The sequence below is a fragment of the Hemiscyllium ocellatum genome, chromosome 10 (genome assembly GCF_020745735.1).
Source record: "Hemiscyllium ocellatum isolate sHemOce1 chromosome 10, sHemOce1.pat.X.cur, whole genome shotgun sequence".
NCBI classification, from domain to species: Eukaryota; Metazoa; Chordata; class Chondrichthyes; order Orectolobiformes; family Hemiscylliidae; genus Hemiscyllium; species Hemiscyllium ocellatum.
Window position 1 is genome coordinate 65,279,151 of NC_083410.1, and position 122,317 is coordinate 65,401,467.

Genomic DNA, 122,317 nt, shown 5'->3' on the forward strand with positions numbered 1-122,317 from the left:
GGGAATGAGAAATGAGAACAGTAATGAAAGAAAGAACAGTGAAATACAAGAATGGGCAAGAGGCAAATAAAAGCTAGGATGATTTAAAAATGGCAAAAAGGCCAGCCTAAAGCATTCAAAATAATGATATGGAAGTGCCGGTGTTGGACTGGGTTGGACAAGGTCAAAAATCACACAACACTGGTTGTAATCCAACAAGTTTAACAGAAACTGTAACCTTTTGGAGCCTCACTCCTTTAGGTGCGAGTGAGAGAAGAGACATCCAACAAAGAATTCATAAGTAAAAGGGTAAAGGATCATACAACTGATGCAAATGCTTAGGTTTGTTTAATATATTCACATCAGTTGTGTTATCCTTTGATCTTGTACTTATAAATCCTGTGTTGGATCTCTCACTAGCACCTAGAGAAGGAGTGACACTCCAAAAGGTTGTGTTTTCAAATAAACCTGCTGGACTATAACCTGGTGTCATTTGATTGTTGGCCTCAATCAAAATTAGATAGACAAACTGATGGCACAAATAAAGCTGAATCGTAATGAACTTGTGGCCATTACTAGAACACAATTTCAAGGAGGTGAAGACTGGGAACTAAACATTCAGAGATATTTGACTTTTCAGAAAGACAGGAGGGCTGGAAAAGGTGGTGGGAAAACACTGTTAATAAGAGATGGAATGAGGACAGTTGTGAGATGATCTAGCTTGGAGGATTTGGTGTTCATTTGGGTGGAGCTTAGACATAAAGAAGGCATTGGTAGGAGCAGTGGATAGACTCCCAAACAGTACAACATTGTAGGAAAGGGTATAAAACAACAAATAATAGGAGCATGTAAAAAGAATAGAGCAATAATTATGGGTAACTTTAATCATCATATATTGATTGGATCAATCAAGTTAGAAAGGGTAGCAATGACAACAAATTCATAGAGTGCTTTAGAGACAGTTGCCGAGAGCAATATGTTATGGAGATGACCAGAACAGACTATCCTGCATCTGGTAGTAGGTAATAAGGTAAGGTTAATAAATGACCTCTAAATAAAAGATCCCTAGGAAGTAATGATCATAATATGGTAAAGCTAATGTTCAGTTTGAGACTGATAAACTTAGGAAATGAGAGTAGAATTAACTAAGGTGGCCTGGGCTAATGGATTAGCAGCAAAGACAATAAGCAAGCAGAAACAAACATTTAAGGAGGTATTTCATGACTCTCAGCAAAAATATATCCCATTAAGGAGGAAAGATTCTAAGAGAGGGATGAACAAACCATGGCTAACCAAGGAAGTTAGGGAGAGTACAAACTTGAAAGAAAAAGCATATAAGGAGACAAAAGTCAGTGATAGCCCCAAAGATTTTGGAAAGGCAAGTCAGGGCAGGACTTATACGCTTAATGGTAAGATCCTGGGGATATTGCTGAACAAAGAGACCTTGGAGTGCAGGTTCATAGCTCCTTGAAAGTGGAGTCTCAGGTAGATAGGATAGTGAAGAAAACATTTCCTTTATTGGTCAGAGCATTGAGTATAGGAGTTGGGAGATCATGTTGTGGCTGTACAGAACATTGGCTAGGTCAGGTATGGAATATTGTGTGCAGTTCTGGTCTCTCTCCCATCAGGAGGATGTTGTGAAACTTGAAAGTGTTCAGAAAAGATTTACAAGAATGTTGCCAGGGTTGGAGGGTTTGAGCTGTAGATAGAGGCTGAATGGGCTGGGGCTGTTTTCCCTGCAGTTTCGGAGGCTGAGGGATGATCTCATAGAGGTTTATAAAATTATGAGGGGCATGGATAGGGTAAATAGGCTAGATTTTTTTTCCCTGGCATGCCAGAACTGGAGGTCATAGGTTAAGGGTGAGAGGGGAAAGATTTAAAAGGGACCTAAGTGTCTAAACTGCAGTTGTCTCATGGGTTGGGGAGAATGGATTTCCCAGATATTAGAAGATACCAATTAAGTTCTCTTCTATCGCTTGTTAGTGATTGGCCCTGTAAAGACCCGGCATCAATGTGGCTAGATATTGAAGCCTCCCAGACAAAATGTCCCCTCAATCAGCCTTTTATTCTTAGATAAAATGAAGATGGTCATGGAATATTGCCATAATCCGATTGTTATTAATACTGGTAAGGCATGGAGAATAATGCGGCAGAGGGAAGGTAATATGTCCAAAATATCATTTCTTACCCCTATGGTGGATGTGCTGGGTTTTTAACTGGGACCCCGCATTTAAGCTCTGGGCCGCCAGGGGAATCTCCTGTTTGGGTGATTTATTTGAACTGAAATAAAGATGTTCTTTGACCAAATAATTCGTTAAAATGGTCTAGTTAGCACCTTTTCTGCTTTTTTCAGGTCAGGGATTTTATTCAGAAAGGGACTATGCTCTTGACCAACCCCTGTAGATCTACTTTGGAGAAGAGGGTACTTTATGCTAAAAGTACTCTCACTATTACTAAGGATTATTATATGCTGGGTGATTTTTCAGAAGATGTTGAGTGGCTTTGCAGGGTTTGGGAGAAGGAATTAGGGGTTGAAATTTCTATGGAGGCATGGGGGGACATTTGCGAGAATGCGAGGAAGATTTCGATTTGTAATAGGACCCGTGCCATACAGCTAAAAATTTTGCATAGGGTCCATCTGACCCCAGACTATCTCTCAAAGTTTAAGGTGGAAGCATTCCCCTTTTGTCTTAAGTGTAAGACAAACATTGGTACTGTCACTCATTGTTTATAGTCTTGCCACAGGCTCCCTACATGTTGGTGTTCTGTGACAGGGGTTATGGAAAGGGTCTTGAAGGCCGAGGTTAAGATGAGGACCCTATCGCTCTCTCCTCCTGGCCCTACCCAATATACCCTCTTTGGATGCTCATGGGAAAACAAATTTGTAAATATCCTCACTTGCAGCGCTAGGAAAATATTTTAATGTGTTGGGTTTCTGAAACCCCCCTCCTTGGGTCTGCTGGGTTGATGTAGGCTTAAAATGGAACATATTCCTCTGGACTTTTTCATGAATATGGTGCACTGGAAAATAGAAAATTTTTAAAGGATATGGCAGCCCTTTCTGGACTACTTGGATGTAGTTTTATCTGCCATTTTAACTAGGGCATTTGTGTAGCCATGGTGTTCTGATTTAGTGTACTTGATGTCCTTGAAGGAAGAATTCCAAATATTTTATGTGCAACACTTAGTGCTCTCAGAGGTTGAAAGCTAATATTTTGTCGTGCTGAGCTGTTTTGTTGTTTATTTATTCATTAACTACCTTTATTGACATGTCTGTCTTGCACATGTTGTGGGTTTTTTTTCTCTCTTCTTTGCTGTTACATGCATATAGACTATTGTTTGCTGGTGTTGTAATTTATCTTCCTTTTATATGGTTTTGTAAAGAAAGACAAGTTTAATAAAAATATCTATTAAAAAAGGGACCCTTAGAACTGAATCTTTGAAGACAGTTATGGAGAACAAGAAAATAGCAGAGGTGTTAAACATATTTTGCATCAGTCTTTGTAATGGTAGGTACGTCAAGTATCCCATTAATACTAAAAGAATTCAGGGGAGGCATTAAGTAGTGTTACCATCACTAGAACAGGAGTATTAGACAAACTAAACGGGCTAAAGGCAGACAAGTCTCCTGGTCCTGATGGCCTGCATCCTAGGATTCTAAAAGAGGTGGCTATGGAGATAGTGGATACAATGGTAGTTATTTTCCAAAACAACTTGGATACTGGAGAAGTGCCAGAGCATTGAAAAGCTGCCAATGTGACACCCCTATTCAAAATGCGAGGGAGGCGAAAATTAGGTTACTGTTGGCTAATTAGCTTAGCATTTACTATTGGAAAAATGTTGGAATGAAGTTTTAAGGGAGTATTAGCAGCACATTTGGAAAATCATAACCTAATCAAGCAGGATCAGCATGGCTTCATGAAAGGGAAATTGTATCTGAGTAATGTATTAGAGTTTTTTTGAGGAAATCGCATTGAGGGGAACCAACAGATATAACAACCGTAGGAACTGTGGATGCTTTAAATCAGAAACAAAAACCGAAGTAGCTGGAAAATTTCAGCAGGTCTGGCAGCATCTGTGAAGAGAAATCAAAGTTAATGTTTTGGGTCTAGTGACCCTTCTTCAGAACTGACAGTAGCTAGGAAAATGTCAGTTTATTTGCAGAAGATAGAGTGCAGGAGGGGGTAAGGAGAAAACGATAGGTAGGGAGAGAGGCTAAACAGAGAAAAGAATAGTTGTTCAGACAAAGGAGTTGATACTGCTCTGGGAGGGTGAACAGCTTTAATAGAGACTGTTAGTTGCTAACTATAGGTAGTGTGTAATGTGAGACTATGTGATAGGTATGATAGGTAGCTAGGACATGGGGGAGTTCAGGCCTTAAAATTATTGAACTCGATATTAAGTCCAGAGGGTTGCAGGGTCCCCAAGCAGAAATAAGGTGTTGTTCTTACAGTTTGTGCTGAACTTTGCTGGAGCACTGCAGCAAGTCTGAGACAGAGATGTTGGCCAGGGAACAGGGTGGTGTACTAAGGTGGCAGGCAATTGGAAGCGCAGAGTCTTTTTTGCAGGTAGAACTTAGAAGTTCCGTGAAGCGCTCACTCAGTCTACACTTCGTTTCTCCAACGTAGAGGACACCACATTGTAAGTAATGAATGCAGTAGACTAGATTATGAGAAATGCAGGTAAAGTACTGCTTCACCTGGAAGGTATGTTTGGGTCCTTGGAAACTGAGAAGGGAGGAGGTAACTGGGCAGAATCAGCCTTATTCGTGGATGCACACATCTCCATCAAGGACAGGCACCTCAGTACCTCACTGTACCACAAACCCACAGATAACCTCACAATGCTACACTTTGAGTTTCCACTTCAAACTTATTAAAACAGCCATGTCCTCTGGACAAGCCCTACACATACACAGGTTCTATTCAGATGAGTAGGAATGAGACGGACACCTGAGGTGTTGAAGGACACCCTCAACTCATTGATTGCTGGTTTGGGCGTGCCACAGCGAGAAACTATATTGACCTCCTCAGGAGGCAGACATGGGATACGACCAAAAGGATATTCTTTGTTGTCCAGTACTTCCTGGGAGTGGAGAAACAACACCATGTTCTTTATGGCCTGCATCATATTATCGTTTATTGTATCCGTTGCTTCCAATGCAGTCTCCTCTACATTGAGGAGTCTGGACGCCTCCTAGCAGAGCGCTTGAGGGAACATCTCCAGGACAATAGACAATAGACAATAGACGCTTCACCTTCTGCCTCGGAACACTTCAACCCCAGAGCATTAATGTGGACTTCAACATTTTCCTCATTTCCGCTTCCCCCACTTCACCCTAGTTCCAAACTTCCAGCTCAGCACTGTCCCCATGACTTGTCCTACCTGCCTATCTTCTTTTCCACCTCTCCACTCCACCCTCCTCCCTGACCTAAGGATGGTGTGTTGCCTTCCTGGTGTCAGGGTTAAAGACATCACAGACAGAGTGCAGGAAATCCTCAAGGACGAAGGTGAAGACCCAGAGGTGGTGGTACATGTCGGCACAAATGATGTCGGGAAGACGAAGAGGAACATACTACAGCGGGACTTCGGAGAACTAGGAAGAAGGCTGAAAAGCAGGACCTCCTAGGTGGTTATTTCTGGTTTGCTTCCAGTTCCTCGGGCTGGTGAGGCCAGAAATAGGGAAATAATGGACTTGAATGTGTGGCTGGGGAACTGGTGCAGGAAGCAAGGATTTAAATTCTTGGATCACTGGGGTATGTTTTGTGGTAAGCATAAATTCTACAAGAAAGACAGTTTGCACCTTAATAGGTTAGGGACCAGCAATCTGGCAGGCAGGTTTGCTCCTGCAACACAGCTACATTTAAACTAAGTAGCCGGGGGGAGGGGACAAACTGGATGTTTAAGAAGAAAATTGGAGGGAAAGTTAGAACAAGGGAAGTCAAGAAAGACAACTGTATCAATGAGACAGAAAACTCAGAAAGGGATCATGCTGTAAGATTGAGTGAAATAGGAGTTGATGGGAAGGGTGAGGGCAGTAACAAATTAAAAATATATACATGAATGCACGAAGCATTAGAAATAAGATGGATGAACTTGAGGCTCTTTTGGAAATTGGCAGATACGATATTGTGGGGATAACTGAGACGTGGCTTCAAGTGGACAGGGCCTGGGAAATGAATATTCAAGGCTACACGTGCTATCGTAAGGACAGACTGACAGGCAGAGAGGGTGGGCTGGCCATGTTGGTAAGGGATGATATTCAGTCCCTTGCGCAGGGGGACCTAAAATCAGGGGATGTAGAGTCAGAGTGGATACAGCTGAGAAATACTAAGGGTAAAAAGACCCTCTTGGGAGTTATCTACAGGACCCCAAACAGTAGTCTGGATGTCGGCTGTAAGTTAAATCACGAGCTGAAATTGGCCTGTCGCAAAGATGTTACTACAGTTGTTATGGGGGATTTCAACACGCAGGTAGACTGGGAGAATCAGGATGGTATTGGACCTCAAGAAAGAGACTTTGTGGAGTGCCTCAGAGATGGATTCTTAGAATAGCTGATGCTGAAGCCAACCAGGGAGAAGGCAATTCTGGATCTGGTATTATGCAACGAACCAGAATTGGTCAGGGACCTCGAAGTGATTAGATTAGATTACTTACAGTGTGGAAACAGGCCCTTCGGCCCAACAAGTCCACACCGACCCGCCGAAGCGCAACCCACCCATACCCCCACACTTACCCCTTACCTAACACTACGGGCAATTTAGCATGGCCAATTCACCTGACCCGCACATGTTTGGACTGTGGGAGGAAACCAGAGCACCCGGAGGAAACCCACGCAGACACGGGGAGAATGTGCAAACTCCACACAGTCAGTCGCCTGAGTCGGGAATTGAACCCGGGTCTCTGGCGCTGTGAGGCAGCAGTGCTAACCACTGTGCCACCGTGCTGCCCACTAGTGGAGCCATTGGGAAGTAGTGACCATAATACAATAAGCTTCAATCTGCAATTTGAGAGGGAGAGGGTACAATCAGAAGTGACAATTTTTCAGTTGAATAAAGGGAACTATGGAGCTATGAGGGAGGAGCTGGCCAAAGTTCAATGGTGCAATACCTTAGCAGGGATGACCGTGGTGGAACAATGGCGGATATTTCTGTGTAAAATGCAAAAGTTGCAGGATCAATTCATTCCTAAAAGGAAGAAAGATCCTAGGAGGAGGCATGGGTGGCCGTGGCTGATGAGGGAAATTAAGAAATATATAAAGTTAAAAAAGAAAAAGTATAACATAGCAAAAATAAGTGGGAAAACGGAGGACTGGGAAGCTTTTAAAGAACAACAGAGGATTACTAAGAAGGAAATACGCAGAGAAAAAAATGAGGTATGAAGGTAAACTGGCCAAAAATATAAAGGAGGATAGTAAAAGCTTTTTTAAGTATGTGAAAGGCAAAAAAATGGTTAAGACTAAAATTGGGCCCTTGAAGACAGAAACAGGGGAATATGTTATGGGGAACAAAGAAATGGCAGAAGAATTGAATTGGTACTTCAGATCTGTGTTCACTGGGGAAGACACAAGCAATCTCCCTGAGGTAACAGTGGCAGAAGGACCTGAACTGAAAGGAATTTATATTTGCCAGAAATTGGCGTTGGAGAGACTGTTAGGTCTGAAGGTTGATAAGTCCCCGGGGCCTGATGGTCTACATCCCAGGGTACTGAAGGAGATGGCTTGAGAAATCATGGATGCATTGGTGATTATTTTCTAGAGTTCGATAGATTCGGGATCAGTTCCTGCGGATTGGAGGGTGGTTAATGTTATACCATTTTTTAAGAAAAGTGGGAGAGAGAAAGCAGGAAATTATAGACCACTTAGTCTGACCTCAGTGGTGGGAAAGATGCTGGAGTCTATTATAAAGGATGAAATTACGACACATCTGGATAGTAGTAACAGGATAGGTCAGAGTCAGCATGGATTTATGAAGGGGAAATCATGCTTGACTAATCTTCTGGAATTTTTTGAGGATGTAACTCTGAAGATGGACAAGGGAAATCCAGTAGATGTAGTGTACCTGGACTTTCAGAAAGCTTTTGATAAAGTCCCACATAGGAGGTTAGTGAGCAAAATTAGAGCGCATGGTATTGGGGGCAAAGTACAAACTTGGATTGAAAGTTGGTTGGCTGATAGGAAACAAAGAGTAGTGATAAACAGCTCCATTTCGGAATGGAAGGCAGTGACTAGTGAGGTACCGCAGGGGTCAGGACTGGGACCGCAGCTTTTTACAATATACGTTAATGACATAGAAGATGGTATTAGTAATAACATTAGCAAATTTGCTGATGATACTAAGCTGGGTGGCAGGGTGAAATGTGATGAGGATGTTAGGAGATTACAGAGTGACCTAGACAAGTTAGGTGAGTAGTCAGATGCATGGCAGATGCAGTTTAATGTGGATAAATGTATGGTTATTCACTTTGGTGGCAAGAACAGGAAGGCAGATTACTACCTCAATGGAATCAATTTAGGTGAAGGAGCAATACAGAGAGATTTGGGTGTTCTTGTACACGAGTCAACGCAGGTACAACAGATAGTGAAGAAGGCTAATAGCATGCTGGCCTTCATAACAAGAGGTATTGAGTATAGAAGCAAAGAGGTTCTTCTGCAGCTGTACAGGGCCCTGGTGAGACCACACCTGGAGTACTGTGTGCAGTTCTGGTTTCCAAATTTGAGGAAAGACATTCTGGCTATTGAGGGAGTGCAGCGTAGGTTCACGAGGTGAATTCCTGGAATAGCGGGATTACCTTACACTGAAAGACTGGAGCGACTGGGCTTGTATACCCTTGAGTTTAGAAGACTGAGAGGGGATATGATTGAGACATATAAGATTCTTAAAGGATTGGACACTCTGGAGGCAGGAAACATGTTTCCGCTGATGGGTGAGTGCCGAACCAGAGGACACAGCTTAAAAATATGGGGTAGACCATTTAGGATAGAGATGAGGAGAAACTTCTTCACCCAGAAAGTGGTGGCTGTGTGGAATGCTCTGCCCCAGAGGGCAGTGGAGGCCCAGTCTCTGGATTCATTTAAGAAAAAGTTGGATAGAGCTCTCAAGGATAGTGGAATCAAGGGTTATGGAGATAAGGCAGGAACAGGATACTGATTAAGGATGATCAGCCATGATCATATTGAATGTTGGTGCAGGCCCGATGGGCAGAATGGCCTACTCCTGCACCTATTGTCTATTGTCTATCACCTTCATCCCCTCCCCCACTCACCTATTGTACTCTATGCTGCTTTCTCCTCACCCCCACCCTCCTCTAGCTTATCTCTCTACCCTTCAGACTCTCTGCCTTTATTCCTGATGAAGGGCTTTTGCCCAAAACGTTGATTTTACAGCTCCTCGGATGCTGCTTGAACTGCTGTGCTCTTCCAGCACCACTAATCCAGAATGTATCATATTATCGTTGAAGATCACCTCACCAAGATCTTCTCTACTCCTCCACTTCTTGCCTTTAAACAACTGCCAAACCTTAGCCTGGCTATTGTTCACAGCAAACTGCCCAGCCTTCAGGACAACATCGACCACAACACCGTACAACCCTGTCATGGCAGCCACTGCAAGACATGTCAGATTGATGACATGGATACTACCATCGCACGTTGGGACACCACTCACCACATTGGGTACACATGTGACTTGGCCAACATTGTCTATCTCATACACTGCAGGCAAGGATGCCCCGAGACATGGTACATTGGTGAGACCAAGCAGATGCTATGACAATGGATGAATGGACACTGCAACAATCGCTAAACAGGGACAGTCCCCCCGCCATCAGGGAGCACATCAGCAATCAAGGACATTCGGCCTTGAATCCTCCGGTGATCCAAGGCGGCCTTCTGGATATGCAACAATGCAGAGTGGCCAAGCAGAGGCTGATACTTATGAGAATGGCTTTAACCAGAATCTTGGGTTCATGTCACATTGCAGGTGACCCCACTACACTATGCACTCTCACACAATCACTCATGCACATGTACACATACGCACACACTCACACAGACCCTCTCTCATACACACGCGCTCTCTCTGACACACACACTCACACTTGTATACACACCCTCTCACATGTATATACTCTGTCACACTCACATGCACACTCTTATCAAGCGCGCGCACACACACTCTCCCTCTCTCTGACACACATCCACACTCTCTCACTCTCTGTCTCCCTCATAAGCACGCATGCATGCATGTGCATATATAAATCTGTGGTGAATTTGCATTTGCAAATACATTCTATTTTGTTCAAATAACACACGATCTGTAGGCAGTCAGCCCATGTGACATTTTCCTACTTTGGAAATAGAACTCAAGGTTGGAATACAGGCAGACTCTAACCTCACATCTTTAATGCATTGTCTGAGCTGAGATGTCACTTTTTTTTAATATAAAACTTTAAGTTATCTCGGGAATGTCACTTGAAAGAAGTTCTGGGATTTACATATGAATGAATCAAAACCTGCAACTCATTCAAATTGATTAAAGACTTAACAGCAGTCCAGCAATTTGCTGAATACATTGCATCAGTTGCATGACACTGCTCATGTCCAGGGACTGCAGACTTTGGACAGGGGCAAAGTGCATTGTGAACAGGGCAACAGGATTTGTAAGGGGGGAATTTAGTAAAGTATGGCTGGAAAGGGAGTAATGCTGAGCATGTGGGCATCCACAGTCAGGAGCACCCTGGTTTTGGGGTGAGGGAGTGAGTGACCGCACCTGGCATGATCACCTCATACGCCAGGTTCTGGTTAAGAAGGGTAGGCAGATGTGGATGCATATAGACAGTTTGGGTGGGGATTTGAGAAAGTGTGAAACCTGTGCTGTTAAAGGGAAAAGAATATAGTTGTCTGGGCACAGCCTGGTATATTTTTGGGTGGCACGGTAGCTCAGTGGTTAGCACTGCTACCTTATAGTGTCAGGGACCTGGATCCAATTCCACCCTCGAGTGACTGTGTGTGTGGAGGTTGCACTTCTCCCTATGTCTTTGTGGGTTTCTTCCAGGTGCTATACTTTCCTCCCACAGTCCAGAGATGTGCATGTTAGGGGATAGTGTCCAGGGATATGCAGGCCAAGCCTGGGAAGGTCTGGCTAGCCATGGGAAATGCAATGCATAGGGTAAGGGTGAGTTTGGGTGGGATGCTCATTGGAGGATCAGTCTGTACTCCTGGGGTTGAATGGCCTGCTTCCACGTTGTAGGGATTATGTGACTCAGACTGAGGCTAGCAGGCTAAGGCAGAGGAGCACTCACTGTCACCTTCCAGTGCATGGAAATTGAAAGTGCACAATAGGGAAGAAAATGGTTGTGGCCACACTTGGAGTGAGCAGAGCGATTCACAAACATAGGAGAGTTGTTTTTCACCTGTGCCACCAAAAAGGGTGCAAGAAATGCCAGTGTTTCAGCTGGTATCCTTTAAATACAAAGTTGCCTTGGGATCACATATCAGACGTGAGAAATTCCAAAAAGGCAGGGTGGGTAAGTAATGAGGCAAGTTCGATAAATATGGTAAGAAATTTCACTAGACATCACAGCAAAAAACCATCCAAAGAACACAATGCAACTCCAATATTTTTTCTGCCTTTTGCTGTCTTTTAGGACATGTGCTATCAGGTCTTGGGAATGTGTCATTCTTTAATCCCTGTTTTGTGTTTTGGTTTCCGTAAGCACATTTTGGAAAATACTCACACTTTATTGAATTATTCCTTGCTTTCTCCAAGAGGATGGTAGACTCATGGAATGTTACTTAGCACACGACTGCAGTGCAGCAGTGAATGTGAAACCATATCTCAATTAGTTCCTAATTCTTGATGAATAACATGATATTCCTTTTTCTTTCAATATGTACTGCTTCTATATCTATATTACGTTCCAATCATTAACTCAGTGCAGGAAATTGGCAATCAACTTTGTTGACTAAATAGATCAAGTACTGTTTATCAGAGTAAAAGATCATTTAGGTGGTAGCATGTTATGCCTCGTGAATTTGACATTCATCGTTGGGCAGACTGCACCGGCATTGTGTCTATTGTTTTTTTGGTGTTGCATGCTTCTATGATCAGGCAAGCATGTATCTTTAAGAGAGCTAAGTGATGATATTTGTGAGACAGCATGTTATGTGATATTCTTGTATTAAAGGTAGTAGCATCACTGAATAACTGCTACTGTACTTTGTAGTCTATAGTCAATCAGTCGGTAAAGTGATAGAGATCAGAATATGTTGATGCCCATAATAGAGTCGTAATATTTATAGTTGCATTGTGAATAAATATTCGGATAGTTGTTCACAGTAAGAACCCTGTCTCAGTGTTCATGTTACAAAATGTAATATATTAACAGATAACACATCATGATGTGCTGTAAAAAGGAAGAATATTTATACGACTGCTCAGTAGCTAATGCTTCAAAAACTCTTTAGTTTACTCTAGAAGACATCATCACTGCAGCCATAAAGTCTGAACAGACACAACTCATCATTGAGGCAGTTACATCACAGAGTCAGGCCTGAAGTCTACAAGAATGCAACAATCAGAATAGACGGGGTTTTCATATTCTGCAGCTCAGTGACTTCCTATGTAATATGTTCAGCCAGATACACCATATAGAATATGACTTCCATGATTGGGGCTGTTAATCTGGTCCAATCAGGTAGCCCGGGCTGACAGAGACAAACAGGAATGTTCGGGCCGTGGAGGGGGTCGTTAGGGCCGACTGCCTGCCCCTCTTCCACGGTTACGTTAGGGCCCGGGTGTCCTTGGAGAAGGAGCACACGGTGTCCACCAACACCCTGGAGTTGTTCAGGGAGAGGTGGGCGCCGCAGGGAGTGGAGTGCATCATTTCCCCCTCCAACTCTATTTTGATTTAGTCCCTGCCCTCCCCTTCACTATTTGATCACACAGCATTGCCCTTTGTGAGGGGCACTGCTTGTCACTGGTCACTCGGGTGTTTTCCTATCTTCCTGGTGGTGGAAATTGAATAAAGATTCGTACACCTTGTGTCTCTCACTGTGTCTCAAAAAAGACAAACAGGAATGTTCGGGCCGTGGAGGGGGTCGTTAGGGCCGACTGCCTGCCCTTCTTCCGCGGTTACGTTAGGGCCCGAGTGTCCTTGGAGAAGGAGCACGCGGTGTCCACCAACACCCTGGAGTTGTTCAGGGAGAAGTGGGCGCCGCAGGGAGTGGAGTGCATCATTTCCCCCTCCAACTTTATTTTGATTTAGTCCCTGCCCTCCCCTTCACTGTTTTGATCACACAGCATTGCCCTCTTTGATGTGAAGGGCACTGCTTGTCACCGGCCACTCGGGTGTTTTCCTATTTTTCCTGGTGGTGGATATTGAATAAAGATTTGCACACTTTGTGTCTCTCACTGTGTCTCACACCTGCACACACACTATGGGTGCTGGGGAAAAAAATAAGCACTACCGCAGTTAGGCGGTAGTGTGGGGGAAATTAAAATAATATAAACAGGAGATGCATTGCCCTTTGATGTGAAGGGCACTGCTTGTCACTGAAAAAAAAGAGAAAAAAAAGAAAAAATAGGAAAAAAAAAACAAACAGGAATGTTTGGGCCGTGGAGGGGGTCGTTAGGGCCGACTGCCTGCCCCACTTCGGTGGTTACGTTCGAGCCCGGGCGTCCTTGGAGAAGGAGCACCGCGGTGTCCACCAATACGCTGGAATTGTTCAGGGAGAGGTGGGTGCCGCAGGGAGTGGAGTGCATCATTTCCCCCTCCAACTCTATTTTGATTTAGTCCCTGCCCTCCCCTTCACTGTTTGATCACACAGCATTGCCCTTTGATGTGAAGGGCACTGCTTGTCACTGGCCACTCGAGTGTTTCCTATCTTCCTGGTGGTGGAAACTGAATAAAGATTCGTGCACCTTGTGTCTTTCACTGTGTCTCACACCTGCACACACACACCATGGGTGCTGGGGGGAAAAATAAGCACTACTGCAGTTAGGCGGTAGTGTGTGAGTTAATAAAAAGAAAAAAAATTTAAAAAAACAAACAGGAATGTTCTGTTCCTGGGCCTGGCCAAATTGGCCATAAACAGGTCCAGGCAGCGGGCCGTGGAGGGGGTCGTTAGGGCCAACTGCCTGGCCCTCTTCCGCATTACAGCCCTGGTGTCCCTGGAGAAGGAGCACGCGGTATCCACCAACACTCTGGATTTGTTCAGGGAGAAGTGGGCGCTGCAAGGAGTGGAGTGCATTATTTCCCCCTCCAAAACTATTTTGATTTAATCCCTGCCCTCCCCTCACTGTTTGATCACACAGCATAAAAAAAACTAACAGGAATGTTCTGTTCCAGGGCCTGGCCAAACTGGCCATAAACAGGTCCAGGCAGTGGGCCGTGGAGGAGATCGTGAGGGCCGACTGCCTGCCCCTCTTCCGCAGTTACGTTAGAGCCCGGGTGTCTCTGGAAAAGGAGCATGCGATGTCCACCGACACCCTACAGTTGTTCAGGGAGAGGTGGGCACTGCAGGGAGTGGAGTGCATTATTTCCTCCTCCAACTCTATTTTGATTTAATCCCTGCCCTCCCCTTCACTGTTTGGTTACACAGCATTGCCCTTTGATGTGAAGGGCACTGCTTGTCACTGGTGTTTCCTTTCTTCCTGGTGGTGGAAACTGAATAAAGATTCGTGCACCTTGTGTCTTTCACTGTGTCTCACACCTGCACACACACACCATGGGTGCTGGGGAAAAAATAAGCACTACTGCAGTTAGGCAGTAGTGTGGGAGTTTTTTTAAAATAAAAAAAACAGGAGCACCAGGGTTTATGTTCACTCTGAGAGCTGCCTCTGAAGGAGCTAGATCAGTGTGAGTGAAGGACTCTGCTCTCTTTTTTCCCTCTGTATTAAAGAGGAGAGGAGACTGGTTCTGTTGGTGTCTTCCCATTGAGGAGGAGTTTATTTTGAAGTTTTTGTTTCTTCTTTATTGTTTGTTTTCTGGCTTTTCTTTTTTATGCTTATTTAGAGCTGTGCTCCGCTGAAAAGAAAATAAACAGGAGCATAAGGCAGGTCGGAGGACCTCCCTGTGGGTCTGCTCCTGGCTCTGGCCAAACTGGCCATAAAGAGGTCTAGGCAGAGGGCCTTGAAGATGCCATTAGGGCCGATTGACTTCCCCTTTTCAGTGGTTATGTTTTGAGCCTGGGTGTCTCTGGAGAAGGAGCACGCGTTGTCCACCAACACTCTTGAGCTGTTCAGAGAGAGGTGGGCGCCGCAGGGAGTGGATTGTATTATTTCCCTGTCCAACTCTATTTTGATTTAATCCCAGTCCTCCCCTTCACTGTTTGATCATGTAGCTTTGCCCTCTAAGAAGGGCACTGCTTGTCACTGACCACTTGGGTGTTTCCTTTCTTCCTGGTGGTGGAATATAAATAGACACTTACACACTTGTTTAAGAAAAATAAACAGGAGTGTTAAGTGAGCCGGGGAGGGTCAATCAGTACACAGGGCAGCCAGAGACTGGAAGGCCAACAACCAACGCATAGGAAAGCGACCCGGAGTAATCCAGTCAGTACGCAGGATGACTGGGAGCTGGGTGGTCGATGATCAGCCTGGGGGACGGTTGATCAGTATGCAGGGTGGCTGGAGACCAAATGTCGACGACTGTCCTGCAGGAAGGCTAGCCAGGGATGATCTGATCAGTATGTGGTGTGGACTGGCGTCATGTGTCTTTTTTTCAAACTATATTGAATAAATGTTCTATGCACTGTTTCTCATTTGATTGCACTGTCTTGTCTGTTACTGTTATCTTTGTGATGACTGACAGTGGGACGTGAGGTTTGTCCTTATTTCCCTGAAAACTGGTTGAATGGTGGAGTTTGGGATTTGGATTGCTATCCTTTCCCCTGCATATGGTGTTTTTTTTTTCAGTGAATTGCTGATTTCTGTTTATTGTTAACTGTATTTTGTACTGTTTATTAAAATTTAAAAAACCAGGAGTGTCAGAGGTTCTGAGGAAGACTGACCAATGTCAAGTACTATGCACATGTAAATAAAGGGTGACTTGATGACAAGGTACCAGCCTCTGTGGAGTTATTGCACCAGGAGTATTCTCAGTGCTCTTCTGTGTTCTCCTCTGATGAACCATCACTTTATTCAACCATCTTAATTTTTAGGAAGAGATACAAAACATGAGGAAAACATGTCAGCTTCCATTTTGTTTCCTACTTTTGGCATGAATGGTGACAATCTTGAATCCCTTAATCTGGATTGGACCAAACCCCCTAAAATATATTAAGAAGACAGCCTAAATCCTAACTTTTTCTTGTTTTAAGGGTAACTGTAAGGCTTTGTATTCCAGATGCAATTTGATTGACCAAACTACTTAATGTTAAGCAAAACATACTTTATTTTCACACTCCAGTTAAAATATAGGTCAAATTAAAAGAAAAGAATTAGCTTAATTGTCACTCTATTCAAATGCTTAACAAAATAATAAATATATTAACTGCTACTAATTAATTTCCAGAATAGTAACATCCCATAAACACACTGTTGGCAAAAGCAAAATTCGGTAAAACAGATGATCTCACATGCAATTCTGGCAGCAGACAGAAATCCCAGTTTTTAGCTGTGACATAGAGGCATAAGAACTTTCACATATAGCCTCAATATCCCAGCAACTGCTACTGAAGGGCAAGACTTAAAAAAAATCCTATTTCTGTGGGAGCTTGACCCCACCCATTCAGGCTGCATCTATTGTTCCAAGGCCTCGCAAGCTGAGTTGCTTTATTGACTTTCTTCATTAAAAAAAGACAAAATACACCTGTTAAAGCCATAGTACCGTCACTCCCTTTGAAATCAATTCGACTGCGATCTACAGCATTGGGGTGGTACAGTGGCTCAATGGTTAGCTCTGCTGCCTCACAGTGCCAGGGACCTGGGTTCGATTCCATCCTCGGGTAACTGTCTGTGTGGGTTTCCTCCGTGTGCTCTGGTTTCCTCCCACAATCCAAAGATGTGCAGGCCAGGTGAATTGGCCATGTTAAACTGCGCATAGTGCTAGGTGCATTAGTTAGGGGTAAATGTGGGGAATGGGTCTGTGTGGGTTACACTTCGGAGGGCTGGTGTGGAATTGTTGGGCTGAAGGGCCTGTTTCCATACTGTAGGGAATCTAATCTACAGCCAGTTGTAGTCACTGATTTGCACAATTCAATAAAAGAGATGGAGCAGCTTGTGATGAGAGAGCACACTGGGCAACAGGCAATTCTGGATTTGTTGATGTGTAATGAGGCAGACTTGATTAGAGAGCTGAAAGTGAAGAAAACTTTAGGGTGCCAGTATTCATAATATGATAGAATTCACCCTGTAGTTTGAGAGGAAGAACCTTGAATCAGGTGCAACAGTTTTACAATTGAGTAAAGGTAACTACAAAGACATGAGAGAGAAGCTGGCCAGAGTTAATTGGAAAGGAAGCTTAGCAGGGGAAACAGTGGAGCAGCAATGATGGGGTTTCTGGGGGTAATTCAGGAGACACAGCAGAAATGCATCCTAAGGAAGAAGACACATTGTAACGGGAGAATGAAGCAACCATAGCTGACAAGGGAAGTCAGGGATAGCGAAAGAAAAAACATTCAATGTGGTGAAGATTGGGAAACCAGAGGATTGGGAAGCCTTTAAAACCAGCAGAAGACAATTAAAAAATACATTAATGGGGAAACATGAAATATTAGGGTAAACTAGCTAGTAAAATAAAAGAAAACTTTTTTTTTAGATATGTAAAAGATAAGAGAAAGGTAACAGTGGACATTGGAGAGCTGAAAAATGAGACAGGGTAAGTAGTAATTGGGAACAAAGAAATAGCAAATGATCAGAATTGGTACTTTGCATCAGTCTTCACAATGGAAGACATCAGCTGCATACCAGAACCTCAAGAGAGTCAGGGGGCAGTATTGTCCATCACTGAGGAGAAAAAGCTGGTAATCTACAAGTTCTGAAGGTGGATAAATGATCTGGACCAGATGGATTCGGTGGAGATAGTTGAGAAGAATGTGGAGGCAGCGGTGGTGCTTTTTCAGGCATCACTGGAGTCAGAGAGGGTTCCAGAGGACTGGAATATGGCTAATGTAACATGCCAGTTTAGGGTGGAGGGATGCAAAATATAGGAAATAAGAGACTGGTTAGCCTGACCTCGTCATTAATAAGATTTTAGAGTCCATTATTAAGAATGAGATTGCAGAGTATTTGGAAGTGCATGGCAAGTAGGGCTGAGTCAGCATGAATTTGTCAAAGGGATGTCACGCCTGACAAATCTGTTAGAATTGTTTGAGGAGGTAATGAGCAAGTTAGACAAAGGAGAACCAGTTAGAATGATCTATTTGAATTCCAGAAGGCCTTTGACAAGGTGCCACATAGGAGGCTGGTAAATAAGATAGATTAGAAAAGAATAGCAATTTATTGTCACTTGTATTTATGAAAATACAGTGAGATGTGCATAAGGTACCACAATTCAATGTAATTTACAGGAATTATAAAAAATTGAGACAAAGTTAGGACAAAGTTTACTTTTGTTCCCTCTATGGGCCCTGGATTTCTGGAATGGCTATGGGATGCCAATGCCAATACAGCCTCTGAAGCTGCCAAATCAAGGATTTCTGGACCGAATCCACAAAAATGCCGATGTTGAATCCATCACCACTTCAGTTGACAAATACAATCTTGCTCCATCAAATTGTATTGATAAGCAATAAATATATAAAATTCAATTAAAATTAAATAAAAATGAATCCTGGACAAGCCCCAAAGTTTTCTCATGACTTAACTGGGAAGAGTGTATCAATAAAGTGTGAGGTGCTGCATTTTGGAAAGGCAAATCAGGGCAGGACTGAAATACTTAATGGTAAGGTCTTGGGGAATGTTGCTGAACAAAGAGACTGTGGAGTGCAGGTTCATCGTTCCTTGAAAGTGGAATTGCAGGTAGATAGGATAGTGAAGAGGACATTTGGTATGCTTTGCTTTATTGGTCAGAACATTGAGTAAAGGAATTGGAAAGTTATGTGGCTGTCCAGGACATTGATTAAGCCAATTTTGGAATATTGTTAGCAATTCTGGTCTCCCTCCTATAGGAAGGATGTTGTAAAACTTGAAAGGGTTCAGAAAAGATTTACAAGGATGTTGCCAGTGTTGGAGGGTTTGAGCTATAGGGAGAGGATGAATGGGCTGCGCAGATGCTGAGGGGTGACCATATAGAGATTTATAAAATCTTGAGGGGCATGGATAGGATAAATAAACAAGATCTTTACTCTGGGGTGGGGGAGTCCAGAACTGGAGAGCATAGGTTTATGGTGAGAAGGGGAAAGATTTAAAAGGGACTTAAGGGGCAAATTTTTCAAGCAGACAGTGGTGCATGTATGGAATTGCTGCCAGAGGAAGTGGTGGAGACTGGACAATTACAACATTTAAAAGGCATCTGGGTGGGTATATGAATAGGAAGGCTTTAGAGGGATATGGGCTGGATGCTGGCAAATGGGACTAGCTTAGGTTAGTATATCTGGTTGGCATGGACAAGTTGAACTGAAGGGTCTGTTTCTGTGCTGTACATCTCTGTGATTCTAATAGTGAGCACTGTTCCACAACTGCCACCAAATACATAAATGTATAAAATACAAAAAATATAGCACTTAGACTTTCCAAATTGTGTTAACAATCATTTGTTTCAACAAAAGCAGACAGTTGATGGAAGAAAGAAAATTTTGCATTTATGTGGAATGTTATTTACAGCCAATTAAGTTGTTTTAGAAGTGTAGTCACTCTTGTAATGTAGAAAACAGAATGGACAATTTTGAATACAGCAAGCTGTTGCAAAAAAGCATTGTGATAATTACCATAACATCATAGAATCAAATAGTGCAGAAGAGCCTTTTGGCCCATCCAGTATTCACTGACAAAATCTACTCTAAATTTATACTGGTCCCATTTTTCAGCACTTGGCCCCATAACTTTGAACTTTATGGTATTTCAAGTGTCAGAGTGAGTACTTTGTAAAGGTTGTGAAGTTGCTCACCATAATTGCCCATCGAGGCAGTGCATTCCAGATTATCACCACCCTCTTGGTGAAAATGTTTTAAAAAGTATTTGTTTCAATGGTATCGATTGAGGCACAAATATTTGCCACTTGGGTTAGCCTCCCTTTTTTTTCAACAAAATGGTGCTTTTTGACCTTTTATGTCTCATCGGAAAGAGAGCACCTCCACCAATTAAACACTACTCAATATTTCAGTCTTGATTTTTGTGTACTCAAGTCCAGGAGTCAGACCTCTGACTCAGGAACAGGAATGGTACCAACTGAGTCGCAACTGACATGTGTTACATTCCCAGATGAGATCACCAAATTATTTTTAGACTTAGAAGACAAAAGGTGAGATCCAAAAGACCAACTAAGCTACAAGATTCCATGGCTTTGAACAAACAACAATGCTATACAATTTCAAACAATAATACAAACTATAATTCATTTTCTAATACACAGAATTAAGGTGCTAAAAATTGGTAATGTACTGTATCAGACATTCCACAGTGCATAACAAATGGCAAATGTTATTAAGACAGATCCTATTGATCTCTCAATAATTCTGTCTCAACAATAATGACACAATGATCATCAAATCTGATTAAACTTCACAAAGATTACAGATTTTCACTTTTGCCAGTCTGGTCTTGAAATCCCCTCTCAAGAACCATTCCATCATGGATGGCCTGAAGTACTGCTCTGTTTTGGTTGATCACCCTTCTTTCCTGTGTCTACACGCTCTGTTACTCTGAAACTGTCCTAGTACTCACTAATTAGGACAACGCCAGCTTTTTGCCAACAGAAAGCTTCATCAAGCTAGCTATGTCCCTGGGTTTTCACGGACCTCCAAACTTGCTCAGTTGTGCAAGCCAACTATTGTCAATGGATTTTCAACACTTTCTGCACTGAAGTATTAATGCCCGCAGACTTCTGCTGAGTTTTTCACAATTTTTCCCAACATAAAGCTAGCAATCTTCCCACTTTCTTAGCTACCTCGGATTTCTTCTGAGTCCTGATTTCAAATCTTAGCTGCTTACTAATCCTCAGAACTTCTTTGAGTTTGTTTTAACAACATTCAACTGCTCTTGACTCCTCTGGAGGACAGATAAAAGTCAACACACTTAACTTGGAGTGTGCCACTCTCTCTACCTCTTTCTTCAACTAATCTGTGCCCCTAAGAACAGTTTTTCAGTGGCCCCTGAGCTTCCCTGAGTGATCTATTGTAACTGTTGCAATAAGCTTTAATCCTATAATAGAGCAAAATTGAATATTGCCACCTAGGATTTCTGGAACTCCTTCGGGCCCTGAATGTTACAAAATTGACATTTTCACAGAATGCTGGCTTTCAGCTAAAGAATGCTTACAAAAAGGATGCATCGCAAACAAAAACTATTTTACAAGCAATGGTTTAGCAACTGTTAAATGTTGATAGCATGTCATCTCTGGTTAAATTAGAGGAAAAATGGAGGGAAACAAAAATAAGCTGATTATCTTATTCTGATTACCCTTGCATTGAAGTTAAATTTTATGTTCCCAAGGATAATTTTTCTTAGTTCTTATTGTAGCTATTGAAAAGACATGTTACAGGAATGTTCACACAAATTTTGAATGAAAACATATGATTGATTATTAGCAAGTTCACTGTCATTTGAAAATATCATTTATAAACAAACTAGCTGAATGGAATTTAAATTCTGAACATAATTATTCAGAAAGAATAATTGTGATTTTACAATTTCATCACTATTGTTCCTTGCGGTAACTTCCTTGTAGATTAAATCTTTCCAAGCTGATTTAATATTTCATGGATATGCCAAATGTTTTAAGTAGATGCAAATCTTTTCTTATGGATCTGATACAATCAAACTTCAATATATTCTTTAAATTCAAAACATGTAGTGTAACTTACCATTGATACTTGCTTCTTCAATCTGGAGAATACTTTCTAAGGTAACATTATCAATTCCAACTTCAACCTTTAAAACCAGAGTTAATCAAACCAGCAATTGGTTGTCCACCATTTTCAGTCTAGCTGGCAACAGATTCAGATAGCTATGGCCTGGAGTTTTTGTGTAGCTATTTATTTTCTTTACCATTCATAGGAATTCTCAAGTGGAGAACAACCCAATTTAATCCAAATTTTTGACTGTTCTTTTAAAAAACTATTCATTATGGAATTAGGATTTGCAGATAATGATCATTTATTGCACATCTCATGTGGCGGACTTCCTTCTTGAAATACTACATTATATCTTTTGAGAACAATCAGAACGTCATCTGACTTAGTGAATTAGTGAACAATGAATTAGTGAACAGTGTTTGACAAAACATAATTGAACAAAATTTCAGAATTTTCAACACAGTGAAAATTTGGATACATGAAAATGTGTCTTTGAGGGGTTCAGAAGTTTATGTTACCTTTATAAAGGATGTTCTTCAGGTTTTCAGAAGGAAAATTTAAAACAGAATTGCAGATAGTTTAGCAAAAGATATGATCAAAATCATTAAAAGTAAAAGAAGAAACAGGTCCTTGAGGCTTCAAGAGGCCTTTGCACATATTATGGGGTCTAATTCACATTTCAGGTATAATCATATGACACAGGTATACTGCTTAAATCCATTTTTCTCAACATAGAAGGATCACAAAAAAAGGATGAATTTCATTTGTTTTGACTGAATGGAGCAGATTTTGAAAGGTCAGGCAGAATGAGTTTCAAAAAACAAAATTTATTTTGAGGTGATACATGATAGTTTGAAGGTAGGTTCTGACAGTGCACTTTTCATGTGCATTTTGTGAAGATCACAATCTTTTATTTTACTTTATTTTTGATTGTGGTCTGAATTATTACAAAGGACTAGGAATGAATTGCTGCACTCTTTAAAAAACAAATGATTAATATTCATAGTCAGTTGCGTTTACATTGTTTCTTTGCAACTGGGGAGGCGGGAAGGGGAGAAGGTATAAATAGATGGCATGGCACTGGAGCATTTGTCCAAAGTGAGATTCAGCCAGTAACAGGTAGAAGATTGGTTTGTGCAGTTCTAACTATTTTGGAAGCCAAAGGTAATCAGCCTGATGACAATTTTCTGGTTCCTGGGTAGCTGAACAGCTTGTGGGTGTGAATGATACAGTGAGAAGATCTTGGATTTCTAGAATGGGAGGTGGTGGCTTGCTTTCTCTCTCACCAGACTCTCTATGCCAAAGTAATACTTTTTAAAAACTGAAGGACTTGGAAAACAAAATGAAGCCTCTGTTGAATCCTCAGAACTGTTGCCATTGAATTGTTTCCCTATATTTTTCTGCCCTCCATCAATAACATCTGTTCTTTTTATCTATCTATATATGGGTTTAGGAGGATTTTAGAAGGTTGTTAGCATTTTAACTCGTTAAGAGCTATATGTCGATAGTTCATAGTTGTTTACCTTTGATTAGAATCTACTTATATCTAATAAATAGTAATTCCACTTAATCAATGTTTTGTGTTAACCTGAGGCTATTTGACAGGCAAACTAGGGACTTTGTATACTTTGATATAACTTTTGAACTTTTGTGATGACTGTGTGAATAGTGAGCCTTGAATTCCAACATGCTACCCCAGGGATGCATAACAAAGTTAGGAAGCTGTTGTTGGGATTGCTTTTGAAATACAGACAATGAGGATTTTGGTCTGGTATTTGTAAATCACAAAAGGTGAAGAAAATACTAGGTCCTGTCCTGTGAAATATGAACATTAGAAATTGTAAAGGATTTCCTGCAGGTGTCAGGGTTGTCCCTGATAATTTGAAGTGAACTTTCAAAACCCATGCCACATAAACTATAGTTCACATTGCTGCGCACAGCTCAGCAGGCAAAAATAATTGAGCACTGGCAAAAGAGACAAAGTCACGTCTTCACACTGAGAATACCCTCTATCATGTTTGTGAGGTACTATCACCATGCTAAATGGGACAGACTTTGAACAGATCTAGCAACTCAAAACTGGAAATCTATGAGGCTCTGTGGGTCATCAATAACAGTAGAATTGTACAGCACAATCTGAAGCTTGATGGCGGAGCATATCCCCCATTCAATCATTACCATTAAGCCAGGGGATTAATGGAGATTGCAGGAGGGAATGCTGGGAGCAGCATCAGGCATACCTAAAACTGAGGTTTCAACCTTGGTGAAGGCACCAAACAGTAACATTTGCATGCCAAACAACATAAGCAGCAAGTGATGGACAGAGCAAAGGGAGCCCACAACCAAAGGATCAGATCTAAGCTCTGCAGTCCTGTTACATTCAGCTGAGAATGATGGTGGACAATTGAACAACTCACTGGAGGGGGAGGCTCCACAAGTATCTCCTTCCTTAATGATGGAAGAGCCCAACACATCAGTGCAAAAACTAAGGCTGAAGCTTTTGTAGCAATCTTCAACAGATGTACCAAATGGATGACCTATCTTGATCTCCTCCAGGGGTCCTCAGCATCACAGTTATCAGTCTTCAGCCAATTTGATTCACTCCATGTGATATTAAGAAATGGTTGGAGGCACTGGACACTGCAAAGGCTAGGGGCTCTGACATTATTCCAGCAATAGTACTGAAGACTTGTGTTCCAGAACTTGCTGTTCCCCTAGCCAAGCTGTTCCAGTTCAGTTACAACACTGGCATCTATCTGACAATGTGTAAAATTGCCCAAGTACGTTCAGTAGATAAAATATGGGCCAATTACTGCTACATCAGTCTACTCTTGATCATCAAAAAAGTGCTGGAGGGTGTCATAAACTGTGCCATCAAGCAGCCCCTTCTCAGCAATAACCTGCTAATTATTCAGTGATGCCCAGTTTGGTTCCGCCAGGGCCCTCAGCTCCTGATTTCATTCCAGCCTTGGTTCAAACATGGATAAAAGAGTTGAATATCAGGGGTGAGGTGAGAGTGACAGCCTTTGACATAAAGGCTGCATTCAACCACGTCTAGCATCAAGGAACAAAATGGGAGTCAATGGGTATTGGGGGCAAATGGCCTACTCGTTGCAGATGATCGTGGTTGTTAGAGGTCAGTCATCTCAGTTCTAATATATATCTGAAGGACTTGCTCAGGTTAGTTCGTTAGGCCCAACCATCTTCAGCTTCTTCTTCGATGAACATCATTCCATCATAAGGTTAGAAGTGGGGATGTTCATTGATGGTTGCACACAATGTTCAGCACAATTTGTGACTCCTTAGATACTGTTCAAATGCAACAAGATCTGGACAATACTCAAGCTTGGGCTGACAAGTGGCAAGTAATATTCATGTCACAGAAATGCCAGGCCATGACCATCGCTAAAAAGAGATGGTCTAACCACCGCCTTTTGACATTCAATGGTTTACCATCACTGAATACGCCACTATCAATATCCCATTCACCCAAAACTCAACTGGACGCACCTCATAAACACAGTGGCTAGAAGAGTAGGTCAGAGGCTACAAATATTGTGGTGAGTAACTCACTTCCTGACTCCCTAAAGCCTGTCCACAAGGCATAAGTCAGGAGTGTGATGGAATATTCCCATTGCCTGGATGGGTGCAGCTCCAACATCACTCAAGAAGCTTTACACCATCCGTGTCAAAGCAGCCACTTGATTGGCACTACATCCACAAACATTCACTCCCTCCACCAGCAACACTCAGTAGCAGCAGTGTGTACAATGTACAAGATACACTACAGAAAGTCACCAAAGATCCTCTTACAGCACCTTCCAAACCCATGACCATTTCTATCTGGAAGGATAAGGGCAGCAGATACACGGGAACACCACCAACCTGTAATTTACCCTCCACGCTACTCACTGTTCTGACATAGAAATATATTGCTGTTTCACCCAGTGTTGCTGGGTCAGAATCCTGGAATTCTCTCCCTAATGGCATATGAGACAACCCACAGCAGTGGACAGCAGCAGTTCAAGAAAGCAATTCACCACCACCCTCTCAAGGGCAAGTTGTGACAGGCAATAAAGCCTGTAATGCCCACATCACACAAATGAAGAAAAGAAGTAGTATTTGGGTGTAATAGAAATACAAGAGAGACCAGGCACTCTGGGTATTGACATATTTCAGTCAGGTAATATTCAGTTTTGGCGAAAGAAGCTTGAACATGAAGACAAAATAAAGAAACAAGAGATGCCAAAGAGAGAGATAAAGAAAGGGTGTTAGAATTAAAAAGATAGGCAATGGAAATGAGAACGCCAGAATTAAAATTGCAAAGAGAAAGTGAGATAAAGAAAGAGAACATGAATATCAGCTTCAAGGGATGCATGTGAAAAAAGACATCAGATGCTGATGCAGGTTATGGTAACAGACTTGGAGTCACAATATTTAAGTTTGTGTGGGCCTTTTCCAAATTTGAGAAAGTGGATGTGCTGGCACTCACATTGTTTGAGAAAATTGCAAGGCAAATGAATTGCAGGAAAGAAAACTGGACATCACCCATGCAGAGCAGGTTGGTGAGTGAATATAGAACATAGAACATAGAAAAATACAGCGCAGTGCAGGCCCTTCAGCCCTCGATGTTGCGCCGACCAAAGCCTACCTAACCTACACTAGCCCAATAACCTCCATATGCTTATCCAATGCCCGCTTAAATGACCATAAACAGGGAGAGTCCACCACTGCTACTGGCATGGCATTCCATGAACTCACAACCCACTGAGTTAAGTGAAGCTAAGGAAATTTGTGCTTCACTATCAGATGAGGTTTCCAGGGAGTACGATGCTGTTAAACAAGAAGCTGTGTTGGCTGCATATGAGTGAGGCTTATTGGCGGAAGTTCTGGAATTTAAGCAACCAGTCTGAGCAAACCTACATTGGATCTGAAAAGTTTAAGGAAAGTAATTTTGAGAAGTGGATGCAAACATTAGAAGATTAAATCATGTATGAAGCTCATAGAGAAATTATTTTCTTAGAGGAATTTTAAAACTCACTACCTTTTGCAATAAGAATCCGTGTTGAGGACTTTAGGGTTCCAAATGTTATTCAGGCAGCAGTAATGGCAATTATGAGCTGATCCATAAAACTAAATTTTTTTTGCTGACATCTCATAAATTTAAAGAATAGGAAGTGGGAGGGTAAAAGCATGATAAAAAAGCAGGGTAAAGAGCTGGGAACAAACCAAGATTTCCTTCTCAGATCTGGAAGGAAAGTGCTGAGGGCAGAGGTGAAAATTGAAGATGCAGTTCTTCCATTGTAACAAAATGAGTCACATTTATTTAGAATGCCTGAAGATGCAAGGGAAACCCATGGGACTAGTTGGAGTTTGTAAGGATTAATCTGAAAATGGAAATCAAAACAAAAATGCAATGGATTAGATTGTAACTTTAACTATAAGTAAGCAAGTGGAAATCAATGTTGCCGTGAATGCAGAAGAGGTACATAGGGTAGTCAAACCCACAACTGTACAGAAGAATACAGAGCTACTTGAACACTAGCTGGAGAAGGATTTAGATCCAGTGCAACCTCTGTATCCAAAGGATCATAAGCCACCATTTTGTCACCTCCAGTGGGATGTCACCATCAGTCACATATTCCCCTCCCCTCCTTGTCAGCATTTCACAGTTCCATTCCCTCTGAGTCACCCTGGTCCACTGCTCCTCCACTTCCAACACACCCCTGTACTCCTATGGCTCCTTCTGATGCAATCTCAGGAGATGCAGTACAGGAGATGTCCATTTACTTCCTCCCTCCTCATGATCCAAGGACCTAGACGCACCTTTCAGGTTAAAACCTGCATTTTATTCAATCTAGTTTACTGTAATCGCTTCTTGGAATGCAATCTTCTGTACACTGGGGAGACTGAAGGCAGACCTGGTGATCATTTTGCCATACACCTAGGCCCTTATGATCGAGTTTCTGGTTACTGCCTTGGAAAAACATGCAACAATGCTCGCTGGCCAACATTTCTGTCTCAGGTCTGTTGCACTGCTCACTGAGGCTCAATGAGAGCTATCTTCCATCTTACAACTTTCAGGAGTCAACATTGAGTTTGACAATTTCAAATATAAACACCCTCCCCTTTGCTCATTCTCTTCCCCCACACTCCTACAGGCAATGTACAGGTTGCTCGAAGCCCAGCCAATCCATTTTCAAAGAGTTATACTTTCATTAACACCCTAGCTAGCTATTATCTCCTTCTCTCTCACTTTTACTCTCTCTGTCTCTCTTTCGCTGGGTACTGTCTTCATGTACTCTATTGTCTCTATTATTTCTCCCTCCCCCACTCCATCATCAGCATACACTCCACCAACTATCTTCACTTCTGATGAAGATCACTGGTCTTGAAACATTAACTCTGTTTTCTCTCTAAAGATATCCAATAGTAGAATAGTTGCAGTAGAAGAGAGCTGGATCCAGCAGACAATGGCAGACTGTAAAGAAGTATTTGATCAACATCTGGTGCAAAACTCAGCTTCTATTAATTTTGTTTGTCTTTGCTTTTGGTATCTGTAAATAAAGCTTATGTCTGGAATTGATTGTTTGCCTGTGTGTAATGTTCTTCTCTTGAACAATAACAAGCTGTGGATTAGCTGTGGGCATTAGAGACAGGTTAGCATTTACATAGAGGATGTTCAGATGAAATGTATCTAAGGACAGGTAAAGTGTGTGATGCAATGCTAAAATAATGACGAGGGTGAGAGAATGGGATTGGATGTATGAGGAAGTATTAGATATGCCAGCTTTGTGGTGTGGAAATGTGCCTTTGTGGTTGATATGCCACTGAGGCAATGCTGAATCGCCAATGCTTGTCTAAGTGCACAACAGCCTTTCAAAGATGGCATTGATGCAAGGGATGGCAGTCTTTTTGTGGATATTTGCTCAGTGATAAGTTGTTCTGGGAAGAGAGGGTGGTAAGAGGAGGCTAGAATTGGAGGTAAAGGACATGGTATTGGATGCGGTAGGATTTATTTTAGTTAACATCCATAAGACGACTCACTGGACCGCATGACAAATAACCCTTCAAAAAATTCAACATAACTTGGATGTAGCCAAGCAAATTAAGATTGAACTCAATATTAAACCTTCCATAATGAGCAAGAGAAACTCAGAGAGCTTAAATTGTTAAATATGTGGATCAAAGCTCAAACTACCTATGCCAGTATACCATCCTTCTGATGGTCTTCATTCCCAGCTGCCAGCCAGGCTGTCAGTATCATCCACTAGATCCAAAACACTGACAATAAGATCCTGCTGTTAGGTTTGACAGCATTGTCACATCCAGCTTTGATAAGTTCTTCTGGCTTACCCCTACATCTTCTCATCTCTCCAAAATATTTAGGATTCTTCTGTTTTTTTCCTGCTTTTCTGATGCTGCCTGGATTTTCCATTTACCACTGCACTGTGCAAAGTTAAAGGAGAAACTGCATGATATCCCGTAATCATTGATTACCAACATGTTTATGATATATTAAATATTTCTGAGATTAGCACTGGGTTCCATTGAATGGCATAATGTTATGAAGGACTTTAATGGTCTCCTCACGCAGATTACCAGACTCCTGCTATAGGTAGTACTAAGTAAAGACACATATCTTAATAATCAGTCACCAATTTATATGCATATTGAGACCACGTAACTGCAAAATCGGGAAACTAATTTTGAAGGTTTAAACTTGCAGTGCAAAGAAAATAATTTTAATTATCCTGTCATTGTGTATCCATGGCTCTGACTGTATTTAATGTGAAACAAATAGAAAAGACTCTGAATTATTTTGCCTACATTTTAAAAACTGTATTTTCAAGTATGTACCATTGCACTACAGGTATGAGCCAAATAACAGCGCATCAGTCCATGTGACACATGCAAGAAATATACTCAATAAAGCTCCAGAAGTTTGAGTGTAAACTGCCATTATTTCTAACTGGAACCAGACAACATGATGTAAGGAATTTAAAAATACAGGGGCCAGTTCTTTGTGATGGCTTATTTGCCCTCCCAGTGAAGCCTGAAATCTACAATAATTGAGTCTTTGTTATCAAAACATACAGCATGGAAACAGACCCTGTGGTCCAACTCGCCCAATCAAGTAATCTCAATTAATCTATTCAGATTTGCCAGCATTTGGCCCATATCTCTCTAAGCCCTTCCTAATCATGTACTTGTCCAGATTCCTTTTGAATGTTGTTATTGTACCTGCCTCCACCATTTTCTCTGGCAGTTCATTCCATACATGCATCACCCTCTGCATGAAAAGGTTGCCCTTAGGTCTATTTTAAATCTTTCCCCTTTCACCCTAAAGCTATGCCTTCTAGTTTTGGACTCCCCCACCATGGAGAAAAGATCTTGGCTATTCACTGTATCCATGCCCCTCATGACAATAGCCCCAGCCTATTCAGTCTTTCCCTATAGCTCAAACGCTCCAATGCCAAGCAACATCCTTGTAAATCTTTTCTACACCCTCTCAAGCTCAACAACGTCTTTCCTATAACAGGAAGACCAGAATTGAATGCAGTATTCTAAAAATAGCCTAATCAATGTCCTATACAGCGGTAACATGATATCCCAACTCCTACACTCAATGCACTGACTAACAAAGGCAAGTGTATTGAATGCCTTCTTCACTACCTTGTCTACCTGTGACTCCACCTTACAGGAACTATGAACCTCCACCGCAAGGTTTCTTTGTTCAGCAACACTCCCCAGGACCCTACCATTAAATGTATAGGTCCTGCCTTGATTTGCCTTACCAAAATACAAACCTCATGTTTATTAAAAAACTAAACTCCATCTGCCAATCCTCAGATTATTGGCCCATCTGATCAAGGTTCTGTTGTACTCTGAGATAACCTTCTTCACTATCTAATAAACCATCAATTTTGGTGTCATCTGCAAACTTACTAACCATTCCTCCTATTCAAATCCTGTCACATCCAAATCATTTATATATACGACAAAAAGCAGTGTACCCAGCACCAATCCTTGTGTCACACTGCTGGTCACAGGCCTCCGGTCTGAAAAGCAACCCGCTACCCACACTTTCTGTCTCCTACCTTCAAGCCAATTTTGTATCCAAATGTCTATATCTCCCTGGATTCCATATGATGTATTATTTGAAATTGTTTCATAACAGTTTTACTATAATCATTTATATAGGGCTCACAAATACAGACTTACCTTTGTCCTACATGTGTTGGTTCACAGAGAAAAGTCTCAGGAATTCATTACCTGAATCAGAAGAATCTAAAGATCACCAGATGATTTTATCTCACTTGGAAGAAGATAACAGACAGCTCTGACAATTGTCACAACTGATACAAACTTGGCAAAATGTAAAGCAGCTGGCAATTGCTTTAAAAACCTTTGATCGAACAACAGCATTGGACCAAGATCAGTCAGTACTCCAAGAGAAAGTAATATAGAAAAACAATGTAAAGTGCACAAGATGAATGAATTTGAATTTTTGTCTCCAAAGTCACCTATGGATACAAATCCTATTGAAATTCCAGTCTGTCCAAACTAAATAAAATGTGATGAGTTTGATAAGTTCATGTTACAGTCAAGAAGTGACAAAGACTCATTAAAGTGGAGAATTCTGGAATGAGAAATTGAACTGAGGTTATAAAAAGATGAAACTAAACAACTGGCTCCTGCTGCAAGAGAAGCAGCTGGAATAAAATTGATTCCATATCTTTTCACAACTGAGTATTGCCTTGCTATGTTTCTCATCACCTTGTTTTATTCCTTTTTCTGCCTCTTTCAAAGGAAGAAGGTGGCTGTTCCTCAATATAGTGCAATGATATCAGCATACCTTTGTTATGTCAGGGTTTTACGAAATATTATTGGGTCTGTAATACAGAAAGCCTGCTTCCCATGCATGTCACAATGTAAATTGTAAATGTTCAGAGAAAGAAGTGGTTCAGCCTTTTCTGATTTCAAACCTTTTTAGACTCCTTTGCTATAGCAGTACAACAACAACTTTATTCATTTAGCACTTCTAAACTGATGGAATAAGATGGACACTGAACCCAGAAAGAGATACTAGACAGGATAGCAAAAGAATACTTCTTAAAGAGAATCCTAAAGGACCAGAAGGATGTTCAAAGGAATGTTCAGAGGCACAATGGTTCAGGAATATAATTACAGAGCAAGAGTTATATAGTTAACCACTTGGTTGCCAATTATGGGATGAAGGGAAGAAAGAATGGGTGATTGGACCGAAGGGTCTATTTCCATGCTGTAAATCTCTATGACTCTATGACTCTATATGCCAATGTCATAGCAGTACTCAGTTTCCTGCAAGTTTTGGGAAAAATGTGTTGCACCATGATTGCTAAGGGGAGGAAAAGCTGTTGACGAATTTAAACAAAAAGTTAAAAGGAGCAGTGAGAGAGAGAGAGCCAATCTTTGACTTACATTCAAATTAGCTGTAAAATCAATGAAAGGGCTGTGCTGCTTCTGAGGTGCTATTCATTTTCTTCATATGGGAGCACCTACAGAAGGAAGTAGCAAATACTTTCAGAAGACACTCAAATATAGCCTGAAACTGACAGCAGAAGTAAAGGTACTTCACCAATATTACACTATCTAGTTCCAGCACAAAGAGAGTAAAAAATGAGGTCTGCAGATGCTGGAGATCACAGCTGCAAATGTGTTGCTGGTCAAAGCACAGCAGGCCAGGCAGCATCTCAGGAATAGAGAATTCGACGTTTCGAGCATAAGCCCTTCATCAGGAATAAGAGAGAGAGAGCCAAGCAGGCTAAGATAAAAGGTAGGGAGGAGGGACTAGGGGGAGGGGCGATGGAGGTGGGATAGGTGGAAGGAGGTCAAGGTGAGGGTGACAGGCCGGAGTGGGGTGGGGACGGAGAGGTCAGGAAGAGGATTGCGGGTTAGGAGGGCGGTGCTGAGTTGAGGGAACCGACTGAGACAAGGTGGGGGGAGGGGAAATGAGGAAACTGGAGAAATCTGAATTCATACCTTGTGGTTGGAGGGTTCCCAGGCGGAAGATGAGGCGCTCCTCCTCTAGCCGTCGTGTTGTTGTGTTCTGCCGGTGGAGGAGTCCAAGGACCTGCATGTCCTCGGTGGAGTGGGAGGGAGAGTTAAAGTGTTGAGCCACGGGGTGATTGGGTTGGTTGGTTCGGGCGGCCCGGAGGTGTTCTCTGAAGCGTTCCGCAAGTAAGCGGCCTGTCTCACCAATATAGAGGAGGCCACATCGGGTGCAGCGGATGCAATAGATGATGTGTGTGGAGGTACAGGTGAACTTGTGGCGGATATGGAAGGATCCCTTGGGGCCTTGGAGGGAAGTGAGTGTGGAGGTGTGGGCGCAAGTTTTACATTTCCTGCGGTTGCAGGAGAAGGTGCCGGGGGTGGAGGTTGGGTTGGTGGGGGGTGTGGATCTGACGAGGGAGTCACGAAGGGAGTGGTCCTTGCGGAACGCTGATAGGGGAGGGGAGGGAAATATATCCTTGGTGGTGGGGTCCGTTTGGAGGTGGCGGAAATGGCGGCGGATGATACGTTGTATGCGGAGGTTGGTGGGGTGGTAGGTGAGAACCAGTGGGGTTCTGTCTTGGTGGCGGTTGGAGGAGCGGGGCTCAAGGGCGGAGGAGCGGGAAGTGGAGGAGATGCGGTGGAGGGCATCGTCGATCACGTCTGGGGGGAATCTGCGGTCCTTGAAGAAGGTGGCCATCTGGGCTGTGCGGTGTTGGAATTGGTCCTCCTGGGAGCAGATGCGGCGGAGACGAAGGAATTGGGAATATGGGATGGCGTTTTTACAGGGGGCAGGGTGGGAGGAGGTGTAGTCCAGGTAGCTGTGGGAGTCAGTCGGTTTATAATAGATGTCTGTGTTGAGTCGGTCGCCCGAGATAGAAATGGAAAGGTCTAGGAAGGGGAGGGAGGAGTCTGAGACAGTCCAGGTGAATTTCAGGTCGGGATGGAAGGTGTTAGTAAAGTTGATGAACTGTTCAACCTCCTCGTGGGAGCACGAGGCAGCGCCGATACAGTCATCGATGTAGCGGAGGAAAAAGGTGGGGGGTGGTGCCAGTGTAGTTGCGGAAGATGGACTGTTCCACATATCCTACGAAGAGGCAGGCATAGCTGGGGCCCATGCGGGTGCCCATGGCAACTCCTTTAGTTTGGAGGAAGTGGGAGGATTGAAAAGAGAAGTTATTCAGGGTGAGGACCAGTTCAGTCAGTCGAAGGAGGGTGTCAGTGGAAGGGTACTGGTTGGTGCGGCGGGAAAGGAAGAAGCGGAGGGCTTTGAGTCCTTCGTGATGAGGGATGGAGGTGTACAGGGACTGGATGTCCATAGTGAAAATAAGGCGTTGGGGACCGGGGAAGCGAAAATCCTGGAGGAGGTGGAGGGCGTGGGTGGTGTCCCGAACGTAGGTGGGGAGTTCTTGGACTAAAGGGGACAGGACCGTGTCGAGGTATTGGGAGATGAGTTCGGTGGGGCAGGAGCAGGCTGAGACAATGGGTCGGCCGGGGCAGGCAGGTTTGTGGATTTTGGGCAGGAGGTAGAAACGGGCGGTGCGGGGTTGTGGGACTATGAGGTTGGAGGCGGTGGATGGGAGATCCCCTGAGGTGATGAGGTCCTGGATGGTCTGGGAGATGATGGTTTGGTGGTGGGAGGTGGGGTCGTGGTCAAGGGGGCGATAAGAGGAGGCGTACGCGAGCTGGCGTTTGGCTTCAGCGGTATACAGGTCAGTGCGCCAAACTACCACCGCGCCTCCCTTGTCTGCGGGTTTGATGGTGAGGTTGGGATTGGAGCGGAGGGAGTGGAGGGCTGCACGTTCTGAGGGTGAGAGGTTGGAGTGGGTGAGAGGGGTGGACAGGTTGAGTCGGTTAATGTCACGGCGGCAGTTGGCTATAAAGAGGTCGAGGGTGGGTAGGAGGCCAGCACGGGGTGGCCAGCACCGCCCTCCTAACCTGCAATCCTCTTCCTGACCTCTCCGCCCCCACCCCACTCCGGCCTATCACCCTCACCTTGACCTCCTTCCACCTATCCCACCTCCATCGCCCCTCCCCCTAGTCCCTCCTCCCTACCTTTTATCTTAGCCTGCTTGGCTCTCTCTCTCTTATTCCTGATGAAGGGCTTATGCTCGAAACGTCGAATTCTCTATTCCTGAGATGCTGCCTGGCCTGCTGTGCTTTGACCAGCAACACATTTCCAGCACAAAGTTAGAGTCTGGATGCAGTAGTTCTTCAGGAAATGGTTCGTTTTATGTTAAATTTAATGTATAATCTTTTCCTTTCACAAGCTTGATGCTTCAATCAGTTGTGAGATACACGCGCTGAGAAAAATTTGAATATATGCCTTTGTCCATTTCTAAACATTCTTTTCCCATCACCTTTGTTCACTAGATTCTCACTATTTTCATTAAAGGCTTCACCTGTCTATTCTCAATTTCAAAACTTCCTTAAGATTCCCTGATCATTCCCTTGTTCATCATTGATGCCTAATGCTCTGGAAAAAATTCTTACCTCTTTAAAAACACCATATAACCTCCTCAGAAAATGTACCTTCAACTTCTGTGACTTTTCCAACTGCTGCTCATTTTTCAAACTTTCTTTTCTCTCCTTGGTTTTCAGATGAGTCATGCTCAGATCCTCCTGTCCCCTGTTAAAATAGGTCCTGGTTTCTTTGCAGTCCAACTGCAAACTTCATTCCCAGGCTTAACAAAACTATTTGCAGTTTTGGTGTCAACTCTCAGCTCCTGACGCAACCCAACTACACCTCAATCCAACCTACCCCCTCAGCCTCAACCCCCTCCTGTATAATCTGTTTTGATATAATGTGATAGTTCCATTCCTGTGCTATCCTGCGTTATAAGAAAATTGTGTAATACCAGCACCATTTAAACCAATGAAGCTGAATTTTAAGCTGTATATCTCCAAGCCTCCATACTTCTATTCCTGCAACATTGCCACTTTCACCCCTACCTCACACTCTCTATCAATGAATCTGCTTTTGTTTCCTCCAGACCTGATTACTGTAATGGGGAAAGTCGTCTGCTCTCAGTCAAAACACCAATTTTTGATCCAGATCAGGCAAAATATTACCTATTTACTTTCCTACAGTTTTTAAGCCTGACTTTTATGAAGTGGACACAGTGCAGCAATCCTTGCAAAGAACATGGTTGAGAATCTACATGGATGCCACACCCCATTCTTACAGCGTCATTTGACATATTCCAATAGTAAAACAGATGAAGGGTCTCAAAGTCTCTTTGAGAAGTTATGGTGAGAACTACATTTGTAAGGTAAGTGGATGAAGTGTAGGGTAGCAGGTGAGTGAAGCAGTGAATATATTTGATTCTGCTATAACACACATTTCTTCAACGCAAATTCGCTATAATGTGATTGAAAAATTTAGATCAATATTTGTAGTACATGAACGTTACTTACCTGTATTGGCAAGAATATGATTTTGATCCCATGGGTTTAAATGGCGCTGCTATTACACAATTTTCTTATAACATGGGACTGCACAGCAATAGAACATCACGTTATATCAGAACAGACTGTATGGGATAGGGTTGAGGCTGAGGGAATAGGTTGGATTGAGGAGTAGGTGGGTTGTGTCAGGAGTTGAGATACCTGGGGAGGTATCTAGGTGGGTTGGGGTTGGGGGAGCACTGAGTTTTTTGATCTGATTTTATTTTATTTATTTATTATCATGTGTATCTTGTTACAAAGTACAGTGAAAAGTTCTGCATATTTTTGCCACTCTCAAGCGCCATCTTAAAACACAGAAAAATAAAGCAAAACAAAGAATATAAAGGCAGAAAAATGAAGAAATAAAGAACAAGTGACAACTTTACAGCCCCTTTTGTGATGTGCTCTGCCATGGGCTTGGTGGTCAGGCCCACTTTGCTGAGTCACTGCAGCTGGAACAAAGATCGCCACCTGCTTTCACTGATGCCCTCACCACTATGTGACCTCACTAGACCTTGCCAATGCAGACACCACCAATTCTGCCGGGTACCACACAGAATCAAACTCGACTCCACCGCTGCCATGGGTCCACTCGCTGATGCAGCCGATGCTGCCAGATTTCATACTGGGCCCAAGCTCGCTTCCGCCACCACCTCCATGAATCTGCATCAGACGCCGACGCTATGGAGAACCTAAACGTGCCCCTGCTGCAGCAGCCATTAGTTGGTGCTAGGACCACCTTGTTGATGTGGGAACCATTGCAAACCCAAATTTGTCTCCGATGCTGTTGCCACAAGTTTACGCTACTGGGCCAGTCGCTGCAACTGAGCTCTTCACCAAGAGGTAAGTAGAACAAAATAACAGAGAGAAAAGAAACGAGAGAAGAGAGAAAAAAAGAAAAGAAATGAAAAGAAAATCAGATGGAATAGATGAACCTTGAGTCCAGGAGCCTTACTCCACTGCCATCTCACTAGATGGATTGGGGGGGGAAGGGAGAGTAATGGAGAGTGGGGAGGGTGAATGGTGTTGGTGATGAGCTCAGTAGCCCAGTCAGCGAGCAGTTAGAACTTCCTTAAATTCCTTTCCTGGCTAACGATCCAAGTAATTAAGACAGTTCCCTCCAAAATCTCTGCCTCTTACCCATAGTTGGAGTATTTTACAGAGGTTTCCAGGCATTGGATTTTTGCTTATTATAAGAATAAATTTCCCAGGCAGTTCACTCAGTCATTGTGTTGGGACTTCCAAGGAGTTCCACATACATTCTTTGGGATAGGATGGTCTCCAAATATCCAGAGACAGAAGACCCGCACCAATATTTTACATAACTTAGCGGATTTTGAGAAGATTTGTAGCTCAGGTTGAGTTTCTGGATGTAGGTTTGCTCACTGAGCTGAAAGGTTCATTTCCAGATGTTTCATCACCCTACTAGGTAATATCTTCAGTGGAGCAGGGAAATCAATGTTTTGGGCAAAAGCCCTTCATCAGGCTTTTGCCCGAATCTTTGACTTTCCTGCTCCTCGGATGCTGCCTGACTGCTGTGCTTTTCCACTCTGACCCAAACTCTGGTCTCCAGCATCTGCAGTCCTCACTTTTGCCTAATATCTTCAGTGGGCCTCAGTCGAAGTACTGCTGATAATTCCTGCTTTCTATTTATATGTTTGAGTTTCTTTGGATTGGTGATGTCATTTCCAGTGGTGAAGTCACTTCCTGCTCTTTTTCTCAGGGGGTGGTAGGTGGGGTCTAACTCGATGTGTTTGTTGATAGAATTCCAGTTGGATTGCCATACTTCTCGGAATTCTCTTTGTTTGGCTTGTCCTAGGATGGATGCATTGTCCGAGTAGACATGGTGTCCTTCCTTATCTGTATGTAACTCTTTGCTATGCTAGCTAAACTCAGAAACTGTGGATCATTTCCTGTCTACCTATTATACCTATCTGTACGATTAGCTCCATCGAATTCAATCCAAATTGTCAACCTTATCTATGAAGGGTTGCGTTTGCTATGAATGCAACTGCAGAGAACACACGCTCAGGGGTAACATTAATGGCACTGGCTTCCTATTCCAGCGCAGTGGAAGTAAAGTCAGATGGTATGGGTTTTGAATGATTGTGGCAAATTTCAGCACAGATTCTCTATTTCTGATGTATTTTGGTTTTGTTTTACTTCTATTCTGTGATCTTTATGATTAGAGAAACAGGTTTTGTAAAAGCAAAATTAACAACAACAGAACAGTTTGGTTGGGTAGTGACTGTAATGAGGTCAGCCAAGTGGACACATGGAATATGAGTTCCCTGATTAGGGCTGTTAACCTGGTCCTATTGGGAAGCCCTGGCTGACAACTGGACCAGAGTCAAGTACTCTGCAGATGTAAATAAAGGGTGATATGGTGACAGCACACTGACCTCTGCGGAGCTATTTCAGGACTTATTCTTATAAAATAAGTACGGTCTTTTTAAGAACAGCTAAACAGACAGAATCTCTCTTGCCTTTGTCATGAATTTTCTGCCACTGTTATTGAAACCTCTCAAACACTCAGTACAGTTCCTGAAACAGATCATGGGAGATGGAAAACTAACAACTGTTATTAAATCTAGTAATTCGAAATATTGCCTTTCAGCAGCCTGCTGCAGATGGACTCTAAGAAAATGAAATAAAGCAAGGAATTGCAAATGCTGGAAATCTGAAACAAAGGTACAAAGTGCTGGAAAAACTCAGCAGGTCTGGCAGTGTCTGTGGAGAGAAAACAGAGCTAATGTTTCTTTCCCAAAAAAGGTGCAGTGCCATTTCGCTTCTCTGACTTGAAGAGGCAGGCAACCTCAACAGATTACCCCTTCAATGTAAAAAGGTGTAAAGTTGCTCTGAAGGGGAACCATATACAGCACTGTAGAATAATTAATTCCCTCTGGGTTGGAATACACTGAATTGTGTGGAGCTTTATAAAGGTCCAACAGGGAACCCATGTCTGCTTACAGCTGGATCAAAGAATAAAATAGTGATAGCATATCTGCAGCAGTTTTAAAACTGATTATGGAAGCTGGGAAAGACAGAATGAGGAGTTATCCCACCCATCCAATTGGAATTTGGACATTATAGTACAACAGGAACTATAGCTCTTCCATATTTTGGCCTGAGTTGCAGCGTCCCAATGAGAAACCAAAACAGTAGGGACTGGAATTTCCCTCAGGGCAGAAAACAGACTTGGAACGGTTTCTGAATACTGAACCTGCCCTGGAAAACTAGACATCATTCACTGGGATGTTTACAGGGTGTCCCTGGACCCCCACCAAAACAAATGGAAAGATGTCCAATGGTTAGTATAAAAGAGAATGCTCCCTTTCTGACTTCTTCCCTGTTTCAAGATTAAGAAATTGTTTCAATAGATAAGCCACCAGCATGGTGATGGGACAGGGATGGAGATTGGGATGAGATGGGGGTTTTGGTATTGCCCCACAACCTTGTGGTGGCTCTGCCTGGCATGCTGGAACCCAGGCCTGCCACACCCTGCCTGATCCCAGGCATCTAAATTGATCCCTACTAGCACAGGAAACTGGAGCTGACTGGAACATTTCAACTGGCCTTTATTCAGCCTCCAAATGGGGTCTTAATGAACCTTGTTTACTACTTGTATGGGCATGTAGCTCTGCCTATGCTAGTGAAAGTGGCATGGAATCATAGGGAACCAGTATGCCAACTGGCTGTGCTAATTTTGCTCTTACTCACCCCCAATACTAAGACCAGCAAAGGTAACTCTAGATGTTTGTGATTTAAATCTTGTTGTGACATTGCATTTGAAACCTTAACATTTTCAAGTTTAATTAAGCTATTTAGATAAGCCAAAAGACACAAATGATGAATTAAACTGATTTTCTTTAAGAGGCAAGTTTGGTCAGAAAATCAAGTGAACTCCCCACTTTTTCGTTTAATATCTCACCAAAAGAAGGCAACTTTGTTTTTTCAACATTGACAGTTTAATGCAGTTGTGAGGTAAATTAGATTATAGATGCAAAAAGGGATGATCATTTGGCAAGTTGGCCCTGGAAAGGTACTTGAGTCCTTTTCAACATCTCACCAATTAAGAGCTGGTAGGAAGGTCCATTTTGGATGGTAGGAACTGTAGGTAGAAAGTGGTCTAGAGAGGTTGTTCCAACGAACAAGTGAAAAGCAGAAAAATGTTATATTAATAAGGTGGAGGTTTTATACTAAAACTTTGATTATTAATTTAACTAATGAGCGAGGACTAGAGTTATGTTGAAATGCAACATGGTATTTCCTGGGAATCCAAGAGCAAGTAATCAAACAGCTTCCATTGTAATTGCCTGTTGACTCCCACAACCCATCCATCATCTGCAAGGCTCGAGTCAGGCGTGTGACAGAACACTCTCCACTTGCCTGGATTAGTGTAGATCAAACAGCACTCAAGAAGCTCAACACCATCTAAGATTGAGCATCCCACTCAATTGGCACACCTTCCATCAACTTAAAAACTCACTCCTTTCACCACCAGTGCACTTTGGCAGCAAAGTTTACCATCTACAAGATGCATGACAGCATTCTTCAAACCTGAAGAATATGGCAGTAGATGCACAGGAACATCACCACCTTCAATTTCCCCTCTAACTTGCATAGTCGCCAATATTTAAACTGTGTCCTGAATCAGGATGATTTGGAGTCCTCCAAAATTGTTAGGAAGTCCTAATTCCATTCATCTGTTTTCCTTGGCCTTGGTGGTAGAGGTTAAGAGTTTGGAAGGTACTGTGGAAGGAATCTCGATTTTGAATGTCAAGGGAAGATGGTACAATCTTTTTGGGTTTTTGGAGAAGGTCCTTACCCAGCACATTGAATGACCCTCACAGAACCCAAAATGAGCATGGCTTAGCAGATTGTTGGAGTAGACGTTCTACTTGCTAACACTGTTGAAGGCACCTTCGATCATTTTGCTGATGATTGAGAGGGGTCTGATGGAGTAACATTTGGCTGGATTGGATTTGTCCTTCTGCTAGGCAATTTTCCATATTGTTGCCAAGCGTAGCCCTAATGTCGAGAAAGTGTTTTTCTTTTTTAGGAAGTGAGCCTGTTGTAGAGAAATTCATTGTTATCCCTTTTCCTGAAGTATGTATGTGTGTGTGGGTGAAATTTGGCATTATTTAGAGGAGTGAATGTTTGTACTTCCATACCAATAATTTTGTCTGTTAACCAGTTATTCAATCTTCATTGCATAACCTTTATTTTAATAATAAGCCAATAATCGGATTTATTATAGAAAGTGAGTAGATGGATCATTTTTATTGATATAAATAAGGCTTTTCATTGGACATCTTGGTAACTGGGCAATTTTTTTATTATATAATGTTGTGACCCATGGCACATTGGGACTAGAATGGTGATATTTCCTCTAGCCTTGGTTAAAACAGGGACCATTTTAATTTCACATTTTGCGAGGCAGCAAGGAAACTTTGGAATTATAAGGCTTTAGAAATGTATCTTCCTAAACAATAGAAAATGTTCACTTTTATGCACAAGCTCCAAATTAGAAGATTACTTTATGAGCTTAATTTGTTGTTGTTCCATGAACACTGATATAGAGATATCAGGTGCTGTGTTCACTTGCGCAAGTAGTCAATGTTTACCTACACAAACAATGTCATGGAGTAGAATGTTGTAGTTAGATTTGCAAAGTTTTGTTATAAAACTATTTGTGAGATCTGTGGATTAGTTTGACTGTTTCTTTAATTTCTTGACAAACTTGTAAAGGTAATTGCAGGCTGGAATTTTCACCATTATCTTAAATTTTGAGTTCCCGTTGGTATTGTGACATGTGTGGAGGTAATCCACCTCTCTGGTCTGTCATGCAGACATCGCAAGAGCTTGGTAAAGTAAACAATAAGAAACTAATCGTATTGCTGCTAACTATGTATAGTCATGTGACTATTTCTACCAATGCTGCCATTCACATAGTTTCCAAATCTTTCCACTGGCTACCTTAAACTGACTCAGTGCTATTCACACTGCCCCTGATATTAATCCTTTGGCATCCATATGCAACATCTTCACCACCCACCCTCCCCAAGTCTTTGTCACAATTATTATTATCGTTATTAGATACATTCAAATTTCTTTACTATATATTTATGTATTGTTATGGATCAGGCCAGAGCCCCCTCAAAATATATTCCGAAGGTAGACCCTAACTTTTTCTTATTTTAAAGGTAGATATGCAGTGGGTGTTCCAGGGGTGATGCAGCTGGTCAAACCATTTGTCTTTAAGTAAAACAGAATTTATTTAAACACTACAGTTGAAACACAAACGTAAGAAAGCGGAATTTAGAATAGCTTAATTACTGGAAAACGTAACCGACCTGATACAGTTAATACATTACTAATTAACCATTCCATTACAGTAACATCCCATGAACACATCACTTGGCAAAAAGGTAAATTCAACCACAGATTCTTATAGGCAGGAGGGAGCAGTAACAAGAGAGAGATCTCAAAAGAAAGCCAGAGGAATTCTTTATTGAAGCTTGCAATTCCCCTGGACTCACACATCTTGTGACTGCTACTACTAAAAACAAACTAGAAAAAACGTGGACTGGGAGAACTGGCCACTCCCCTTCCATTGTTAAACTAGACTCTTCTGTATCTCTGCCTTTACGATCTCCCTTAAAAAAAACAAGGACAAAATAACCTTTTTAAAGCAACGGCCTTGTCACAATACTGCTCATCCTTCCATTCAAACTCTCTGACTTCATAGATTCAGTTAATTTGTAAGTTTCACAACTCTCCCTAAATGTGTTTTCTTCTGACTTGGAAGAATGGCATTCTCTGTTGCTCTTGACTTGGATAATATTCCTTTTTTTTAAAGATACTTTGATTGAAACATAAGTTTTTTTAAATATTACAACAAATTCAAAACAATACAAAGAAAGAACACAAAAAAACTTTCAAAAAACCCAAACCACCCTCATGTACAAATGTATAAATATGTATAAAAATATGTTTAAAAAAAGGGCAGCACAGTAGCTCAGTGGTTAGCACTGCTGCCTCACAGTGTCAGGGACCTGGGCTCAAATCCCACCTCATGTGACTGTCTGTGTGGAGTTTGCACATTCTCCCTGTGTTTGCGTGGGTTTCCTCCAGATGCTCTGGTTTCCTCTCACAATACAAAGATATGCAGTTCAGGTGAACTGGCCATGCTAAATTGCCCACAGTGTTAGGTTGCATTAGTCAGAGAGAAATGGGTCTGGGTGGGTTATTCTTTGGAGGGTCAGTGTGGCCTTGTGGGGCTGAATGTAGATAAACTAATCTAAAAAACCTAACTAACTACTTAACTAAATAAATAATAACTAACAACAAACTAATAAATAACAATATGGCTCAGCAAAACAAAACACTAACTCTCAAATATCAAGAGTATTAATTTCCACACATTCATATGTTCATAGTTTCCCCTCTCTGGATATTGGACTTGTAAATCACACTCATTACAGCTATATAAAAGCCCTTATTAGTGTGGCAGATAAATCTGTGTCCCGGTAGTCCAAAAAGGGCTGCAATGTCTTATAGAAATTCTCAGTTTTCTGGTGTACCATACTTGTAAGAAAATCTGGGGGATATGCTCCATAACAATCTTACGCCAACCCGAGAGGCCCTGGGGATTTTCAGACACCCAACCTATCAAGATATTCTTTCTTGCACAGAAAGTGTTGAAAAGTTTTTCTTATGCGCATCTACAGGAAATATACTGGACAGGCCAAGAAGAAGATAGATCAGGTCCTTCTCCACCTTTACACCCAAATCCTCTCCATTGCACCCCCCTCAGTACTCCAGTATGTTTGAAGCCTACTACAGGACCAGAGACAATGGGTAAGAGTGCCTGTACTAACTCTATACTTGGTGCATGTTGAAGATACTCCTGGTTTAAACTTTGACAAACGATCTGGAACCTAGTGAACTCCGTGGAGAATCTTCAGCTGTAAAGCATGGATCCTATTGCAAATTGAAATCTTTCTTGCGTTTTCCCAAATATTTTCCCATGCCTCTGAGGGGACCTCAATGCCTAGCTCTCTCCACACTCTGCAGAATTGATTGAAGTCATCTGAGAACCCACCCACCCCCTTCCTTCCCAGTTGATGACATAGAGTGTTGATAGAAAGTGTACTCTTAGCATTGAGCACCCTCCTCCCTACTTCAGATTTGTAGGGATCAGTCAAAAGTGTAGTTTTTAAAAAATAAAATCCCTAACTTGAAAAAAATGAGAGGTCCCTGCTAGATAGCTCGTATTTCCGTGCTAACTGATCAAAAGACATCATTGTGTCTCCTTCAAATAAATCACACATGCAAGACACACCCCTAACTGCCCAATGTTTGAATCCTGAATCCATCATCCCCAGTTGAAAACCTGGCATACCCAATATAGATGTAAGGAAAGATATTTTGCCAATATTGCCTTCCCTCTGCCGAATTGCCTCTTGTGCTTTAACAGTATTGATAACTATTGGATTATGGCAATATTCCTTAACTGTCCTCATTTTGTCCAAAAGCAGCAAGCTAGTAAGGGGGTACCTTGCCTGAGAAGTTTTAATATCTAACAATATTGAAAGAGGGTCCACACAAGTCCAATCACTCATATTGGATAAAAGCAAGCTTAGTTGATAGCTTTTAATCCTCCCCCCCACCCCACCCCATCCCCAATCTGTGAGGTAATTGCAGTTCAGCTAATTTAGTAAGGGGCCGCTTACGATGCTAAATAAAAGAGCTGAACCAGCTGTTCAGTCTCCTACACATTTGTTTATCAAAAATCAGGGGGAGCATTCATAAAGGGTACAACAAACAGTGGAGAATATTCATCTTAGTAAGAGCTATCCAACCTTACCATGAAACCGAAAGCACCTCCCATTTTTGAAGGTCTTGTTTGATTTTGTCGAATAATAGAACAGAATTAGCTTTAAACAACCGATCAAGAACTGGAGTGATGAATATGCCCAAATACATAAAACCCCCTGTGACCACTTAAATGGAAATCACGATTCACCCTCAAGACTTAGCTCCTTTGTAAGATCACCCATAGGCATAGCCTCTGATTTTTCCAAATTAATCTCGTACCTGGAAAGATGCCAAATGCACTGATGCATTGTATCAGGCGAGACACCGAAACCGCTGGATTTGACTAAAAAATGAGGACATCGTTGGCAAATAACGAAATCTTATGTAACCTTGACCCCACTTCTGGAGCCGATATATTGGGATCCCTATGAATGGCCTCAACCAAAAGTTCAATCATCAATGTAAAAAAGCAATGTTGAAAGAGAACAGCTCTGTTGGCTGCCCCTAAAAATGCTAAAATTGCTTGATCATACTCCATTGGTGATGACTGCTGTGAGAGGGTCACTATAGAGAAGTTTTACCCATCTTATAAAGGCTTCGCCCAAGCCAAACTGCGCTAGAGGTATTGCCACTCAACTTGGTCAAATGCCTTCGCTGCAGCTAGAGAAATCCTCAATCCTTGTATTGACTGTTGCTGACACGCTTGAATTATGTTTAGCAGCCTCCTAACATTACTGGAGGGTCTGCGGTGCTTTATGATGCCCATCTGGTCCTCTTTAGCAATAGAAGGTAACACAGTCTCCAGCCTTAATGCAAGAGTCTTAGAGAGGATTTTAAAGTCAATATGTAAGAGTGAAATGGATCTGTAAGAGGCATAGTCCTCCAGGACCTTCCCTTTTTTAAGAATTAGCAAAATATTGGCCTCTCTTTGAGATGGCGGGAGGCAATCATGAGTGTACAAGACATTGAAACGTTCAACATCGGGCCTAACAATATGCTGATAAATTTCTTATAAAATTTGCTGGGAAGTCCATCAGGACCAGGCGCCTTTCCACTCTGAAGCCATTTCACAGCCTCCTGCACCTCTTGCTCTGATAAGGGGGCATTGAGGAAAGACTGCTGTTTGGGGGTCATTCCTGGGAGCTCCAGATCCTTGAAAAAGGACTCCATCTTGGCCTGCCCCTCCTCACAACCCCTAGTTGGTATAATTCAGCGTAAAATCTCTGAAATGCAGCATTAATCTTTTTGGAATCACATGTTAAGCTCCCAGTCCCTTCCCTAAACGAAGTAATGGCTTGAGAGGTGCTAATTTTCTTGGTAAGGTATGCTAGGTACTTGTCCAGTTTGTCACCATGCTCATACAATCTTTGTTTTGTGAAAGTAAGTTCCTTCTTTGCTGTCTGCGTGAGCATGAAATTCAATGCAGACCGCAGCGCCGTAATCCTCTGTAACTTGACCAATGAGGGCCTGTCAAAGTAAGCCTTCTTGGCTGCCTTAAACCATGCTTCCAGGAGACATAGCTGGTCATCCTTTTGCCGCTTCCTACTGACAGAGTAGGAAATAACTAACTCCCTGGCATAGGCTTTGGCAGTTTCCCAAAGCTACCAGCCAAGCCTGAATTAATGTCTAGGGCTGCCTTAAATTTCTTGGAGAAGTATTCCACAAACTTATTATCCTTAAGGATAAAGGGATCCATTCGCCAGAGCCTCAGACCCACTATAGCATCCTTAATCTTAACCAACACTAGACTGGAGCGTGACCGGAGATGGTAATCTTACCAATCGTGCAAGATGCCACCAAGTCCAGGGTTGCCACAGGGGTCAGAAAAAAATCAATCCTGGTATGACATCTGTGTGGATTAGAAAAAAACATAAAATCTCTGCTTGTAGGGTGGAGATGCCTCCAGATGTCCTCCAACCCTAACTCCACACACAGATCTACTAATTGTTTAGTTTGTACAGAGGGTATCAGGGGGCCTTTGGGAAACTTTCTACTTTGGGATCCATTAGACAATTAAAGTCTCCCCCAAAAATGATATGCTGGGACTCGAGACTGATCAGTTTAGAAATTGCATTTACCAGAAATTTGAGGGTATGGGCTGGAGGACAGTAAATATTTAAAATGCCATATTCTTTTCCGTTCATCAGGACTTTGAGGACTCCAAACCTCCCGTGTGTGTCTTTAACACACCCTAGAAACTTAAGTGGGAGATTCCTCCTAACCAATATAGCCACTCCCCTACTTCTGGTACTAAACGATGAAAAGTAAACCTGATCAAAGCCATTGTGCTGTAGTTTCAAATGCTCCCTTATCATCCAAGTGTGTCTCCTATAACAAAGCAGAATCCACCTTTTCCTTTCTAAGACTCGAGAGTACCTTTTTCATCTTAATTGGTGAGTGGCTCCCCTTGGTGTTCCAGGTATACCATTTAATCAAGTCATTAGCTATAACCTTCTGCAGTAACATTTAGGTTCCAGAGAGGAGGAACTCGACTGACAAATTGTCACGCCTTAGTGTCATAAGATCCATTAAACATAAAAGCTCCATAAACTAAAACCACTACAGTTAACAAACCTACAAAGCTGTCAAAGACTATGTACAACAAAAACCAAAAAACAAACCAACATATAAAGCACCAATGGCGCTGAATAGGAGAACTCACCTCCGGCCGAAATGGGACATCTATACATCCCAAACCCCAGCTTCCATCCCGCTGCCAATACAGCAGCTGGGGCATTTAAATACCTGAACCAGGCATAAACTGCCCGTAAATAGGCATCCAGCCATCCCGACCATTTTCTCTCCTCCTAGCTAAAGCCCTGCCACAAACACAAGCAGCAAAGAAATACACCATGGAATAACAATGTGAACAAAGCAATTTGAATAAAAAAGTATCTAACCCATCCTTGGGTATAACTTAACTTAGAAATTGAAAGTAAACCTCCCAGCCACCCCTGAGTATAGTTTAGACCAGATTATTACCAATAAAACATTGGGAAAGAAGGCCCCGACTGGGCTTCCTTTTTTTTAAGGAAAAGTAGAGACATACCTAAACAGCACTACTATTTGCATATACTGAATTGTCCAGATTATGTTAATTTGTCCACAAAGTCTCTTGCCTTCTCTGACATGTCAAAGAGATTTACAGATCCGTCTAAGGTGATCCAAAGCCCCGTCGGATACCTCAGACAGAACTGGATTCCGAGCTCCCTCAGTCTTTTCTTGATGCCATCATAGGATTTTCTTTTCCAGATCACCACCACTGAGAGGTCCTGGAAGAACATGATCTTAGAGCCCCTATAAACAAGACCCTTTGGATCCTTCCACAGGATCCTGGAAGCTTCCATGATTCTCTCCTTATCTCTGTAGTAACGAAACTGCACCAAAATAGGGCAAGGACTTTAGTCCAATCCTGACCTCTGCGCCGTGACCCAGTGAGCCATCTCAATCTTCAAGCTTCCCATTCCAGCCTCCAAGTTAAGGAATTTCGGCACAAGTGCTCAATAAATTCCACTGGTTTCATTTTACCTTCTTTACCCTCCAGCAGACTGACATCCAAATTTTTTCTTTCCTGCCCCTTTTCTTGAGGTCATTAACCTGGTCAAGCAAATTATGGACCTGCATCTCCAGGGCCTGGATCCTATTCTTGGAGGAATCGGTATCAGCTTCTACCATTGCGACCCTGCATTCTACCTCATCCATCCTTTTCTCCAGGTCTCCCAGCTGCTGTTCATGCTTCTGCAGCATGATAGAGATCAGGGCCAGCTTCTCCTCTAGTTGCTTAACCAACATCCCGTGAGATTTTGTGAGCTCCCATTACCAGGACCTGGTAGGAAATCGAGCCGAAGAATCCTGCAGGCTGGACTTCGGGCCTGGCTTCAAACATACCTGCTCCCTTCTTCGGCATCCCTGGACGGCGAAAACTGAGCTAAGTTGTTCTTTAACAATTTCCTGTGACTCCCCAACCTTTCCAGAGTCCCAGGATATCACATGATCTGGGTAGTGGGTTAGGACTTTGTCCTGCTTGTGATATGGCGCAGCTCTGCAATGCGTTCTTTCTAAATTGCAGCCATCTAGGACCCCATAATATCCCTTAAGGTCTGAGGTTTCCTTTTCCTTGGACTGCAGGTTCAAAGTCTGACTCATCACCTATATAATATCCTAATGGGTGCCTCGTGTGTTTCACTCTAGAACCTTTGTCCATTCATATCCTTGATGATTTGTGGCACTCTAGATGACCATACCTTCCTGTTTTGACCTTTCCATAACTCTGGTAAATTCTTAGCATGCTATCTTTTGTTAAAATTCTTGGGGTGGTTGCTTTCCGTAAAACTTACCTTTGACCTGAACTCTCCAATAATCTTTGTGTAGTAATCTCGAAAATTCTTAATTGGAACAGGCAATTGAATTTTGAGTTTTCTTTCCATCAATAATTTGGAAGATGCTAGTCCACACTGCAGTGGACAGGATCTGAAATTCAATAATGATGTTTGAAATTATTTTCTATTATTTTCTAAAAGTGACTAGATAGCTCAAACTCCTCATTCAGCTTTACACTTAGACTGAGGATATCTTAGTGATTAAGTGGTATGTTCAAATTCACTGCTTTCAGCAAAGTAATAATTTGCAAAATTGTGGTCAGAAACAACTTGATCTGGAACTTCACATGTTGTAAACATTTTTTTCAATATTTTGATGATTGTTCTTGTAGTCATAGTAAATTTTTAACTTCAATCCATTTTGAAAAGTAATTGATAACATTATGACTTGCCATTGAAGACTCACTAGGCCTGCTTCACATTATAGGGATGCTATGATTCTGTAACTGGATTCATTCCCAAACTTTCCAACAGCCAGTTAGAAATTTAGTCTATCCATGATTTGGTCCTGGTTGATGTATTTCATGTATTTGAAAATCAGAAATCATTTCTTCAATATCCTTTGAAATTCTGGGTCACCACACCAATGGCTGAGCCCTTGCTCTATATATAGTTATGTCCACGTGGCTTTGAGGGAGCTTCTCTAAGACATGTTCTTCAAATTTAGTTGAAACAACTAATCTCTACTTGGAGTCTAATATCAAATGATAGGGAAGTTTTCCATGTTCAAAGTACATTTTCATGACAGTACACTAGATTGTTATTCCACACTTGGGTTGACACCTGACAATCTTTGCCCCTTTGCTTGTCAAGAATCTATCCACCTGTGTCTTAAAAATATTCAAAGTCTGAATTCCAATGCCTTTTGAGGAATAGAGTTCCAACAACTCACTACTCTGTGAGAAAAATGTTCTCAATTTTGTTTTAAACAAGCAATCCCATACTTATAAAGCGAGTCCTAGTTGTAGTTTCTCCCATGAGAGGAAATATCCTTTATCCATCCACCCTGTCAAGACCCCCCAAGACCTTATAAGTTTCAATCAAGTTGTCTCATACTCGTCTAATCTTCAGCAGATACAAGCCTAACATGTCCAATTTTTCTCATAAGACAATTTGCATATTCCACAAGTTAATCTAGTAAACATTCTCTGAACTGCTTCCAATCCATTTATATCCTCCTATAAGTAAGGAAACCAATACTGTACACTGTACTCCAGATTTGATCTCACCAATACCTTGTAAAATTTATAGGAGTAGTACTGGAAGACTGGAGGATAGCAAATGTTGTTCCCTTGTTCAAGAAAGGGGGGGGGGGGGGGGTAGAGACAACTCTTGGTTATTATAGACCAGCGAGCCTTATTTCGGTTGTAGGTAAAGTGTTGGAAAGGGTTATAAGAGATAGGATTTGTAATCATCAGGAAAGGAATAAGTTGATTAGGGATAAGTCAACATGGCTTTGTGAAGGGTAGGTTGTGCCTCACAAACCTTATTGAGTTCTTTGAGAACTTGACCAAAGAGGTGGATGAGGTGGTGTGTATGGATTTCAGTAAGGCATTTGATAAAGTTCCCCACAGTAGGTTATTGTACAAAATACGGAGGGATGGGATTGAGGGTGATTTAATGGTTTGGATCAGAAGTTGGCGAGCTGAAAGAAGACAGAGAGTGGTGGTTGATGGGAATTATTTACCCTAGAGTTCAGTCACTATTGGTGTACCACAAGGATCTGTTTTGGGGCCACTGTTGTTTGTCATTTCTATAAATGACCTGGATGACGATGTAGAAGGATGGGTTAGTAAATTTGCCGATGACACTAAGGCCAGTAGAGTTCTGGATAGTGACAAAGGATGGCGTAGGTTACAGAGAGACATAGATAAGCTCCAGAGCTGGGCTGAGAGGTGGCAAATGGAGTTAAATGCAGAAAAGTATGAGGTGATTCACTATGGAAGGAGTACCAGGAATGCAGAGTAGTGGGCTAATGGTAAGATTCTTGGTAGTGTAGATGAGCAGAGAGATCTCGGTCTCCATGTATATAGATCCCTGAAATGTTCCACCCAGGTTGATAGGGTTGTTAAGAAGGCACACAGTGTATTAGCTTTCATTGATAGAAGGATTGAGTTTCAGAACCATGAGGTCATGCTGCAGCTGTACAAAACTCTGCTGCAGCCACACTCGGAGTATTGCGTACAGTTCTGGTCCTTGCATTATAGGAAGGATGTGGAAGCTTTGGAAAGGGTTCAGAGGAGATTTACCAAGACGTGGCCTGGTATGGAGGGAAGGTGTTAGGAGAAAAGACTGAGAGACTTGAGGCTGTTTTCAGTGGAGAGAAGGTTGAGAGGTGACTTAATTGAGACATATAAGATAACCAGAGGGTTAGATAGGGTGGACAGTGAAAGCGTTTTTTTCTTGCATGGTGATAGCTAGCATGAGGGGACATAGCTTTAAATGAGGGATGATAGATATAGGACAGATGTTAGAGGTAGTTTCATTACTCAGAGAGTAGTAGGGGCACAGTACGCACTGCCTGTAACAGTAATAGACTTGCCAACTTTAAGGACATTAAATGGTCATTAGGTAGGCATACGGACGAGAATAGAATAGTGTAGTTAGATGAGCTTCAGATTGGTTTCACAGGACGGCACAACATTGAGGGCTGAAGGGCCTGTACTGAGCTGTAATATTCTATGTGTTATGTTCTATGTTCTACATGACCTCACATTTCTTCACATTATACTACAAATTTGGACTATCTTGTCTATGTCCTTTTGCAGGGTAAAAACAATGACTGCAGATGCTGGAAACCAGAATCTAGATTAGAATGGTGCTGGAAAAGCACAGCAGTTCAGGCAGCATCCGAGGAGCAGTAAAATCGATGTTTCGGGCAAAAGCCCTTCATCAGGAATACAGGCAGAGTGCCTGAAGGGTGGAGAGATAAATGAGAGGAGGATGGAGGTGGGGAGAAAATAGCATAGAGTACAATAGGTGAATGGGGGAGGGGATGAAAGTGATAGGTCGGGGGGGGGGGGGGGGGGAGTGCAGAGCTGGAAGTTTGGAACTGGGGTGAGGTGGGGGAAGGGGAAATGAGGAAACTGTTCAAGTCCACATTGATGCCCGGGGGTTGAAGTGTTCCGAGGTGGAAGATGAGGCGTTCTTCCTCCAGGTGTCCAATATCATTTATTGTATCCGTTGCTCCTGATACGGTCTCCTCTACATTGGGGAGACTGAATGCCTCCTAGCAGAGTGCTTTAGGGAACATCTCCGGGACACCCGCACCAATCAACCACACCGCCCTGTGGCCCAATATTTCAACTCCCCCTCCCAATCTGCCAAGGACATGGAGGTCCTGGGCCTCCTTCACCGCCGTTCCCTCACCACCAGACACCTGGAGGAAGAACGCTTCATCTTCCGCCTCGGAGCACTTCAACCTCAGGGCATCAATGTGGACTTCAACAGTTTCCTCATTTCCCCTTCCCCCACCTCACCCCAGCTCAGCACTGTCCCCATGACTTGTCCTACCTGCCTATCTTCTTTTCCACTTATCCACTCCACTCTCCTCCCCCCCACCTATCACCTTCATCCCCTCCCCCACTCACCTATTGTACTCTCTGCTACTTTTTCCCCACCCCCACAGTCCTCTCATTTATATCTCCACCCTTCAGGCACTCTGCCTGTATTCCTGATGAAAGGCTTTTTCTCGAAACGTCGATTTTAACTGCTCCTTGAAGATGACTGAACTGCTGCGCTTTTCCAGCACCATTCTAATCTACATCCTTTTGCAGCCTTTTGTGTTAAACTCGCTGATTACTTTTCCAACTCACTTTATATTGCTGGTAAGTTTAGATACATTTCTTAGTCTCTTTGTAATTCATCAATATAGACTGTAAATAGCTGAGATCTCAGCACTGACCCACGCAACACAGCACTGCTGACTGGTTAGCTTGCGGACTTGAAAGTGCCCTTTTCCTCCCGACTCTAATTCACGTCTCTTAACTAGTTAATACTATTAACCCCATAGGCATTGTATATTAACTTGTGTGTGATACCTTGTTGAATGCCTTCTGGTTCCCCTTTGTCTATCCTGTCAGTAACACTCGAAAAGAACTCTTAATAAATTCGTCAATCACAAGTTGTAAAAGCATCTCGATGTTGGTTGATTGTGCTGATGTTCTAAGGGCATTGCTGAAACTTCATTACTGATAGATTTTAGTATTTTCCTGATGATTGAGGTCAGTTCAACAGGCCTGTTGTTTTCTGTTACTTTCTCCATCAGCAGAGTTATGTACTACTAATGTACTGGGCTCATTCTGGAATCATTGGAAATAATTTTGGAAAATTATAACCAGTGCAACCACTATCTACAATTACTTCTTTTGAAACCTAGGATACAAGCCATCAGATCCTGGGAGCGTGACAGTTTTTATTCCTTACGCTCTGCAAAGACTTTTTCTGTACTAACATTACCTGAAGCTCTTCACTGTTATAAATGTCTTTGCTACCCTTTATTTCTGGTACGTAATTTGGTCCTCTACGAAAAGATCGACAAAAATCTTTGCTCGATGCATTTGCCATTTCCTTATATCACATTATCAATCATCTTCAACTGGTTTCAAGTGGCCCCCATTGGGTTTATAAATCAATTTCTTCTGCAGTAACTGTAAAAACATGTTGGTGTTGTTTTGATATTCTTTGAAATATCTTTTCATTTTTCTTTGTAGCTCTTCCAATTTGATTTGTCACTCTTTGCTATACTCTTTCCTGATGAAGGGCTCTGGCCCGAAACGTCGAATTTCCTGTTCCTTGGATGCTGCCTAACCTGCTGTGCTTTAACCAGCAACACATTTTCAGCTATATTTGTGCCTACGTCAGAAGAGTCTATGTTTTCGAATATTTTTTCTTTCAGTTGTATGTTCTCGCTTACATCTTACTTGTCCCAATATATTCAGTTCTGAAGATATTTCCATTCTGCCAATCTACAAATGCTCTCCTTGTATCACACTCTTGCAGTCTCAGCTCTACCTCGTGCACTGTGTTCACTTCCAGCACAAAAGACAAAACAAATAACCTGAAGAAACCCTGGAAATGATGCTATTGTTCTTCCAGCACTCAACCTTCCCTGGTGGTGTTTTTATCGGAGGCACCTCACCACTTTAGCGAGTGCTGAGGATTTTTGTCCTGGGTCCCTCTGTCATTTAAGATTTTCACTCCACCCTTTGGTTCTGCATCAATTTATTCTGGGATTAGTTGGGGATTGAAGCCTTAACATTTAAAAAAAGGCCCAGAAATTGAAAGTCCCTTGTTTCAACTTGCAAGTTTACTGCTTATCTAGATCCTTCACAAGGAATGATCCTAGCCTGCCATAGATTAAAGCCTGTATGTTTATTTGTCTACATGTCAATGTAGAAATAAATTTCTGTGACAGCAGGTTATTCATACAGTAAGGGTGGTGAATAATTCTGGTTGAGTTCATTTAAAGGTCAATTGCAATTCATTCCGGAAGCAGAAGCTTCTTTTCCTTGAAGCAAAGGAAATGTAAAAATTGCAGACCTTATTGAGATTAAATTGGTCTTGGGCAGTATTTGTGAATTAGCAGCCAGTTTTAAGTTCTACACATTTTACCCTTCCACTTATTCATGCAAAATAGATCAGCAGAGTTTAATTGTCATGTATTCCATATTACCGTTCCAGACTAATTTCATTCCCTAATGCTCGGATATTTTCTGTTATTGTCAGAATGTCTTTTTATTCCTAATTAGCACCTTGACTTCTTTAGAAAGAACAAAGAGCTACATTGGACAGTTTCTGATATGTAACAGGCAGAACTAGCACAATAAGCTTTCATATTCTAGACAAAAGTTTTTAATATGTGAATCATGGTAACCAATATTTAATTTCCATTATTAGTGAGACCTTGTGTAAAATGAGGAGGAAACATTCCGATTATAGTTTGCAATTAGTTTCTTTACATCATATTTTTAACAGGTGAAAACAAAAAAATATTTTTTCCAATACAGAATTAAATAATTCCAAAAAGAGCAGGATCTTAAATCCCATTCCATTTTTTTTTTACATGCCTACAATGTCTACAAGTACAGAAGAGCTACTAAGTGCTAACCACATTTCACAGTACAATAGGCTCCTTTTGAACTTTTGGAATTGAAGAAATGAATATAGTGCTACCTCAAACTTTGTCAAATAATAAAATCTGCTCAGTTTCTTATATATGACTTGCTCAAGCAATCAGCTATAAATTCTTTTTTGAATTCAATAAACTTACTGCACTGCAAACATTTCTGAACATCCATTAATTATTTAGTCACCTTAGTTATCTGACTGGAATTCAGTTTTAAAAGTCATAGAACAAGTCGTTTTGGAAATCTGTATTTTGGCCAAATGGTTTTGACAGAGTATTAGATGGTACTCATTGATATTGAAACTGATTATTAATCAAATTGTTAAGCTGTGAGATGGGTCATTTCTGATCAGTACACAGAATATCTGTTCCCAACACATTCATGATGGGAGAAAGTGAGCAGATGCTGGAGATCAGATTGAAAAGTGTGGTGCTGGAAAAGCACAGCCGGTCAGGCAGTGTCCGAAGAGCAGGAGGGTCAATGTTTTGGGCATCAGTCCTTCATCAGGAAGCTAGGTGGCGGTGGGGGTGAGGGTAAGGTAGCTGGTAAGGTGATAGGTAGATGCAGGTGGGGGTGATAGTGATAAGTCAGGGGGAGGGTGGAGCAAATGGGTGGGAAGGAAGATGGACAGATAAGACAGTTCAAGAAGGTGGTACTAAGTTGGAGGGTTAGATTTGGGATGAGGAGGGGAGAGAGGGGATTAGGAAGCTAGTGAAGTCAATGTTGATGCTATATGGTTGAAGGGTCCCAAGGTGGAAGCTGAGGCGTTCTTCCTCCAGTCATTGGGTGGCTTGGATTTGGCAGTGGAGGAGGCTCAGGACTTGCATGTCCTTGGCAGAGTGAGAGGGGAAATTGAAGTGGTCGGCCTCAAGGTGCCGGGGTTGCTTGGTACACGCAAGGATATGCCAGTCCTGGGCCTCCTCCACCGCCAAATTCAAGCCACCCAATGACTGAAGGAAGAATGCCTCATCTTCCGCCTTGGGACTCTTCAATTACATAGTATCAACATCGACTTCACTAGTTTCCTAATCCCCTCACCTAATCCCAGATTCAACCCTCCAACTCAGCACCACCCTCTTGAACTGTCCTTCCCACGTATCTGCTCCACCTTCCCTTCCGACCTATCACTATCACACTCACCTACATCTACCTATCGCCTTTCCAGATACCTTCCCCTGATCCCCACCCTCCTATTTATCTCTCAGTCCCCTTCAACCCAGCCTCCCCCATCCCCACTCCACATTCCTGATGCTCGAGCATCTTCTGCTCCTCAGATGCTGCCTGACGTACTGTGCTTTTCCAGTGCCATACTTTTCAACATTCAAGATGGGAGTCTACAGCCAGCAGTGCATATGCAATCAACTCCTGCAATGCTGTACTTGCCTTAATGTGGATGCTGGTGTGAATTATGGTGGTGTCTTGTGAACCAAACCAGTTCTTGATGCTGTGATTTTTGTGTATGCATGTGTGGTGCTTCATCTAGTGGTGGCATTGGTCCCACACACACAAAGCCAATGCTAAACGATGCTTCACATCCTTGGATTCTTAATCAGTTTTCTGCTCTTTTGTATAGGTATGATAAAGCAAATTGTAAAATTATACTCGTTTGTAGCTCACACTGTTTTCATGATTTATACTGCACAGAAACAGACCCTTCTGTCCAACATTCCATGCCACTAGGTATCTCAAACTTAACTGGTCCCATTTGTCTGTGTTTGGCCCATATCCCTTTAAATTTTTACTGTTCATGTATATCTGTCAAATGTCTTTTAAGAGGTGTAATTGGTGTCATTCTGCAAACTTACCATACCTCCTGTATTCTCATCCTTATCGTTGATATAAATGACAAACAACAGTGAGCCCAGTAATATCCTTGCGGCACACCACTGGTCACAGGCCTCCAGTCTGAATAACAACCCTCTATGTGCCACTGACTTTATAAGAAGGAGCACAGTCTTTAAGGGTTTTTTTCCTACAGACAACAGTCCTGTAGAAATACTATAAATCACATATTCTAATCACGTTTGATACTGTCACAAAGCTGGTCCCTTTTTTTCTAAAAGCTGTTCCTTTTCTCAAGGATACTGTGTCCATAGCTTTTTCTCAGAGGGATCATAAAACATTCCCAGCTCCGAGGTGGCTAGTTTGGTACAGAGATGAAAAAGGATTTTGAGAGGCCTTTTGTTCAGAACAGATGAGACTTCAGGCCAAAGTGGTCATGTTTTAGAAGCGACCTGCATAATGAAAGGGAAGTGGTCAGCTTTCGAGCTGGACAGTTCAGTCCAGAACTAGTTAGGAATTCAGCAGTAGGCTGCGTGGAAACAGGTTGTGAAACTTTCTCTCTCCTTCTGCCCTTCTAACTTTAACCTGTGAGCATTTGTTCCATTTTTACTGTTTTTTAAGGAGGTTTGCTTATTAGGACTCTTGTGTATATTTGGAACAGCATAATTAAGTCGAGTTTGGATAGAACATTGAACATAGAACAGTACAGCACAGAACAGGCCCTTCAGCCTGTTGTGCCAACCATTGATCCTCATGTGAGGTAAACCTAATGTACAAACTCTCAAATTTCTGTGACCATATGCATGTCCAGCAGTCTCTTAAATATCCCCAATGACCTCGCTTCCACAACTGCTGCTGGCAACGCATTCCATGCTCACAACTCTGCGTAAAGACCCGCCTCTGACATCCCCCCTATACTTTCTGCCAAACAGCTTAAAACTACGATCCCTCGTGTTAACAATTTCTACCCTGGGAAAAAGTTTCTGGCTATCAACTCTATCTATGCCACTCATTATCTTGTACACCTCAATTAGGTCCCCCCTTTTCCTTCTTTTTTCCAATGAAAAATGTCCAAGCTCAGTCAACCTTTCTTCATAAGATAAGCCCTCCATTCCAGGCAGCATCCTGGTAAACCTCCTCTGAACCCTCTCCAAAGCATCCACATCTTTCCTATAATAGGGTGACCAGAACTGGACACAGTATTCCAAGTGCAGTCTAACCAAAGTTTTATAGAGCTGCAACAAGATCTCACGGCTCTTAAACTCAATCCCCCGTTAATGAAAGCCAAAACACCATATGCTTTCTTAACAACTCTGTCCACCTGGGTGGCAATTTTAAGGGATCTATGTACCTGCAACCAAGATCCCGCTGTTCCTCCACATTGCCAAGAATCCTGTCTTTAATCCTGTACTCAACTTTCAAGTTCGACCTTCCAAAATGCATCACTTTGCATTTATCCAGGTTGAACTCCATCTGCCACCTCTCAGCTCATCTCTACATCCTTTCAATGTCACGCTGCTGCCTACAACAGTCCTCTATATTGTCAATGACACCTCCAATCTTTGTGTCGTCTGCAAACTTGCTGACCCATCCTTCAATCTCCTCATCCAAGTCATCAATAAAAATTACAAACAGTAGAGGCCCAAGGACAGAGCCCTGTGGAACACCACTCACCACAGACTTCCAGGCAGAATATTTTCCTTCCACCACCACTCGCTGTCTTCTGTCGATCAGCCAATTCTGTATCCTGATGAAGGGCTTATGCTCGAAACGTCGAATTCTCTATTCCTGAGATGCTGCCTGGCCTGCTGTGCTTTGACCAGCAACACATTTGCAGCTGTGATCTCCAGCATCTGCAGACCTCATTTTTTACTCAATTCTGTATCCAGACAGCTAAGTTCCCCTGTATCCCATTCCTCCTGACCTTCTGAACGAGCTTACCATGGGGAACATTATCAAATGCCTTAGATTAAGTTCTGCGGGGATTTTTTATTCTGTTCTTTGTGTTTCACTGTGTAATTTTGTGAATAAATTTTTGTCTGTTTTAAAACCTGGTAGTCAACCTGGATAACTTACTCTAGGTAATTTTCACTGTACACTTACTGAAACAAATTGCAAAGTTACGGTCTGGGCTGCCTGCTTAAGAATGTTTTGAGTGGTCTGGTCTAGTCCATAACAATATATTGTAATGAATTTTAACTGAGTTTTGTTGAATGTACATGCACCAAAGTAGCAGTTAAGTAGCCAGCTATATTTTATAAGGCAAGTATTTCATGCATTTTAGGAAACAAGTTTGCAGTAACAGCACTCCTGTAAGTGATTAAACTGTCATGGCATGAATATATTCTTCTAATCTCCATTACACCAAACTTATTGTTGAGTGGAGGATTCCATTTTCTCTTTTACAGAAGGACAAGGTACTCTGACCCTATCATAGCCCAATCTATAAAGGGCTATGTGAGGGAAGCAAATACGCATGGCTGCCTCCAATCTTTCGAGTTATCGAATACATGATATTCTCCTGTATTCTTTTCTGATTTTTTAAAAATCCATCAAGCCTGTGTCACCCCTTTCAAAGATCAATTTGCCCAAGAAAGCATGGTACGGAAGGCAGGAGATGGGATTTGTGGTTGATAATATATAGGACAATAATTTTGAATCAGTAACCATTATAGTGCCATGTTTGTCTAATGTAATTCACTTTTTCAAAAATTAGCAAATAAGCAAAGGCAAACCAATAGGTGTCATGATTTATCTATTGAAAAAGAAAACTTGTTAGTATCTGCAGATAGTTTAGGACTCTTGATAGTTGGTAGACTAGTTTCCAACAAAATCTAATGTTCTTTAAGCAAAACACGCTAACTCATTTTCAATTAATAGTTTTGGACCAAGGAATAAATCAGCTAATAACGTCAACTTTAGTTCTGAAAATAAATTGCTTAAATCCTTTTGACATAACAAATTCTTGAGAGGAAGTGAGTTAATGTAGTGGATGGGTTTTGCTGGAAAACAATGGCTATGAGAAAGATAATTAAATATGAATATTGGTCGGTTCTGATATTAGTCAATTTTATGTTTAAACAAATAATGGTTGCAAACAAGGAGGTAAAATATTTAGCCTGTTAGTTAATAGTGAGAGTAGTAGTTCATGAGTGTTAATGAGAGGCATGTGCATTCAAGGCTATTGGGGCTCTGTTAGTATGAGGTAGGAGAGAGAAGATTTGCACAACGTAAAAAAAAAATCGATCTTCTTTCTGCATTGCTTTGCGTTTTATTTTACCATGGAAAAAGCACTGACTTGGCTCACTATCCTAGTCCAGGTTGACTGGGTTTGGTGCCACAACCTCTTTTGGTTATCTAGTCCTCAGGAAAAATCTTTCATCATCCCATCTACCAGCATATCCAAGTCCCTGTTGGTAAAGCATGGAACATACTTGCCTTTCTGGCCAATGTCCTCTGTTACACTGACACAGAACTCTGCAGTAAAGGGTAGTTCCTGGTTTGCAGCATTTGAAACGGTGTGCAGCTGGGCTTTAAGTATAGTACCAGTTGCATGAACACTGGAAGGTCCCAGTAGTAGTGATTACTTCCCACCCCTCTTGCTTCATCATTTGACGAGAATGGCATTGTAAGCTTGAATGATAACTGGGAGAATGTGTGAGAAAACACACTGCAAACCATGGCGATTGGGTGTCATAAATCTCACTCGCAGCAATATTTAACACAAAATGGTAAAGTTATAAATTATTGAAAATATTTAATTTTGCTGATAAATTCAAGTTTATCAGTATTGACAAAGTTAAACTAGGTTATTTGCTTGAATATGTCAACATATCACACACTTCAATAAAATATAACAACATGGTATTAAGTTGTTAGATTGTGCTAGTTCATGGAATATTTCAAAATTGTAATTATGCTTACAAATTAATTTCAGTAGCAACTGAATCTGCACAATTTCAAGTGCATTTTGCAATTTTTTGGTCCTACACAAAGCAGAGATTATGTACACTTACACTTGAGGTAGTTTGCTGAAGAAGCCATTTTCTATATCAAAAGGACATTAGGAAAATGTGGCATAAAGTCAGAGAATATTGACTGAGCATTAAAAGCACAATTCAGTATTTTCTCGTAGGCTGATACTATACATCACTGTTCGATATCTGTGTATTTAATATTTAAGTGAATTAACTTTTGTATTGTGCTGTTGATCTATTTATTCAAATACCTGTAGTTCAAATCAGTGGTTTTCATGGAAACTTCACGTATTATCATCATGGTGTAAAAGATTCGTTTAACTAAAAGCTATTTGGACATTGTGAACACATTTTAAGGAAAGCGGAACAAAATAAATCAAAATAAAATACAAATGAAATAAATTTGTTCAGATTTTTACAAAAAGGAAATGTCACAGAATTTCAAAATACACAATACATTGAAATGTACCAATTGTTTGGTATATATAAGCCTGAACAGCATTATTTTGTCCTATTAAGCAGTCATCTGGAGAAACAATGCAGTCTGTTCTGTTATTTTTCCCTTAAACACTGTTCCAGTGCAAAGTAGTGATTTTTTTTCTGGTGAACAAAGCAAAGCTTTGCATTCTTGCACAGTATTAGTAAATTTCTACTATTTTAAAAGCAAAAAATAAATAAAACAAATTCACAAGTTGTTTATCTGAGCATCTGGTGTGGGATGGCCTTATTTTTCCAAAAAATACAACTACTTTTTAACATAAAGACAATATGTAAACATTACAGTTAATCTTAGAAGGTCCACTATAAATCAACATTTTTCACATCATTTAACGATTTGTTTCAATTTGTGAGATTCAGCAGGTAAATCTATTGAGAGTTAGTTAATTAGGGGTAGGTTGAGGGAAAAATGTGCAAAAAATTGAAATGAGTATGGAATAAATAGAGGAATAATAAAGTTATAAAAATACTGCTTTGGTTTGATTAAAAAGCTTACTTTGCGTGACTTTTCATTGGTGTTTGCAATATCAATGAATATATTAAGAATTTCTAATGGAATAAAACAATATACTTTTTCAAAATTTTATATGGATCATGTACCTGAAGTTTAATTCATTTATATTGGTATAAATTTGAAACTAAAAAAAACTTTCCCGATCGTTCCACCAGAGTAAATGCTTTATGATCTTCGCTACTGAAGGTAGTTAGAGGTAATTTATTTTTTGCCAGTGATTGTTAGTCCCTCTGGATGGATTTCAATGAAATCTGGTGCACAGATAGGGTATGGCCAAAGGAAGAACTTATAGATTTTGGGGGAAAATGCAGATCCCAATGACTCTACTTTGTTTAAACTAACGGGAGTTGCTGATAATTCTGGCAACAAGAAGCTGATAAGATGTTCAACCTGAAGTTTTTGAGTACCAATTCTTCATTGCAATAACTGCCATAGTTTTCAGGAAATAACCTTCAGGTACTTCCAGGAAAGGGAGGTAGGAGATGAGTTGTAATACCAGGGTGACTTCAGTTTGTACACAGGCAGCGAACAAATGTGATTATGTAATACTTCTCAGTTTTCCAACATTTTCAGTTTATATTAATCGCTTGTTTTTAGAATATTGTAAGTTGTTTCATTCAGAATATTGTTGATTGTTTTACAATATCATTGATTAAAACACGTAGTGTTGGAATTTGTAATGGCTATCAAAATATGAGCAGAGTTTTCAGAGCAGATTGCTGGATACGGATTTATTCGAAAGTCTTCTCTATGACATATGCTCTTAATAAAAAGATGTCTTTTTTCAGCTTTGTAGGTTACAGTGTGTCAGGAAGAACTGCACAGTTATAACAATGCCGGGTCAATACAGTTTGGCAGAAAATTGCACTAGTGTTCTTTTCACTTGTTTAGCAGATGCATTAATTCAATATGTTCAATGTTTCACAAAGAATATTTAAAAATGAGGAACCTGAAAATCCTACAGTTTGATTTCTAAACTTCATTCAGGTGTTTTATAAATTCAAAGGGTATTTGGTAATGATTTAATTAGTTTCAAAACAATTTCACCATTATTAATTATTTTCCTCTCGATTCCCTGCATTAAAAATGACTCAATGAGACATAAGTTTACTTTTAAAGAATAAATTTAAAGAATAAAAAAGTTGTGTAAGAAACATTTTAGAAAATCACGGATGCCTCCCTGCAGCCCGTATGCTGGTTTAAAATGAACACATCATCTTTAAATGATAGATTAATTCATTTATAATTAGCTCTTCATCCTACAGTGATAATGATGCGACATTCTTACTGAAATATAACCTTGTCACTGATATAACATGACAGTTGGTTCTGATATAACATGACAGTTTTGTCCTTATGCAATCTTGCGTTATAAGAAAGTCGCGCAATAGCCATGCCATTTAAACTGAAGGGGCCAGAATTGCATTATAGCCAACACAGATAATGAATTTTCACGTTCTACAAATAATGGTCTAAATTTGTCAACTATGTTAAAAGCCAATTTGCATTGAAGAAACATGTGTTTTACCAGAACTGACTGTACCCTTTTTGGTATTAAAAGCCCTTTCAAGTCTTGATTCACTACAGGTAATTTTGAGGCTACATAGCATATTACACAATAAATAATTATTTCTCATTTGTTCAAATAAGAACTTGTCTCATTGTACTCATTTAGCAATTTTTTGCTCTGCACAATCATGTTGATTCATTCAATCTGCCTTCCATTCAATCCACTCTTCATTTGTTTACTTCTATGATTAGCAGCATCTTTAATAACTATCTCAAATATTTGAACATGTTCTTCTTGCTGTTTATCATTATTTCAGTATGCTTCAGTCTAAATAATTCAGTAGTTTTCAAAGTTGAAATTGTTAAGTCATCTAGATATTCCATTCCCAGGCCATACCTGTTGCAACTTTATATAAGCTTATGAAGGAGCCATTCAATTGAAATATTGCAATACACTTACTGCATGTTTCTGATTAATGCTAAATCCCAGTTTTAAAATTTATATTGAATATTACAGATGCTTTTTGCTAATAATATGAAATGTGGATTTATGATTTTAAACGTTTGGACGATCAACATCATGCAACCTGTTCTAGCTCATCTGACATTAATGATCTGAAAGCTGAGATATCAATGCCACCTCTGAGATGGATTTTACCATCTGGTTCACCAAAGATCAATGAAGAAAAATGTACAAAGATTATCACCAACTTTAAATCAAACAATTCAATATGCATTGCATTAGCCTTCTCAATTGTTGCAGTTAGTGGTCAATCATTGCTCTTCAGCTGAAGAAAATAGATTCTTAAGAAAATATATAAAGTTTTGGTATTGAGCTTTTAACTTAGCAAATATCAAGTGATTAAAATGTTTAAGTGATTTAAATTAGTTCCAGTTTACAATAGGTCAACTTAAGTGTAGGGCTAAATGTGTAAGCACTGCATATCAAAGTTCACCAGTGACAAAATATAACTGTAAACAAGAACAAATAGTCTGACTGAATAGGTTTGAAATTCAATATAATGGATTAAACTGGAAATGTTGACAATTGAGGATACTGGTCTATTTGGGTCAGTATTGTATGGAAATTGTAAATGATCCTTCCTTACATAAAATCACTGGTATCATTCAATCCCTACAGTGCAGAAACAGGCCATTTAGCCCATCAAGTCCACACCGACCCTCTGAAGAGCATCCCACCCCACCCTATCCCTGTAACCATACATTTTCAATGGCTAACCCACCTAGCCTGCACATCCCTGGACTCTATGGGCAATCTAGCATGGCCAGTCTATCTAACTTGCAGATCTTTGGACTGTGCGAGGAAACTGGAATACCAGGAGGAAATCCATACAGACATGGGGAGAATGTGCAAGCTCCACACAGACAGAGGATGGAATTGAAACCGGCTCCCTGGCCTTGTGAGGCAGCAGTGCTAATCACTGAGCCACCCGGATGCCCCGACACCAACAGGACATTGGTGATGCCGCTTTTGGAATACTGCATATAATTTTGATCAACCTGCTACAGGAAGAGTATTATTAAATTGGAGAGGGTTTCAGAAAAGATTTACAAAGATGTTGCTGGGAATGGAGGGTTTGTGTTATAAGGAGTGGCTAAGACTTTTTTCTATTGGAATGTAAGAGGTTGAGGTTATAAACCTTATAGAGATTTATAAAATCTGGAGGGACATAGATAAGGTGAATAGCAAATATCTTCACCCTGGGGTAGGGGAATTCAAACCTAGAGGGCGGGAAAAGAGTTAAAAGGATTTGAGAGGCAAATTTTTCACACAAAGGGTGGTTCATATGTGAAAGAACTACCAGAGGAAGTGACAGATGCAAGTAGTTACAAAATTTAAAGAGATATAAGCTGCATTTGATACCATAGATTAGTTTCTATGGGCATTTAATTGCCATACCACCATTATTTGAACTGACAGATGCAACATTTGATGAATGGCTAAAAGAATTACTGGATATAATTGATGTTACAATTTTTTTAAGTGAAGATAAATAGCTGAGACAGAGCAGTTAGTCCTCTCTACTCAAGGATGGTCCATTTGGAGGTTTTGTTCAAGATTTTCACACCAGATGTAGTATAAGTATGGACGTCTCTTGTAAGTAGAGAATATGCGCACAATTTGAGCCTGTTAAGCCAAATGGAGCTTTCATGATGTAGGTCAACGGGACCTTGTTAGTTCAACCAGAGAGTGGTGAATCTATGGAATTCACTGCCACAGTAGGTTGTGTAGACCAGGTAAATAAGTGTATTTAAGACTGAGATAAATAGGCTCTTGATTCTCAAGGGGATCAAGGATTATGGGGAGAAGGCGGGAGAATGGGGATGAGAAACTTATCAGCCATGATTGAACGGCGGAGCAGACTCAATGAGCTGAATGGCGTAATTTTTGCTCTATGTCTTATGGTCTTATGCTGTGTGTTTACCAGGATAGGTAAAGAGGATTGAAGTACAAATGTGTCATGCTCCAACTGAATAATAGAGCAGACTTGAGGTGTGGCTTACTCCTGTTTCAATTTTTCTAAATTAACCCTGATGGTTCTTCTTAGAAGGTGAAACTTTTAAATTAACAATATCATGGCTTAGGCAGCTATTGGTGGGACACTGTAACAAAATGTCAAGAGGTCAACTGAAACTTACAAACAGGAAGTTTCCAAAATTAGATCAACATATCATTATCAGGGGTGATCATACATCCCAGAGAAGATACCAAAGCATCTGAATGACAAACTATTAGGATATTTGTCAACAGTGAGATTGGAACCCAAATTTTCAAAGAGACAGAAACCTGAATCCAGCGTCTTACTTGGCCATGTTACCAAAGTAGGTTTAAATGGAGCAAGTACACCAGCATATGTAGACTTGGGCCATATTGAATGCCCTTATTTAAAAAAGAATAAGAATAAGAATAAGTAGTTTCTATTGATGATTTCAGATATTATCCCTAGTTTGTGGATCTTGTTTAAATAAATAATTTTGATGTTAGATTCCACCAATGAAAAAACTGAAGGGCAGAAGTTGTTTTTATATTTATTCATGGGATATGGGGCAATTGGTAGCTAGGTTAGCATATTTTGTTGATTTCTATATTTTCTTGCATAGTGTCTTCTATTCACAAAAATGGTTTACTCCCTTTCTTTAACACTGTTATGTACATATACTGTTCTTTTTCCATTAAGCAAAACTGATTTTGTTTTTGCAATTATTTTTCAGGATCCATTTATATTATAAAGTACTAATGAAGAGTTCCAGATACATTATGGACCAGTTTACAGTAGTTGACTGGTCAGCAAAAACATTATCAATACATTTTCTGTTACTATAGAAAGAGAGTACTTGTTCTCCTTTTAGGTTTTGAAATCTTAGTTTTTAAATCAGAATCAAATGCAAACAATTTGAATCTGATTAGTTAATTCCAACATGGAACTCCTAAATGCCGTCAACATTTTAACTGTGCAGTTCATCATGGTGATTTTATAATTTAGGCTAGTTATTTTAAATGAACCTGCATCTGAAAACGAATGTAGTAGTGTCCATGATTCAAAATCCTTCATTGCAATTCACAATGTTTACAGAATGAATATTTGGCTGAAAGTTTTTGAAAACTGTTCAAACGTTAACACAAGTATATATCTGAGCTAATATGCAGCACATAAGTCATTCAGCAGATTCCTTCATGGGAAATACTTGAGGTATTTTCGTTAAAAATAGTTGACAACAATATTGATTGGTTTTCTGTTGTATGGTTAAGAATGCATACCATAAACTTGTCATACCCTTGCTAAAATCCTCGAGTCATGAAAGTGAATCAGTTTCATCATTAAGTGTTCTACCGTGAACATTAGAATTTACTAGTTCCTGATCATATTTAAAAGTTAATCTGAATCGTATCACCAGGAAGAAATAAAGGAAACACAATTAATATACAATAAATCATACTTATACAGTTAACCATTTATATAAATTTTTTCCTGTTTGCCACTTTCTTCGTAGTTACTCATCTTTATTTATTTTGAATTCCTTTCCTTCCATGTCTCTTGATTCCTCAGTGTGCTCACTACCATCTTGGCCATCATCAGACTCGAATCCATCAATTTCTTCCTGAGAACTGTAGAAAAAATGCTTTGGATTTGTACAAATAGCTTCCAACAATCTAATCTTAGTAATTGTGGCTAAAAACTTTGATGTGGCTTAGAAAAGTTTAGAGTTGGGCAAATTTCACCTTTATTTACAAAATGCTACTATCATCAAATCTTCAACAGAATAGTGACCAGGATAAGCTGCAATAGATTTCTTTCCGTATGATACTGAAGTTGTTAAAAATATAATTCCTAACATTAGTCCAACAAAAGGTAGCAAAATATCTTATCTATTCTGACTAAATGGTATGGTCAACTTGAGACAAAATAATACATGATTGGTATAAAATTAATTATCCTCCAATTATGTTTTCAGCAATAAAAGATACTCTGTTGGAATTCTATCAAAGGTTAACATAAGCAAAATTGGTTAATATGTTTCACTTAAATCTTAGACACTACTTAATCCTCACATTTCCTAATGGAATAAAAGAAAAACTGAATTAAACTTGAAGCTGAATTTAAAAACAAAAATCACAATAACTACGGATGCTGGAATTCAGAAACAAAACAGACATTGCTGCAAAAACTCAGTAGGTCTGGTAGCATAGAAATCAGAGTTAATGTTTTGGGTCCAATAAGGATCACTGAAACGGAGGTGTTAACGCTGATTTCTCTCCACAGATGCTGCCAGGCCTGCTGAGCTTTTCCAATAATTTCTGTTTTGTCTTTGTAAATCTGAAGCTGGACAGGACAGGATAAAATTTGGAATGAAGAGCAACCAATGAGTCATTTCAAGGTTTACACTGTTTTTCATTTCAAGTTTTTCAATGTTTTCATTGCACTTATTTTGGCAATATTAAAAAGAAATAAAATCACACACTAAAGAACCCTTTCCACTATTAGTCTTACTTTAAAAATGCTATTAGTCTTACTTTCAGCCCTGTAATACTCAAGAAAATTAATTGGCTGTTAATTGTTGAATTATAACAAGATAAATAGCCTTTTCAAAAACTGGTTAGTTGAAAACATCTCAATTGTCAGTAAAGAGAAGAGTTACCTTTCTCTGCTGTTGGCTTCACTCTTCTCAGACTCTTCATCACTGGAATGTGAAACAAAGCCTGGGAGAGAATGACCTTTTCTGGATACAAAATCTTCACTTAATCCCTGTAATTTTAGTGCTGTAGCATAATGTCTCTCTGCTGCTCTTCTGGCATTCCTCTAGATACAACAAAATTTGACAGATTAGTTCTGTTTTCACCTGAATATTTTACTAAATTGGTTTTAGTAACTTTACACTAAGCATTAGACAATAATGGGACAATTGTGGGTGGCACGGTGGCACAGTGGTTAGCACTGCTGCCTCACAGCGCCAGAGACCCGGGTTCAATTCCCGACTCAGGCGACTGACTGTGTGGAGTTTGCACGTTCTCCCCGTGTCAGCGTGGGTTTCCTCCGGGTGCTCCGGTTTCCTCCCACAGTCCAAAGATGTGCGGGTTGGGTGAATTGACCATGCTAAATTGCCCATAGTGTTAGGTAAGGGGTAAATGTAGGGGTATGGGTGGGTTTCGCTTCGGCGGGTCGGTGTGGACTTGTTGGGCCGAAGGGCCTGTTTCCACACTGTAAATCTAATCTAATCTAATAAGACATTGTCAACTGTGATACTATTTAAATTGCTTAGTGATATGTTTACTGCTTATTTTGAGAGATGCTTTGCATTTCAACTTCATTTGTAAGGCAGCCTAAGTTCCTATATGGAGCACTATGATGAAAAACGAAATTATGATTAGTCATAGCTTTTCCACAGAACAAAAAGATTTTGAAAAGTGGAGTGTATTTTAAATGTAATATACATTTTATTTGTCTTTTACTCAGCAATACAATTATTTTTTATATATTTCAGCCCTGTACATCTAGTGTTTGTGTCTTTTTAAATAAATATTTGTATTAAAGACCTTTAAAAATCTTTTACAAAACATCTATATACAAAAAAAGAGTAACACCAAAAAAACCCAGAAAAGTAAAGGCAGTACAACAAAGTCATAACGTGATATTATTATTAATGAACAACCCACTATTCTACTATAGCAAACTTATCTACTTAACTTACACTAAACTACAAACAAATTAAATAAATATTAACTTAAAACTACATTCAAGTAACTTAAATTCTATCTCACTATTTTATTCTATTTCACTCTTCACACCTCCACTGAGGCTCCCATCCCTGGGAGCACCAGTTACAGTACCCGTATTTTTTTCCCCAGCCTCCCCCTTCCAGGGCCCCACGGGCACTCAGACTGATTCCCGTGGCTCTAATTAATATTGCTGATAAATCTGTGTCAATATAATTTGAAAAGGGCTGCCACATTTTGTAAAACTGCTCTGTTTTGTGGTGCTTCACATTTGTGAGGTAATCTTGGGGGAGATGCTCCACCTCCAGCCTCCATAAGACCTGGTAGTTTTTCCAACACCCAGTTCACTAGAATGTTCTTCCTCGCACAGTAGGTAAGAATGTTACACAATCCCTTCCCGTGTTTCCCCAGAGAGGGCAAATTTGGCAACCCCAGAAGAAGAAATACCGGATCCACATTAATTTCAATCCCCAGAATGTCCTTTAGCTCTCTTACTATAGTACTCCAGTATCTCTGGATCTTACAACATGACCTGTAGCAGAGTGTAAGAGTGCCTATATTAATTTTACATTTGGGACACCTTGATGACACTCCTCTCTTGAACTTAGCTAGCCTCCCTGGTGCCAAATGAGCCCTGTGTAAGATCTTCAATTGCATGGCCTGCGCTCTGTTACATACTGTAATTTCCCTTACATTTCCCTATATATCTTCCCACATCTCCATTGAAATATCCTCTCCTAGCTCTTGATTCCAGGTCCTTCAAAGTCCTAATCTCCCAGGCACGAGATTCCCTTATTCTCCCATAGCTTAAAGCTGGAGTCCATTGCACCAGATTTAAATCCTTGGGCTCAATGTGAGGCTTCAATGTCAAGCTAAATCGACTCAGAATTCCCCTGTACCCAGTCACCAACATATGCTAACAGGGCGCTTACATGATATTTTTTCAAATCAGAAGATCCACCCCTCCCCCTCACCTTGCCAAAGCTGCAATTTAGTGAATTTAATTAAAGGGTGCCTGTGGCACCAAATGAAGGACCCTAGCCAACCACTGAGCCTCCATAACACTCGTGTGGGTAGCAGCAATGGGAGCATTCTCACGGGATACAACAGGTGGGCGAAGAACATTCATTTTAATCAGGGCTATTCGGCCCAACCATGAGAACAGTAACCCCTCCCACCGCTGCAAATTCTGTTTTATCCTTTCCAATAATTGCATGTAGTTAGCTTTATATAGCTGGTCGAAGGAAGGGGTAATAAAAATTTCCAAATACAAAAAAACCTTTTGGTGACCATTTAAACGGAACTGCATTCTATCTTTCAGATTAGGCACCTCCACTAATTCCCCTACCGGCATGGCTTCCGATTTTATGAAGTTGGTCCTGTAACCCAAGAATCTGCGAACTAAATTAATTGTTTGAATCGGTGGAGGAACACACTTCTCCGGCCAGAAACAGGAGGATGTCATTGGCATATAAGGTGATCTTAAGCTCCCCCATTCCTACCCTTGGCGCCACTACTTCAGGATCCCTCCTGATAGCCTCAGCTAATGGCTCAATTGTTAGGACACCCCTGTCGACTACCTCTCCCAATATTAAAGTTATCTGACTTAGCACCATTTGTAATGACTGCTGCCTTAGGATCATTATACAGTACTGCCACCCATACCAAAACGCTCTTGGACTCCAAACAGTTATGGCTATACTATCCAATCAAACGCCTTTTCTGCATTCAGGGAGATCACCAAACCTGGGATCAATCTTTGCTGGCAGACCTGCAATATGTTCAGTACACTCCTAATATTGTTGGAGGAGCTATGCCCTTGACAAAACGTCTGATCTTCTTTTATAGCATGGGACAGGACCTTTTCCAACCTCAGAGTCAGCATCTTAGATAGAATTTTAAAGTCAATATTCAACAGTGACATTGATCTATATGAAACACATTTTTCGGGGTCTTTCCCCTTCTTTAAAATGAAGGAGATATTAGCTTCCCTAAGGCAGCAGATAATCCCGTGTAGGTGAAGAGCTATACATCCCCAGAAGTGGCTCCACCAACACATTTATGAATTCCTTATTGGATTCACTTGAGAATCCATCGGGTCCTGGTGCTTTGCCACTCTGGAGATGCCTTGTTGCTTCTTACACTTCCTGTATCGTTACAGGCGCATTCAATAGCGAAGCCTGTTCCATGTTTATACTGGGGAGGTCCAGATTCTCAAAAAAAGGACTGCATTCTCGCTGCACGGTGTTCGCCTCCCTCTAACCGATATATCCCTGTGAAGTATTTCCTAAATCTGACATTAATTTTCTTCAACTCATGAGTAACCGTACCAGCCTTCTCCCTTACAGACATAATAGATTGGGAAGCCTTTTTCCTCCTAGCCAAATATGCCAGATATCTATCTGGCTTGTCTCCAAATTCGAACAGTCTTTGTTTAGCAAAGGCATCCTCTTTTTTAGCCACTTGTGTGTGCAATGAGTCAAAAGCTGCCTGGAGGGCTGTGACCCGCTGCAACTTGACCAGAGAGGGCCTATTATGTTTCCTCAGCTATCTGCAGCTGGGCCTCCAGCATCCGTTGTTACTCCTCTCTCTGTTTCCTTCGAGTTGCTGAATACGAAATGATCAGGCCTCATAAATATGCCTTTGTGGCCTCTCAAGGTATTGCCGGATTACTGGCCATATCTGAGTTGATATCCCAGAAGGCCCTGAATTCTCTTCTGATATGTTCAACAAATTTGCTATCCCTTAACAGAAATGGGTCCATATGCCAGTGCGGTGCATCCATTCCACTACCCTTGATTTTAACATTTAAATACACTGGCACATGATCCGAGATAGCTATGTTCCCAATTTTGCATGCCAATGTTCTGTCCAAGCTATCAGTCAGCATAAAAAACATGTCAATTCACGTATGGCACTTGAGTGGGTTGGATTAGAACGTAAAATCGGGTGGACACGCCTCCACACATCCACTAGTCCCAATTCTTCGCACATGTTCACCAACTGCTTAGATTGCACTGGCATATCTGAAGGGCCCCTTGGCACCCGGTCAACTTTGGGATCTATTAAAATCGCCTCCTATGATCATGTGGCGCACGCCAAGATTCATTCATTTAGCCACTGCATCAATTAGAAATATAAGAGGGTGCGCCGGGGGACAATATACATTCAAGACGCCATACTCTTCCCCATGTATTAGGGCTTTAAGAATGATAAATCATCTATATTCATCCTTAATCTGTTCTGTTACCTGGAAAGGGAGGTTCTTTCTTACCAATAAAGCCACTCTTCTACTCTTAGAGCTGAAGGAGGAGAAGTATACCCTGACATAACCCCCCTGCTGCAGTTTCAGATGCTCCTTATCAGTTAGATGCGTCTCTTGCACAGGGCGATGTCCACCCTTTCCTTCCTAAGTCTTGACAACACCTTTCGTTTAATAGGAGAATGGCTCCCTTTTATATTCCAGGTGCATCACCTGAACAAATCACTAGCCATGGTCATCCAGGGCAGCCTGTGGTTCCCCAAGAGGAGGAAGCTTATCTAAGGTGTGATGAGCTACAAAGAACTTAACTCTTTGATGTCTAAAAACTATTCCTGTAAAAACTACTAAAACTAAAAAACTAATCATTCCATTTAACTGAAACAAACACCCAAATAACCCCCAATTCACTAGAGATCTTCTTGCCCCTTGCCCATAGGGGGCATTCCTCCCCATCCTTCCTACCATCTTATCTCCCTCTAGCTGAGGCCATGCCCTAGCCCCAGACAATTCACAAATGAGGAAAACCTGTTATTTAAGTTCTGACAGTTAACAATGAATGCCCATTCTCCCCCGCACTCATTTTAACAACAGATATAGCCACCCCCAATACAAAATCAAAAGGACAGCAGTTAAAAAAGGGGCCCTAGATAATACCCAATCGACCAATATATAAAATAATTCCAGTTTTACAACACGGCTGTATGTATAAAACTAATAACACAACAAAAGGGAGAGAGAGTGAAAAAAGGGCAATAAAAAAACCCATACCATTGTCTGCAACAATGCCTCCTCCCCTCCCACCCCAACTCAAGTCCTTCAAAGAATTCACAAAGTCCTTCGCCTTTTCTGTGGAGTTAAAGTTATTTACAGTCTCCCCATGGCAGAAAAGCAACATGGCCGAGTATCTAAAGGAATATTGAATGTTCAGGTCACTTAATTCTTTCTTGACTTCATCAAATGCCCTTTTCTTCCTAATTAGGGGTCCTGAAAAAACATTATCTTTAAGTCTTTGTACATTAAATTCTGTGAATTTATTCCCAGTCTTCTTGCTGTTTCAACTATTAACTGTTTTTCTTTATAATGCAGGAGCTGCACTAGAACTGCGCAGGGGCGTGGGTCCAAACTGGACCAGTGTATTGCGATCGGATGGGCCACTCCACTCTCACTAGGCCCAACTCCAACTCCAATCCCAGCAACTTCGGGAGTCAATTCTCCAGGGAGCCGATGAGGTCCTCGCCTTCCTCACGTTCTAGAAGACCCACGAGCTGGAAGTTTTTTTCTCTTATTTTTGTTCTCTAGGTTGTCGACATGTGGGCGACACGGTGGCACAGTGGTTAGCACTGCTGCCTCACAGCGCCAGAGACTTGGGTTCAATTCCCACCTCAGGCGACTGACTGTGTGGAGTTTGCATGTTCTCCCCGTGTCTGCGTGGGTTTCCTCAGGGTGCTCTGATTTCCTCTCACCTGCGGGCTAGGTGAATTGGTCATGCTAGATTGCCCGTAGTGTGGGGATTTGGGTGGGTTGCGCTTCGGCAGGTCGGTGTGGACTTGTTGGGCCGAAGGGCCTGTTTCACACTGTAAGTAATCTAATAATGTTCCTGAAGGACCTGAACCTGATTTTCCAGCGTTCAGATCCTTCCTGCTGAGACCTCTGCCACGGTCCTCTCCTCCACTGCCTCCTTCTTTGGTCCAGTAATTGGATTGCCTGCTCATTCTTTTTTAGCATGGCAGGTAGTGGTTCTACTGCTGGAAGACTCAGAGAGTAAATGCTGCTGTCCTGTTAAATCCAAAGGGGCCACCACGGGAGTTTGAGCACTGGTTGCAATCACCCCCGATGCAGTAGGTGAGTGCCTGTCTGCTGAGTTCCTTTAGGCTCCTTTCCTTTGTTTGATTTCATCCTAGCATTAAAAGATGTCACACATGATTTCAGCAGCTCCAGATGATCAGTAAGTTTAAATTAATGCTTTTCTCTTCTGGAGGTGGTTGGTGAGGGGGGAGGTAAAGGTCCACCTTGCCCGGGGGTATGGCACAGAGCCCAGCACAGCCGACCACTCAGACCACCGCCATATTGGATCTCTTGTTTGTGTCTTTTACATGTATATTTTCCCTGCTCATTTTCATTTTTTAAAAAAATTGGTTCAAGGGATGTAGGTGTCATCCTGAACATAGTGGTGGAACACAGTTAATTAAAAAAATATAAAAAGACACAAACATTATTTTCTCATTAATTATTAAGGTTCAAAAAACAGTAAGCATAGTAGCAACCTATTTCCCCATCAACCAATCAATCTACTGATTTAGAGAATTCAGACAGCGTAAGGATGTATTAGCCTTGGCTTAATTTGGTAGCAGTCTCAGTGGTGAGTGAGAAAATTGTGTTCCTGTTCCTCTTCAGAGATGTGACCAAATAAACCTAGACTTACACTCTATGCAGTAATCCATCCCAAAGTAGTATAAAACAAACAAAAAGACATAACTCCAAGAAACAAATGATGAGGAAAACAAGGCTAATTAATCTTCTTTTGGAATATGCTAACATATATGCTTAGGAACATTTATGCAGCTTAAATCATTTTAGGTTCATACCTTTGTTTGCTCTTCTAAGAGCAGAGGCCTCCTGCTTACCCTAGCCTGCATCTCCTCAAGCTCCAGCAGGTATTCTTTTGTTCGTTTTCTTTGATGATTCCTGTTAAAACACCATAGCAGTTAAATTGAATAACCCATGAAAATGGGTGAAAGAATTGCTTTTGTGATGCACGATTAAATGCATGCATGATGACAACTTCTTTCTGCCTGCTCAACTCCCTCAGACTAAAATAGATTATCTGACTGTTATCACTTTGCTGTTGTGGGAAGTTGCTGGGTATGAAATTGGCTGTAGAGCACTTGGGATATTGTGAAATCACAAAAGATGCTATATAAATGCATGTCTTTCTTTTCCTTTCCTCTCTGCAACCTAAGTCTTATCCTTTTTCTATTGCACATTGTTAAGAATTGCCAGTGTAGGAACAACAAAATAAAATGGAAGATAAAGGGACAATATCACTCAATTTCACACTTGTAGCCATTGGTTCAGATATCTACGCTCTGTGTAATGAAGAGGGTAGCACAGAAGAGGGATTTGCACATGGTGAGATGCTGAGTATTGGTAGGAGAATAGATTATGCAAGTACTAGCTTGTCACAGGATAAGGTCACATATTAGTTCTCTTGCAAAGGAATCAAATGGGAAATCTGATGGTACAGGCTCTAGATGACAGCAATGTATGTACACACTTAATGTTTGATGCACTGGCAAATCTACCAGAAAGCCTGTGTTAATATCAAGGAGCATTGTGTCCAGCACCAACTTTGCACAGAGCTTTGCAGAGTTGATAGCCAATATAGACCCTTCATCAATACACCAGTCGAGCCAACCTTGATACAACACCCAACATCTGATGTGTCGCTTCTACTGCAACTCAAGGACCAGACTGCCAATATCTGAATGCTGCATTAAAAGCTTGGTATAAGCTCAGCTTACTGCTGTCATGATTCAAGTTACTAGGATTCAAAGGGTCTTCCAGTACATCAGAACACTCCATCAACCTGTTCTGTCACAAACCTGCTGTCTAACAATGCGCTGTTGATCTGACCTCCGGTTGACAACTCTTTCCACCCCCTCCTCTTCCTCTGTCTTGCAGTTTTACCACTTTGTGTGATATCATCTTGATATAAGATGTGGACTACTGATCTATGTGGGCCCTCACAACATTCAGGCAATTGTACTTAAGATGTGCTCCAGAACTAACTGCACCGAAAGCCAACCTGTTCCAGTACAACTACAGCACTGACATCTACCCAAAAATGTGGAACATTCCCTAGGTATATCCTGAGAAAAAGTGTGCTAATGACATATATCAGGCAGATGACAGAAACAAAAATATAGACAGTTCAGAAAGAAATTGAAAAAGCAAATAAGAGAAGTACAAGTAGTTTCTGGTACTAGCATAATAGGGAATTCAAAAGCTGCCTCTAGGCATGGAATGATTTGGTGGCAAAAGGAGGAAATTGTCCCAAAAACATAAAAAGGATGGACACCAGGGGTATGGCTGGTACTGAATGGAAGTATACAAGAAAATGGGTCTTCCACTAAAGACTCAGAAAATGAATATCTTGTTCCAATCAGCACCCACAAAGAAAACCTCCTCCATAACCCTTGATTTGAGCAACAGCAAAATCCTGGGAAATGTGGACTATTCTACACATCTTGTAAGCCTCCTCTCAATATTGACAGAGATAGACTTTGAAGTTCAACATTGTCACTGTTTGCTGGCGCAGTCTTCAGCCAACAAGGAAAAGAGAACTTAAGTACCTAGATCTTAAACCTGAGACTAACAATAATGATCCCTGCACTTCTATATGCTTGTGAGACTTGAACAACATATAGCAGGCATCTCAAATACTGCAGATATACCACCTAGGCCTATCCTCGAAGATCAGTATTAAGAAAGGCAGTCTAACACTAGTGTCTCCTCCCAAGCTAACATGTCGACCATCAAAACAGTTATTACTAAACACCAACTCTGCTGGGCTGGAGGAGTCATTTGAAAACCCCATAACAGACATCACGAAGCAATGGTTGTCCTCAGAATTCTGTTGTGGAAGGAGGACAATTGACATGATTTAGAGATGCCTGCCCTCATAAGATTAGGAGTAAATATAGTTACGTCACATCAAAAGCATTGATTCAAGAAGGCAATTCACTATTTATTACCTTCTCAAAGGTAATTAGGGATGGGCAACAAATGCTGGCCTAGCCAGTGAAGCCCATGTTCTTTGAAATAATTTTAAAATATTCATCAATGCTGTTGCTGTGTATGAATATGAATGACATGAAACACTATCAGCAATCTCTTGCTCTCTTGTAACTAGCCAAGATATAATTGTGTGAAGATAGCAGAATTCTCCAGTTTGTTTATTGACTTCCATAGCTCTCTCTGCAAGTAGTCACATCACACATCATTTTCTTAGTTGCTTCCAGCACTGTAGACAACACTGACCACTGCCACGTTTGGAAAGATCACCAAGATCAGTGATATTCATCCAGAAATCATCATGATCCAGATCCAGATTAACTGATGTGGTTTCTAGATTCACCTCCAAAGTTCTCTCCAAAATTCTTAACACAGATAATTCCAGATGTCTGGCAGCATTTCAAACTATCTTAAACCTAGGAAACCAAGACTATGGTTCAAAAAATATTCATCTCATCATTATGCGGCTTATGGTTTACAAGGTTTACCCTTAAACCATTAAATCTATTTGAGAAGCTGTCCTTACAAACAAGCAGGAAATCACTGATCAAATCTTTGCGCTGACTACCAACATTGAGGCAGTCCAGAAGCAGCCGAAGACTGGAATTAGCTGAAGACAGGAATTGCCTTCAAGGACTTGTCATTGGCATATAGCACTACCTAATACAAAAAGACTTCAACAATTATTCATTGCTGAAAACCTTCAGGCTTATCAACATCCTAATGAATCACTGTTAAGTTCTGCATTTTTTTTAGTGACAACTCCAGATGAACACAGATTCTCAACAACTGTCTGCCATGGGTTGGCCTTTTCAACAGCTATAATGGATATTTCTGCACCAAATCCTCCAGGTTAGCTATGTCGATGAGATAACTTGGTTGACACAGGCAGCAATGTTGGGGAAGCAAGCAGGATACTACACAGGATCTTAAACCTATGAATGCTACTTCCAGACCCAGTGCCTCCTCCTCAGTCCAGAGAACAGAGTTGTGTTTCACCTGAACAGTTAAATTGCAGGAACATTGCTCAACACTTCCTTCTGTGGTGACCCATGACATTTCTGCAAACTAGCTAGGAATCACCTGGGAGAGAATGCTTTCCCACTGGCCTCAACTCATCAACACGAGTCAAAAATAAAAGAAAACAAAAAGTAAACCTAGTCCAAAACCCTGCTGAAGTCTAATGGGAAATAAAGGTTGAACACCACACTCCTCAGCCTCCCCTCTGCAAAACGCTGCTTCCATTGTGGTGTTTCAGCTGCCACACAAATATCTTTTGAGAACAGATGGAAGAATTTTTCTCTCATGGAGGATTGTGCAGCTTTGGACAAACAAACCATCATGATCTTATTGAATTGCAAGCAGCTTGAGGAGAAAAGTGGCCTACTTCTGCCCCTATTCTTTTATTACTTTTCCTTGGGAGGTGAATGTCATTGGCAAGGCCATTATTTGTTGCTCATCCCTAGCTGTCCTTGAGAAAGTGAAAATGAGCTGCAGTCTGAAAACATTGTAGTCTATCTGATAATAGGTACACCATTATACCTATTATGCTGTGAAAAAGGGGGCTCCTGGGTTTTGGCTTAATGACAGTGAAGGAATGAATTATACAGTTCTGATTCAGTATGGTAAGAAGGAGAAAGTGAGGACCGCAGATGCTGGAGATCAGAGTCGAGAGTGTGGTGCTGGAAAAACATACCAAGTCAGGCAGCATCTGAGGAGCAGGAAAATTGACGTTTTGGGCATAAGCCCTTCATCAGGATTCCTGATGAAGGGCTTATGCCTGAAACATCAATTCTCCTGTTCCTCAGATATTGCCTGACCTGCTGTGCTTTTCCAGCATTCCACTCCCGATTCAGTACGGTGTTTGGTGGTGTTCTCATGCAGCATTTGCAGCTGCTGCTTTTGTCCTAATTGATGTTAGGAATCATAAATTTGGAAGATGCTAATCCGTGGACAGCACTGCTGCCTCACAGCGCCAGAGACCCGGATTCAGTTCCCGCCTCAGGCGACTCTCTGTGTGAAGTTTGCACATTCTCCCCGTGTCTGTGTGGGTTTTCTCCGGGTGCTCTGGTTTCCTCCCACAATCCAAAAATGTGCAGGTTAGGTGAACTGGCCATGCTAAATTGCCCATAGTGTTAGGTGAAGGGATAAATGTAGGGGGGTTGCTCTTCAGCGGGTCGGTGTGGACTTGTTGGGCCGAAGGGCCTGTTTCCGCACTGTAAGTAATCTTAAAAAAAAGGAACTTTGGCTACAATGATTCTTGTACATTGCACGTACTGGTGCCACTATGCATCAGTGGCAAAGAAGTGAACAATTAGAGTAGTAGATGGGGCGCTAGTCAAGTAGGCTGCTTCGTCTCAGATGGTTTGTGAGATGTTTTGAGTGTTTTTGCAGGAGACTCATCCAGACAAGTTGAGAGTACTCCATTCCACTCCTGACCTCTGCATTTTAGCTGGTGGACCACATAATGGGGATTTGAGATACTTGCCACATCATTCACAGCCTCTGTTCCGCTCTTGTAGCCACAGGTAATCCAGTTCAGTTTCTAGTCAATGGTAACCATCACCTGGATATTGCCACTGAGGTATTAGATAGTAGATAGTTAGATTCTGTCTTTTTGAAGATGACCATTACCTGGCACTTTTGTGGTGTAAACGTTCAAAGTCCCTTATCAGTCCAAACCTGAATGTTGTCCCGATTTTGCTGCATATGGATATGGACTGCTTTGATGTCTGAGTCATGAATAATAAATGAACATTGTTGATGATATTCATTGCTAATGAATATTTGCTGATGATCGCTCAATGTCAGACTTATAATATGAAGAAAGGTCCTAACCGAAGCATCTGAAGTGTGAACCTAGGACTCCACCTTGACGAAACCCTGCAACGATATTCTTGAACTAAGATGATTGAGCAGGAAAAACCAAAACCAATCTTTCTTTGCGCTAGGTAGGACTGCAAACAGTGGACATTTTTCCCATTGACTTCAGTTTTACTTGGGCTTCTTGGTGCCACACTCAATCTTAATGCTCTGTTGATATTAGGGTCAGTCACTCTGACATTACCTCTTGAGCTCAGTAAATTTTTTCGTGTCTGTTCACAGTAGTAATGAGATTAGAAGCCAAGTGATCCAGCAAGAGCTGGAACTCAGCATCAATCAGCAGATTATTGCGGTGTTGCTGCCACTTGATAGCACTTTCAACACTTTTATCACTTTGCTGATAATCAAGATTGGCTTAAAAGAGCAATAAGTTGGCCAGCTTACATTTGCTTTTTGTAGGTTCTCTGGACAAAAGTAGATTTAGTGCAATGTTGAAATATAACTGAAAACTTGGATTTCAGAAGTTCCAGCTAAAACTCTAAACTTGCTTTGCCAGCTTGGTGCTGCCTTGTTGCCTCGACCTGATGGATAAAGTTGCATCAAAGGCAACAGCTACTACTGAAAACAAAGAAAAAGCACCTCAAAATAATTCAAAATACGTTGTGGACATACTAAAACTCATCCGAAGATGAAGATATCATACGTTATTGACAAAACACAAAGTATACCTGTATTGTTTTAGTTTTGATCTTGAGACTTCAGCCAAGCTCTTGTGTGGATCATTCGCCCAGGCACGGGTAGATATGACTTTTTTCCATTTTCTCTCCCTCCCTCTCTGCTTGTGTTTCCAGTTTTCCTCATTTTCTTCTTTCTTCCTTTTTTCTCCCAGCAATTTCCTATAAAATGATAAGCTAGAAAATTTAGTACAGATGCCAACATAAAGATTTATCAGATTAAAAGCAGTTAAGAATTAAAATTTTGATTAAATCTTATATATTGGAAAATTTATTTATTGATAGCATTTGATAAATTCAATTGTACTCCACAATAGGTATAAATCCACACCATTGAACTCTTTATCTCGTGGTGTTGCAAATATTTGATTTAGTAATTCACATTGTCAAAAAGAAGATTCGCTAGACTGATCAAGAGTATGAAGCAGACGTTGAATAGGTTGGTCATGTACTTATTATTGGAACTTAGATACATGAGAGGTGAACTCATTGAACGTAAAGGACTCCTAGGGGACTTGGACAGAACAGATGCAGAAAGGTTATGTCCCCTTGTGGGCGAGAGTAGGACTAGAGGGCATAATCTCAGAATAAAACGTTACCCATTGAAGAGAGGAATGAGGAAAAATTTCTTCTTTGAGGTTAGGGAATCTGTGGAATACTTTACTGCTGAAAGCTGTGTAGGCTGGATCAGTAAATATATTAAGAACTGAGATAGACAGTTTTAATCAGTAAGGGAATCAAGGATTATGGCAAAAATGCAGCAAAGTATGGTAGATTATAAGATTGTCTATGATCTCATTGAAAGGAGGAGCAAACTCAATGGATTGATTGCCCTACTTCTGTTCCTACATTTTATGATTTTATGGTGCAGTTTCCATGCCTCCATTGAGCTTATTATTACACCCTCTGAGTACTTTCTGAATTTTATGTGTTTATTATGGAAAGTTAAGCCTATTAGAACATAGAACATAGAAAGATACAGCGCAGTACAGGCCCTTCGGCCCTCGATGTTGCGCCGACCGAATCCTACCTAACCTACACTAGCCCAATAACTTCCAAATGCCTATCCAATGCCTGCTTAAATGACCATAAAGAAGGAGAGTTCACCACTGCTACTGGCAGGGCATTCCATGAACTCACAACCCGCTGTGTAAAGAATCTACCCCTAACATCTGTCCTATACCTACCACCCCTTAATTTAAAGCTGTGTCCCCTAGTAACACCTGACTCCATTAGCGGTAAAAGGTTCTCAGTGTCGACCCTATCTAAACCCCTAATCATCTTATACACCTCTATCAAATCTCCCCTAAACCTTCTCTTCTCCAATGAGAACAGCCCCAAGTGCCTCAGCCTTTCCTCATAAGATTTTCCTACCATTCCAGGCAACATCCTGGTAAACCTCCTCTGCACTCGTTCCAATGCCTCCACATCCTTCCTATAGTATGGCGACCAAAACTGCACACAATACTCCAGATGAGGCCGCACCAGAGTCTTATACAGTTGCAACATGACCTCAGGACTCCGGAACTCAATTCCTCTACCAATAAAGCCCAGTACACCATATGCCTTCCTCACAGCACTATTTACCTGGGTGGCAACTTTCAGAGATCTGTGTACATGGACACCAAGATCCCTCTGCTCATCCACACTACCAAGTAGCCTACCATTAGCCCAGTAATCCACCTTCTTGTTACTCCTACCAAAGTGAATGACTTCACACTTAGCTACATTGAATTCCATTTGCCACATTTCAGCCCAGCTCTGCAACTTATCTATATCCCGCTGTAACCTACCACTTCCTTCCTCACTATCCACAACTCCACCGACTTTTGTGTCATCCGCAAACTTGCTTACCCAGCTTTCAAGCCCTTCCTCTAGATCATTTATAAAGATAACAAAAAGCAATGGTCCCAAAACAGATCCTTGTGGTACACCGCTAGTAACTGCACTCCAAGATGAACATAGTCCATCAACTACTACCCTCTGTCTCCTTCCAGCCAGCCAATTCCTAATCCAAACCTCTAATGTATCCTCAATGCCATACCTCCGTAGTTTTAGCATTAGCCTACCATGGGGAACCTTATCGAACGCCTTACTAAAATCCATATACACAACATCTACTGCTTTACCCTCGTCCACTTCCTTAGTCACCTTCTCAAAGAACTCAATTAGGTTTGTGAGGCACGACCTGCCCTTCACAAAACCATGCTGACTATCCTTGATCACGTTATTCCTATCCAGATGTTCATAAATCTTATCCCTTACCATTCTCTCTAAGACTTTGCCCACCACTGAAGTCAGACTCACTGGCCTATAGTTACTAGGGCTATCCCTACTCCCTTTCTTGAACAAGGGGACCACATTCGCTATCCTCCAGTCCTCTGGTACTATTCCCGTTGACAATGACGACATAAAAATCCAGGCCAATGGCTCTGCTATCTCCTCCCTAGCTTCCCATAGGATCCTAGGGTATATGCCATCAGGCCCAGGAGACTTATCTATTTTCATCCTCTCCAATATTCCCAGAACCTCTTCCCTGCATATTTCCAGGCCATCCATTCTAATCATTTGTGACTCCATATTCACATCAGCCACAGTGTCCTGTTCCTGAGTGAATACTGATGAAAAGTATTGATTTAGTGTCTCTCCAATCTCCTCCGCCTCCACACACAACTTCCCACTACTATCCTTGACTGGACCGATACCTACCCTAGTCATCCTTTTATTCCTGACATACCTATAGAAAGCCTTTGGGTTTTCCCTAATCCTACCAGCTAAAGACTTTTCATGTCCCCTTCTCACTTCTCTTAGCTCTCTCTTTAGATCCTTCCTGGCTACCTTATAACTCTCTATCGCCCCAACTGAACCTTCACGCCTCATCTTTACATATGCCGCCTTCTTCCCTTTCACAAGGGATTCCAATTCCTTACTAAACCACGGCTGCCTCACAAGGCCCTTTACACCATGCCTGACTGGTACATACTCATCGAGGACACGTAGTAGCTGCTCCTTGAACAATCCCCACATCTCATTAGTGTTCTTCTCTTGAAGCCTGTTTTTCCAATCCACACATCCTAAGTCATGCCTCACTGCATCATAATTTCCCTGCCCCCAGCTATAACTCTTGCCCTGCGGCACACACTTATCCCTCTCCATCACTAAAGTAAAAGTCACCGAGTTGTGGTCACTGTCCCCGAAGTGCTCACCTACCTCCAAGTCTAACACCTGGCCTGGTTCATTACCTAGAACCAAATCCAGTATAGCCTCACCTCTTGTTGGCCTGTCTACATATTGTGTCAGGAAACCCTCCTGCACACATTGGACAAACACCGACCCATCTAATGAACTCGAGCTATAGCTCTCCCAGTCAATATCTGGGAAGTTAAAGTCCCCCATAACAACCACCCTGCTATTGTTTTTATCTAAATGCCTAATTAATAATGACATAAGCATTAATCATGTTAATCACAAAACAACCTCACTAACATCAAAATTCAGCTTTAAAAGTGTTCCTTTGGTTGTAATTATTGTTGAGAATTTTAAAAATGTAAAATATAACATTTAAAAAAAAGTCTGTCCTTTTTCCTCTTGGTCCATTTCAATACTTAAATTCTTTTAATTTTCTTTCTGCACCTGGTTTCACATTGAAATCTCAACTCAATTTTCAGTTTTTTAACTGCTAGTTTCGCAGCCCTTCCATTCAGTCAGAGTTTTACAGCAAATGGTTCTTCGGCCTATGTATGCCTGTCATCAATCATCCATCTGTTCTAGTTCAATTTTCCAGCGCTGACCCCATAACTTTGTATGTTATGGAGTTTCAAGTTCTCATCTATACAGTTCTTGAGGATTCATGCCTCTATCACCCTTTCAAGTAAAGACTTCCAGATGTTTGCCTCACTCTGGGTGAAACTTTCTTTCCTCAAAACCCATCTAACCCTCCTTTTCCTTAGCTTAAAACAGTGTCCCATTGTTAGTGACTCCTCTATTAAGAGAAAACATTTCTCCCTATTTACCCTGTATATGTCCCTCAAAACTTTGTACACTCCAGTTAGATTCCCCTCAGCTTTCTCCGCTCTAAGGAGAACAACTCCAGCTTAATCTCTCAGCAGCCCAGGCAAATTCCTGGTGAATCCTGTCTGCACCCTCTCCAGTGTAAACACATTCTTCCTATAGTATGGCACATTACTTCAGCTGTGGTTTAACTAATGTTATATACAGCTCCATTATAACCTCCTTGCTCTCCTATTCAATACCTTGACTAATTAAGGCATATGCCTTCCTCCTAAAATGTATCTTGTCACACATTTCAGGATTAAATTCAATTGCCACTGTTCAGCCCACCTGATCAATCCGTCTATATAATACTGTACAGTTAGAGTGATTTCCATTTCTTATCCTGTTTACTCAAATTCCAGACGCAATTTTATTTGCTGCAATTTAATGCCAATCTTCTGTTATGCTGTACCTGACCCCACTTTAACTATTGAGCAAGAAAATTCCTGAGACTGACATCCTTCATGAAAATATTTTCAGAAAATACTGCAGGACAGATCACTTTTAGTTTATTAATAAATCATGAAAGATGAAAGATGTTCTTACCTAACAGCTTCTTTCCTCTTCTTTTCAGACTCTGTGACCTTTATAATTTTCAAGTCCGATGATCCTGACTGATTTAAATTTGTGTTGTCATGTGACTTCCACCGGTTTCTGCTTGACATATAAGGCCAGCGGGTCTCTTTTAAGTGGTTTTCATCTTCCATTATATCATTCAACACCTTTTCTTTTTTTGAAGGAATTTGAGGAACGAGCAGTTGGAAGGGTTCACACGTGGTTGTCAATGTCAAGTTTTTCTTTCTCATAAGTTGTTTCCGAGACTTTCTGTGCAACATCTCAAAATTTGGTACTTTGGTGTTAATCTTGGGTTTGAATTTCAGTTCTTTATTTGGGTTCGAACATGTTGCTTCCTTCTTTTCCGATAAGGTATTACGAAGCATACCTTTTGGAAGGGTTGCACCACGTAATGTCTCTTGAGCTCTCACTTTCATTTTAATTACACGATAGAGTTCTTGCTCTTTAATTCTGTCATTTATTGTGTGATCATAAAGATATTTAGGAACTGGTTTTGCTTTAAATTTCTTTGGTTTACTTTCTGAAATATCTAGTTCCTGTATTTGCATTTTTCTAATTTCTTTCTTTTTCTCCTCTCTTTCAAGAAAGTCAAATGGTTTTTGCAATGCCAGTAAAATTTCTTTGCTTCTCATCTTTACAAATCTCCTTCTTTCTTCATTCCGTTCCATTATTTCTGCCAGCAAAGGAATATAGGTATGAGCTGGTACAGGATTAGCACGGAACTTTCTCTGACACTCTGCTTCTTCCTCTAATTGTTTTCTCAGCATCTGATTCTCTACTTCAATTTCAGACCTGGACTTTATCTTCAGTTTCTTTTTCTTAGCCTCTCTAAGAGTCATTTGAAAAGGCTGAGGTATTGTGATCTTTGGTGACCACTGCTTTTGCTCCTTCTTTATTATTTGCATTTTTGCAAGTGATAAATTTGAGCTTCTAGGCTTCTGGGGTTCCTCATCTGAAATATACTCCTGCACAGAAAATCCATCCCACATTCTCTGAATTCGATCTCTTCCATAGGACATGCGATTTTCCCCACTTTTCTCTTGATCTTCATTTGACATTTCTGACATGCTTGAGTGTGCAGCACTGCCCACCTCAGTTGTTAAGTAAGATAGGTGGCCATTGTTTTTCTTACCTAAACTATACGAATTTACAACAGTAAGTTTGACTTTATTTAGAATATTATGAAATGTACTTAAAAAACAACTTGTACAATCCATTCTTGTAAACCAATGTCTCAAGAGTGTTGAAGATGGAGGCATAGTACTTATCAAGCAGGTCAATTATACTTTTGCAATATGTACAGATGATAGGTCTGAGGAGGAAGAGTTAAAAGCTTAAAAAGAAGCAAATGATAGTTCTTGGATGGTTTTTCCAGTTGTAGAAAGAAATATCGTGGAGAATTAATAGAACAACTGGAGAAGATCAGAGATATAGTAAATATCAGAGGTAGTACTATCAAGAAAAGAGTGAAGCACATACTACGAAGATAGGAATTCAGCAGGGGTGTAATGGTAGATGTAGCAAGTGGTTGAAGTGGTGCTGGAAAAATGAATAAATAGCAGACACCGAGACTGTGAGGGTGCAGTCAGAAGTAAACTGGAAAGATCAATTATCCATGTTTAAGTCTGAAGTTAAAAAATCAGAAGAAAATCTGCCTGTGCAGGTCACTGGCTGAAACTATTTAGTTAAAATTGGTAGTAACATTTTGATTGCCATCTATATTATAGTTGCCCTGAGATCTAGAAGTCCATCATGGGTGTAAGTTATCCATATTTTAAACACAATTATCTACCTGTAACACATTGAAGATTCACAGGGATCCTCTGAAGTAGCTGCCATGCTTCTGACACAGAGTTTATCCTCATACAGTTTTGCTAGTATTGCCATAGTGTGTGCTTGTGCATCTTTTAGTTCCGTGAGTTTCTTGCAGTAATCTTCGTTGGACATGCCACATAAACTACTGGAGATTATGGAATCCCTATCATCCATATAATGATTTTTTCTGGGTTGCACTGCTTCACAAGTATCAGGATCAGAATCATTTTCATTCTAAAGGCAGAGAAAATCGGTTATCTGTTTCCTTTATTCACAATGTGCACTCACGATTTCACTGAATTAATATATTATTAGTAATGTATTTTTGGCAATTAAGTTCCCAAACAGAAATCAATGACATATCAAGAAAAGCAAAAGCGTGGAACAAAAGGCAACAACATTAGATTAATACACCAGGAAAGACAACAGTAAACAAAATATGAAGAATCTCAAACATATGGTTTAAAATGTGGCAAATATAAAGTTTATTACTGCAAAATGTCTATCAAAATTATTTACTAAGATCAGACTCAAATTAATTTCGAATTTCTATATAACTTCTTCATGGCATGTTGGTGTCTTGCCAAGACCAGTATCAGTCCTCACAGTAGAGCACATCATCTGCATTCTAAAGACAATAAAGGGCTAAAAGGGGGATGAAATAAACACAATAACTATTACTAGAGTAAAAGAACTAGGGCTAAATGCCTATAAGGCCACTAGATATGATGGGTTGCATCCTAGGATTTTAAAGAAAGTAGCTGCAGAAGTAGTGGATGTACTGCTAGTGATCTTCCAAGAACTATTAGATTCTGGAAATGTCCCAGATGATTGGTAAACTGCCAATGTAACACAATTACTCAAAAAGACAGAGAAAAAACACAGGTACCTATACACCAGATAGCTTAACATGTGCCTTTGGGAAAAATGTTAAAGTCTATTATAAAGAATGTAATCATACAACATTTTGAGTCAAGCAGAGTCAAAATGGCATCATGAAGAGGAAATTGTGTCTGACAAATTTAATTACAGTTCTTTGAGGAGGTAACAAGCAGGGTAGATAAAGGAACCATTAGATGTAATATATTTGGATTTCCCAAAGGCATTCAAAAAGGCACCACGCATAACAGTATTTGGTATTAGAAGTAATGCATTAGCATTGATAGAGGGCTGGCAGATGGAGAGTTGACATAAAGAAGGCTTTTTCAGAGTGGTAACATGCAACTAGTGGAGTGCCACAAGGATCAGTGCTGGCGCCACAATTATTTACAGAATGTATTAGTGACTTGGATGATGAAAGTGAATGCGCTATCAAGTTTGCAGATGACAAAAATAGAATACAGCAAAGATAAGTGAGCAGGCAAAAAATTGGCAGATAGAATATAATCCGGGATGATGGAAGGTTATGCACTTTGGCTAGAACAACAGAAGATCTGAATATTATTTAAATTGAGAAAGCTGCAACACAGTGGGATTTAGGGGTTCTTGTGTATGATTCACAAAAAGCTATGATGAGTTCAGCAGGTAATAGTGAACGTCAATATAATGTTGGCTTTTGTTTCAAAGAGAATGAAGTGTTAAACAAGGGAGGTCTTACTAAAACAAACAAGGCACTAGTCAGACCATAACTGGCATACTGTGAACAGTTTTGGTCCCTTTATCTAAGGAGAGACATACTGGCATTGGAGCCAGTCCAGAGAAGCCTGGGTTGGAGGTACTTTCATATGAGGAGTACTTGAGTAGATTGGGCTTGTAGTCTTTGGAGTTTAGAAGAATGAGAACAGAATTTATTGAGACGAACAAGATTCTTTTATCAGGGTAGATGCAGAGACGTTGTTTCCATTGGGAGAATCTGGTATTAGAAGGCATCATCTCAGATTAAGCAGTCATCCATTTAAGACAGAGATGAGAATGATTTATTTCTTCCAGAGCGAGTGATAAATCTGTGTAATTCTTTACTGCAGTGGGCTATACAGGCTTGAATGTTAAAGAATATTCAAGACTGAAGTAGGCAGATTTCTAATCATTCGGGAAATTGATGGTTATGGGGATAAGACAGGAAAGTGGAATTGAGGAGTATCAGATCAGCTATGATCTAATTGAACGGCAAGGAGAAAGTGAGGATTGGAGATCAGAGTTGAGAGTGTGGTGCTGCAAAAGCACAGCAGGTCAGGCAGCATCCGTGCAGCTGGAGAATTGATGTTTCAGGCAGAAATGTAGATTTTCCTGCTCCATGGATGCTGCCTGACCTGCTGTTGTTTCTACCACCACGATCTCAACTCTCATTGAACAGCAGACCAGTCTTGATGGGCCAATTGGCTTATTTCTTTTCTTAAGTTCCATGGTCTTATTGTCTACTCCAAATTGTCTTTGTGAAATTTTCTTGTATTACTGAAGCCAGTGTGATAAAGGTTCTCTCAGTGTACAGTTAAGGGAGGGAGTTCCAGAGTATTAGTCCAATGCTGATAATGAAGTTGGAATATATTTTCAACTCAAGGTGGTATATGACTTGGGGGGAACTTGGGGTGGTGGTTTTCTAATGAATCTGCTCCCTTTATCCATCTGGATGGTGGAGTTCACGGGTTTAGGAGCTGCTGTCAAAGAAGCTTTCATGGGCTTTTGCAATGTATCTTGTAGATGGTACACACTAGTGTGTCAGTAGGACTCAATTTTTAAGATGGAAGACAGGATGCCAATCAAAACTGTTGTTTTGTTTTGGATTCTGTTCAGTTTCTTGAGTGCTCTTGGAAATGTACTCATCAGACAAACAGAAACTAGTACCAGTCTCTGACATAATCTTATCACTACACAATATATTTGGCTGATCTACTTAAGGTTCTGGTTAATGATGACTCCAAGGATGTTAATGGTGTAGTTTCAGCAATGAAAATACCATTGAATATTAAGGCAATATAGCTAGAATCTTTTTTTGGAGACAATTATCACTTGTTTGTCACTTAGCAACATAAGGCTAGATGTTATCCCAGTGTTGCTGCAATGGAGCAGTTTGACTAGCAGTGCAGCTAGTTCAAGCACAAGTTTTTAGCAATACCAGTGAGATGCTGCTGGGCCCATGGCCTTTGCCATATTTGGTACGCTAACCCAATTCTTGATCTCACTTGGACTCATTTAGACTCGTTTCTTTAATAGACTTTCACTGCATCCATAGACAACAACTGCCGTTTTTTGCTTACGTGTAAGCAAGGCGAGTTGCTCAATACAACCAACTATTCTGCGGCTTTGCCTTAAATTGTGACAAATTAAGTGGAAGTTTTTTACTTAGAATTATAGAGTTAACAGCACAGAAACAGACCCATCGGTCCAACTCGTCCATGCCGACCAGCCATTCCAAATTAATCTAGTCCCGTTTATCAGCATTTGACCCATATCCTTCTAAACCCTTCCTACTTACAGACCCATTCAGATGCCTTTTGAATGTTGAAATTGTGCCATCTCCTCTGGCAGCTCATTCCATACATGTATCACTCTCTGCGGGGAAAGATCACCCCTTAGATCCCTTTTAAATCTTTTCCCTCTCATCTTAAACATATGGCCCTGAGTTTTGGATTTGCCTAACCGGGGAAAAGACCTTGGCTAATCACTTCATCTATGCCCCTCATGATTTCATAAATCTCTGGAAGAACTCTCCAGGGAAAATAGCCCCAGCCTCTCCCTATATCTCAAACCATCCAACATCCTTGTAAGTCTTTTATGAACCCTCTCAAGTTTCACAACATCCTTCCAATAGCAGGGATCTCAGAATTGTACATAGTATTCCAGAAGTGGCCAAACCAATGTCCTACATAGCTTCAACAAGACCTCCCAATTCCTATACTCAATGCATTGAGCAATAAAGACAAGCATACCGAGTGCCTTCTTTAATGCCCTATTTACCTGTGACTCCACTTTTAAGGAATTATTAACCTGCACTCCAAGATCTCTTTGTTCGGCAATATTATAGAACATAAAACATTACAGCGCAGTACAGATCCTTCGGCCCTCGATGTTGCGCTGACCTGTGGAACCAATCTGAAGCCCACCTAACGTACATTATTCCGCTCTTGGCCAAATGCCTATCTAATGATCATTTAAATGCCCTTGAAGTTAGCGAGTCTACTACTACTGCAGGCCACGCCCCTACTACTCTGAGTAAAGAAACTACTTCTGACATCTGTCCAATATCTATCACCCCTCAATGTAAAGCTACGTCCCCTCGTGCTAGCCATCACCATCTGAGGAAAAAGGCTCTCACTGTCCAACCTATCTAACCCTCTGATTATCTCGTATGTCTCAATTAGGTCGCCTCTCAACTTTCTCCTCTCTAACATAAACAGCCTTTCCTCGTAAGACTTTCCCTCCATACCAGGCAACATCCTAGTAAATCTCCTCTGAACCCCTTCCAAAGCTTCCACATCCTTCCTATAATGTGGTGACCAGAACAGTACGCAATACTCCAAATGTGGCTGCACCAGAGTTTTGTACAGCTGCAGCATAGTGTCATGGTTGCGAAACTCAATCCCTCTACCAATAAAAGCTTACATATCGTATGCCTTCTTAACAACCCTATCAACTTGGGTGGCAATTTTCAAGGATCTATGTACATGACACAGAGATCTCTCTGTTAGCTTTTATTGTTCCATAGGTCAGCGCAACATCAAGGGCCAAAGGGCCTGTACTGCACTGTAATGTTTTATGTTCTATAATATTGCTGAACAAAGTGATCTTGGAGTGCAGGTTCATAGTTCCTTGAAAGTGGAGTCACAGGTAGATAAGACATTGAAGAAGGCACTTGGTATGCATGCCTTTATTGGTCAGTGCATTCAGTATCGGAGTTGGGAGGTCTACACTGCCTAGAACCTTACCATTAGTCCAGTATTCTGCATTCCTGGTACTCCTTCCAAAGCGAATCACCTCATACTTTTCTGCATTAAACTCCATTTGCTAGCTCTCAGCCCAACTCTGCAGCTTATCATGGTCTCTCTGTAACCTACAACATCCTTCGTCACTATCCACAGCTCTACCGACCGCAGTAGTGTCATCCGCAAATTTACTAACCCATCCTTCTACTCCCTCATCCAGGTCATTTATAGAAATAACAAACAACAGTGGACCCAAAACAGATCCTTGTGGTACCCCACTAGAAACTGAACTCCAGGATAAATATTTCCCATCAAACACAACCCTGTCATCTTTCAGCAAGCCAATTTCTGGCTAAATCACCTTCAATCCCATGCCTCCGTATTCTGTGCAATAGCCTACCGTGGGGAACCTTATCAAACATCTTACTAAAATCCACATACACCACATCAACCACGTTTCTCTCATCCATCTGTTTGGCCATCTTCTCAAAGAATTCAAGAAGGTTTGTTAGGCACATCCTGCCCTTCACAAAACCATGTTGACTATTCCTAATCAACTTTTTCCTCTCTAGATGATTATAAATCCTATTTCTTATAACCCTTTCCAGCACTTTACCCACAACCAAAGTAAGGCTCACAGGTCTATAATTTCCAGGGTTGTCTCTACTCCCCTTCTTGAACAAGGGGCAACAGTTGCTATCCTCCAGTCTTCTGGCACTATTCCTGAAGACAAAAATGGCATAAAGATTAAAACTGAAGTCTCTGCAACCTCCTCCTTGGCTTCCTAGAGAATCTTAGGATAAATCCCAACTGGCCCAAGAGACTTATCTATTTTTACATTCCCCAGGACCTTATCATTAAGTGTATATGTCCTACCTAATTTGCCTTTTCAAAATGCAGCACCTCACAATTATCTAAATTAAACTCCATCTGCCACTTCTTCACCTATTGGCCCATCTGATCAAGATCCTGTTGTACTCTGATGTAGCCTTCTTTGCTGTCCATTATACCTCCAATTTTGGTGTCATCTGCAAGCTTGCTACCGCACCGCCTATGGTCACATGCAAATCACTTATATATAAACGTAAAAAAACAGTGGATTCCACACTGATCCTTGTGGCATGTTGCTAGTCACCACCCTCTGTCTCCTACCTTCGAGCCAATTTTGTATTCCCTGGATTCCATGTGATGTAACCTTGCTAACCATATGGAGCATTGTTCAATGCCTTGCTGAAGCCCATATAGACAATTCTGCCACTCTGCCTTCATCAATCTTCTTCATCCCTTCTTCAAGAAACTAAATCAAGTTAGTGAAATACGGTTTCCCACACACAAAGCCATGTTGACTATTGCTAATCAGTCCTTGCCTTTGCAAATACATGTAACTTCTGTCCCTCAGGATTTCCTCCAGTGACTTGCCCACCACTAACATCAGGTTCACTGGTCTATGTGTTCCCTGGCTTTTCCTTACCACCTTTCTTAAATAATGGCACCGCATTAACCACTCTCCAGTCTTATGGCATGTCACCTGTGGCTACTGATGAGACAAATATCTCACCAAGGGGCCCAACATTCACTTCTCTAGCTTCCTACAAAGTTCTGATCAGGTCCTGGGGATTATGTGCCAGTGCTCAAAAATTAGGAGTTGCCCATTTAAAGAAAACAAATGTAATTATTTTTTTCGAGGGATTGTGATTGTTTGGAATTCTCTTTCAGACAAGGTGATAGATGTAGGTTCTTGAATATTTTAAAGGCAGTAGTGGATAGATTTTTGTTATCAAGGAGTTGCAAGATTATCAGGAATAGGTAGGAATGTGGATCTGAAGTTACAATAAGATCAGAGGAAAAAGTGAGGTCTGCAGATGCTGGAGATCAGAGCTGAAAATGTGTTGCTGGTTAAAGCGCAGCAGGTCAGGCAGCATCCAAGGAACAGGAAATTCGACGTTTCGGGCATAAGCCCTTCATCAGGAAGGCTTGATGAAGGGCTTATGCCTGAAACGTCGAATTTCCTGTTCCTTGGATGCTGCCTGACCTGCTGCGCTTTAACCAGCAACACATTTTCAGCTACAATAAGATCAGCCAAGGTTAGCAAGTCACCTCCATTAGTGTAACCTGGATCCACATAATTTAGCCTGTTCTTTTCCCAACAGAAAAAAAATAACCCCACTATTCTCCTCCTCAAACCAAATGTCTTCTCAGCCTGGACATATTTCTTAAATGGTGAGATGTTACAAAGTAAATGTACCAAGGACCTAGGTGTCCTTGTCAATAAGTCACAGACGGCTAACATGCAGGTACACCAAGCTGTGAGGAAAGCTAATGAAATGTTTATTAACACAAAGTGATTGCTGGAGAAACTCAGCAGGTCTGGCAGCAAATCGGTAGTCAATGTTTTGGGTCCAGTCTCTCAATAACTAGTAGTAGCTAAGGTGGTATATATGCTGAAGATGGTGGGGGTGGTAAGGAAATAAGCAATTGAGGCAATAGGAGCCTGGGAGGGAAATAAAGACACCAAGGCAGACATAAGGATGGATAATGGTGATCTAGGGAGAAAGAACAGCTGCTAATGGAAACCATAGGTAAGTGACATTGGGTTGACAATGATGTAAGCAGCCCACGTGATGACAGACCCTGCGTTGTTAAAGGACAAGGTTAAGGTTATTGAACTCAATATTGAGTCCTGAAGGCTGCAGGGTCCCCAAATGGAAAGTGAGATGCTCTTCTTCCGGTTTGCACTGCGCATCACTGGATCACTGCAGCAAGCACGAGACAAAATGTTGCCTGGTGAACACGGTGGTGTGTTGAAGTGACAAGTGACTGGAAGCTTGGGTTGTTTTTGTGGAAAGAACGTAGGTTTTCTGCAAAGCAGTGACCCAGTCTGCGTTTGCTCTCCCAGTGGAGAAGAAACCACTTTGTGAGCAGCGATTACAGTAGACTAGATTGAATGAAGTGCAGATTAAATGCTGCTTCACCTGAAAAGTGTGTTTAGTCCTTTGGATAATGAGGAGGGAGGAAGAAAACGGTTAGGTGTTGTACCTTCTGTGATTGCTTAGGAAGGTGCATTCGGGCTTGGGGAAGTGTTGAGAGTGGAGGAGGAGTGGACGAGGGTGTTCTGGCTGGAACGGGCCCTGTGGAATGTCATAAGGGAGGGGAGGGGAATATGTGCCTGATAGTGGCACCCTGCTGGAGGTGACAGAAGTGGTGACTTATGAAATGTTAGCCTTGATCAAAATAGGATTTGAGGACAGAGATAGTGAAGTTCTGCTTCAACTGTATAGACATTTGGTTAGAAGCGCTATGTGCAAGTTTAGTCTCAGAGTCATAGAGTTATAGAGCATGGAAAAAGACCCTTCGGTCCAACTAGTCCATGCCGAACATAATCCCAAACTAAACTAGTCCAACCTGCCTGCTCCTGGCCCATAATTCCTCATCACCTTTCCTATTCATGTATCTATCCACATGTCTAACATTGTAGTTGTACTTGCATCCACCACTTCCTCAGGAAATTCGTTCCATACCCGATTCACCTTCTGTGTAAAGGATTTATTTCTTTTTTTTTTAAATCTCTCTCCTCTCACCTTAAAAATATGCCCCTCAGTCTTGAAATCCTCATTCTAGGGAAAAGGCAACTACCATTAACTCTATCTATACCTCTTATTATTTTATAAACTTCTATCACGTCACCTTTCAACTTCCTACACTCCAATGAAACAAGTCCCAGCCAATCCAGCTTTTCGTTATAACTCAAATCTTCCATACCTCGCAACATGTTGGTAAATCTCTTCTGAACCGTCTCCAGCTTGATAATATTTTTCCTGTAACTGGGTGGCCAGAACTGGACACAGTATTCCAGAAGAGACCTCACCAATGTCCTATACAACCTCCGCATGACTTTCCCAATTCCTATACTCAGTGGACTGAGCAATGAAGGCAAGCAAGCCAAATGCCTTTTTAACCACCCTGTCTATTTGTGATTCAACTTTAAAGAATTATTTACCTGCACCCCTAGGTCCCTCTATTCTACAAAACTACCCAAGGCTCTACCATTAATTTTATAAGCCCTACCTTTGTTTGTTGTACCAAAATGCAATAGATTGAACTCCATCTGCCATTTGTCAGCCCATTTGTAATCTTAAAAAGCTTTTTTCACAGTCTAATATGCCACCAATTTTGGTGTTATCCACAAACTTACAAACCAATCCTTCTATATTCTTATCCAAATCATTTATATAAATACCAAATAAAATATGGCCCATAACCAATCCTTGTGGAGCAGGTCTCCAGTCTGAAAAGCATCCCTCCACCATTATTCTCTGTCTCCTGCCATTAAGACAATTGTTCTAAGAAGGTTTGAGGAATGTTCTATTAATTCACAGTAGAATTTTCCGAAGCGACATCATTCATTTCAGAATGCAACAATGTTCGAACAAATTTATCTGAATAAACATGTGTTTGATACACAATACTAAACAAAAAAAAACTTTAGCCATTGTTTCTGCTTCTGTAAGAAATATTCCATTCTGACATGCAAGGTCATGTGGAATCCATTGGGGATTCCTATAGTTACACCTGCTCTCCTCATTGAGCAGAAATGTTTGTAACTGATCACTAGTGCGGAAGTTAAGTTCAAATCCAGACAGTATTCCAGTGCACTAATTATTTTGTTCCCCACTTCCTGAAGTTCACTTTCACTCAGATTTCATTCCTGAGTTAATGCCACAAGTAGCTAGAGAGTGGCTGTTGATTATTGAGGAGTATGAGGAACAGGCTATTCAATTAAAACCTTTGGTCCATTCCCCTATTTTTGCCTAGCATAAATAAATGGTGCTGATCCTTGAAGATTTCAATTCTCCCATTATCCAGAGCCCTATTTAGGAATGAGTTCTAGATTTCCATTGCCTTTTTACATGAGAGAGATCACTCCCATATGGCAATCTATTATTTCCTCTTTCCCTAAGAATGTTTCTTTATACTATATTTACATTATTGAACATGTTCATTAAGTGATGAATTTAGAGGGCTGTGGAGATAATAGGGTTGTAGAGGAGGACTAGCTCTTTTGGGAGATAGTACAGGCACGATAAGTTGAATGGCCTCCTTCTGTACTGCAAAATTCTATGATTCAATGATGGACCGAATTGAATTGGCTGAAGATGGGAAAACTATGATGTGGAGGCTGAAACTGATGCTCCACTCAGCATTTCTGCTTGAAGATGGTTGGAAATCCTTCAGCTTTCACTTTTGTACTCATGTGCTAGACTACAACATCATTGAAGATAGGAATTTTCATCGAGCCTTCTTTTCCCCTTAGTTGTTTAGTTGTCCAACACCATTCATGACTGAGTGTGATACGACTGAGAGCTTTGATCTGCTCCATTGTTTAAAGGCTCATTTAGATCTGTCTGCAGTGTGCACTATTGCATTTTTAGGAACCTCTTGTGGTTCTCCAGAAATGTCCTCCTACACTACTTGTTTTAATCAAGTTGATCCCCTGGCTGATGGGCAATGGGTGGGTGAGGAAAACGCAAGGTTGTGAGATTACAGATATGCTGTTGGCTGACAATATCTCATTGATGCCCAGTAGTGAGCTGCTGGATCTGTTCTGAATCTATTCCATTTAGCATGTTATTAATACTATACAGGATGGTCAATTTAAAGTTGGAATTTCGTCTCCAAAAGGTCTGTGCAGTGTCTTTTGTGAATCCATCTGTGATAGGCAGATTGATGAGGATGAACTCAAGTAAGTTTTTCCTTCATGTTGGCTTACTCACCATCTATTTGCAAGTCAAATCTGGCAAATATATCTTTAGGACTCAGCCAGTAGTGGTGCTACTGTGCACCTGAGTGATAGACATTGATGTCTCCTTTCCCTGGTACATTCTGTGCACTTGCTACAATCAATGCCCCTTCCAAATGAGTTCAATATGAAAGAGTACTGATTCATTGGCCGAAGGGGTGGTAACTGTAGAAGAGGTAGAAACCAGCAGGGCATTTTTGTTGCCAACTTTGACATGATGGCAGGAGTCTTGCTAGGATTTGGAGCCAATGTTGAGAACTCCCAGGTTCATTCCCTACTGATTGTATCCTACTGTATTGCCACACTCCATGGTCTGACCTACTGGTAGAACCAATATACCAAAGCTTGTGACAGAGGAGTCTGGAATGTTGGCTGAAAAATGCTATTCTGTCAATATGACTATGTCAGACTACTGTTTGGCATGAATGCCCAAATGTTTGAGGATGACTTTACAAGGTTGATTGGTCATGATCAATGCTTAGACAGATGCTGGTTAGTGCAGTTTTATTGTATGCACTTTTGGCATAGGTTAATATTACTAAGCAGCTTACTAAACCATTTCAGAGGACAGTTAGGGATCAATGCTATTTATGATTAGCATTATTGTTGTATGTACTCAAATAATTAGTGAAAACTTGAAAAATCTCCACTTACAGGATCATCTTAGGTACAAAAGTACCTAGGTACAGCTTCTTCAGTCACATGCTTAGTTACAATATAACAACGTCATCAATAGATGGCATCATCTTAGGTACAAAGTACCTAGGTACAATCCTTTGTTATTTCTGTGGGTCTGGAGTTCCAGATAGAATGGATTAGGGCGAGGGCCACAGTTTTATTCCTCAAAAGGTCCATAATGAACTAGATGGGATTTTGTACAGCAAACTGTCAGTTTCAACCATTTATCTTAGCAGTGCCCATTAAAAGTACACAAACCCCTGTTGACAATTGGATAACACAATAGTTAAATAAAAGTATGTAAGCAAGAATACGTTTACAATATTCATACTCAAAATTAAATGCAGATAATTATGCCATGTTATACGCCATGAAATGAATTTGAATAACTTACTAAACAAAAGTTATGAGCCTTTTATCCTTCTCTCCTTGAGACACAATTTCTATTTTAGTTAAAGCCACATTAAGAAGATTAATGAATACTGCCTTGGCAGTAACGATTCTAACCATCTGTTGAACAAGTTTCTCATTGTATAATATTGCTGCCAGTACCTGAATTCTCACCAATCACCCTGTACTGCAAATCTCCATTGGCTTCTGATCTACTAATGACTTGATTTTTAAATTCTGGACCTCAATTTAAATTTCAACCATGGCCTCATCTTCCTTCCTCTCTGGTCTCTTTACTCTTGCAGCATTTTACGTCCATTAACCAAAGTGCCCTTTAATTACCTTTTGGAATGCATAGAGTATTCTTTTGGGTGCACAGATTTATTTGTGTAACTGCATATGTACGATGCCTTAAAGGAGATGTGTATGGCCTGTGCAGGATCTGTCAGTTTGCTGCATGGCAGTTGACCTTTGAAAGCTCATTGCCTACAAGTCTCTGAAAACCCCAATGCTGGTCTCTTGTGTATCCATTATTGTTTCTCTCCTGCCACTGGAAATCATGTTCAGCCATTTCAGCTCCAATTTCTGGAATTCTCTACCTAAACCTCTCTGCTTCTCTCTCTTCCAATAAGCTCCTTAAAACCTCTCTCAACTTGTGCAAAGTTTTATTTTGTCATTTTCCTGTGAAATGTGCAGAAATGTCTTACTGTGAATACAAATTCACAAAATCATTGAAAAATTCGAACATATAAACATATGAAACAGCAGAAGCAGGCAAGTGGCCCTTTGAGCCTTCTCTGCCATTCAATACGTTGATGGCTGATCTGTTTACGATTTGCATTCTACGTTTCTAACTACCCGACTTACTCTTGGTTCCTTTGTCAAACAAGAATCTACCTACCTCTGCCTTAAAAATAATCAATGACCCCCACCTCCACCACCCTTGAAGACAGAGTTCCAAAGTTGCACAATCCTTAGAGACGAAGCAGTTTCTCTCACCTTCGTCTTAAAAGGACAAACCCCAAATTTGAAAGTGTGTCCCCTGGTACTGGACTCACCCACAAGAAAAGCATGGTTTTTACACTATACTTATCAAGACTGTTCAGGATACTATATATTTTATATAATATAGAAAAGGAGGAATCTTAAAATTGGAACATATTTTAAAATTTAATTGTAGATAATTTTGATTATTTCCAACATTATTTTGCATCATTCAATTTTAATTCATTTTTATTTAGAGTACTAATGTCAGCCTAATCTTGAGGATGACTGTATGAATGTTGATGTTATTGTTACAGTTCTACTAACATTACTTTGTCTTCTTCATTAGCAACCTGTCAATGTTTAAATAAAACAATTATTATAAACGGAAATAAGTAGAACTAGAGCCCACTTAGATGAATTGGAAGAGCACGTGAATTTTCCACTGGGCACGTTAGATTGCAAAACGGTTTTATATATAGGTTAACTGAGTGGGCAACGATCTGGATAATGGAGCATAATATGAGAAAATGTGACACTGCCCATATTTGCAGAAAGAATTAAAAACAAAATTATCTAAGTAGTGAGAGATTGCAGACATGCAAGATGCAGAAGCATGTAGGTGTCCCACTGCATGAATAGAAAAGGTTTAGTATGCAGCTAGTGCAAGTAATAAAGCTAATAGAATATTACAGTTTATTATGTATCCTGAATTGATCTAGTCCCATTTGCCAGGAGTTGGCCCATTTCCTTTGAAACCCTTCCTATTCATATACCCATCCAGATGTCTTTTAAATGTTACAATTGTCCTAGCCTCCACCACTTCCTCTGGCAGCTCAATCCTTACACATACTACCCTCTGCATGAAAACGTTGTCCCTTAGGTCCCATTTAAATCTTTCTCCTCTCATCCTAAACCGCTTAAACCCATGTCCCAGGAAAATGGCTGTGTCTATTTACTCTATCCATGCCCCTCGTGATTTTATAAACTTCTACAAGGTCACCTTTCGGCCACCAACGCTCTAGGGAAAATAACACCAGCCTATTCAGCCTCTCCCTATAGCTCAAATCCTCCAACCCTGACTACATTCTTGCAAATCTTTACTGAACCCTTTCAAGTTTTGCAACATCCTTCCTATAGCAGGAAGACCAGAATTGCACGTAATATTCCAAAAGTGGTTTAAAATATCTGATCGGCATGGACAAGTTGGACTGAAGGCTCTGTTTCCGTGCTGTACATCTCTATGACTCTATGACTTAAGAGTCATATAATTCTTTGAGAATTTAATACAAAGCAAGGATGCTATGTTTCTGTTACACAGGGCTTTGATGAGACCATATCTGTATCATATACATGGACCTTAGTAAGATGTTTGATAAGGTTCCCCATGGTAAACTAATGGAAAAAGTGAAGTCACATGGTGTGCAGGGTATTCTAGCTAGGTGGATAAAGAACTGGTTGAGCAACAGGAGACAGAGAGTAGTAGTTGAAGGGAGTTTCTCGAAATGGAGAAAAGTGACCAGTGGTGTTCCATAGGGATCAGTGACGTGGCCAGTGTTGTTTGTGGTATACATAAATTATCTGGAAGAGGGCACTGTTGGTATGATCAGTAAGTTTGTAGATGACATGAAGATTGGTGGAATAGCAGAAAGCATAGCAGACTGTCAAAGAATATAGGGGAATATAGATAGACTGGATAGTTGGGCAGAGAAATGGCAGATGGAGTTCAATCCAGGCAATTGTGAGGTGATGCATTTTGGAAGGTCTAATTCTAGAGTGAACTATACTGTAAATAGAAGAGCCTTGGGAAATGTTGACGGACAGAGAGATCTGGGAGTTCAGGTCCATTGTACCCTGAAGGTGGCGGATAGTGGTCAAGAAGGCATATGGTATACTTGCCTTCATTGGACAGAGTACTGAATATAAGAGCTGAATATGGGCGGCTCGGTGGCACAGTGGTTAGCACTGCTGCCTCATAGTGCCTGAGACCCGGATTCAATTCCCGCCTCAGGCGACTGACTATGTGGAGTTTGCACGTTCTCCCCGTGTCTGCGTGGGTTTCCTCTGGGTGCTCCAGTTTCCTCCCACAGTCCAAAGATGTGCAGGTCAGGTGAATTGGCCATGTTAAATCGCACATAGTGTTAGGCAAAGGGGTAGATGTATGGGTGGGTTGCGCTTCGGCAGGTCGGTGTGGACTTGTTGGGCCGAAGGGCCTGTTTCCACACTGTAATCTAATCTAATCTAAGCTGGCAGGTCATGTTAAAATTGTACGAGACTTTGGTTCGGCCACATTTAGAATACTGTGTACAATTCTGGATGCCACATTACCAAAAGGATGTGGACGCTTTGGAGGGGGTGCAGAGGTTTACGAGGATGTTGCCTGGTATGGAAGGTACTAGCTATGAAGAGAGATTGAGTAGGTTAGGATTGTTTTCATTAGAAAAAAGGAGATTGAGAGGGGATCTGATTAAGGTCTACAAAATCATGAAGCATGTAGACAGGATGGATCAAGATAAACCCAGGGTGAGCGATTCAATAAGGAGGTCATGCGTTCAAGGTGAGAGGAGAAAAGTTTAAAGGGGATACACGTGGAAAGTACTTTACACAGAGGGTAGTAGGTGCCTGGAACGCGTTGTCAGCAGAGGGAATAGAGGCAGGCATGGTAGATTCATTTAAGGTACGTCTGGCCAGATTCATGAGTAGGTGGGGAGCAGAGGGATACAGATCCTTAGGAATTGGTTTAAACAATGGATTTGGATCGGCACAGGCTTGGAGGGCCAAAGGACTTATTCCTGGGCTGTAAATTTTCTTTGTTCTTTGTATACACAATATTAATTTCCTTATTTAAAAAAGGATATAAGGCGTTGTTAGCGGTTCAGAGAAGGTTTACCATACTAATATCTGTAATGGGCAGATAACCCTTTGAGGAGAAAGTGAGGACTGCAGATGCTGGAGATCAGAGCTGAAAATGTTTTGCTGGAAAAGCGCAGCAGGTTAGGCAGCATCCAAGGAGCAGGAGAATCGACGTTTTGGGCATGAGCCCTTCTTCAGGAATCTAGCAACATTGAAAACAGCGACGAATGGGATATGAACCCAAATGCACAGACAACAATGGATTAGCAGTCCATCACCTTAACCTCTCGGCCACCTCGTCACATCTTAGCAACATTGAAAACAGCGATGAGAGTGGGATATGAACCCATGCGCACAGAGAACAATGGATTAGCAGTCCATCGCCTTAACCTCTTGGCCACCTCGTCACATCGGATAACCCTTTGAGTAAAGATTGTATAGACTAGGTTGTAACCTGGTGGAGTTTACAAAAGAGTCAATTTATTTGAAACTTATTAGATCCTGAAGGGTATGGACAATGTGGTGGGAAAAGAATGTTTGTGGAAGAATCTAGAACTATGTTAAAATAAGAGGTCACTCATTTAAAACAGAGATGTGAACCCTTTTTCAGAGACTTGTCCATCAACGGCTTTACTTCCTCTAAAGGTATTGAAAGTAGAGTCCATAAGACATAGAGTAAAAGTACACAATTTAGCCCATCAGATCTGATCTGCCATTCAATGAAATTGTAGCTGATCTGATTACCTTAAGTCCACTTGCCTGGCTTATTCCCATAACCCTTATTCTCCTTATTGATTAGAATTCTGTTTATCTTAATTTTCAATACACTTAACAACTCAGTCACGTCAGCCCTTTTACGTAAAGCATTCTGTAGACTCATTGATGGCGGCAATCATTCACTAACGACTATGACAATCTACTTCTTAATACCCTATGAGAAAAGAAGTGTCTGCCTTAAATGGGCAGCCCCTTATGCTGAGATTATGCCCTCTGGTCCTAGACTCTCCCATAAGGAGAAACAAATCTCTCTATATGTTTCAATAAAGATCTACTCTCACTCACCTAAACTACAATGAGTGCAATCCCAAGCTATTCAATCTTCCCTTGTATGAAAATCCATATATGGAGTCATAGGTTTGCACAACACGAAAACAGACCCTTTGGTCCAACTCATCCATGCTGACCATATATTCTGTTAATCTAGTCCCATTTGCCCAGCACTTGGCCAATATCCCTATAAACCCTTCCTATTCATATACCCATCTAGATGCCTTTTAAATGTTATAATTGTACTAGCTTTCACCACTTCCTCTGACAGCTCATGTCCATATATGCACCACCCTCTGCGTGAAAAGGCTGCCCCTTAGGTCCCTTTTAAATCTTTCCCCTCTCACCTTAAACCTATGCTCTCTGGTTCTAGACTCCCCCACCTTGACTATTTATCCTATCCATGATTTGGAGTGTCGGTGTTGGACTGGAGTGTACAAAGATAAAAAAAAATCACACAACACCAGGTTATAGTCTTGATGAAGGAGCAGCGCTCAGCAAGTAGTGCTTCCAAATAAATCTGTTGGACTATAATCTGGTGTTGTGTGATTTTTAACTTTGTATCCTATCTATGTCCTTCATGATTTTATAAACCTCTATAAGTTCACCCCTTAGCTTCTGACGCTCCAAGGAAAACAGCCCTAGCCTATTCAGCCTCTCCCTATAGCTTAAACTCTCCAACTCTGGCAACATCCTTGTAAATTTTTTCTGAATATTTTAAAGCTTCACAATAGCCCTCATAAAGTAGGAAGACCAAAATTACACACAATGTTCCAAAACTGGTCTAACTAATGTCCTGTACAGCCGCAACATGACCTTCCAACCCCTATACTCAATGCTCTGACCAACAAAGGAAAGCATATAAAACATCTTCTTCACTATCCTATCTATCTGCAACGCCACTTTCAACGAACTATGAACCTGCACTCCAAGGTCTCTTTGTTCAGCAACATTCTCAGGACCTTACCATTAAATGTATAAGTCCTGTCCTGATTTGCTTTTCCAAAGTACAGCATCTCACATCTATCTAAATTAAGGTCCATCTGCCACTCCTTGGCCCATCTAATCAAGAGTCAAAAAGTGTGGCACTGGAAAAGCACAGCAGGTCAGGCAGCATCTGAACAGCAGGAGAGTCAATGTTTCAGGCATAAGCCCATCGTCAAGAATGTGGAGGGGGGAAGTGGGCTGAGAGACAAATAGGGGAGTGGGTGTAAGAAGATAGCTGAGAAGGCGATGGTGGATGCAGGTGGGGGGTTAACATGGTAGTTCAGTGAGGAGGGTGAAGCGGATAGGTGAGAAGGAAGATGGACAATTAGGACAGGTCAAGAGGATGGTGCCAAGTTGGAGGGTTGGATCTGGGATGGGGGGGGGGCGGGGGGGGGGTCAGGGGAGATTTGGAAACTTGTGAAGACAACTTTGATGCTGTGTGGCTGAAGGGTCCCAAAGTGGAAGATGAGGCACTCTTCCCCCAGTTGTGACACAAGACCCAGCACCGATCTTGTGTCACACTATTAGTCACAGGCCTTCAGTCTGAAAAGCAACCTTCCACTAATACCCCATCTTCTACCTACGAGCCAGTTCTGTACCCATATACCTTGCTCTGCCTATATTCCATGTGAGCTAATCTTGCTAACCAGTCTACCACAAAGAACCTTGTCAAACACCTTACTGAAGTCCATATGGGTTACATCAACCTCTCCGCCCTCATCAATCCTCTTCCTTACTTTTCAAAAAATTAAATTAGTGAGACGTGATTTGCTACGCTCAAGGCTATGTTAACTATCCCTAATCAGTCCTGGCCTTTCCAAATACATGTAAATCCTGTCCCTCAGGATTCCATCCCATAACTTGCCTATCATCAATGCCAGGCTCTTCTTCACCACTTTTCTTAAATAATGGCACCACGTTAACCAACCTTCAGTCCTCCGGCACCTCACCTGTGACTATCGATGATATTTGGATCAGCAATCATTCACTTAGCTTCCCATAGAGTTCTAGAATACACCTGATCAGATCTTGGGGATCTATCCACCTTTATGCATTTCAAGCCATCCAGCACCTCTTCCTCTGTAATATGGACATTTTATTTTCCCACATTCCATATCTTCCAAGTCCTTCTCTACAGTAAACCCTGATGCAAAATACTCATCTAGTATCTCCCTCACATCCTGCACTTCCACACGTAGGCTGCCTTGCTGATCTTTGAGATGCCCTATTCTCTCCCTAGCTATCCTTTTGTCTTTAATGTTTTTATAAAACCTTTGGATCCTCCTTAATCCTATTTGCCAAAGCTATCTCATGTCTCCTTTTTACCCTCCTGATTTTCCTCTTAAGTCTACTCCTACAGCCTTTATACACTTTTAAGAATTCACCCAATCTCTGTTGTCTATACTTGACGTATGTTTCCTTCTTTTCTTTCAGCAAAACCTCAACTTCTTTCAACATCCAGCATCCCCTACACTTACCAGCCTTGCCTTTCACCCTAACAAGAACATACTGTCTCCGGACTCTTGTTATCTCATTTTTAAAGGCTTCCCATTTTCCAGCTGTCCCTTTCACATCCACTCCCAATCAACTTTTGAAAGTTCTTGCCTGATACCATCAAAATTGGCCTTCCTCCAATTTAGAATTTTAACTTTTAGATCCGGTCTATCGTTTTCCATGACTACTTTAAAACTAATAAAATTATGGTTGCTGACCCCAAAGTGCTCCCCCATTTACACTTCAGTCACATGCCCAGCCTTATTTCCCAAGAGTAGGTCAAGTTTTGCATTTTCTCTAGTAGGTTCATTCACATACTGAATCAGAACATTTTCTTGTACACACTTAAATTCCTCTCCTTCTAAACCCTTAACACTATGGCAGTACTCCCAATCAAACTAGTTAATCTACTCTGGACTGCCAAATGCCATTGCCAATATATCTTTTCATAGATCAGGGGACCAAAATAGTTCACAGTATTCCAGGTGTGGCATGACTTGGGTATTGCATACTTTCAGCAAGAGCTTCCTATTTTTATACTCCATTCCCTTTGAAACAAAGGCCAACAATCTATTTGCCTTCCCTATTATCTGATGGACATTTGGGCCCCTAAATAGTTCTATGTTGCAGCTTTCTTCAGTCTCTCTCTGCTAATATTAATCTCTTCTTACAAAAATGCCCCTTTATCTCAATTGTAACTGCTATTAGTTAGCCTGTCCTCTACCCATGTTAATGTTACACTTCCAACACTTTATTTTCTTAAGTAACCTCATGTGCAGAACCTTCTCAAATGCTTTTTGGAAATCCAAATTTATTACATCTTCTGGTTTCCTTTAATTCATACAATGTGCCCTATACAAATAACTAGCTGAGATTTACACCTATTTTACTTATTTATATCTCTTTTACTATTATTATGATTGCCTTCGACTTTTGCTCTGGACACCTTCATAACCTGTTCCACTTGCTCCTCCTCCCTTTCAGTCCAGCATTAGCTCCTTTCAATAGTAGAGAAATTGACACCACACTCAAAATATTAATTCTGTTTCTCCCTCCACAAATGGTACCTGACCTGCTGAGTTTCTTCAGCGCTTTGTTTTCTTTCTATCACAAAACGGATTCTAGTGCATGAAATAAACCCATTCTTCCAAAACCAATCTTTAAGTCATCCATTTAACAATTGACTTTATTAACACCATGCCAGTTTGCTTATGACTCAGAATCTTGAAGGTTCTGATTTTTCCTTTAGCTCCTAACTGTTCAATTAATAAGATAATTCAGCAGAACTCCTCTCCAGTCATTTGAATATTATGGCTGAAAATGTGTTGCTGGAAAAGCGCAGCAGGTCAGGCAGCATCCAAGGAACAGGAGATTTGACGTTTGGGCTTATGCCCAAAACGTCAAATCTCCTGTTCCTTGGATGCTGCCTGACCTGCTGCGCTTTTCCAGCAACACATTTTCAGCTCTGACCTCCAGCATCTGCAGACCTCACTTTCTCCTCCCATTTGAGTATTATGACCAACATTGCACAATGAGAACTGCATCCCACCCTTCCTACTCCAAATTCCTCTCCAGCCCAAGATGTCCCTAACCACAGCATCAGGCAAGCAATGTAACCTTTGGGACTCAAGCTACGAAGAAAAGTACCTAAAGCTGTACTGTTACCCACTACTCCTATATTCCTATTTCCTCCACTGACATGAATGGCTCCCTGAATCACAATGTTTCGTTATTAGTTTGCTCATTGTCCCTGCAGTTTCCACTTTGGTCCAAGCTGTTTTCACAGACCTTACAACTTTTGGAGAACTGCATGTCTGAAGCTCCTCGAAAACTGCTTCTTGGGTCCCATACCTGTCTCACCCAGAATCACACCCTTCTGTTGCTGATCACAGCCTAAGTTTGAATGACCTAACTTATGGGGTGTGACAGCTTCCTGGAACAATATCCTGGTAAATTTCTCCATTTCTGACGTGACGCAATATCATTACTCTGATACTTATAAAATTTAAAAGGCATCTGGATCGGTACATGGATAGGAAGGGTTTAGAAGGACATGAGCCAAATGCTGGCAAATGGAACTAGGTAAATTTCGGATATCTGGTCACAATGGACGAGTTGAACCGAAGGGTTCGTTTTCGTGCTGTGTAAGTCTAGCTCCTGAACCAGTGTGCAGAATTACATAAAATATATGGCATTTCTTGTTAATAAATAACATATTCAATCATCATGGAAAGTTCTAATCACATATTCGATCCTCATACTTCAGAGTTTATACTTGATTCCTGCCGTCTAAAGTTAGTGTGGAAAAGTCCAACTGCCAGATTGTACAAATAAAAATGCCGCGACGAGAGCTGCCTTTGAAAGAAAGGTAGACTAAAACAAAAACTGTACTTTTCTTGACGGGGCATAATCAATCTAGATATTAAGAAAGAAAAAGGCTTTTCCAAGGCAACAGCACTTAGAAAATTCACACTAACTTGAACAATGTTCATTCTTTGGGTTTCTTATAAGACCACAAACCCTGGCACTGGAGAAAGGCTGCTATCAACTGAAGCGCCAGGCCTCGTTACCATTGACAACGCAGCAGCCGTGTGTCAATGACGTGCTCCCCCCCCACCCCACCCCACCCCACACAACAATCTCAAGGCCCTCACCTCGTCGGCGATCAATGGATTCTGGCTGATTCGTAACGGTTGGGCTTTCCTTCTCTCGTACAGCGTCGAGGGTGTCCTGGTCTTTGGGTTCATGGGAGTTTTGATGCAGGAGGTAATGAGAACCGAGAACCGATGGGGATTCTGCATCCCGTCAGGATTTCACCGCCAGCTCGTGGAGCAACGGTAACTCCACCGGAGGGGCGGGGGTTAATCTTACGGGGAGCCCCGAGGGCCAAAAAAGGTAATCTTTCCACAGCGATTCTGTCTGTTTATCTGTCTCTGAGAAAAGCACAAAGCTGATTGTAACAATGGCGAACCTATCAATATTCAAGTTAATTGCTGTAAAAAAAAATGATAGATTTTGGAGTGAGTGTAGGATGTTGTTATCATAGATACCAAGTCAGTGAGCTGGACAGCTGGTTCACCATGCACGGTGACGTCAATAAGGCGGTTCATTCCCCACACTGGCTGAGATTATCAAGAAGGTCCAGTCTTTTCAACCTTGCCTCAGATGTGTTGAACTGCAGGTTAAACTACCGCCAGTTGTATCTTTATAGTGAGAAAGCAGCTCATGTCTGCGCCATCGCTAAGATTGTTTCCACTTCCATAACACTGTTTGAAACAGCCACTGTTGTAGTTCACCTATTACTGCTGACATAAATGGCCACTAGCCCAATTGTCCTTTCCTGCCCAGGGATTGTCATGTACCATATTATTGGCCAGGCCAGACCCCCTCAAAACACTTCAAGAAGGTAACCCAGAACCTAACTTTTCTAGTAGTTTTGAGCAGGTTTAATGTTGATATTCCAGGAGTGATGCAGCTGATCAAAACTCTTCATTTTTAAACAAAACAACTTATTTTACAGAGTACAAAATGAAACAGAAAGAGAATAGAAGACAGAATTACTTAAATTATCCGAAAACCTAATGGACTATCCCAATTTAGTTATGCTGTTCCAAATTTCTGCAACAATCCCCATAAGCACCCCTTGGCAAAAAAAAAGGTAAAATCAAACACAGGGTCTCACAGGAGAGAGCGATTCAGCGTGGAACACCTTTATGTAGCGGTTTCTTTTGGATTCTTAGCTAACAACTGACCAGCAGCTCTGAACAGCTAAACTGCTTAAAACCAAAACAAACCAGAGAAAAGCTGAGCTAGGAGAAATGCCACTCCTCTTTCATTATATAAGTGTTCTTTTTAAAACTTTTGTGAGAAGGTTTGTAGCTTGGGTGCTCATTGTTGTGGTTCTGTTCGCCGAGCTGGGAATTTGTGTTGCAGACGTTTCGTCTCCTGTCTAGGTGACATCCTCAGTACTTGGGAGCCTCCTGTGAAGCACTTCTGTGTTGTTTCCTCCGGCATTTATAGTGGTTTGCCTCTGCTGCTTCCGGTTGTCAGTTCCAGCTGTCCGCTGCAGTGGCCGGTATATTGGGTCCAGGTCGATGTATTTGTTAATAGAATCTGTGGATGAGTGCCATGCCTCTAAGAATTCCCTGGCTTTTCTCTGTTTGGCTTGCCCTATAATGGTAGTGTTGTCCCAATTGAACTCTTGTATCAACATAGACTGACTATGCGCAGTTTGCACATTATTCCCGTGTCTGTATGGGTTTCTTCCGGGCACTCAGGTTTCCCCCCTCAATCCAAAGATGTGCTGGTTAGGTGACTTGGCCGTGCTAAATTGTCCATTGTGTTCAGGGATGTGTAGATTAGGTGCATTCGTCAGAAGTGAATGTAAAGTAATAGGGTAGGGGAATGGGTCTGGGTGGGTTACTCTTCGGAGGGTCCCTGTCGACTTGTTGGGTCAAATTGCCTGTTTTCACACTGTGGAGATTCTATGAAGTCTGGTATGTGACGCTTTATTGTATTAAGTTCAGGCAGTACAGAAGTTTGAGTTAAAAAAATTACCTTCTTTAATGATCATCCATTTTAATTGATTACATCCATACAAACGTGTCCTTAAATATCGAGAGTGTGATGCTGGACAAGCACGGCAGGTTATGCAGCATCCAAGGGTCAGGAGAACTGACATCTCGAGCATAATCCTTCATCAGGAATGAGGCTTGTGGGCTGGGGAGCCTGAGAGATAAATGGGAGGGGATGGGGTTGGGGGGGAAGGGAGCAGAGGTTGCGATAGGTAGATGAAGGTGAGGGAAATAGTGATAGGTCGAAGAAGAGGGTGGAGTGGATGGATGGGAAAGGTAATGGACAGGTCAGGAGGTGCAGTACCTAGTTGGCGGCTTGGGACTAGGATAATGTGGGGGGAGGGGAAATGAGGAAACTGCTGCAATCCACATTGATCCCGTGTGGTTGCAGGGTCCCAAGGTGGAATATGAAAAATTAGTCTTCCAGGTGGCGGGTGGTAAGGGTTTGGCAATGGAGGAGGCCCAGGACCTGGGTGTCCTTGACTGCGTGGGATGGGGAGTTCTGCAACGGGGCAGTGGGATTGGTTGGTGCAGATGTTCCAGAGATGTTCTCTGAAACGATCCGCAAGGAGGCGTCCTATCTCCTTGATGTAGCGGAGACCACATTGGGTGCAACGGATACAGTAGATGACATTATTGGAGGTACAGGTAAATTTCTCTCGGATGTGGAAGGAATTTTTGGGGCCATAGACGAAGGTGATGAGAGTAGTGTAGGTACAGTTTTTGCTCTTCCTGTGGTGTCAGGGGAATGTGCCGGGAGTGCGGTGTGGGCTGGTAGGGGGCGTGGACCTGATGAGGGAGTTGCAGAGGGAAAGTTCTTCGTCCACTCAAGTAACTGTCTCCACCCCCACACCCAGCTCCAGCCCTACCCCAGGTCCTAGCTCCCAGCCCTGCTGTGTGTTTATTATTCCTCTAGACCAACCCCTCACTGAGGACGAACGTTTAGTCTTAAGCAAAGGCCTCACTTTCATCCCTTGTATGCTCCTAGATTTATGAGTTCGACACGTGTCACGACCTTGAACATTTCCTTCGCCACCTCTGCCTCTGGAGCCACTTTTTCTATCAAGACTCCTGCCCGCTCACTAATGACCCCTTCTCACTTCTCCAACACATCCCATTCACTGGCCATCCCATGCTGGCCTGTTACCCGTCCATGACCTCTTCATTTCTAATTCCCACCGTGATATCGATCACTTCAACCTGTCCACCCCTCTCACCCACTCCAACCTCCCACCCTCACAATACGTAGGCCTCCACTCCAACCCCAAGCTCACCATCAAGCCCACAGACAAGTGGGATACAGTAGTAGTTTAGCGCACCGACCTCTACACTGCTGAAGCTAGGCGCCAACTCGCAGACACCTCTTCCTACTGCCCTCTCAACCATGACCTCACCTCCCATCACCAAACCATCATCTCCCAGACCATCCACAACCTCATCACCACTGGGGATCTCCCATCCATAGCCTCCAACATCATTGTCCATGAACCCCGCACCACCCGATTCTACTTCCTACCAAAGATTCACAAACCTGACTTCCCCAGTTGACGCATTGTCTCAGCCTGCTCATGTTCCACTGAACTCATCCCTGCATACTTTGACACCGTCCTGTTCTTCCTTAGTCCAGGAACTCCCCACCTCCGTTCAGGACACCACCCTTGCCCTTAACCTCCTCCAAGATTTTCATTTTCCCACCCCCCAATGCATCATCTTCACCATGGACACCCAGTCCCTGTAAACATTCCATCAGCCAAAACAAAGGTCTCTGTTTCTTCCTCTTACGCCAGCCCAACCAATACCCTTCGAGCGACACCCTCATCTGTCTAGCTGCACTGGTCCTCACCCTTAACAACTTCTCCTTCCAATCCTTCCACTTCGTCCAAACCAAAGGCCATGGGAACCCGCATCTTCTTTGCATCATCCCAGGGTACGTGGAACAGTCCATCTTCCGCAGTTATACTGGCACCACTCCCCACTCCGCTACATTGATGACTGTATCAGCGCAACCTCGTGCTCCCACAAGGAGGTTGAACATTTTATTAACTTCACTAACACCTTTCACCCCGACCTCAAATTCACCTGGACCATCTCAGACACTCCAGCGACAGACAATCTACTACAAGCCCATCGACTCCCACAGCTACCTGGATTACACCTCCTTCCACCCTACCTCCTGTAAAAACACAATTCCTTATTCCCAATTCCTCCGCGTCCGCTGTGTCTTTTTCCAGGCTGGTCAATTCCACCTTAGAAAGTCCCAGATGGCCTCCTTCTTCCAAGATTGCAATTCCCTTCCCACATGGTCGACAGTCCCCTCCAACCCATCTCCTCCATTTCCTGCACCACCGCCTTAATGGAGAGACCTTGCCACTGATCCAGCTCCCTCAGAGCCAACTATCGGAGTGAACAGAATCTTTGACACTCCTGTTTATCATTTCTTTCCTTTTTTTTCTTCCCCCTACACTACCGCATGACAACTCCTGCACGAGTGTGCACTGTGGTGGGCCCATGCAACGCCGTTTTAAGGCATCGAATGGCAGTGGCCACGAACCGGACATCTACCGCTGCCCCGCTTGGTATGTCCTGCGGCAGCGTCCAGACCAGGTCCCCGCCATCCAGCACATCCCCAACCCTGGTCACCCTCATTGCCACAGCCCTCCCTTCCAACAGCTGCTCGAATCTGACAGTATGGAGATGCAGATTCCTGACCAACAGCTCCATTACGACAGCTGCTACTCCTGCCGGAGGGTAGGCGCAATGCGATTGGACCATGTTCCAGACAGCAATCAGATCCTGGTAAAAAACAGACAGCATCCTGAGGGCAGCCGCCAAACTGTCATAGTCGATGAACAGGAGCTGTGTGTCATAGTTGAGGTTACGCACCTGGCGGAAAAAAAAAACACGTCGCCAGGGCACACCACCTAGGAGGAGGCTCGATGTAAAGATATCGCTGCAAGGCCTGATGGCGGAAAGTCGCCACCTGGGTGCGAACACACACCAGCGACTGACTGCCCTCCTCAACAGGGAGACTCAGGACCTGCGCAGTGACCCACTGCATCTTTTTGTCCCAGAAGAAGTGAACCAACATTCGCTGGATGTCAGCGACAAAACCAGTAGGAGGGACCAAAGGGACCAGTTGGTACCACAGCATGGTGGCCACCAGCTGGTTTAGGACCAGCACTTGACTCCTGTAAGGTAGCACTCGGAGCAGTCCTGTCCAGTGGCCTAGACGAGCTGAGACTTTGGCCTCCAGCTCCTGCCAGTTCGCTGGCCAGGATTTCTCAGCTGGGATGAGGTTGACTCCCAGATAGAGGGGATGGGTGGTACTCCAGCTGAACCCCCGTAACTCCTCATGCAGGGAGTCCACCCGCCACGGATTGAACAGTAGTGCAGAACATTTGGCCCAGTTGATCCTGGCGGAAAACGCTGCCGAGTACACAGCCTGGCACTAGCACATCCTCCCCAGGTCAGCTGGGTTGGTGAAAGTGAGGAGCACCTTGTCGGCGTATGCTGAGAGGACCAAGTCTGTGCCCACACCATGCAGAACCACCTGGACAACCTCCTCCACAAGAGGCACAGGAAAACCTCCACGCATAGGGAATACAGCTGGCCGGTCAACTTCCAGATACATCGCATCATCCTCTGCCATTTCCACCACCTACAAACTATGTTCTGTGCAATAATCTCACATTAGTTGTTTATGTACACCTCCTGAGGTTCAAATTCTGAGTGCACCAACTATTTAGTGGAGGACAGACAGTACAGGCTCAATTTGGATTGGGGAAGTAAGGAGGGGAAGGGAGTGCTGACAGCACCGAGGACTTTTCACCAATCTGGCATTCAGTGATCACTGTTTCACTGAATGCCAGAAGGTTGGTTAAATAGTCCAATCCTGTCCACAGAATGCATCAGTCACTCGGTAAAGGCATAGCACTGCCATGTAGAATTTATGCCTGTGCTCCTTTCACCATCTAGAAGCTGGGTTCTCTTAGCACCAGTTTACACCTCTCACTTCAGCTATCCTGGCTGATTAAACTCACCTCCTGGCTGTTTCTTGACTTTCATTCAGTTCCTCATTACAGCCAACCTTCAATTAAAACTTGGCTAATGTTAACAATTCCTGCATCATTACTGAAAATATAACAGAAACACAAGTTTCACAACCACTCCTGCACTGCATGTGAAAAGTGATCAGCTCTCTCTTGTATGACCTGAGCATGCACAACTTGAAAAGGCAATGCATGATTTAAAAAAAAACAAATAAATTTCAGGATTAAGATAATCAGATTTTGAGTTACAGTCCCAAAGAAATGAGAGGTGATTTGTTGCTGACAAGAAACTAGTTGCAGTTGGAGATGCAAAGGGAGTGTAATCATAGCCAAGTCATGCTTAAACAATGCACACGTTTTCAACTTTATTGACATTTGAGACACATGAAGAGGCCAAACCAAAAAGGTTCACTCAAATCTCAAGATCTTTATGGCCAAAGTTAAAAAAAATAGAATAACATTACGCTGACCAATAACCCTTAGCATTCCCGATCACTCCCACCATCCTGATCAGCTGAAATTTGCAGCCTGAAATTTCACTCCTTGAATCAAACAACTGAGCAACTTTTTCACACAGAGGGTGGTATGTGTATGGAATGAGCTGCCAGAGAAAGTGGTGGAGGCTGGTAAAATTGCAACATTTAAGAGGCATTTGGATGGGTATATGAATAGGAAGGGTTTGGAGGGATATGGTGCTGGCAGGTGGAACAAGATTGGGTTGGGATATCTGGTTGGCATGGATGGGTTGGAGTGAAGGGTCTGTTTCTATGCTGTACATCTCTATGACTCTATGACAAACAGACCCCACCACCAGGGATGTATTTCTCTCCCACCCATATTTGTGTTCTGGACAGACCATTCTCTGTGAGACACCCGCCCCCCTCCACCCCCAACCGTAAGGAGTGCAAAAGCTGCGCCACACCTCCCCCATTACCTCCGTTCAAGGCCCCAAAGGATCCTTCCACATCCGACAGATTTACCTGTCTTTCCACACGTCACCTACTGTGTCCGTTGCTCCCAATGTGGTTTCCTTTACATTGGGGAGACAAAATGCCAACTTGCGGAACATTTCTGGGACACATGCACTAAACGACTCCACCGCCAGGTGGCTGAACACTTTAACTCCTGCTCCCACTCCACCAAGGACATGCAAGTTCTGGGCCTCCTCCACTGCCAAATCATAACCATTCAACACCTGGAGGAAGAACACATCGTCTTCTGCCTTCGGACCCTCTAACCATACGGTATCAATGTGGATTTCACCAGTTTCCTCATTTCTCCATCCCCAGCCTTATCCCAGATCCAACCTTCCAACTTGGCACTGCCCTCTTGAATTGTCCGGTCCATTTTCCTGGAGAAAGTGAGGACTGCAGATGCTGGAGATCAGAGCTGAAAATGTGTTGCTGGAAAAGCGTAGCAGGTCAAGCAGCATCTAAGGAGCAGGAGAATTGACGTTTCGAGCATGAGCCCTTCTTCAGGAATGAGGAAAGTGTGTCCAGCAGGCTAAGATAAAAGGTAGGGAGGAGGGACTAGGGGGAGGGGTGTTGGAAATGCGATAGGTGGAAGGAGGTCAAGGTGAGGGTGATAGACCGGAGTGGGGGTGGGCGCGGAGAGGTCAGGAAGAAGATTGCAGGTTAGAAAGGCGGTGCTGAGTTCGAGCCCCTCCTCCCTACCTTTTATCTTAGCCTGCTGGACACACTTTCCTCATTCCTGAAGAAGGGCACTGTCCATTTTCCTGCCCATCTATTTGCTCCACCCTCCTCCCCGACCTATCACCTTCACCCTCACCTTCATCTACCTATTGCATTCCCAGTTACCATCTCCCAGCCACACCACCCATACCATTTATCTCTCAGCCCCCTTGGGCCGCAAGCCTCATTCCTGATGAAGGGCTTATTCTTGAAACGTTGATTCTTCTGCTCCTCGGATGCTGCCTGACCTACTGTACTTTTCCAGCACCATACTCTTCGAATATTAATACAATATCAGATTTATTGAGGTGATCTCTCTCCAGGAAGGGCCACTGTAGTCATAGAACTGACTTAAGAGATCGGGGTTCGAGTCCCACCTATCCCTGAACCCATATATGATGAAGTTCATGTAAAAATATTTACTGATTATTGCCATTAAAAAATATTGGGAAAACATCATAATACGCATGTGTGAAACTGTTTTATTTATTTTTTTTCTTTTTCTTCCTTTATTTTCCACCAGGTGCGTAACCTCAACTACAACACGGAGCTCCTGTTCATCGACCATGACGGTTTGGAGGTCGCCCTCAGGACGCTGCCTGTCTTTTACCAGGACCTGATCACTGTCTGGAACATGGTTGAATCACGTCGCGCCCACCCTACGTCAGGAGTAGTGGCTGTCATCAGGGAGCCGTTGCTCAGGATTCCACACCTCCATACTTGGGGGTTCGAGTGGCTGTCAAAGGGAAAGGCCGTGGCGGCGAGGGTGACCAGGGTTGGGGACGTGCTGGGTGCCTGAGCTGGATGCTGCCGCAGGACATAGCGAAGACGGCAGCGGTACGTGACCACTGCCATCCGACACCTTAAAACAGCAGTGCTCAGACCTGACGTAGTCCACCAGTTGGAGGATGCTCAGGTATGCGGTGGAATCCCATCCGCGCTTACCCCTGCCTGGACGGAATTTCACATTGGTCCCAAGGTCCCGTACTTTCTGCAGGAATCTGGGCCCCACAACCTGAGCCACCTTCGGACTTTTAATTTTGTCCCTTTTAAGGATGTAAAAAGGCGGGCCCTGTATCGACTGCTGCTGCACACTGTCCACCTCTTCTCCCTCATCCACCGCCCGGACATGCCTTGGCATGCCCATTTGCCACCGGGCGGTGGAGATCCCCAGTGGAGGGCTCTCTATGCGGGGGTCCTCCCCCTTTCTCTCAGGGATCTGGGATGGAGGGTGCTGCATGCAGCGGTCCCCTGCAACTGCAGATTGTGGTGGTTCACGGACTCCCAGCCCAACTGCTTGTTCTGTGGTGCTATGGAGTCCGTGGACCATGCATATATTGGGGTATTGGCGTTTGCACTCCTTTTTTGATTTTCTCAAAAACCTCCTCCTCTGATTCTGGTTGCACTTCAGTCCCACGCTCCTGATCTTCAGAAACACGGTAAGGAGGGGGAGAAGGGCACATCTGAAGACCTCCTCATAAGTCTGCTCCAGGGCCTGGCCAAACTGGCCATAAATAGGTCCAAGTAGCGGGCCATGGAGGGGGTTGTTAGGGCCGACTGCCTGCCTCGTTTCCACGGTTACGTTAGAGCCCGGGTGTCTCTGGAGAAGGAGCACGCGGTGTCCACCAACACCCTGGAGTTGTTCAGGGAGAGGTGGGCACCGTGAAGAGTGGAGTGTATTATTTCCCCGTCCAGTTCTATTTTGATTTAACCCCTGCCCTCCCCTTCACTGTTTGATCACGCAGCATTGCCCTTTGATGTGAAGGTCATTGCTTGTCACTGGCCACTAGGGCGTTTCCTTTCTTCCTGGTGGTGGAAACTGAATAAAGATTCATGCACCTTGTGTCTTTCACGGTGTCTGGGCTGGAGGTCTGAGCTAGGAGGAAAGCTTGGATAGACTGAGGTTCTTTTCTTTGGAGCAGCAAGGGTTAAGAAGGGACTTTAAGAATTATATATCTATCAGAGGACTTTAGTAAGACCTTTGACAAGGCAGGCTGATACATCTGCAGAAAGCACTTTTGTCTTACTAATTCATAATTTAGGTGAGGAGATCAATCTAAACCTCTGGATTTCATCACTTGATGCATTCTACCCTTTTTATATTTCATTATTTCTCCACAATTATTATTGTGTAGTTTTACATTCAAATCACAATCTACACTAAATGTAAACAAGGTTCATGCATTGCCCAAACAATTATGCCAGTCAGTAACTATTTTCATTAACCTTTGAAGTCTTCCATAGCTTTTGTTCTTAATATTTAAAATATGGGCAGCACAGTGGCTCAGTGGTTAGCACTGCTGCCTAACAGTGCCAGAGACCTGGGTTCAATTTGTGCCTCAGACAACTGTCTGTGTGGAGTTTGCACATTCTCCCTGTGTCTGGTGGGTTTCCTCCAGGTGCTCCGGTTTCCTCCCACAGTCCAAAAACGTGCAGGTGAGGTGAATTAGCCTTGCTAAATTGCCCGTAGTGTTAGGTGAAGGGGTAAATGTAGGGGAATTGGTCTGGGTGGGTTGCGCTTTGGCGTGGACTTGTTGGGCCGAAGGATCTGTTTCCACACTGTAAGTAATCTAATCTAAAAAATTACCATTTCCACATATTGCCCAGTTTAAAATCATGTGCTTGCAATTCAGACCTTCATATCTACAAAGGTGACTTCTTTACTGGTGGGTTCAGTTGGTGATTGGAAGAAAACCACAACTGCTGTGTCTGAAGATTAAGGGAAGGACAACACAAACTAAAAGTTGCCACCATCATCTGATGAGCATCACACAACTGAAAGATGCTTGCAGGGTCATGGAGTGTCTTGTAGAAGCGTTACTCCTTGATTCACCCTTAAAACAGAACGACATACTAGAAGATCAGCAGTTTGCGTCTGAAACAGTTTATAATGCTTAAAATAATTTAATTCACAAATTGCTTTAAAATGATTTATTTAGATTAGATGCTAAATAAAGTCACCACCATCTTTCACAGTAATTATTAGTACTAAAATGGATCATCTGATTGGAAACAATCATGCTAGAAACTATTTTAGACAAGGGTTTAAAGGAAGGGTCACTTGAACCAAATTTTAATTCTGATTTCTCTCCACTGATACTGCCAGACCTGCTTAGCTTTTCCAGCAATTTCTACTTTTGTCTCTGATTTATAGCATCCTCGGTTGTTTCGGTTTTAATTAAATTTGATCATTGTACAGAACTAACTTTACGCTGAAAACATTAGGCAGGATTCAAAGATCATTACAATTTATTGGAACAATAAAGGTGTTGTTCATCTCTGTTTTTGTTTTAGGTGGACAACTTAATTCCTCCACTCCAACAAATACATGTACTTTGTCTGCCACTGGTTATTTGACTTGACCTCTCTCAATTGTTTCTTCAATTCCAGTAAGTTTTGGGCACTTACCATTGCTTTTCCTTTATCCTCAATCTCTTTACTGAGTACCTCATTTCATGCTTTTAGCTGCTGAGTCTGAGGGTTCCAAAATTTTCTTCCTACAACTGTTGCCCCTCTCCACTTATGACATTATTTTAAAAGTACTTTACCTGTCCTAATGGTATCCCAAATTTGAAAAAACCAGAACAAAGTTAACTTCTCAAGTTCACTATCTCCCATTGTCTTGTGCGGTGAGCAACAACTTTTGATAATGCTATTACTGCATCATGATGGTTTGTTTTATTGCATTAAAGACACCAAATAAATGCTGTTGCATTTTTTTTCACGTACCACATACTTCTCCACTGGTTTGCATATTTGTTCTTTTCTGTGGCTGGTGAGTGGAACTTTTGATTTTGGCCATTTAGAAAACAGTTGGTCAAATTGGTGACAAAAACAGAGGGAAAAAAAGTCTACAATTAAGAAAATCAGCAAAATTTTAGCAGGAATTGTAGTTATACATTTTTTAAAAAAATTTAGCTATCAAACATATTTCCTTTTCTGAATCCTGTCCTGCGTCAGGGGAAAATAAAATGTCGATTGCTCAATTCAGGTATTTAACAGCAGAATTAAATCAATCTTTTTTTACCCTAAGGTCAAAGCAAAAATTGAATGTCTACATAAGGCAGACATTTGTTTTTTTATTTGTTCATGGAAAGGGAATATCATCAATTAACCATATTTTGTGTCCCCACCTGTTTGCTTAAGAAAATGGTAGTGAGCTTTCTTAAAGTGCTGCAATCCTTCAGGTGTGTATATACACTCACAGTGCTGTCTGGAAGGGAGTTTCAGCAATTTGACTCCGAGACAGTGAAAAGCTACTTCCACGTCAAGATGGATGTATGGCTTGGAGGGGAACCTGCAAGTGGCGCTCTTCCCAATCATCCAGTGTAGAGGTAAGGGTTTGGAGAGTAAGATGTTGCAGTATATCTTGTGCATCCATGTGCATTGAATGGTGAAGGTGGTGGATGGAATGCTAAGTAAGTGGGCTACTTTGTCCTCTATAATGTTAAGTTCCTTTTATGTTGTTGGAACTACATTCAGGCAAGTGGATAGTATTCCATTGCATCCCTGACTTGTGCCATGTAAAAGGCAAACAGGAAGTTTGTTATTTTATGCAGAAATCCTAGCTTCTGGCCTGCTCTAACAACTGCAGTAT

At 41.7% G+C, this 122,317-nt stretch overlaps 1 protein-coding gene and 1 long non-coding RNA gene across 3 annotated transcripts; one reads left to right on the forward strand and one right to left on the reverse strand.

The window, feature by feature from the left end:
- Positions 1 to 67,995: 67,995 nt before the first annotated feature.
- fam161a (FAM161 centrosomal protein A) lies at positions 67,996 to 110,209 on the reverse strand. 2 transcript variants are annotated; one of them, XM_060831557.1, is made up of 7 exons: positions 110,061 to 110,209; positions 88,295 to 88,551; positions 86,473 to 87,639; positions 81,868 to 82,035; positions 76,108 to 76,207; positions 69,186 to 69,346; positions 67,996 to 68,154 (listed from the first exon to the last, which is right to left on the reverse strand). In XM_060831557.1, the coding sequence occupies exons 1-7, from the start codon at positions 110,205 to 110,207 to the stop codon at positions 68,040 to 68,042; spliced, it is 2,115 nt and encodes a 704-aa protein (XP_060687540.1). In that variant the 5' UTR covers positions 110,208 to 110,209; the 3' UTR covers positions 67,996 to 68,039. The 2 variants fall into 2 exon arrangements, with proteins under 2 accessions (XP_060687540.1, XP_060687541.1); XM_060831558.1 differs by lacking the exon at positions 110,061 to 110,209 and adding an exon at positions 109,884 to 109,949.
- On the forward strand, positions 110,061 to 121,467 carry LOC132819790 (uncharacterized). The gene is made up of 3 exons (XR_009645122.1): positions 110,061 to 110,301; positions 118,244 to 118,557; positions 121,015 to 121,467. It is a non-coding gene; the product is annotated as an uncharacterized LOC132819790 (long non-coding RNA).
- Positions 121,468 to 122,317: the final 850 nt, after the last annotated feature.

Bases quoted from the DNA above. Each gene is read 5' to 3' on its own strand.
- fam161a (XM_060831557.1), bottom strand. From the start codon at position 110,207: ATGCAGAATCCCCATCGGTTCTCGGTTCTCATTACCTCCTGCATCAAA. The intron at 82,036-86,472 runs GTAAGAACATCT...ATCATTTTATAG, and splicing joins AAGAGGAAAGAAGCTGTTAG to GAAATTGCTGGGAGAAAAAA. The intron at 69,347-76,107 runs GTATGAACCTAA...TGTTGTATCTAG, and splicing joins TCTTAGAAGAGCAAACAAAG to AGGAATGCCAGAAGAGCAGC.